This window comes from Drosophila elegans, unplaced genomic scaffold, assembly GCF_018152505.1.
Source record: "Drosophila elegans isolate 14027-0461.03 unplaced genomic scaffold, ASM1815250v1 contig_368, whole genome shotgun sequence".
Lineage (NCBI taxonomy): Eukaryota > Metazoa > Arthropoda > Insecta > Diptera > Drosophilidae > Drosophila > Drosophila elegans.
This window is the reverse complement of record NW_024545750.1, coordinates 647,556-778,819: the sequence shown is the minus strand read 5'-3', so window position 1 is coordinate 778,819 and position 131,264 is coordinate 647,556. Positions and strand designations below refer to the sequence as shown.

The window sequence follows — 131,264 nt, the reverse complement described above, 5'->3', positions numbered from 1 at the left end:
GTTTTGTCTCTGTTTTCTTTATGTTATGCACTAAGATTGTTTGCTCTTCTAGAGGATGTGAATTGCAATTTTCCCCAGCGTGGTGACGCTCTCCAATTGAGTGACTCGCAGAGAAAGTTTGTTGCAGTCAGCTGTTTTAAATTTCCTCCATGCTGCCAGTTATACGTGCATCACCCTCCTTTAGCTCGGAAAATCTGATGTCGATCGTGTGAAACAATTGAACATCGGAGTCACGGGATCCCTTCAAATCGGAGTGATTATCCTTCTTAAGTCGCTTTGCTGTTGAAGACATATTTGTGTTGGTGACGAGAGTCTTCGGTTGAGTCTTTTGATGTGTTGAGAGTTTTGTCTCTGTGTTCTTTATGTTATGCACTATTTCCTATAAAGTATATACCATCAGCATCACTAGGGAGTCGATCTAGCCATGTCCGTCTGGCAGTCTGTCCGTCTGTCCGTCAGTTTCTACGTAATTAGTCTCTCAGTTTTAAAGCTATCTGCATGAAACTTTCCAAAAGTTGTCTTTCTATAGCATGAAGTATATAAGTCGGAACGAGTCAGATCGGACGACTATAGCAAATAGCTCCCATAGGAACAATCGAAAAAAAATGAACAAATATTATAACTTTGCTGTTTTTAAATTTTTTTTGTTTTTAGTTTTTCGACATATAGAAATGGTTAAATATTTCAGAACTACGGTTGAAATTTCATCAAATTCGGACGACTATAACACACAGCTCCCATGAAAAAATATATTAAACAACAAAGAGTTTAAAAGTGTAACTTTTTTATTTTGTAATTTTTTTAGAAATTCTTTTTGACTAACTAATAATTTGACGGTTCAGAATTAGGCTTTTAATTTTATTAAAATCGGTAAACGACATCAAATAGCTGCCTTAGGAAATATCAAATAATTGAGCTGCAAATCATCATAGCTTCAACGTTTTTAAACATATACGCAGGTCAATCATATTTTAATGTTTTCAAGAATTAATTAATTTATTTTTGCAATATCTGCAAGAGTATATGAACTTCGGCTTACCGAAGTTGCGTCCTTTCTTGTTTATTTACATATTGGGGAAAAGAATACGAAATTAAATTTAGCTGTATGAAGCGAATTTGAAAATAAAATTGAATAAAAATATTTCAGTACCTAAATACATATTATAGTAAATTTTTAAGATAAACAAAAATCTTTACCTAGGTAAGGTAAAAAGTAGTCCCATATTTGTTTACCCAGTTATAAGTGTGGTAGGTGTTTAACTATTCTTTATTCTCACACGTCTTAATGCTACCACTCGCTCACACTCCAAGTTTCAGAATCACCTCTCGGAGAGATCCTCTTACAGTTCATGTTACTTAACATAGGTTTAACATAACTCTTAACATAAATATCGTATGTTGGTGTTTTATAATTATTTGTATTGTGTAAGTATCGGTATAATAATATAAGTGTGTTAGTGTGTGTATGAGCCTACTACAATTCGGCCATCCTGTAATACGGATCCCCTGATCCTGGTTTCTTTTGGAAACAATTTTGACAAATTACTCTTATATCTATCTTATACTAAGACAGTGTTTAGTTACATGTATTTTTTTCATTTATTTTTTCGTTTTCCTATCCAGGGTCTTATGTTTTGAGCACTCCATACACCCTTGTATGGATTTCGAGACACTTGAAAACCTTCAACATCCTTTAGTAAGAACCTGTCATTGCGAAGCACTTTAGCAATTGTATATGGGCCTTTGTTTTTTGGGATCAACTTCCTAGCAACTCCCGCAGTGCTGTCAAAATTTTTTACCATTACGTAATCTCCTTTCGTGTAATCCTTTGGCTTTTTCTTTGTCTTATCATAATATGTTTCATTGTATTTCTGCGCTTGTATTTGTTTCTCTATTGCCAGTTTTCGAATCTCATCCAAATTCTCTACTCGGGCTGTGTTGTTAATTTCTTCTAACTTATCCCTAAATTCATCAATAATCTGACCTCTCTGCTCTACACCAAACAGCATTTTGCTAGGAATTTGTCTTATACTTCTGTGTACAGTGTTATTAAGTGCATGTTCAACATGTTCGATTACATTATCCCAATGTATATTATTTTCAGGCTCCGTTAATTTGGCTATCATGGGCCCTATGCTCCTGTTTATGCGTTCCACTTGACCATTTGCTTGTGGAGAACCTGTCGCTATTTTCAAATGTTTGATGTTTGTTTCTGTTAAAAATTCACTAAATTCATTAGATGTAAAACAACTGCCTCTATCTGAAACTATACATTTTGGTTTGCTATACGCTCTAAAATAATCGGATAAAGCTTTAATTACTTCTTTTGTGCTTGTTGTCTTTGTTGTATAAAGTCTAACGAATTTCGTAAAACCATCTATGATTAGGAAAATGTGCTTGTTTGCTCTTCCTGCTGCCACTAGTCCGTAATGATCGATGTGCAACAAATCAAACGGCCTGTCTCCTTTGGGGGATACTGTGTAAAAGCCTTCTGATTTTCCAGTATTTGGCGAGAATGCTACGCATTTTAAACAATTCTCAATGTGATTCTTGCATTTTTCCTTAATATTTTTAAACCAATAACTCTTTGAAATTGCATCTATCATCTTGTCTCTACCAACGTGACCAAGTTCATTATGATATTTATGCAAGACGTGACGTTCCATGTCCTCAGGGACAAAAAATAGTAAACGATCGTCATTCGTTTTTCTGTACACAACGCCGTTTCTCATTTCGAAATGTTTGAGTTGATTTTTTTCTAATTCTTCCTTAATTTTCTGTATATCGATATCTTTTGATTGACAGATTAAAAGATTGTCCTCAAAACTAGTGGTTTCTATTATTGAAATATAACATCTGCTCAGAGCATCTACGTGTTGCATTTTTGTTCCGGATCTATGAATTAGTACATAATCATAATTCTGCAGTTCAAGTGCCCATCGGGCGATTCTAGGATTTAGTTCGACTCTGTTTAATGTCAGAGTTAAGGAATTGCAGTCGGTTATTATTTTAAAATGTTTACCATGAAGATAGATTCGAAATCTGCGCAGGGCATAGATGATAGCAAGGGTTTCCAGCTCGAAGCTGTGGTATTTTGCCTCAGTCTCTGTACTTCGCTTTGAAAAGTAGAATACGGGATGAAGTTTTCCATCTCCCTTCCTTTGCAATAAAACCGCACCGAAACCCATAGCGCTTGCATCGCAATGTAATTCAACCTCATCTTTATGATTATATATGGCTAAAACAGGTGATTCTATTAGTTTTTTTTTTAGGTTCAAGAAACAGTCTAGTCTCTTTCTTGGAAAGAAAATTCCTTGTCTTTCCTTAAAGTGTCATAAAGTGGCTTAGCTAATGTGGAGAAATCTTTTATAAACCTTCTAAAATAGGAACATAGTCCTAAAAAGCTTTGTACGTTATGTACTTTTTCGGGAATTGGGAAATTTTTAATTGCATCAATACCTCTGTCGTCTGCTCTGATTCCTTCTTTGGTAATAAAAAACCTAGGTACTTTATGTTGGATTGCATAAACTCGCATTTGTCCATACGAAGCTCTAACTTATTGTTAACTAATCTTATTAAAACTTCTTTAAAGTCCTTAAATGTTCTTCCACATCTTTGCTTGCTATCATAATGTCATCCATGTATATGATTACTTTATTTTCCCGTATCAAATCCGCAAAAATTTTATTTATAAAGCGTTCTTAATGCCCATAGGCATCCTTAAAAATTCAAATTGTCCTAATGGAGTGACAAACGAAGTATATTTTACTGACTCATCGCTAACGAATACGTGAAAGTAACCATTTTTCAAGTCGAGCTTTGAAAATACACTTTTATTTACTAATTTGTCTAGAAGGTCATCTATTAAAGGCAATGGATAATTGTCCTTTATTAAAACTTTGTTTAATTTTCGATAGTCTATACATAAACGCAAGTCTCCTGTTTTTTTCTTTACCAGTACAATGGGAGAAGCATATTCTGAATCACTGTTCCTTATAATTCCATTGTCTAAATATTCGTCTAATAATTTTTGAAGCTGATCCTTTTCAATAAAAGAAAGTCGCCTTGGTGAACAACTGAAAGGTTTGGATTTGTCTAAACTAATTTTCTTTCGCATCTTGTTAAAGGAGTATCTGGTCTTTTAGCGTTGACATAATATTCTTCAAACATTTTAACAAATTTACATTTCGTTTGATAGCTTACATCGCTCCCACAGTTGTAGTCTACAAACTGATCATCAGCTACGTTGATATCTAACATATCTCTTTCAAAACTGTCTTCAAAATTTTCTGTTTTTTCACCTCGAGGCATCTCTGTTTCCCTTTGCCTGTATGTTGACTCATTTCTAGTAGTTTGTTGCTTATTAATATTCTCATTTTCCAGTTGAACACCGTTAACAGTCTCTCTTAAACTTTTTCCGGTACTACTTGTCTTTTCTGGCAAACTTCTCTCTATAGTTGCCTCTGATCGTTCATTAAAATATTAATTTCCTGTCAATTCTTCATTAATCGATTCATTTCCTAATAATTTTTCATTTATATTTGCATTTCTTAACCATTTTCCATTAATAAATTCATTTTCTAAAAACTTTGTATTATCAGTTGTATTTCCTAACAATTTTTGATTAACAGTTTCGTTTTCTAAAAATTTCTCATTAACAGTTGTATTTCCTAACAATTTTTGATTAACAGTTGCCTTTCCTAACAGTTTTTCATTAACAGTTGCCTTTCCTAACAGTTTTTCATTTTTACAAACTTTTTCGCCAGTCGTTTCATTTTCTAAAGATTTATCCCTAACGGTCTCGTTAAAATTCTCGTTGGAATCGCAGTTGGCTTCTGCGGTAATTGCTAGTTGTTGATCTTTTTTCCCAGGTGTTAGGTTTGAGCCATGGGCATCTATTTTTAATAAGTCATTAATATTTCCATAAGTTTCAAGAGTGTCGAGATTCATGCTCAAACCATAAAGATTCATAAAGTCCCTTCCCAGGACTGCGTCGTGCCTCATAGATTCATTTGCTACAACAATCATATCAAATTTAATCTTTAATTTTTCTTTTAAAACGAAACATGAAGTTTTTCCAAAAATGTTAAGTTGGCTCTGGTTCAGCCCATGATAAACTTGGTTAACGTTACTTAATGATAATGCAGCTGGAATTCTGGACTGCTTAATGAATGATATCGCGCTTCCTGAGTCTATGAGACATTCTGCAATAATATGTGAATTGAGGTGGTGATCGAAAAAAATTACTACTCTTCCTCTGGCGGCATTCTCCCACAAAATGACCCATTTCTCCGCATGCGAAACAAGATCCAGGTGCCCTTGCTGGCTTGCGGCATTTCTTGGCGAAATGGCCCTTCGAGTTGCAGTTCCTGCAGCGCAAGTTGTTGATCTGCGTCGCTTCCAACGTCGACTTCTTGGGTGCGTATGTTCCGGGCTGTTGTGGAAGACGTATATTGGCAAATGCTAGCAGCATCTGCTCCGGATTTGCGAACCTTTGAATACGGGCTTGATCACGCAAACTTGCAGATGGGATTCCTTCGATGAGTTGTTCGAGTAGTTCCTCAGTGTCCATGTTGATGGCTTGGGACATCATTGTTTTATCCTCGAAATACATTGTGAATCTCTCGTCCTTTTGCCATTTCCGTTGCTCGAATTTGCGGCGACGCTCTGATTTGGACGCCGTGTTTCCAAATGCTATGATTAGTTGTTCGCACAGTCGTTCAAAAGAATCTAGTATTCGGGATGGGTTGGCGTGCAGCCAACGCTGGCAATTACCTTTTAATTTGGTAACGAGTAGCATTCTTAGGCAGTCATTATCTAAGTTGTAGATTTGGCCTATGTTCTTAAGGTGATCCACCCAGTTGCGTGCACAAATGTTTCCGTCGAAGTCGATGGCAGCTTCTCTGGCAAACGAGAGTGAAGCTGCTGATCCAGCCCTGGATCCTTTTTTTTCTGTTTCGTTTCTTTTTGTTCCCTTTTCCCTTTTCCCTTTTTTTCCATCCTTTTTGTTTTGGGTTTTTGGGGTTGGCTTTCTGGGGCTTCTAATTGTGGTTTTTCCCGTGGCGGTTTTCCCTTCCTTTGTTGTTGTTGTTTTTTTTGTGTGGGGTTTCAGCCTGCTGTTTTTGTTGTTGTTTTTTGTTTGGGGTTGTACCTTTCTTTTTTTGTTGTTGTTGTTTGTTTTTCCCTACTTTCTTTTTTTGCTTGCCTTGGGGCGCCCCTCCCCCCCCCCCCACACCCTTTTCTTTTCGGTATTTTTTTTTTTTTTTGCTTCATTTTTTTTAAAATTTTGAACTCCTTTCCTGCTCCAAGTTTGGCGCAACCTCTTTTTGTCTTTCTTTTGTTTTTTTCTGGTTTGGGTTATTTTATTCCTTTTCTTTTTCTGTTCCAGACGCCTGTTTTTTCTCTTCCTTTTTTTTTACTACTTCCTCCTTTGTTACTAGCCCCTTTTTTCTGGCGGGATCTCTCCCCGAGGGGCCCCCTAACCCGGTTTAACACCTTGGGTTGATAAGGTACCAAAGCTGAAAGCCATCTTTTCAGTGTACCCAGGTACAAGTCTTGGTACAAGTATCTAGGTACACCCCAACACTGATAACCAGAAAAGGCAATGTCCTTTCTTGTTTGTTTACATATTGGGGAAAAGAATACGAAATTCAATTTAGTTGTATGAAGCGAATTTGAAAATAAAATTGAATAAAAATATTTCAGTACCTAAATAAATTTTATAGCTAATTTTTAAGATAAATAAAAATCTTTACCTAGGTAAGGTAAAAAGTAGTCCCATATTTGTTTACCCAGTTAAAAGGTACCAAAAAGTGTACCCAGGTACAAGTCTTGGTACAAGTATCTAGGTACACCCCAACACTGATAAACACAAAAGGCAATGTCTAGACATTTGACGGGTGAGGTAAATTTTTCCAACCATTGTTTTCCAAATAGTTTTTTACCGGTTTTGGAATATGAAGACGAGCGTTGTCAAGATGAAAAATCATGGAGCCTTTATAATGCACGCTTGCACCCTTTTTAGGGTTGCCAAAGCAAGTAACTCTAGGGCTTAACGTCGGGAGGAAAATGGCCTTAAAGAGCCGCACTTTTGGCTGAAGGGATAGGTCGCTCCCTTAACAAATGGGGCATGATGCCTTTTGTCGACGTTTAGTGTAACACTCGAATTCATTTTAGAATGTCTGGACACGCCGGGAGGAAGACGAAGGTATGCTAACAGCTGCCAGAAATGCAGTGGCATCTGTATAGGTGGCCAGGAGTGTACCGCGAGCAACTGGGTTTGTAAGATCCGATGCAGCTGGAGGGTGATGTTGAGAGAGTTCCTGAACTTAACTGCAGGCAAGGAAGGCGGCCCAGGCAAACGCGGAAATTGCTTCTGAGTTGCACGAATTGGACAACTTCGCCGTGAAAATAAGAATCAGCTGAGTCTACTTCAGTTGGGCTTTGATATATTACGGTCCCATATTACGTAAATGAGCAAACTCACTCGATCACACTACGACATTTTTAAGGCAGCAATGGGCTTGAAAAAGCGATATCTTCTCTCAGTTGTTTTTAACCGCCGAGCTTTTTGTTTTCGTTAAGGTGTCAGTAAGCACTGAGCCCGTGAACACAGAAGAGTTTGCGTTACTGGAAACGAATCCGAATCCAAAAGATAATGGAACTAAGATATTGGAATGTCTGTCATCAATATAGCCTACCTCAGTTTTTTAGGCGCGTAAGTACACGTTGGAGATTTGCTCGCACTCTCGAGCAAAGCTGCAGGCGGCAAGCCTTAAGTTGAATAAATAATAATAATAATAAATAAATAAGTATATTGAATTGTAAAATTATTTAAACAAAGCTCAGACTGGATTTAGAAAATCGAGGAGCTGTACGACTGCTATAAAATTGTAGAAGACATTAGGAAATCTAGACAAAGGAAATGTAACATAACTGACACTGCTGGATCAAAGCAAAGCTTTTGACACCGTTAATCACCAAATTATCAAAACTATTGAGTTCAATACGCAGACGGAGAGCTCATCCTTCCAAGTGATGACAAGGCGTGTCACACAGGGTTCAGTGCTAGGACCATTGTTGTCACCACGTATGTTTATCGAATTCTTTGTGTAATATCTTCGTGTAAAGTCCGTATGCATGCAGACGATGTTTAAAAGTATGTATCTCATTTATTGTGAAGTTGATGAATGAGTTTCTGTAGTCAATAATGAGCTAACTATGTTAAATAATTGGTCAAGGAAAAATTGAGCTAAGCTCTAGTAAAACTAACGCGTCGTAATACATAAAACTGAGGTAGACACGAGCGTATTAGCGCCACTTAAGATTAGAAATTCAACTATTGGCTTTTTAGACAAAGTGAGCAACGTAGGATTAACTTTTAATACAAGTTTGAAATGGAGTGAAACAATCTCACAAAAGGTAGGTAAAGAATATGGGTGCCTTATGGGGTCATACCAGAGCATAATCTAATATGTTATAGATATACACTAAGTTTTTGAAAATCAATTATTTGTCTACGCTGTACGTTATTGGATCGAGCTACTTCAACGCCTCAAAACAATCAGCACATCTCTACAAAACAATTAAGAGTGTACCAAAATTCAAATCCGCGTTATTGACACACTTCAAAAACTAAAATCAAATATTTTAATAACAGCTTAGAAACGTGTACCATGTTATAAGCTTAAATTTTAGCATAACTAGCTATAAATTAAAAGTTTTATTTTTGTCTGCCATCTATTGTGACTGGCGCACTAAATATAAGTACAATACAAATAAATAAATCAAAATCTAAAAAATACAGCCCGAAAAATTTTGTTTTTTTTTTGTTTTGCAGCCTTAATGGCACTTGGTTAAGATAAATTAGGCATTTTTAAGCATAGTTTCCCATTAGCTTTGCTATTTGGGCTATCTTTAATTTAACGAGGTATTCTAGTCTAGAAGTCTTAATTTTAGGCATTTTTTTAAGTTGTATAAAAAGGAAATGGAAAAATTTTTCCTATTCAGTTTTTTATGTTTTTTTTTTTTTGACATTTTATATTGACAAGCCTGTGTAAGGAGCCTTCGAAAAAATCGACCTGGTTGACATAATTTCAACCTTTGTATAGATCGGAAAAAAAAATCAAACAACTTCTTCATTAGTTGAGATGTCATTATCGGGTTGATAACTTAAAAAAAATAATTTAAAATAACAAAACAGCGTCGACTTGAAAACAAGACATTTTTTTTTTTTAAATTTTAGACGCCCTTTTCGAATATTTAAATAAAAGCAAGATATATACCAAATTTTGAAGAAAACGGTTCAGTAGAACTTGAAATATCATGTCAACCACCTCAAAAAAAGTCGTTTCAAGAAAACGCATTTAAAGTTTAGAAAACATTTTCAATGGCTCGGACGCCACGTCACAAAATAGACTTTAACTCCTAAAATAATTCGAATTTTGAAAACTCTATTAAGGATCATATTTTTAAAGTCTAAAACATTTAAAATATGGGAAAAAAAGTTCGATTTTTTAAAATTTCTAGACCACAATTCATCATTAAGAAAAAAAAATTTTTTTAGTTATATTTTTAAGAATGGTCAACAAATTATGGTATGCATTGTGCAAATTAAAGGCCTTTTTACATTTTTATAGGGTCATTAATGTCCTTCCTTACTTAAGTAAAAGCGAATATATGTGCATTTTAATTTTCAAACATACAGCTAAATTGAAAAATTACAATTTGTGCACATCGTTTAAAAATCAAATAAAAATATTTTCTTCCAAGAATTTGTTTTTGGACATAGAAAGGCGTTGCTTCTGTCATTTGAGACATTTCTCACGTTGTTTTGGATTTTTAAAAATTATTTTTCATAAGTTTTTCCCAGTGAAGATTCACAAACTATGTGCATTACTTCGCTTCAGCGTAATTTAGGAATGCACAAAGACGATCATATAGAAGACTTATACGACTTTTTGTTGTACTTCTTGTACCAGAGCTGATTGAATATAAATGTACTGAGAAACTATGCATAGAAAACCCTTGTTTATCATAATTATACGGGGTTGGGCCTTGCACAAAACTTCTGTTGGCCTGCGTTAACCTTTGCTTAAGATATCAGAAAATCTTTATTATAAAAATAAATCCGCAATTCGATAAAACGTAATTTTGTATATCGATACATAAAAATATCGATTTATTTTTCGTGTTACTTAAGATTTTTAGGGAAATGTATTTATTTGTATTTCGGGTCACTATCATAAATCTTTAGAGTTTGACTGTAAAAAAGTTTCTGATACACACAATATCGACGTTTGAGTTGACAAATATACACCTTAATTTATCCATTTTCTTGCCGTAAATGGAAATGGACCTTGAATATTCAAATTACAAATCGTTAGTTTCGAAGAACCTTTGCAATACTATATAAAATATTTAAAAACAAGAAAGAACGCTATAGTCGAGTTCCCCGACTATTAGATACCCGTAAGTCAGCCTAAGTATTTCCCCTAGAAAACAATCGATGTTTAGGTGGCGCAATATGTGGAACTGAATAGCCAACAGCTAAGAGCGTGCAGCACCCCCACCCACCCGCTAACACTTCTGTAATTCTCTCTCTCTCTCTCTCTCTTTCTCTCTCTCTAGTCTGCTTGCATCGACAAACAGCGACCGACCAGTGCACAGTGGTCGGGCTTGTATGGGAGCCGCGGCCATAAATGGTTCTAGAGGGCTATCGCTTTGAAACTTGTACCAAAAATCTAGAAAAATGTTATAAATATATAGAACAAGAATTGGTCAGATCGTAACACTATATCCTATAGCTTTCATAGGATCAATCGGGAAAAATGAAAAAAAAATTTTAACGTTTTTGGTTTTCACATATTTTTTTAATTCTTTTAAAGATTGATGTTGGGTTACCTTTTCGTATAATTGCAAGCTGCTAAGCACATTTCGGCACTTATGTCCGTAAAATGCTTAAGAATATTATACAAAAAGATTTGTTTGAGCCGAAGAATGCCATCACAACTAAAACTATAACCAAACATAGAAAAGACAAACCAAGAAAGCTCACAATTATATACTAAACACAATATTGATTTACACAAAACACAAAACATACTACATATACTTTTTGTTGTAAAATGGAAATTAATACCTTTATTTAAAATATTAAGCACTTTTATTGCACTAAAACTTGTTTTTAATAAGCTTAAAAAATGTTGTAAGGAAAGCTTGCACGTTGCTTACGCTGAAATACCCAATGAATATCATGCTCTCTCTTGCGATGTTATTCTTGAAGAGGTCAGATAGAGCAAAACAAAAAGATGAAGATGAAAAGATGAATTATAAATAAAAGTTGGTACATTTTAATTCAAAATTTTAACTCCTAAAATATTAGCTCGATTTTAAAAATTGGGTTTACCGATAGATATGACCGAAACGCAAACACAACAACAACTTAGAAGGTTGTTCTAACAGGTTTTAGAGCGACAGTACATACTTTCACGATTTGTGGGCGTTAGAGTGGACGTGGCTCCGCAAACTTGTGCTGCCTGGGAACTACCAGAGTCTGCATGCCAAGTCCCAAATCACTAGCTCTTATAGTTTCCGAGATCTCGACGTTCATACAGACGGACGCACAGACGGACACGGCTAGATCGACTCGGCTATTGATCCTGATCAAGAATATATATTTTTTATGGGGTCGGGAACACTTATTTCTACCTGTTACATACTCTTCCACCCTTCGATTAACGGCTGAAAAAATAGAAAAAAAAGGATATTTAAAAAGCTTTTCACAATTGTTCCTATGGAAGCTTTAAGATATAAACGTCCTATCGGCAAGCGCTTTAACATGATAAAGGTATGTGAAAATTTAATACTATTTTGTATTAACAACGCGAAAAACTTTGTGAACGCAGTAGTTCTGGCGATTTTAATTTGCGAAAAATTGTGAAACTATGTCGAAAGCGCGACGAAAAGGAGTGGCTACGATGATGTTCGATGGATCACTAACAATTATATTTCAATAATTTCTCTTAGAACCTAACTTATGCTACGGTGGCGAGAGACGGGGCGAATTCGCAAGAGCGAACAGACGAAAGCTTTATTGGCTCCCGCTCCCGCCCTAAAACTAGTGATTTACATACAAGCGCTGAGTGCGCAAACACCGCCCCCTCTGAAGGGACGACGTCCTTCAGCCCAGAACGGGCAACAGGGCCAGTCGGTGAACAGCTCACCGATATTCGCCGTCCTGCGTCCTGACGTCCGCCACGCGAACCTTGCTATCGGCGCCGGCGTGCACCGCTACCACTCGTCCGATCCTCCACTGCTGGGGCGGAAGATTGTCTTCTGCGACGACGACGAGCGCTCCCACGACGAGGTTGGGCTCCCCCTGGTGCCACTTGGACCGCTGTTGGAGGCTGGAGATGTACTCCCGGGACCATCGCTGCCAAAACCTGTGCCTGAGAGACGAGACACCTCGCCATCGTCGCAAGCAGGTCAGGCTGAGAAGAGGGCCGCCGATGAGCAGGTGCCCGGGGGTCAGGGCCTCGCCGTCGATCGGGTCGCTGCTTAGAGCGCCGAGGGGCCTGGAGTTGAGCACGGCCTCCACGCTGGTGAGCAGAGTTCCGAGCTCCTCCGCGGTCAAGAGGTCTTGGCCTACCGTCCGAAGGAACAGGTGCTTTGCAGACTTCACACCTGCCTCCCATAGTCCGCCGAAGTGCGGTGCTCTGGGCGGTATGAACGCAAACTCGCATCCTTTTTTTGATGCGAATGTTTCGATACCGCCCCCCTGCTCCTCCAGACGGGCTCGGAACTCTCTCATGTGCGCCGACGAAATTGGTGGCGTTGTCGCACCACACCTTCTCCGGAATCCCGCGACGACTCACGAACCTTTGAAATGCCAACAAGAACGCATCAGTGGTTAGGTCAGACACTAATTCTAAGTGGACCGCTTTGGACGCAAAACAGACGAACAAGGCCACGTACGACTTGTACGGATACGATACGTTGTGCTGAAGGGACCACAAAAATCAACGCCACAAATATTGAACGGGCGGAGAGCTCGAAGTCTATCTGCTGGCAAGTTTCAAATAATTTGCGTCAAAAGTTGCGGCTTACAGCGAAAGCAGCGCATGCACGACCGAACTGTTCGTCGGCAGACTTCTTGAGCATTAACTAGCCAGATTTTCTCGCGCAGACGACTTACGAGAGCTCGTGGGCCAGCGTGACAGTTCGTAACGTGCAGGTATGACACATAGGATCTGACGAACTGTGAGCTTTTAACAGCAACAACGGGAATTTGGCTTCGTACGGGATAGGAGCATTCAATAACCGACCCCCAACTCGTAGCAATGTCGAGGAGCACCAATCCAATTTATTTTCCTGAAAAAAAGGGTTTAACTTTTGAATATTCGTTGCTACCGGTTTATTCTTCCGAATTTTGCTTATGTCGTCCCTGAACTCGTGAAATTGGACAACTTCGACAATTTTATCAAAAGCGAAATCCAGTTCTCTTGGCGAAATACTTTTTTCAAAGGGCTTCGACACCTTTCTGCACCTTTGAATAAAACGAAAAACCCACACGAAAACTCTCAGAAGCTTCAGGTGCGACGAAAAGGACTCTATTTTCTGAAGCACATAATTTGGCTCTGGGCTGACTACGAGAGCTATTGCCGATTTGCGTAGCTCCATCGACATTACATCAGCCTGCAGTTCGAAATGTTTATTTACAGGCCAATTATTTTCTGAGTCTAGCAAGAACGAAGGCCCACCGAACCAAATGGACGTTGTAAGCTCCTCTACGTCACATCCTCGGGACACTATATCTGCTGGGTTGACTTTCGTGGGAACGTGTCTCCAAATTGCTTTCTCCGACCACTCCTGAATTTCTGCAACCCGGTTCGAAACAAAAACCGACAACGACGAGGGATGGGTTTTAATCCAGTGTAAAGTGATCTCGGAGTCTGTCCACAGGAAAACATTCTCAATGGGAGAATTTAGCAATGGCCTGACACGATTATAGAGATCTGCTAAAAGGTGAGCTGCACACAGCTCAAGGCGAGGCAAAGTTTTCGTCTTGAGGGGAGCTACTTTCGATTTGGCGGTCAATAAAGACACTTTCAAACCTTCAGCAGTTTGAGTACGAACGTAGATGCACGCTCCATACGCTCGCATGGAAGCGTCAGCGAAACCATGTATTTGAATCGGGACTTGTGGATCTGTGTTGACGAATCGCGATACCTTAATTTTAGGCAGCTGCAGAAGCGTCGCTTTAAACGTCTCCCACGACGTGAGCAACTGCATCGGTAGCGACTCGTCCCAATCTAATTTTCGAAGCCACAGTTCCTGCAACAACATCTTTGCCTTTGTGACCAAAGGACACAAGAGGCCAAGTGGGTCGAAAAGTCGAGCAGTCACAAAATATTTCGTTTTGTCGCGCGAAGATCCAGGAAAGAGTCATCCAACCGAAATTGAAAGTAATCTTTAACCGGTAACCAAACCACGCCAAGGGTCTTGGTTACGTCTGAGTCTGCCATAAGTGGCATTACAGCGCTATCAGATGCGGATAACTCTGGGCAGTTTGAAAACCACTTTGCCAATTCAAAGCCTGCCTCTTGCAAGACCTGAGAAACTTCGTCTCGAAGGCTTTGCAGGTCCTCAACGCATCCGGCGCCAGTCAACAAATCGTCAACATAAAAATCATTCTGAATAACCTTTGCGGCTTTTGGATGAGTTGCTTGCGCCATCTCTCCTAGCCGCATTAAACACCGAATCGCCAAAAAGGGTGCTGGCGAAGTTTCATATGTAACGGTGTTCAACTTAAAGATTTTCAGGGACTCAGAAGGATCTCGTCTCCATACTATGAGCTGGAAGTTACGATCAGCTTCGTCCACCATCACTTGGCGATACATCTTTTTGACGTCGGCCGCAAGGGCAAACTTATGCAATCTAAACCGAAGCAGAGTCTAGTACAGCTCCTCTTGAATAGTTGGGCCTACCATCAAGATGTCATTCAACGCTACCTGCGTAGAAGTACGGCTCGATGCATCGAAAACTACTCTCAACTTAGTTGAAGTACTTTGTGGCCGTAAAACGCATTGGTGCGGAATGAAATAGTGCGGAGTATTCGGAATTTTGTCATTGGTGGAAGACATGTGGCCCAGTGAAACATATTCCTCCATGAATTCAATATACATCTTCTTCAGCGAAGGGTCCTTTGACAATTTCCTTTCTAGCGACAAAAATCTACGTTTCGCAACTTCGTATGACGAACCAAGAGTATTTGGGTCAGATTTAAACGGCAAACGAACCGAAAATCTACCGGACGACAATCTTTGAGTATTTTTCTCAAAGTGTTGTTGACAGAGTTGTTGCTCAGGAGTATGGACTTTAGCCTTGGGCGGCAAGTCCTCCACAGACCAAAATTTCTGCAGGGTTGTGTCAATTGACTCCAACGCTTCCTCCTGGCAGCTGAGATGTACCATTTTTTCAGCGTTTTTATTATTTTCAGAGGCACATCTGCCTGACACTATCCAGCCGAGAACTGTCTTTTGTAGGATGGGGAATTCAGGGCCCTGCTTTATCTGGCCAATCGATAAAAGTTCAAAGAATGTTTCAGCGCCGATAAGCATATCTATTTTTTGGGGCTTGAAGAAGAATGGATCTGCCAACTGAATATTTTCAGGCACCCTCCACCCGCTGGTGTTCACCGCTTGATCCGGATGATAACCAGAAATATTTTTCATAAACCAAAAATCGGACGACAATTGGCTGTTCCCTACTCGCGACTTCACAATCGTGTGTATTTTTTTTGTGGCTTGGGCATTAGTTCCACCAATGCCTCGCAAGCTCATGCACACGTCCTCTCTTGTAATTTTGAGCCTCTGAGCGAGCTCGTCGGTTACAAAGTTTAATTGTGAACCAGAGTCGAGCAAGGCTCGAGCTAATACAAACTCGCCGCTTTTTGTTTGGACGCTCACAACAGCAGTTGCAAGAATGACTCGATCCGATGCATTCGTATGCAAAACATGCGAAGTGGATGGAGACTCCTGCATGAGCGTGGGCTGAGAAGGAGGTGGCAACGCGAGATTAGTGTTTGGGGCATATATATGTAGCAAAGTGTGATGTGAGGAATTGCACACTCTACATCTGTTCGATTTGCATTTTTTGACAGTGTGACCCTTTCTTAAACAGTTAATGCATAAGGGTGCTCTTTTAGCGAAATCGAATCTTTGCTGAACTGTCAGGGCTGCGAAGGAAGCGCAGTTTCCAATCTGATGTTCAGCTGAGTTGCAATACATGCATTGAACAGAGTCGTTCCTGGCAGCGACAAACGAAAAACTCCTATTTCCATACTTCTTAGGGTTAGATTGGGCCTGCGGAACAGTTTTAGGCTTGGAAGCCTCTTCTGCTACCATGTGTTGGTAACGCCTGTTGAGGGCCGCCTCACATTCGCTCCAAAGTGGAAGCGAAGTATAATCTAACTGTTCTTCCCATTTTCTTTTAGTTCCTGCATCGTCCTTGCTCATTACCAGATGTATTAAAATGGCATTAGTAATGCGTCTATCATCCCCAATAGACAGCAATGAGTCATACAAGGCTGTGACCGTGTCGATGAGGGTTCTCAAGGCTGTAGCTGAAGGCTGGGAAATTTTTTGCAAATTAAAAAGTGTCGATATGTTGTCAAAAAAAATAAGACAATCATTATCGTACACCCGCTTCAGGCTAGCAAGGGCTTTGGGATAATTTTCCGCAGTAACTTGGAAGGCCCTAACTGTTCCTAAAGCGTCTCCAGCTAAACACGAAATTAAATGATTGAATTTTTCAATATCGTGTAAAGTGTCATCTTTGTCAACGAAAGTTTCGAAAAGGCTTATAAAATTTTTAAATTCGGAGTGTTTTCCGCTAAAAGTTGGGAGAGCAACGCTCGGCAGACGGCATTGAGGCGGGCGATTTGCTGGCGGAGCGGATTTCTCGATATTATTTTGTTTGGACTTATTTAAAATTGAAATCAGCAATGACTTTGTCATTACGGCCCTCTCTTCCAGCTCTTCGCGGTATACATCTTTTGTATCTTTCACTTCTATTTGGTTTTGCAAAAGTGAAGCATTTTCAATGTGCGTATTTAGAATCTCTAATCGACACTCAAGCTCGACCGGATTTATAGATAATTTAGCTTCTTTTAAGTGGCGATAAGTTCGGTTAATACTTTTCATGCAGACATCTCGTTGATGTTTAAGCTCTTCGATATCCTTAGTTGCCATTGCGTTTATTTGTATTTATTTGGTTGGTATCGAAGAGGTGTTAAATATTTATTTTTATTAAATTATTTTTTTTTTTTTTTGTTAAATAATAAAATAAAAAATCAACGAGTACTATACCGATCGCACACGGTGTAAAGGAGCTAAGTGCCGAGAGAATTACAGCGAAAAATCTAAATAGGGTTTTTATATTTTTTATATAAACCCTGCGACAGTATATGCCGCACGCACGCACTGTAGGGGAGCTACCGCTCAAGCTCAAGCGTACCGAAAAAACGAACAAACGTTTAGGCAGACCGAAAATTGCACTGCTGCAGCGATCGAGAACGAAAACGACAAAAGATAACTCGAAATAGCGGCAGCGGTGTCGGTGTGCGTGTGTATGTGTACGCGGCTAGCGGCTCTTCCTATGCAGATGCTAACGGAGAATGATACACTGACCGATAACTAAGGGCAACGAATATATAAGCCCGACGCAAAAATGCGCGCAAAATTATGAAAAGCGCGGAAAAATTGGAAAAGCGCGGGAGAATTCTGAAAAGCGCGGGAAATGTTTGGACAAACTGCAGCGAAAGTTATTGCCGCTAATTTTCTGAGAGCTACAATTTTCACAATTTGCACTTTTTTCCAGCTATTTTTATTTATACCCTAAATTGGTGCTCACTACGACGAAAGTTGGGGGAATTAAGTTCGCACTAATTGGGTCGACGACGAGTATTTTATTGCTTGTTCTTTCGCCAAAGCGATTCACATATAATTCGAAATATATTATGCTTATTGTAGAATTTTGGTTGTTAGTACATGCAAATTTTTATTTCTTGGTTAGAATGCTCACTATCTACCGATTTTTACACGAATGCAAAAAGTTGAAAGATGGGCCAAAACACAATTGACAAAACGCCACAGATTAACTTTCAACTTTTGGCACTCTATACCTGGATGGCCGACTTGATAATTGCAACTTCCTTTTTGTCTTCCATTTGGCGGCAGCAGCAAATTGAGCAATTAAAATTGCCGAAACGTCAGGCGCAACTTCAAGAACGGCAGAAAATTTCCAGCGACGAAATTATTGAATTTAATTTATTGGCCGAACCGACACGAATAAATTGGTTTTTGTTGGTATTGTTTATAGTTTTTCACCAAAAAAAAAAAAAATTAAAACTCGCGAACTCTACTGCTAATCACGTCGGGGTCACCATGAAAATTTAATACTATTTTGTATTAACAACGCGAAAAACTTTGTGAACGCAGTAGTTCTGGCGATTTTAATTTGCGAAAAATTGTGAAACTATGTCGAGAGCGCGACGAAAAGGAGTGGCTACGATGATGTTCGATGGATCACTAACAATTATATTTCAATAATTTCTCTTAGAACCTAACTTATGCTACGGTGGCGAGAGACGGGGCGAATTCGCAAGAGCGAACAGACGAAAGCTTTTTTGGCTCCCGCTCTCGCCCTACAACTAGTGATTTACATACAAGCGCTGAGTGCGCAAACAGTATGCGTTAATAAATAAGACTTGTAAAAACTGATTTCAATAGCTTATACACTGCACGAAATATAAATTAAATTTTATGTTATAACATAAAAAAAAGATTAATATGTAACCAATTTAATTTTTATGTAGTATATAGTTCTCGGATTGGCAAGAACGTTTACTCTGAGCAAGGTATATATAAACAAATCAGATTTGCATACTTTGTTGTCAATAGCTTTTAAACTGTAAAAATTTTATAAAAACAAGAAAGAAAGCAAACTTCGGCAAGCCGAAGTTCATATACCCTTGCAGCTATTGCAAGAATTAAATACTTTTGAAAACATTAAAATTATGATTTACTTGCGTATATGATTTACTTGTATATATATATGATTTGCAGCTTAATTATTCGATAGTTCCATGGCAGCTATACTATTGTTCCTATGGGAGCTATATGCTATAGTCGTCCGATTTTGATGAAATTTAAAAAGAAATTCTGAAATATTTAACCATTACTATATCTCGAAAAACTAAAATAAAAAATTAAAAAATATCAAAGTTATATTTTTTTTATTTATTTTTCCGATTGTTTCAATTGTAGCTATATGCTATAGTCGTCCGATCTGGCTCGATCCGACTTATATACTACCTGCAATAGAAAGAAAGTTTGGGAAATTTGGGAAAGTTTCATGCAGTTAGCTTGAAAACTGAGAGACTAGTTTGCGTAGAAACGGACGGACAGACGGACGGACAGACGGACATGGCTAGATCGACTCGGCTAGTGATGCTGATCAGGAATATATATACTTTATAGGGTCGGATATGTTCCCTTCATTGCGTTGCAAACTTCTGACTGAAATTATAATACCTTCTGCAAGGGTATAAACAATAGAAAAACGGATATTTTCAGAGCTTTTAACAATTATTCCTATGTATATAAGATATAGACGTCCGATCGGCAACCGCTTTTGCATTGATCTAGGTATGCGTACATAAATAATATTTGGAAAAATTGATGTCAATAGCTGCGCCAAATATCCTGAAAACATCTAATTTGAACCGATTTCACCGTATTATTCTTTGGCACTTCATTAAAATAAATTACGTTTTTCTTAGGGTTGATCAGGGTCAGTGCTGGGAAAGATACTAGTTTTTGGGATCTAGGTAAGTTGCAAGGTATTTGTGAAAATAAGTACTTAGGTAAGGTAAAAGGTACACAATTTATTATGTAGGTAAGATTAGTTGAAAAAATAATTTTTTAACACAATTTTTATTTTTAATTTAATCGTTTTGTTCTTCACGAAGTTGCAGAGGAATTGTGATATTGTGTATATGTTGTAGCAGAAACATGTAACAAGAAACATCTACTATCTTGCTTGTGCGGTGGAATTAACTTTTCTTGAATTTGCAGTGAAATTATTTATTTTCTATTTACATATTGGAGAATAGAATACGAAATATAATTTAGTGGTATTTGGAATTTGAAAACAAAATTGAATAAAAATATTTCAGTAAATAAAAATCTTTACCTAGGTAAGGTAAAAAGAAGTCCGATATTTGTTTACCCAGGTATAAGGTACCAAAAAGTGTACCCAGGTACAAGCCTTGGTACAAGTATCTAGGTACACCCCAACACTGATAACCAGAAAAGGCAATGTCTAGAGGTAAATTTTTCCAACCATTGTATTCAAAATAGTTTTTTAACCGGTTTTGCAATATGAAGACGAGCGTTGTCAAGATGAAAAATCATGGAGCCTTTATAATGCACGCTTGCACCCTTTTTAGGGTTGCCAAAGCAAGTAACTCTAGGGCTTAACGTCGGGAGGAAAATGGCCTTAAAGAGCCGCACTTTTGTCTGAAGGGATAGGTCGCTCCCGTAACAAATAGGGCATGATGCCTATTGTCGACGTTTAGTGCAACACTCGAATTCATTTTAGAATGTCTGGACACGCCGGGAGGAAGACGAAGTTATGCTAACAGCTGCCAGAAATGCAGTGGCATCTGTATATGTGGCCAGAAGTGTACCGCGAGCAACTGGGTTTGTAAGTTCCGTTGCAGCTGGAGGGTGATGTTGAGAGAGTTCCTGAACTTAACTGCAGGCAAGGAAGGCGGCCCGAGCAAACGCGGAAATTGCTTCTGAGTTGCACGAATTGGACAACTTCGCCGTGAAAATAAGAAACAGCTGAGTCTACTTCAGTTGGGCTTTGATATATTACGGTCCCATATTACGTAAATGAGCAAACTCACTCGATCACACTACATTTTTAAGCAAGCAATGGGCTTGAAAAAGCGATATCTTCTCTCAGTTGTTTTTAACCGCCGAGCTTTTGTTTTCGTTAAGGTGTCAGTAAGCACTGAGCCCGTGAACACAGAAGAGTTTGCGTTACTGGAAACGAATCCGAATCCAAAAGATAATGGAACTAAGATATTGGAATGTCTGTCATCAATATAGCCTACCTCAGTTTTTTAGGCGCGTAAGTACACGTTGGAGATTTGCTCGCACTCTCGAGCAAAGCTGCAGGCGGCAAGCCTTAAGTTGAATAAATAATAATAATAATAAATAAATAAGTATATTGAATTGTAAAATTATTTAAACAAAGCTCAGACTGGATTTAGAAAATCGAGGAGCTGTACGACTGGAAATCTAGACAAAGGAAATGTAACATAACTGACACTGCTGGATCAAAGCAAAGCTTTTGACACCGTTAATCACCAAATCATCAAAACTATTGAGTTCAATACGCAGACGGAGAGCTCATCCTTCCAAGTGATGACAAGGCGTGTCACACAGGGTTCAGTGCTAGGACCATTGTTGTTCACCACGTATGTTTATCGAATTCTTTGTGTAATATCTTCGTGTAAAGTCCGTATGCATGCAGACGATGTTCAAAAGTATGTATCTCATTTATTGTAAAGTTGATGAATGAGTTTCTGTAGTCAATAATGAGCTAACTATGTTAAATAATTGGTCAAGGAAAAATTGAGCTAAGCTCTAGTAAAACTAACGCGTCGTAATACATAAAACTGAGGTAGACACGAGCGTAATAGCGCCACTAAAGATTAGAAATTCAACTATTGGCTTTTTAGACAAAGTGAGCAACGTAGGATTAACTTTTAATACAAGTTTGAAATGGAGTGAAACAATCTCACAAAAGGTAGGTAAAGAATATGGGTGCCTTATGGGGTCATACCAGAGCATAATCTAATATGTTATAGATATACACTAAGTTTTTGAAAATCAATTATTTGTCTACGCTGTACGTTATTGGATCGAGCTACTTCAACGCCTCAAAACAATCAGCACATCTCTACAAAACAATTAAGAGTGTACCAAAATTCAAATCTGCGTTATTGACACACTTCAAAAACTAAAATCAAATATTTTAATAACAGCTTAGAAACGTGAACCATGTTTTAAGCTTAAATTTTAGCATAACTAGCTATTAATTAAAAGTGTTATTTTTGTCTGCCATCTATTGTGACTGGCGCACTAAATATAAGTACAATACAAATAAATAAATCAAAATCTAAAAAATACAGCCCGGAAAATTTTGTTTTTTTTCGTTTTGCAGCCTTAATGGCACTTGGTTAAGATAAATTAGGCATTTTTAAGCATAGTTTCCCATTAGCTCTGCTATTTGGGCTATCTTTAATTTAACGAGGTATTCTAGTCTAGAAGTCTTAATTTTAGGCATTTTTTTAAGTTGTATAAAAAGGAAATGGAAAAATTTTTCCTATTCAGTTTTTTATGTTTTTTTTTTTTTTTACATTTTATATTGACAAGCCTGTGTAAGGAGCCTTCGAAAAAATCGACCTGGTTGACATAATTTCAACCTTTGTATAGATCGGAAAAAAAAATCAAACAACTTCTTCATTAGTTGAGATGTCATTATCGGGTTGATAACTTAAAAAAAATAATTTAAAATAACAAAACAGCGTCGACTTGAAAACAAGACATTTTTTTTTTAAATTTTAGACGCCCTTTTCGAATATTTAAATAGCAAGATATATACCAAATTTTGAAGAAAACGGTGCAGTAGAACTTGAAATATCATGTCAACCACCTCAAAAAAAGTCGTTTCAAGAAAACGCATTTAAAGTTTAGAAAACATTTTCAATGGCTCGGACGCCACGTCACAAAATCGACTTTATCTCCTAAAATAATTCGAATTTTGAAAACTCTATTAAGGATCATATTTTTAAAGTCTAAACATTCAAAATATGGGAAAAAAAGTTCGATTTTTTAAAATTTCTAGACCACAATTCATCATTAAGAAAAAAAAATTTTTTTAGTTATATTTTTAAGAATGGTCAACAAATTATGGTATGCATTGTGCAAATTAAAGGCCTTTTTACATTTTTATAGGGTCATTAATGTCCTTCCTTACTTAAGTAAAAGCGAATGTGCATTTTAATTTTCAAACATACAGCTAAATTGAAAAATTACAATTTGTGCACATCGTTTAAAAATCAAATAAAAATATTTTCTTCCAAGAATTTGTTTTTGGACATAGAAAGGCGTTGCTTCTGTCATTTGAGACATTTCTCACGTTGTTTTGGATTTTTAAAAATTATTTTTCATAAGTTTTTCCCAGTGAAGATTCACAAACTATGTGCATTACTTCGCTTCAGCGTAATTTAGGAATGCACAAAGACGATCATATAGAAGACTTATACGACTTTTTGTTGTACTTCTTGTACCAGAGCTGATTGAATATAAATGTACTGAGAAACTATGCATAGAAAACCCTTGTTTATCATAATTATACGGGGTTGGGCCTTGCACAAAACTTCTGTTGGCCTGCGTTAACCTTTGCTTAAGATATCAGAAAATCTTTATTATAAAAATAAATCCGCAATTCGATAAAACGTAATTTTGTATATCGATACATAAAAATATCGATTTATTTTTCGTGTTACTTAAGATTTTTAGGGAAATGTATTTATTTGTATTTCGGGTCACTATCATAAATCTTTAGAGTTTGACTGTAAAAAAGTTTCTGATACACACAATATCGACGTTTGAGTTGACAAATATACACCTTAATTTATCCATTTTCTTGCCGTAAATGGAAATGGACCTTGAATATTCAAATTACAAAACGTTAGTTTCGAAGAACCTTTGCAATACTATATAAAATATTTAAAAACAAGAAAGAACGCTATAGTCGAGTTCCCCGACTATTAGATACCCGTAAGTCAGCCTACAAACTTCAACCTAAGTATTTCCCCTAGAAAACAATCGATGTTTAGGTGGCGCAATATGTGGAACTGAATAGCCAACACCTAAGAGCGTGCAGCACCCCCACCCACCCGCTAACATCTCTCTCACTCTCTCTCTCTCTCTCTGTCTCTCTCTCTCTCTCTCTCTCTCTCCCTCTCTCACTCTCTCTCTCTCTCTCTCCCTCTCTCTTTCTCTCTCTCTCTAGTCTGCTTGCATCGACAGAACAGTGACCGACCAAGGCACAGTGGTCGGGCTTGTATGGGAGCCGCGGCCATAAATGGTTCTAGAGGGCTATCGCTTTGAAACTTGTACCAAAAATCTAGAAAAATGTTATAATTATGTCGGAGAATTAAAGTCATCCCCTTGTAAGTTGTCATTGCTAATACTATTGAATACTTCAGAAAAACTTAACCAAGTAATCTCAATTTCATAGAATATTTCATACGTTTTCTTATAAACCATTTCTTTCATTTACATTTCCAGTCAAAAGATCATTTAAACATTATCAAATTATAAATTAATCATTACAAATCATTAAGTCAAAATATATGAAACATAACTTGTCTTATACTAGTCAACTTTTGGATATTCACCAATCGCCAAATACATTGGCTTCACCCATTTTATTATGCTCTCAGCTCGTTCATCGCCCAACACTAAGCTTCACGAATTCTTCAACCACATCTCTCGTCGATCGCCCAATACTTGGCTTCACGAATTCATCAACCACATCGCTCGTCCATTGCCCAATACTTGGCTTCACGAATTATTTAACCTCATTTCTAAAGCAACCTTCGATCATCGCCAATCACATGGCTTCACGACACTCTTCTGTTTCAAAAGTCTTTTCTAACAGACTTTGTTCTTTAAAATTTGCATCAAGCTCTATGAAATTTACACATCCGGTAACTTTCTCAAACTTTCGTGTTTTTTTTTTTTTGCGTAAATTTTAAAACATGTTGTCTCCCTTCAATGCCTCAACGAAAGACCCTCTAAACTTTGAATCCAATTCCGTTGGCTGTTTCCCACTGTTTTTGAGCACAATGTCACCCACACTGAATCTAATTACCTTGCCTTGCTTTCGTCAAATTTTGTTTTCTTAAATCTTGTCAATTTCAGTTTCAGTATCTATTATAGGATTAGCCCCAGAGGCCTAGCCATTTCACCAATCAAAAGTTGTAATGGACTACATTTAGTACTACGATTCACTGCGAAATTTGAGGCCAGCTGTACCTCCACTAGTGCTTCTTGCCACGACATAGAGCTTGTCTCAACAGCCGTCAACAGAATCTTAAGGGTTCTCATAACCCTTTCAACTTGACCGTTGAATCGACTTAAATCTGTGGCAATTAAATGCAGATCTATCTATTGATAAGAACAAAATTGCATAAACTTTGAACCAGTCAAGCTTCGCCGCTGATCGGCAATTAGACGTGTTGTCACACCTTAAATAACTCTCGTAGATTTCAGTGGGTTAATTACAGGTATATGCATCAATAAAGAAGGTGCAAAACAAATAAACAAACTTAGTAAGAGCATCAATTGGAAACTAAGGATCAAAAATAATCAACACTGGCTTGTTTGTTAATACAGTGATTATTCTTTTGCTAATTTCTTCGTGCTCTACACTCTAAAACAAGCTATTATTTTCAGATGTGAGAAAATACAAAGGGTTCAAAAATTTAACAAAAACCTCGGAACAAATTTGCGAAAATACGACATCAAACCGATGAGCTGTCGTAATGTAGCGATTGATTTCGATGTTGCTTTAATTTTTCGCCGCGTTTACCTTATAACCAATGTACCGAACTATTGTTTTCAGAAAGAAAGATTTTGAAATAAAAATCCATCTTTCACTAAAATTTATATTTCTATTGATTTCGATTTTGCTTTAATTTTCCGTCGCGTTTACCTCATAACCAATGTACCGAACTATTGTTTTCAGAAAGAAAGATTTTGAAATGTTAAATAAAGATTCATCTTTCACTTAAATTTCTATAACAATTTCCAACCGTTCTTTGAAACGCAGAGAAAGCGTTCTTTAATCCAAATGGCATCGATAGAAAATCGTTCTTCCGATCAGGTGTCACAAAAGCAGTATTTAATTGTTCCGAGTGCATTGGAATCTGATGATATCCACTAGACATGACAAGAGAAGTGAAAAAATTTGCTCCCCGAAGTCTAGATACTTTATCTGATATCAGAGCTAATGGAATTTTATCAGCTACTGTATTTTTATTTAATTTCCGATAATCAACTCAAAGTTTTGCTGAACCATTCTTTTTATATTTACAAATAAGAAATGGAGATTTACTTGGTCTGATAACTTTATACTCAATTAATTCTCTATTTTTGCCACGTACTAGCGCCCTCTCACTTGGACCAAATCTATATGGTCGCTTTTGAACAGTCGTAGGTGATTCAACCAGTCAAATACAAAAAAAAAAATAAAACTATTCCAAAAGCATTGAACCAATATTTGTCTGTCAATGACAATATTATTTTTGATTAAACAATCTGGTACTATGTGAAACAAAACTACCAAAGAATTACCATCAACATTGATATTAAGCTTGATTTTCGAAGTTCTGTAGTACTGTACTTTCTTTAATTAATGAACACTTAGCTTCCGGATCAAATGTTATTGGAAATCTCTCACCATTAACCAGTATACTCAATTTAGGCTCCACCATAGTGCACAGCTCCACTCTCTTCCGATCTTACTTCCAATCCGGTATTCTGCACTTTTTTGGGATAATTTGTGGCAATGTGCCCCGGCTCCTGGCATTTGTAACAAGTTACATTTGCCCTTCCATGATGAGGCTGCCCAGAACGCCGCTCCTTTTCAGTTGATGAAAACTGAAATCCTAGTCCAGATCTACAGTCTTGCTTTTTATGTCCTGGTTTTCCACACTGATAACATTTTAGTTCCGCAGTTTATCCCGCTTAGTCTCCGGTTCCCAGTTTGGTACAATAGGACGCTCCTTCAGCGCAGAGAAAAGGATCAAGCACGTGTCTATCTCACGCCACGCTACAAACCAGAAGAATAAAAAGAGAGACCAGACCTAGCAACGCATACGAAGCCACACTCGGCCTCAGCTCGCAAGCTGAGTCCCCATTCTACCAAAACTAGTATCTAGTATACCAGCACAACCCATAGTCATACCTGTCGAGATGCTGCACTACATACTCTCCGACACGGCCATTCTTATAAACCATTTCTTTCATTTACATTTCCAGCTAAAAAAGATCATTTAAACATTATCAAAATATAAATTAATCATTACAAATCATTAAGTCATAATCCATTAAACATAACTTGTATTATACTAGTCAACTTTAGAATATTCATGAATCGCCAAACACATTGGCTTCACGCATTTTATTTTGCTCTCAGCTCGTCCATCGCCCAACACTAAGCTTCACGAATTCTTCAACCACATCGCTCGTCCATCGCCCAATACTTGGCTTCACGAATTCATCAACCACATCGCTCGTCCATCGCCCAATACTTGGCTTCACGAATTCATCAACCACATCGCTCGTCCATCGCCCAATACTCGGCTTCACAAATTCATCAACCACATCGCTCGTCCATCGCCCAATACTTGGCTTCACGAATTCATCAACCACATCGCTCGTCCATTGCCCAATTCTTGGCTTCACGAATTCTTTAACCTCATTTCTAAAGCAACCTTCGATCATCGCCAATCACATGGCTTCACGACACTCTTCTGTTTCAAAAGTCTTTTCTAACAGACTTTGTTCTTTAAAATTTGCATCAAGCTTTATGAAATTTACACATCCGATAACTTTCTCAAACTTTCGTGTTTTTTTTTTTTGCGTAAATTTTAAAACATGTTGTCTCCCTCCAATGCCTCAGCGAAAGACCCTCTAAACTTTGGATCCAATTTCGTTTGCTGTTTCCGTTTTTGAGCACAAAGTCACCCACACTGACACTAATTACCTTAGCCTTGCTTTCGTCAAATTTTGTTTTCTTATATCTTGTCAATTTCAGTTTCAGTATCGCTTATAGGATTAGCCCCAGAGGCCTAGCCATTTCACCAATCAAACGTTCTTATGGACTACATTTAGTACTACGATTCACTGCGAAATTAAGGGCCAGCTGTACCTCCACTAGTGCTTCTTGCCACGACAAAGAGCTTGTCTCAACAGCCGTCAACAGATTCTTAAGGGTTCTCATAACCCTTTCAACTTGACCGTTGAATCGACTTACACCTGTGGCAATTAAATGTAGATCTATCTATTGATAAGAACAAAATTGCATAAACTTTGAACCAGTCAAGCTTCGCCGCTGATCGGCAATTAGACGTGTTGTCACACCTTAAATGACTCTCGTAGATTTCAGTGGGTTAATTACAAGTATATACATCAATAAAGAAGGTGCAAAACAAATAAACTAACTTAGTAAAAGCATCAATTGGAAACTAAAGATAAAAAATAATCAACACTGGCTTGTTTGTTAATACAGTGATTATTCTTTTGCTAATTTTTTCGTGCTCTACACTATAAAACAAGCTATTATTTTCAGATGTGAGAAAATACAAAGGGTTCAAAAATTCAACAAAAACCTCGGAAAAAATTTGCGAAAATACGACATCAAACCGATGAGCTGTCGTAATGTAGCGATTAATTTCGAATTTGCTTTAATTTTTCGCCGCGTTTACCTCATAACCAATGTACCGAACTATAGTTTTCAGAAATAAACATTTTGAAATAAAAATCCATCTTTCACTAAAATTTATATTTCTATTGATTACGATTTTGCTTTAATTTTCCGCCGCGTTTACCTCATAACCATTGTACCGAACTATTGTTTTCAGAAAGAAAGATTTTGAAATGTTAAATAAAAATTCATCTTTCACTTAAATTTCTATAACAATTTCCAACCGTTCTTTGAAACGCAGAGAAAGCGTTCTTTAATCCAAATGGCATCGATAGAAAATCGTTCTTCCGATCAGGTGTCACAAAAGCAGTATTTAATTGTTCCGAGTGCATTGGAATCTGATGATATCCACTAGACATGACAAGAGAAGTGAAATAATTTGCTCCCCGAAGTCTAGCTACTTTATCTGATATCAGAGCTAATGGAATTTTATCAGCTACTGTATTTTTATTTAATTTCCGATAATCAACTCAAAGTTTTGCTGAACCATTCTTTTTATATTTACAAATAAGAAATGGAGATTTACTAGGTCTGATAACTTTATACTCAATTAATTCTCTATTTTTGCCACGTACTAGCGCCCTCTCACTTGGACCAAATCTATATGGTCGCTTTTGAACAGTTATAGTTGATTCAACCAGTCAAATACAAAAATAAAAAAAAAATAAAATATTCCAAAAACATTGAACCAATATTTGTCTGTCAATGACAATATTATTTTTGATTCCACAATCTGGTACTATGTGAAACAAAACTACCAAAGAATTACCATCAACATTGATATTAAGCTTGATTTTCGAAGTTCTGTAGTAGTGTACTTTCTTTAATTAATGAACACTTAGCTTCCGGATCAAATGTTATTGGAAATCTCTCACCATTAACCAGCATACTCAATTTAGGCTCCACCATAGTGCACAGCTCCACTCTCTTCCGATCTTACTCCCAATCCGGTATTCTGCACTTTTTTGGGATAATTTGTGGCAATGTGCCCCGGCTCCTGGCATTTGTAACAAGTTACAATTGGCCTTTCCTGATGAGACTTCCCAGAACGCCGCTCCTTTTCAGTTGACGAGAACTGAAATCCTAGTCCAGATCTGCAGTCTTGCTTTTTATGTCCTGGTTTTCCACACTGATAACATTTTAGATCAGCAGTTTTAGCCCGCTTAGTCTCCGGTTCCCAGTTTGGTACAATAGGACGCTCCTTCAGCGCAGAGAAAAGGATCAAGCACGTGTCTATCTCACGCCACGCTACAAACCAGAAGAATAAAAAGAGAGACCAGACCTAGCAACGCATACGAAGCCACACTCGGCCTCAGCTCGCAAACTGAGTCCCCATTCTACCAAAACTAGTATCTAGTATATCTAGTATACCAGAACAACCCATGGTCATACCCGTCGAGATGCTGCACTACATACTCTCCGACAAATATATAGAACAAGAATTGGCCAGATCGTAACACTATATCCTATAGCTTACAAAGGATCAGTCGGGAAAAAATTAAAAAAAAATTATAACATTTTTGGTTTTCACATATTTTTTTAGTTCTTTTAAAAATTAATGTTGGGTTACCTTTTCGTATAATTGCAAGCTGCTAAGCACATTTCGGCAATTATATTCGAAAAAGGCTTAAAAATATTATACAAAAAGATTTGTTTGTGCCGAAGAATCACAACTAAAACTATAACCAAACACAGAAAAGACAAGCCAAGAAAGCTCACAATTATATACTAAACACAATATTTATTTACACAAAACATACTACATATACTTTTTGGTGTAAAATGGCAATTAATACCTTTATTTAAAATATTAAGCACTTTTATTGCACTAAAACTTGTTTTTAATAAGCTTAAAAAATGTTTTAAGGAAAGCTTGCACGTTGCTTACGCTGAAATACCCAATGAATATCATGCTCCCTCTTGCGATGCTATTCTTGAAGAGGTCAGATAAAGCAAATCAAAAAGATGAATAAATTCAATTATAAATAAAAGTTGGTACATTTAAATTCAAAATTTTAATTCCTAAAATATTAGCTCGATTTTGAAAATTGGGTGTACCGATAGATATGACGATACGATATAGATATGAACACAACAACAACCCAACCTTCTAACATGTTTCAGAGCGACAGTACATACATTCACGATTTGTGGGCGTTAGAGTGGACGTGGCTCCGCAAACTTGTGCTGCCTGGGAACTACCAGAGTCTGCATGCCAAGTCCCAAATCTCTAGCTCTTATAGTTTCCGAGATCTCGACGTTCATACAGACGCACGCACAGACGGACATGGCTAGATCGACTCGGCTATTGATCCTGATCAAGAATATATATATTTTATGGGGTCGGGAACTCTTCCTTCTACCTGTTACATACTCTTCCACCCTTCGAGTAACGGGTGAAAAAATAGAAAAAAAAAGGATATTTAAAAAGCTTTTAACAATTGTTCCTATGGAAGCTTTAAGATAAAGACGTCCTATCGGCAAGCGCTTTAACATGATAAAGGTATGCGTTAATAAATAGGAATTATAAAAATTTGTTTCAATAGCTTATACACTGCACGAAATATAAATTCAATTTTATGTAATAAAATAAAAAAAAAGATTACCTATATGTAACCACTAACCATACAACATATAGACTGGTCATTTCATACGACGCATTTGGACACAAAAAAACGGACCGCGGAAGGTCCACCGTTCTCACAGCAGCAGGTCCATGCACTTCGTGTGCGTTCGGGTTTTTTACTCTCTCATTCTTATTCTCATTTTTATGCTCGCGCACTCATTGCACGAGTTCAGTCGTTCAGTCGCAGAGAGGCGCTTTTTGAAGAAGGCTGCCCTGCGCTTGAATTCGTCTTTGTATGTATGCGTGATCATGCATTCTCATACACGGGAGCATGTGTGCGTTTATTTCATTTCGGCGCATCAAGAATATTTTGTCTTTTGCCACTTTTCAAACTTGGTACCCTAAGAATATGGGCGTATTTACTATTGGGTTATGATATAAATATTAATATTATATGTTATAATATATTTTTTTAATATTTCAGCATACATTTTATTTTTGTTTACAAATTCAAATCAGTGGTAGCAGTAAAATGTTTTACAAATATGTATGTATTCGAATTTATAGAAATCAGTCCACTGAGATGGGAACAGGGTATATCGCAGTCGAGTCACTTGAAACACCGACTGCTCTTCAGTGGTTGAGAAAACTTCAAACTAAATCAATTCTTGTCGATGTTTTGCGAGCGGTTGGTGCCTGCATACCCTACCGATATCTTACAAAAATAAGTATACTTAAACTATGCTATGAAGGGAGATTATGCTAAGAGAGATAGAGAGAGAGATAAAGAAATGAGCATAAGCTAACAAGTGTAGTCGGCCACCCGACTTAGCATACGTGATAATGCTGCTCTCGCATTGGAAGCGAGCGACAGTATATCACAGCAATTCACCTGCTAGCTCAGCGCGAGGGTAACTTGTTTACTATTCCCCCCTTAAGTTTGACCGTCCCGGGCAATGCCAACCATTATCGGCCATCTGGATCTCCGTTGCAGTTCGTTGCCTCCTTATTCATGGGTAAAGGAGGTTTGAGCCTTTGAAGACCAGGAGCCACTGCAATAGCCACAGCTGATTCTTAGATGACTCGTCAACTTTCGTCAGTATTTATATTCGACGGCTTGGAGGACCTTTTATTTCATTCGTGGGCATCCTTGCTGCGTAGACGTAATGCCGAGTCATGTGCAATGATATTGTTAATGGAGACACTTCACAAAGACATAAATATCTCGGTGCTGATAGCTATTGCCGATCGTTTAAAGATATTGAAAGGCAGATCGTTCGCACATCTTCTCGGTCCTTCATTGGTTTTGTGTCTTGCCAGTTTTTCTTGTATCAGGACCGCTCTCTCTGCATCATTGTAATCGATGTGATATTATTTGGATACATGCAGGATTCGGTCAAACTCCGGCATACAGTCGACGAGTGGAAACGTTTTGCGATATAGCTTAGTATGCAATTAGTGGTTCGCCAGTCTCTTGCAGCACGGCGCTCTTATGTGCCACCAGCAGATTTGCACCCTTTAACGGACAGACTAAAAATTACTGATTTTTTAAGAGCGACCTAATAGTTTCAGTACACAGTAGATTACTTTGGTTTTGGGAAAGACGTTTACAAGCTGAACAATAGGGATCTTAATATCCGTTATTGACCGAGATACTATTGGCTGAGTAATAGCAAATTTAGAAAACTTATCGATGCATGTCAAAAATAGCTTTTTATCAGTAGAAAACACATCGATGTGGAGAATCTCACCAGCATAAGATGGTATTGGGGTTACACCTAGCTCCTGTTTTTTAGGATGTCTGTCGTATTTGGCTCTATTGCAGACATTACAGTTCACTATTACCTCTGTGACCAGCTTAGCCATTTTTGGGAAATAGTAATCGCCAAGAATTTGCTTAACATTTTCTTGTGCCGCTCTATGAGCGCGACTGTGTTCGGCTATAACTATCTCTTTTTGTTCGGCCCTGTCAGTTATATCGGTCACCATTGTCTTACAGTACCAAAATTTTGTTCCCGGAAAGGTTTTTACGAGCTCATGCTGAAAATAAGCCAAAATGTGCAGATTGCAACGAATCGCGTTTACGAGGTTTGGCTGAACCACCTTTTTTGCCTCTTGAAGTGCTTCATCATCGTGAGTGAAATATATGTGATGTCGAAAGATTACAAACGTGCGCTTCAAAGGAAACTGCGCTTCCTCCAGAATTATTTGGTTTCTGAAGCAATTGAGCGGCTTATCTATAGTCTCGATGGTATAGGTTTGAGACACTTCGCTATGTACAGTAGCGGCATCAGATTGAACCTCATTTTGTAAGGCATTCAGGTTTTGCCGAGACAAGGCATCAGCTACGAAATTTTCCTTTCCTGGCTTATAGAAAACTTTGGCATTATGCTCATCAATAAAAGCTTTCCATCGCTTAATTTTTGCGTTCGTGTTTCTATCTGAGACCGCAAAGGTAAGCGGTTGATGGTCGGTGAAAATGTTTATATCCTTGATGCCGTACAAAAAATTCTGCAATTTCCCCAACGCCCACACGATTGCCAAAAGTTCTCTTTCATTAGTAGCGTAGTGTGACTCGCTTTGTTTAAGAGTTCGGTAAATCATAGTGATCGGCCTACCTCCTTGGGATAAAACAGCACCAATACCATTTGCAGAAGCGTCAGTGGTAAGGTCAAAAGGCCGTTTAAATTCGGGGTACATATGAATTACATCCTCCGACGCTAAAATGTTTCTCAAGCGCTCGAATGCGCCACGGTGTATTTCATTAAATTCAATTTTGACGTTTTTCGAGACATGTTTGCTAACCGTACCGTTTTCGCCTTTAAGCGGGTCTGTCAATGGTCTTGCGATTGATGCGAAATCTTTGACGAATCTTCTATAATAGTTAGCGAGGCCAAAAAAAGATCTAAGGCTAAAGAGATTTTTTGGTTCGGGGAACTCTTGTATGCACCTAACCTTTTCGGGGTCTGACTTTGTGCCTGCCCTAGTTACTATAAAGCCCAAATATTCGACGCTTTCTTTAAAAAATTTTGTCTTCTCGCGTGATACTCGCATGTTAGCGTCACACAGGCATTTTAATACCGTGTCTATGTGCTTAACGTGATCGAGCTCATTCTCAGAGAAAATGATAACGTCATCCACATAGACGTAGCAGATTTTTCCTATCTGGTCCCTAAAAACGTCTTCTATTGATGCTTCCCGCATTCTTTAAGCCGAAGGGTAGACGACAATACTCATACTTCCCGCCGTTAACTGAAAAGGATGTCTTCTCTCGGTCCTGTTCCGCAAGGTAAATTTGATGGTACCCTGACCTTAAGACGGGTGGTGAAAAACTTGGCCTTTCCCAGATTTGCAAGAATCATGGGGATACTTGGCATTGGGTAGCGATCAGCAATGGTTCGCTCATTTAATTTGCGAAAATCAATTACCAGCCGCTTATTCCTGTTGCCACTGGCATCAGTTCCTTTTTTGTCTACACCCCATACAGGGCTGTTATATGGGAATCTTGATGGCCTAATGATGCCTTCTTTCAGCAATTGCTTAATTTCGTTATTCACGAAGTGCGCTACTCCCATAGGGTAAGGGTATAATTTTGAATAAATTGGCTGGCTGTCTTCTGAGCGAATCGTAGCTACTATCGATGTGTAAAAAGGCAGTGCCTCATTGGGGCTCGAAAAAACTTTGATTCTGTTAAGAATTACGCTTCTGAACTCCTTACGCACGGTGTCTGGCACAACTATGTCATCGACATGGGTAAAATTGACATTGTCGCAGCTCTGATACCGTAACTTTTCTGCTACATCCCCATATACTATTAAATCTTGCTTCAAATCCAGCGTTGCCCCCACCTGTGTTAACAGATCAAGGCCTATTATCCCATCAAACGCTGTTAACGAATTTAATAAAAAGAATGCAGTTTTAACTCCAAAAATATGCATCTGACACTTTTGCCGGATGGCGTTAGAACCGTGTATTGAACTAACGGTAAATGGAGAGTCCACTTGAACTATACCTTTAAGGCCACTTATAGGCTTAATATAGTTTTTCGCCGCTCCAGTGTCAATCAGTATTCTTAATTTCCTCCCAGCCAGTTGCATCTCGACAAAAGGCAACCGGCAGCGTGCACTAAAAAATTAAGTGAGTCACGTTCACTATCCGACTCAAGGTCATCAACAATAGCTGCAGCTGCCGCTGAAGCCACCTCCCCGTACTTCTGGGTGTCCTGCTCTTGGGCTTGTTGATTGATATTATTCAATCTCTGACGCCTTTGATCAGTCACACGCTCGGAGGAGTTTCGTCTCTTGTAGGTTTGTACAGCATTAGACTGAGGTTTCCCGAAATCAGTGCGCTGCCTAAATTTGGAGGACAAGTCTATGTCCATTGGCTCTGGGCTTTGAACTTGGGTAACCACAACATTTTTTTCTTGTTCATCGCTGCCTTGCTGCTGTTTCTTGACAAAATGAGGGTTTCTTTCATGGCCATGAAAGAATTTAATAAAAAGAAAGGAGTTTTAACTCCAAAAATATGCATCTGACACTTTTGCCGGATGGCGTTAGAACCGTGTATTGAACTAACGGTAAATGAAGAGTCGACTTGAACTATACCTTTAAGACCACTTATAGGCTTAATATAGTTTTTCGCCGCTCCAGTGTCAATCAGTATTCTTAATTTCCTCCCAGCCAGTTGCCTCTCGACAAAAGGCAACCGGGAGCGTGCACTAAAAAATTAAGTGAGTCACGTTCACAATCCGACTTAAGGTCGTCAACAAGAGCTGCAGCTGCCGCTGAAGCCACCTCCCCGTACTTCTGGGTGTCCTGCTCTTGGGCTTGTTGATTGATAATATTCAATCTCTGACGCCTTTGACCAGTCATACGCTCGGAGGAGTCTCGTCTCTTGTAGGTTTGTACAGTATTAGACTGAGGTTTCCCGAAATCAGTGCGCTGCCTAAATTTGGAGGACAAGTCTATGTCCATTGGCTCTGGGCTTTGAACTTGGGTAACCACAACATTTTTTTCTTGTTCATCGCTGCCTTGCTGCTGTTTCTTGACAAAATGAGGGTTTCTTTCATAGCCATGAACCCGTTCGTCCCTGAAGTTTTTGCCATGCCTAGCCTGTGAACAACTTTTTCAATCCCTTGAGCCTTTTCCTCTATAGCTTTGGCGTACGAAGCCGAAAATACGCTACGCTCAATACTGGCTTCTGCTTCTTTAGCCAATGCCAAAGCGGTTGGCAAGTCTTTTGGCTGAGCTGGAAATACTACCGATTTTAAAGACTTTTTTAATCCTGATATAAACGCGTGCAGCGCATCGACTCTGACCTCTTGGTTGAGCAATGCTGCTGCCTGAGGCTCGTGGAACATAACGATCTTATTGGTTACGAGAGTCAACTTCCTTTCCACCTCATCATAGTACTGCATTAGGCTCGAATCGCCTTGCCTTACCATGTCTAATCCCTGCCGCAGAAGACGCAAGGAAGTCTTATCTGCATACGTGCAGTCCAATCTGGCTATAATAGCATCGAAATTGAGCACGGTGTTGTGTGACACCAACAATGCTGTTGCCGGACCCTTAATTTTATTCTTAATAATCGTGACTGCCTGATAATGTGCACAGCTACCACTAAAAGGTGCGAAGAGTTCGTATGCGTCTGTGGCTGATTGCCTCCACGCCACATACTCATCTTGCACGCCACTAAAGTCTGGGATAGATTTGATAATGTCAAGCGGGATGTCGCACCTCACCGCTGGGTCTACTGAAATCCGTTGGTACGTTTCTACGTGTGGCGCCTCCATACGTAATTCATTTAATTGTTGTTTTTTAGGAACACCTTTTCCCCTACCTCGAATATCCTGTTTTGTCGGGAAGCGTTATTTCTTTCTAAATGAGCTTGCTGAGCGTTTATTAACCTGTTCTTGATGTTTTCTTTAAACTCTTCAATCGAAGCGTAAATTGCGTCTATAGGCTTTATTCCAGTAACCGAATGAATAGTCCTATTATATTCTACAGTCGCTTGCATAATACTCTCAATTGTATCTTCAAACTTCTTTTCCAACTTTAGGCACCTTGCGATCTCTAGTAAAGTGCTGTGGAGGCGTTCCACTTGCCCATTTGACGAACTATGCAGTGGAGGTGCGTTGACAACGTCGATACCAAACTGATTTTTTAAGAGCGACCTAATAGTTTCAGAGTTAAACGCTGCTTCATTGTCACAGTAGATTACTTTGGTTTTGGGAAAGACGTTTACAACCTGAACAATAGGGATCTTAATATCCGTTATTGACCGAGATACTATTGGCTGAGTAATAGCAAATTTAGAAAACTTATCGATGCATGTCAAAAATAGCTTTTTATCAGTAGAAAAGACATCGATGTGGAGAATCTCACCAGCATAAGATGGTATTGGGGTTACACCTAGCTCCTGTTTTTTAGGATGTCTGTCGTATTTGGCTCTATTGCAGACATTACAGTTCACTATTACCTCTGTGACCAGCTTAGCCATTTTTGGGAAATAGTAATCGCCAAGAATTTGCTTAACATTTTCTTGTGCCGCTCTATGAGCGCGACTGTGTTCGGCTATAACTATCTCTTTTTGTTCGGCCCTGTCAGTTATATCGGTCACCATTGTCTTACAGTACCAAAATTTTGTTCCCGGAAAGGTTTTTACGAGCTCATGCTGTAAATAAGCCAAAATGTGCAGATTGCAACGAATCGCGTTTACGAGGTTTGGCTGAACCACCTTTTTTGCCTCTTGAAGTGCTTCATCATCATGAGTGAAATGTATGTGATGTCGCACCTTTTCGCGAAAGAGTACAAACGTGCGCTTCAAAGGAAACTGCGCTTCCTCCAGAATTATTTGGTTTCTGAAGCAATTGAGCGGCTTATCTGTAGTCTCGATGGTATAGGTCTGAGACACTTCGCTATATACAGTAGCGGCATCAGATTGAACCTCATTTTGTAAGGCACTCAGGTTTTGCCGAGACAAGGCATCAGCTACGAAATTTTCCTTTCCTGGCTTATAGAAAACTTTGGCATTATGCTCATCAATAAAAGCTTTCCATCGCTTAATTTTTGCGTTCGTGTTTCTATCTGAGACCGCAAAGGTAAGCGGTTGATGGTCGGTGAAAATGTTTATATCCTTGATGCCGTACAAAAAATTCTGCAATTTCCCCAACGCCCACACGATTGCCAAAAGTTCTCTTTCATTAGTAGCGTAGTGTGACTCGCTTTGTTTAAGAGTTCGGTAAATCATAGTGATCGGCCTACCTCCTTGGGATAAAACAGCACCAATACCATTTGCAGAAGCGTCAGTGGTAAGGTCAAAAGGCCGTTTAAATTCGGGGTACATATGAATTACATCCTCCGACGCTAAAATGTTTCTCAAGCGCTCGAATGCGCCACGGTGTATTTCATTAAATTCAATTTTGACGTTTTTCGAGACATGTTTGCTAACCGTACCGTTTTCGCCTTTAAGCAAGTCTGTCAATGGCCTTGCGATTGATGCGAAATCTTTGACGAATCTCCTATAATAGCTAGCGAGGCCAAGAAAAGATCTAAGGCTAAAGAGATTTTTTGGTTCGGGGAACTCTTGTATGCACCTAACCTTTTCGGGGTCTGACTTTGTGCCTGCCCTAGTTACTATAAGGCCCAAATATTCGACGCTTTCTTTAAAAAATGTCGTCTTCTCGCGTGATACTCGCATGTTAGCGTCACACAGGCATTTTAATACCGTGTCTATGTGCTTAACGTGATCGAGCTCATCCTCAGAGAAAATGATAACGTCATCCACATAGACGTAGCAGATTTTTCCTATCTGGTCCCTTAAAACGTCATCTATTGCTCTCTGAAAGATGCTTCCCGCATTCTTTAAGCCGAAGGGTAGACGACAATACTCATACTTCCCGCCGTTAACTGAAAAGGATGTCTTCTCACGGTCCTGTTCCGCAAGGTAAATTTGATGGTACCCTGACCTTAAGTCTAGGGTGGTGAAAAACTTGGCCTTTCCCAGATTTGCAAGAATCATGGGGATACTTGGCATTGCGTAGCGATCAGCAATGGTTCGCTCATTTAATTTGCGAAAATCAATTACCAGCCGCTTATTCCTGTTGCCACTAGCATCAGTTCCTTTTTGGTCTACAACCCATACAGGGCTGTTATATGGGGATCTTGATGGCCTAATGATGCCATCTTTCAGCAATTGCTTAATTTCGTTATTCACGAAGTGCGCTACTCCCATAGGGTAAGGGTATAATTTTGAATAAATTGGCTGGCTGTCTTCTGTGCGAATCGTAGCTACTATCGATGTGTAAAAAGGCAGTGCCTCATTGGGGCTCGAAAAAACTTTGATTCTGTTAAGAATACGCTTCTGAACTCCTTACGCACGGTGTCTGGCACAACTATGTCATCGACATGGGTAAAATTGACATTGTCGCAGCTCTGATACCGTAACTTTTCTGCTACATCCCCATATACTATTAAATCTTGCTTCAAATCCAGCGTTGCCCCCACCTGTGTTAACAGATCAAGGCCTATTATCCCATCAAACGCTGTTAACGAATTTAATAAAAAGAATGCAGTTTTAACTCCAAAAATATGCATCTGACACTTTTGCCGGATGGCGTTAGAACCGTGTATTGAACTAACGGTAAATGGAGAGTCCACTTGAACTATACCTTTAAGGCCACTTATAGGCTTAATATAGTTTTTCGCCGCTCCAGTGTCAATCAGTATTCTTAATTTCCTCCCAGCCAGTTGCCTCTCGACAAAAGGCAACCGGGAGCGTGCACTAAAAAATTAAGTGAGTCACGTTCACTATCCGACTCAAGGTCGTCAACAATAGCTGCAGCTGCCGCTGAAGCCACCTCCCCGTACTTCTGGGTGTCCTGCTCTTGGGCTTGTTGATTGATATTATTTAATCTCTGACGCCTTTGACCAGTCATACGCTCGGAGGAGTCTCGTCTCTTGTAGGTTTGTACAGTATTAGACTGAGGCTTCCCGAAAAAAGTGCGCTGCCTTAATTTGGAGGACAAGTCTATGTCCATTGGCTCTGGGCTTTGAACTTGGGTAACCACAACATTTTTTTCTTGTTCATCGCTGGATTGCTGCTGTTTCTTGACAAAATGAGGGTTTCTTTCATAGCCATGAACCCGTTCGTCCCTGAAGTTTTTGCCATGCCTAGCCTGTGAACGACTTTTTTCAATCCCTTGAGCCTTTTCCTCTATAGCTTTGGCGTACGAAGCCGAAAATACGCTACGCTCAATACTGGCTTCTGCTTCTCTAGCCAATGCCAAAGCGGTTGGCAAGTCTTTTGGCTGAGCTGGAAATACTACCGATTTTAAAGACTTTTTTAATCCTGATATAAACGCGTGCAGCGCATCGACTCTGACCTCTTGGTTGAGCAATGCTGCTGCCTGAGGCTCGTGGAACATAACGATCTTATTGGTTACGAGAGTCAACTTCCTTTCCACCTCATCTTAGTACTGCATTAGGCTCGAATCGCCTTGCCTTACCATGTCTAATCCCTGCCGCAGAAGACGCAAGGAAGTCTTATCTGCATACGTGCAGTCCAATCTGGCTATAATAGCATCGAAATTGAGCACGGTGCTGTGTGACACCAACAATGCTCTTGCCGGACCCTTAATTTTATTCCTAATAATCGTGACTGCCTGATAATGTGCACAGCTACCACTAAAAGGTGCGAAGAGTTCGTATGCGTCTGTGGTTGATTGCCTCCACGCCACATACTCATCTTGCACTCCACTGAAGTCTGGGATAGATTTGATAATGTCAAGCGGGATGTCGCACCTCACCGCTGGGTCTACTGAAATCCGTTGGTACGTTTCAACATGTGGCTCCTCCACACGTAATTCATTCAATTGCCTTTGCATTTTATTTAAACGCGCCTGAAAGATTGCCTCTTGATTGGCTAAGGCATTGGCCAAAAGCGCTTTCACCTCGTTAGCGTTCATGTTGGCTTTTTTTTCCAAATTTTTATTAACTTCCAATTCAACACTATCGTCAGTTTCGTACTCGCTCCTAACCTCTCTATACGAATCAACCCAGCTCATGAAAATCGCTGTTTCTTTAACACAAAAAAAGAGAACGAAGCAAATTAAAGATAAGGGGAAAGAGCGGCGAATTGCAAGAGCTTTTCGAACTGCCTCGAAGACACTAAACTGTACGTTTCCACGCTGCTGCTTTAAAAAAAAAATGTGATCCACGCATGCGTACGACGATTTGTGCTTTTATGTGACCTTTATTGAAAAATTTGAGCGATTAAAAGTTCTGTTTCAGAACAAATCACTTACAATTTCTTCTCTAGGTGTGGGTAATAAGTGTTGGGCGCCAGTAAAGCTTCTACATATAAGGTGCCAGGGGACCTTTTCGTCACGGCTGCTGTCCGACTCCAGTCAGGGTATGGACCAACTTGCCAGCTCCTGCAAGGGAGTTGCCGGGGTATCCACTGTCGAAGCCGCTCCAGTTGTGGAGCAAGGAAATGAAGATTAGGTTGGGTATCTGGGTACCAGTTACTAGCCTTGTGGCTTAGCAACAATAAATAAGAATATCAGCTATAGCTGGTGTAGAAGTTTATTTCAAGCTTCTGCTTGCTTTACGTGCCAAGTACAACTAAAACTAGGTTACAAAAATAAGTATACTTAAACTATGCTATGAAGGGAGATTATGCTAAGAGAGAGAGAGAGAGATAAAGAAATGAGCATAAGCTACCAAGTGTAGTCGGCCAGCCGACTTAGCATACGTGATAATGCTGCTCTCGCATTGGAAGCGGGCGACAGTATATCACAGCAATTCACCGGCTAGCTCAGCGCGAGGGTAACTTGTTTACTTGTATATATGATATAGACGTCCAATCGGCAACCGCTTTTGCATTGATCTAGGTATGCGTACATAAATAATATTTGGAAAAATTGATGTCAATAGCTTGTACACTGCGCCAAATATCCTGAAAACATCTAATTTGAACCGATTTCACCGTATTATTCTTTGGCACTTCATTAAAATAAATTGGGTTTTTCTTAGGGTTGATCAGGGTCAGTGCTGGGAAAGATACTAGTTTTTGGGATCTAGGTAAGGTGCAAAGTATTTGTAAAAATAGCTACTTAGGTAAGGTAAAAGGTACACAATTTGGGTACCTAGGTACATACTTAGGTACAATTATCTAGAGACACCCTAACACTGATCAGGGTAAAAGCGCTTGCCGATCGGACGTGTAAGTCTTATAGTTTCCATTGGTATAATTGTTACACTTTGGTTATTCTTCGTGCTAATTTTTTAATTTTAGCAATTTTCGCAAAGTCTGCAAGATTAAAACTTCGGCTAGCCGAGGCTAGCTTCCGTCCTCGCTTTTTTAAATTATTTTGGACATAGTAATAATTTGACAGTTTAGATTGCCGGTATATCATATATCCTATCATATAGCTGCCATAGGAACGATCGAACAATTGAAAATCATCATAGGTTCAATGTTTTTAAATAAATAAATTTAATATAAATCGAAATTTAAATGTTTTTAAGAATATTTAATTTTTGTAATAGCTGAAAGGGTATTTAAACTTTGGCTTGCCGAAGTTTGCATTTCTCTTGTTAAATATGGAACTATATGATATAGTCGTCCGATTTAAATAAAATTAAATATAACAAAAAATGTCCATGTCGGCCAACCTCATAATTCAATAATTTAAAATTTGTTTGCCGACCTCTTAATAAAATTTATTAAGCTAATAATAAATAAACTTAAGCTTTTCGAAAACAAATTGTTACGGAGAATTAACAAATATTATAAATCCTTTTTGCTGAAAGATTTAATTTTTATGGGGTTTTTTTTTTTTTGCGGCAAGCGTGTTGTTCTTTTTCACAAAAATAAATATTGTTTTCAAATCGGGCAAAACTGAAAATTTTTGTATTTCCAAAGGTTTTATTTATTGTAAAATCTAAAAGGTGGGCATAATGTGGGCAAACGTTACTCATGTGATTCTCAAACAAAAAATTAAAAAAAATTAACTTTGAGGTTTTCGAATACTTTTGAAGCGTCCTTATTTTTATAACTGGAAGTGAGCTTAGTTTTCAGTATAGCTATAAAGGCAGTCAGAGTAAAGAATATTTGATATTTGTGCCTCTCGACTACAGATTTCCTTCCTGTTATTATATTTTTATATTTACATACATATTTTTTTTTTTTTGTATTTTGATTAAAAAATTATTTGCCCTGCGTAACAGCTAGAAGAAGGTGATTTTCGGCTCGTCCGTATGAAAATCGGGGCCTCTTAAGCTATAAAAACCAAATAATTTATAGTTATGCCTACGGAGCGAAAGTTTTTTCTTAAATTTGACCCGCCCTCTCTAAACCATTCAAACTAAAAAAAGGCATAACTTATAGTTCGTGCTAAGACTCAAATTGGGAAATGTTTCGATATTAAGATAATCACAAAAATCTAAGGCATTCGCACGCTACACAGACAGACATGGATTTTAGTACAAAGATTGCTTTCGAAAATTTTGATGCAATTAATTTGTATATGTTATGCATTGATTGTTCTTAATAATATTATTTGTTTGACTTAAAAATGTAAGGTATTTTTCTAAATGATTCGCTGTCGCATGTGACTATTTTCATATTCTTTTTATTATTTTTTAGTATCTAATTAGACGTGCATAAGATGTAATTAAAATTTCGTGTAGCCAATCGTTTTTTGATTTTCAAATTTGCCGCACTTTTGTATTAATTCTGGCTCCAACCACATCCTAAAAAATGTAAACAAAGCAAAAGCCAAACAGCTGTTTTTGTTTCTGCCCGCTACCCTAAAAAGCAATCGTCGGTATGGTATGCAGGCACCAACCGCTCGCAAAACAATAAAAGCTGATTTTGTTTGAAGTTTTCTCAACCACTGAAGAGCAGTCGGTGTTTCAAGTGACAAGACTGCGATATGCCCTGTTCCCATCTCAGTGGACTGATTTCTATAAATTCGAATACATACATACATATATGTAAAACATGTTACTGCTACCACTGATTTGAATTTGTAAACAAAAATAAAATCTATAAAAAAATATATTATAACATATAATATTCTTATTTTTATCATTAACCCAAAAGTAAATAAGCCCATATTGTTAGGATACCAAGTATGAAAAGTAGCAAAAGAAAAAAAAATTCTTATTCTTATTCTTACCAAGTATGAAAAGTAGCAAAAGAAAAAATATTCTTGATGCGTCGAAATGAAATAAACGCACTCATGCACCCGAGTATGAGAATGCATGATCACGCATACATACAAAGACCAATTCAAGCGCAGGGCAACCTTCATCAAAATGCGCCTCTTTGCATCTGAACGACCGAACTCTCATGAGAGAGAAAAAACCCGAATGCACACGAAGCGCCGGGGCATGGTGCAACTATACAAGGTGGTCCCGACGCACGAGCTGCCTTTTTTTAAGGACGTTGTTTGTAAAAGTCGTTTGTCATATGTGCGAAAGAAAACGGTTACTATATTTATCTATCTATGTATGATCACATAGCTTTTCTCCGCTAAAAATTTAGATACATAATTAAAACATATATTTTCATATATATTGATAAATTAAAAAAAATTAACTTTTTTAATGTTTGTACCACTTTTCTATTAATTATAAAAATTAAGACTATAAAAACCACCAGATTTTCTTTGAACAAATTATTTAAAATATGTATATGGGTGGGCCCAATAATTAATGCTCATTGGATGCAACGATGTTGTTTTTTTTTACTGTCGCACGCTACAGTGATAGAAACAGATCAGCTGGTAAAAAATTTACCCTAATTAGAAATGGCATAGTGTCTTTTACATAGATATTTATTATATTTTCTAAATATAAACCAAGATGAAAATGCATTAAAACAAAACGTACAAAAAATGTTCAAACCTTATATTTAGACTTTTTTGACTTTGCATTGAAATATTTTAAAATGTATTATGAGTCGTTGTATAATAGGTTTATATTTGTTAAATGTATTAGATTCCAAATAAAAAATATGTGATAAAAACATTTTTTTATAGACTTTGAATTTTCTGACTGCGGTGGACCTTTTTGATGAATTAAACATGCATTATTTTTGTAATACAAATTTATATTCCCTTATTTAAAAGGTTTTGCAAAACAGGTAGAGAAAATCGACTAGAAATATACATACATATTTACATAGCTACACAGTCTTCTACTTACATTAGAACTGTTTGCATGGGGTTTTCTTCAGCACGTGCAGATGTATTAATCTGCACTGTGTTATTTACAACAAACACTTTTGCGTTATTTTTTCAAATTTTCTATTCTTGCATTTGACACCGTCGATAGTTGATGTAGACCTTATACATTTACACCTTTATGGACGGATCTTTGTTTTGCTTCAGGTAGCGAAAGACCGCTGGCATTAAGAGGAAAATCCAAGGGTTGATGGTAGTATACACATTTGTACATACAAACATGATATAAATACAGACCCAATATGTACAAGAAAAGGCCACATACACAACGGTTAACTGGCCAAGAGCGAGCGATCTTTGCAAACTGTCAGTGGTAACGCTCAGAAAGAAACTACCTAGCGTAGCTGAGCTGTTAACGTGTCTTAGACATGAGCGAGAGAGCGGCGATATATGTAGATATGGAGAAGCAGGGAGAGCAACCAAAGCGGGATTAAGTAAAAGCACTAGCCATACAGCACATACAACATGTATGGTTAGTGGTAAAAGTCACGAGCAGTACTGATTAATTTACTTACCGACCCGGCTTAATCTTTCAGAACTCAAGAGAAAAAACTATACAACAAGAAGCAACAAAGCTTATACAAAAATATCTTAACCATCTGGAGTAGTCGGAGGAAAAATTTCCTAAATGCCAACTCATTCTGCTTTTAACCGTGCTTTAGGAGAATCGTCTAGCGCTATTGCCAGCTTCGCTTAGCGAAGTTCGCTAATCCATTTTTGACTTTACTTTCTGAAAGAGGTTTTAGAGGGATTTTTGGCAACGCACGAGCATTTAAAAATTATCCTAAGGAACTTTGTGTAGAAAGAAATCATATCAGAATTGGAAAAGTGCTCCTTCAGTTGTCTGGCTCGTCAACGCATTGTTTATAGCTCTGGAACGCTAACACGAGTTTCCTATTTCGATACCGATAAGGGGCTGTTCCAGTGTAATAGCCTGATTCCATTGCCGCATCAGTGGACATTTTAAATGTGCCTGATTCCATTGGCGCATTAGCATTTAGCTAATGCTACTCCGACACGAACTGCAACTGAGTGGCACGAACTGGGTTTGTTTACTTTTGAATTTTGCCAAATCCAAAAGAAATTAATTAAAATTAATGAACATGAGTGAGTTTAAACTCTGTAATGCTCAGCAGGACACCCATAATACGACCGAGGCATTTGCCAACTTGGACGGCAAGGAAGAGAAGCTGATTGCGCTGCTATGACGGGTTTGCAATGGAGACCACCACAGTTTCTAAAAAGGGCAAGGATCCCCGTATTATGCCGGAGATCCTGCAGTAATGCATAGTGGTACTGCGAGCAGAATTTGCAGCGTGCGCTCTAGGTTTTAGTCATTTCAATACAAAACAGATTTTATATTCAAAAGACATCAAAAATTGCGCCAACCTTGCATATAGAAAACATCTGTTGTAGTGGTGGCACGAACAACATATCATTAAAAATCGGTATTTTCCGGTATTTATTCTAAAAACGTTCGGGGCGACTGGTTTTAAATCGCATTTAATAATCGCATTTATTTTAAATGCGGCATTTAGCCTTATGGGATTTCCTGTGTAAATAAATGCGCATTAGGCTAAATGCGTTTTAATGCGCCAATGGAATTAGGGTATAACTCACAGAAACTGAGGAAATTTTTAGATTTTTTTTTTAAATAAAGTACTTAATTTTTTTAAAATTTTTTGCACATAATAAGGTAAGTTTTCAACTTTATATTAAGATTTTCGTTTAACAAAAATTTTGAGAAGTAACGGGACATAACTGATATGATTCCGGTCAAGTGGATCAAATCGAAAAGTTCAAAAACATAATAAAAGCTAAATATCAAATAATTACAAAATGGCGTAGGTTTGAAAAAACAATTGTTTTTTTGTGTGAAAAAATTACTTTTTAAATTGGCCCAAATTGACCGTTTCCAACAAATCCAAAAGTTCGTATGTTATTGTAGGTGGACCCACTCAAGAAGACTAATAGCATGATTCCATTGCCGCATTAGTGGACTTTTTAAATGTGCCTGATTCCATTGGCGCATAAGCATTTAGTAAATGTGAGTGGCACTAACATGTGAGTGGTACTAACAGCTGATCTGTGCTTGTATACTTTTAAATTTTGCAAATCCGAAAGAAATTAATTAAAATTAATGAACATGAGTGAGTTTACTAAACTCTGTAACGCTCAGCAGGATATCCATATTGCCACCGAGACATTTGCCAACTTGGACGACAAAGAAGAGAAGCTGATTGCGTTGTTATGACGGGTTTGCAATGGAGGCCACCACAGTTTCTAAAAAAGGCAAGGATCCCCGTATATGTGGGAGTAATTTTATGCCAGAGATCCAGCAGTAATGCATTGTGGTACTGCGAGCAGAATTTGCAGCGTGCGCTCTAGGTTTCAGTCATTTTTATACGGAATAGACTTTTGAATAAAGACATCAAAAATTGCGCCAACCTTGATTATAGAAAACAGCTGTTGTAGTGGTGGCACGAACAAAATATCGTTAAACATCGGTATTTTCCAGTATTTTTTCTAAAAACTTTCGGGGCGAATGGTTTTTAATCGCATTTAAGATCGCATTTATTTTAAATGCGGCATTTAGCCTTATGGGATTCCCTGTGTAAATAAATGCGCATTTGGCTAAATGCGTTTTAATGCGGCAATGGAATCAGGCTATTAAATGCGGCATTTAGCCTTATGGGATTCCTGTGTAAGTGCCAAATGCGCAATGGAATCAGGCTATTAAATGCGGCATTTAGCCTCATGGGATTCCCTGTTGGCTAAATGCTGATTTTTTTTTTTAAAAAGATACACTGTAAAGGATGTTTCAAAAAAATCGATTTTTGACAGTCTTAATCGATAAGTATATGCTTTAAGAAAATTCTGACAAAATTTCAAAAGCCGATCTTATAAATTATGGAAGTTATGGCCCTTGACTTATGTTGACGCCTAAGTTACATTTTTCTTGACCGCAAATTTTAAACGGCGTTTTCTCAAAACCAAGTTATTCAAATTGGCGTAGACGACTGCAAAATAATGTAGTGAGCCGATTTTCTTCATCTAAATTTTTTTTGTCATCCACGGACAAGAAAAAATAATTTTTTGACCATTTTTAGCGCAACAATAATGAAAAACTTATGCGAAAATTTTTTTTTCCAAACCAAAGTTGTATGGGAAATGTTGACATTTTTCTCAAATCGTAGAAAATCGACTCTCAAAGCCCTCTTCAGTGGATTAATGTTTGACTTTACGATTTCAGATGAAAATTGCGGTCAGGATCTTCTACGCCAATATCGATGTCAACGGCGACACGGCTTGCGAGAACCGGTATAAGTCAATCAAATTTTCTTTTTTAATAATGTAAAATGTGTTTCTTATTTCCTCAAATATTGCCCAAGTTTTTTATGTAGTCAATTTTATGTGCGCTGTTTTCATTTTGCAAAAAAAAAAAGGCGCTCTTCTTTGGCCTCTACGGGTTAACAAGATAAAGTGGACTTACACTTGACAATAATTCGAGTCTTAGAAGAACTTCCTGTTCTTTGTTTTGATTTTTCTACGGAAAATAAAAGTCTTACCAAAAATCATAACATTTAACAAAACCAGAAAAGAAGCAGACTTTGGCAAGCCAAAGTTTATTTACCCTCTCAGCTATTGTAAAAATTAACTATTCTTTAATGATGATTTTCAGCTCAATTATTCCATCGTTCCTTTGATAGCTATGTATATAAAATCGTTTTCCAAATTGCGTTAAATAAAAAGCGTAATTTAGAACTATTAAACCATTACTATATCCAAAAGAAATAAATAAAAAGTGAAACATAGAGAAGTTTCAATTTGTATAAAATTTTTTTTTTGTAATATTTCCAGCCAAATGATATTTAAGCCAAATTTTAAACGTTATTCTGTTATATTCGTCCAATCCGGCTCATTCCGACTACCCAAAACAGGAAAACTTCTTTAGGAAAAGTTTCATGCAGAAATCTTTAAAACTGAGAGACTAGTTTGCGAAGAAACGGAGAGACGGGCATGACTATATCGACTATTCTAGTGATGCTGTTCAAGAATATATGTTTTTTATAGGGTCGGAAATGGCTTATTCACTGCGTTGCACATTTTTGACTAAAATTATAATACCCTCTCCAAGGGTAAAAAGATACCAATAGATATACCTAGATCTATTGCTAACGAAAGTTTAAATGTACTACTAAAACGATTACTTAGCTAAAAGGTCTCTTTTGTGTACTTGGAAAAAATAAAAACATAAGTTTTTTTGTATAACACCACAAATTTAAAACTGTGCAACTTTTTGCTGCATTACAAGTTGTGATTTACTGGGTGAGGGAAAAGATAAGTTATGTATGTAGGAAAATAAACCCTTAGAAAGTTACACCACCTTTTTGGGAATAACGCGAGCGATCTAATTTAAATTAACCCTGGTTCGCTTATTGGATTATACGTAGATGGCCGTGTTAATTTTCCACATATGCGATAGTTATGGGGAAAATGGTACGTAACTTTGTCAAGGGTTTTTAATAAGTAGCAACCACAATAAATTAGGTTTCAACAAAATAAACGTTGGTAAATCTCTGTGATTTATTAAATATAAAAGTAAGTGCTTATTCTTGGTAGAATTTGGTTTTCTTAGTGTCACCGGAAATCCTTTTAAAAAGAGCACGGGGATTTTTTTATTCGCATTAGAATATGCTACCCTCTATAGCTGTAAGACAATTGATGATAGTATAGATATGTATTATCGATGGCGGCTGTGCTACTGGTCACCATAGACAATTTTGGCCAACATCGATACATCGAGTGGAACGACCAAATCTGGTGCATACTCGACCGAACCTGAGAGGATGTTTAGGAAACTGGCCAAATAAAGTCAGACAGAAGGGCCTTCTTAAAGCTAGAGCATTTAAACATTCTATTAATGCTAAACAAAAATCGATGGCTGTTGGACTATACTACATTTTTTTTACCATATGTTATGCTACTTTACTTATTAAACATAAATTTTTTTCATTGGCTTAATGTCTACTGAACTAAATTTATATTTATTTTCTTACTACAATCCTTAAGTTCATAAGAACGGATTTTATTGATTTTTTTTTGTTTGAATTCATAATAATATTAATTTCAACAAATTGAATCTGTATTCATTAAAAATATTAAGACAAATTTTTATTTTAGCAGAATACTGAAAGTGACCAGCCACTGCTTGCAAAGCTGGCTAAAAGAGATATGTACGTACCTGCGACATCAACTGAGTCCGAGGGAATGTTTTTTGAAACGCAGGCGAAATGATTTCGGATTGAGGAACTGCTCTAAACTCAAAAGTTGTCGAACAACTTATGTTCATAAAACAAATTGGAGGATTACCAATTACTTGATTCGTATGATCTCCTTATTAATGGAGCTTTTGCATCAAGCATAACCGTTAGAGAAGACCTCTAAATTTTAAAATAATGGACACTATTATCTCTGTTTTATTTTTATGTTTTTAAGTTTGAAGCCGATATTTTGCCAAAACTTCGAAAATATCGATGGTGCCACTAACGAGGGTGCGACAGCGTTTGAAAAATGATATATATATTTTGTTTACATTTTACAATTTTGAGAGCGGCTTGCGTCCGCTATTTAATGCGTCATTTGTGTCACCCGCAGCCATATGACGAATATTCATATAACCAGTGTTGGGGTGTAACAATAATTGTACCTAGGTACGTACTTAGGAATTTTTGATACCTTATAGCTTACCTAGGTAAAGGAAAGTGCGACAACGTTTTATCTTTCCTAGGTAAAGATTTTTATTTGTCTTAAAAATTTAGGTATTGTTAGGTATTTTGGTACTGATATATGTTTTGTTTCCAAATAAGCTTGATACCACTTAATTTAATGTGCAATATGTTCGCCAATATGGTAATAAAATAACGTAATTGGACAGCAGTTTGTAAAAAAGTTAAATCCACCGCATATGCAAGTTATAAGATGTTTCTTTTTACTTGTTTCTACCAGACTTAATTGCCAGAGCATATACACAATATCATAATTTATGTAAAACTTCGTAAAAATTAAACAAAAAATAGTTTCGAATTTTTTTTAACCTTTGTTGTACCTTGTTTATTACCTAGATACTTCTCAAATTGTGTACATTTCACCTTACCTAGGTACTTATTTTACCTAGATCCAAACAAGTACCTATCCCAACTTTGCATATAACAAATGTTAAAGCGTACCTAGATATTTATACATAGGTGCATACCTAGGTAACATTTTTGATACCTTTTACCTTAACTAGGTAAAATGTGAGGCTACATTTTAACTTAACTTTAGATTTTGGTTTATAAAATTAACTCGAATCTCATATAAAAGATGTATAATCCTTAAATGTGAATCTCATTATGTTGTTATTAAATCGTATGAATGAAATTTTATTTTGAATAAAATAGACTATTTCTTGTTATTGTCGGGCACTGTATTATTTTTCTGTTGGGAAAAGGTAATGTATCAATTATATGGATATATTGATATTTGCAAGCGATTTGCTTAATATCATTTTGTTATATTTGTTATAGTCTGATTTCATTGCCGCATTAGTGGACTTTTTATTTCTGATTCCATTGGCGCATTAGCATTTAGTAAATGCTACTCCGACATTTGAGTGGCACTAACAGCTGATCTGGGCTTGTATACTTTTAAATTTTGCAAATCCGAAAGAAATTAATTAAAATTAATGAACATGAGTGAGTTTACTAAACTCTGTAACGCTCAGCAGGATATCCATATTGCCACCGAGACATTTGCCAACTTGGACGACAAAAAAGAGAAGCTGATTGCGTTGTTTTGACGGGCTTGCAATGGAGACCACCACAGTTTCTAAAAAGTGCAAGGATCCCCGTATATGTGAGAGTTATTTAATGCCAGAGATCCAGCAGTAATGCATTGTGGTACTGCGAGCAGAATTTGCAGCGTGCGCTCTAGGTTTCAGTCATTTTTATACAAAATAGATTTTAAATTCAAAAGACATCAAAAATTGCGCCAACCTTGCTTATAGAAAACAGCTGTTGTAGTGGTGGCACGAAGAAAATATCGTTAAACATCGGTATTTTCCGGTATTTTTTCTAAAAACGTTCGGGGCGAATGGTTTTTAATCGCATTTAAAAATCGCATTTCTTTGAAATTGGGCATTTAGCCTTATGGGATTCCCTGTGTAAATAAATGCGCATTTGTCTAAATGCGTTTTAATGCGGCAATGGAATCAGGCTATTAAACAGAGAGTATTGGTTCCGATATTTTAAAAATCTTCGACATCCTAAATCGGCAAGTTACTCACACAAAAAAGTATGACCATGTTATAGCCTGATTCCATTGGCGCATTAAAACGCATTAAGCCTAACGTGCATTTATTAAGGTTGGCGCAATTTTTGATGTCTTTTGAATATAAAATCTGTTTTGTATAGAAATGACGGAAACCTAGAGCGCACGCTGCAAATTCTGCTCGCAGTACCACTATGCATTACTGCAGGATCTCTGGCATAAAACCTCCCACATATACGGGGATCCTTACCCAATTTAGAAACTGTGGTGGTCTCCATTGCAAACCCGTCATAACAGCACAATCAGCTTCTCTTCCTTGCCGTCCAAGCTGGCAAATCGCATTATGTTCATTAATTTTAATTAATTTCTTTTGGATTTGTCAAAATTCAAAAGTATACAAACCCAGTTCGTGCCAAAACGCCAATGGAATTAGGCACATTTAAAAAGTTCACTAATGCGGCAACGGAATCAGGCTATTAGAGTATGTATGCCTACCATTAATCTATTGCGATCATGATTAAATGTGAACATTGCGCGAATTCAGCAGAACACTATGATTACTGGTCACTGATGCATCAGAAGTCAGTGTTGCATTTTCAGTTGAAGCCGTCTGGAAAATACTAAAACGAACGATACGTCAGCAGGTCCTGCTATCGATAAGATTCGGTGGTGACACCGACTATTGATAGCGGGAAAGGATCTAGCTATTTAAATTTAGCCCGGTTCGCTGGTTAACTGGGTTCAATAGCCTTGAATACGTTCGCTGACCCATCTTGAGAGAGCGGGAGGGAAAATGGCGAGCGACATTGGTGTAGGTCAGGGTTTTGCTTTAGTTGCTGCAATAAGTAGTAGTCGGGAAAAAGCCTAAGACTTTAAATTCGTAATAAGTGTTTGGATAATTCAAAGTGAGTGGTTATTTATTAGTCCGGAACTTGTAAATTACAGTGTTTTTTTTTTGATATTGAAGCCGCCGGGGACCCTATCTAAAGGGCCCCGGAAATTTAGAAGATTTGGGAACACTCACCTGGCGAACCTAACCTGGTTGTGAGGACCACGCCGTCCACCAGCAGCAGCAGTGATCCAGGTTCAGCCGCAGCAGCATCAGCCGCAGCAGCAGCAGCGATCCTGGTTCAACAGCAGCATTAACCGCAGCAGCAGCATTAGCCGCAGCAGCAACAGCGATCAGCTTCCGCAGCAGCATTAGCCACAGCAGAAGCAGCTGTCAGCAGTATCAGTCGCAGCAGCAGCAGCGATCAGCAGCAGCAGCAGCCTCAGGCGTCAGCAGCTCCAGCAACTGCCTCCGAGACGGTCACATACGGAGATTCCCTCGGTAAGTCCGTTCCGGGAACGCACTGCCCCCGGCCCCTCTTACGCAGACGCTGCACTATCCTCCGGACCAATGGGCTCCGTGCGAACTCGCGCTGGTTTTCGCCGCTAGTGATTTTTCTATTCTGGCTGCAGTTTCAACCACATCCGACGTTGAACTCTGCAATAAATAAGTTTTAGTTATTATTTTGTGATATCATACAGTCAAGATTGTCAAGTACTCACTGTGAAATCTAATCTAAAATTAGAGTCTTAATTCCGAACCGTAGCCGCGCGTCCAACTACGTCTTAATTGGGTCGCGAAATTTAATGACTGGTGGGATTTATTTAGCGTACTTACCTTTTCAGCACGTCCCTTCTTTTCCCTTGGAGCTCCTCAGGATTAGGCGACCCGATTGGCAAACGCCTCCAATTTAGTGCCGTGCGGCGATTTTGCCTGAAACTTGTAATATTAAGCGTCTAAAAAATTTCCCTTCGGTTGTTGCCGCTTTGACCGCTTGTCATCTGGGCGACGGTCTGAGATCGGCCTTAAGTGTTTCTAACGAAAAGAGTAGATTATTAGTAGGAATCAATAATGAATGTATTTATTTATTAATCTTGCCCAAAATTAAATGTGAACAAGCTACCGAGATGGTTGTGTGAATTACCTTGGGCGGGGAGATGAGCCGGTCGTAATCCAGCAGGAATAGGCTCCGGTCTGCCGGAGATGGGGTGTGCCTCCCACATTTTTCTTGGGGCACCCAAGGTTGGGTGGGTGCGTTGTGGCAAGGACATCGAAGCCACCAATTTCGTCCAATTGTCTTAGTTTTTTTATGTAAACGTAACTTTGTTTTGTTTTGATTTGTGGTAGAGATGGTAAATCGTCAAGTTAGTGACTTTAGACGTCCGATGAGTCGGAATCGATTGTTCGGACTGCAGGGCATAGGCGGCACTCCGCCCTGGGATTCCGTGGCTAGCCGGCGCTGCCCTCCGGGAAAGATGCAGTTCCGTAACAATATGGCGCCCAATTTTAACAAATAAAATATGTGATAGCCGAGTAGACGGCGTCTCGCATATTTATATCTCCAGCCAGCCCTCGAACGGTGGCTTGCATGACACACATGCAATTGCACCGTGGATGCGCACTGGTAGAGAAAAGTTGTTTAAATTTTGTAGGAAGAAAGGGAGGCGTGTCCACTAGAGGTAGGACAATTGCTCTTGAGGCACAGTTCACAGGGATTAGCTGTGATTTGGCGGTGACATCCTCTTCGAAGGAAATCGAAGCATTCGCATCCCAGGTCGTCCGTGCAATAAGCACGAAAGGTTAAACCAAAAACTGTGATAAAACTGTGATATCGGTATTAGGGACATTTTTTTTTGTTAACGTAATTTTAATGAATGTTTTGTTTTGGGGTTACAGTGTAGTTGTTTTATTTGTGCAGATCCTTGGGTTTTCTTGGTATTTGCGTTTTCATATCATATCGGTTTAAAACTTAAACGTGTGGTCGTGACCCGTGACGTCGTCACGCGCTGCTGGGCCACCGCGACTTGAATGAAAAACGCAAAGTCCAAAAGGAAATCCTATGCGATCCTGCAAACAGCCGAAGTCCTTAACTGGCGACTTTCAGCACAGCTGAAAGTTAGTCCAGTTGACGAGCGGCTTGTTTAGTGAGAATTCGGACGAAATTGTAAACGCAAGACGCCTGGCGCGGAGTCTACCGGCTGGTGATCGGCTCCATCTCCCCTTATTGAGGCTGGAAAAAAAATAGAGAAAGAAATTTAGTCTTGAGGGACTTGTTTTTTTATAGGAGCTAATTATTGGTGTGAATTTGTTAAGCCTAAGGTATTTGTTGGTCGTTAATATATTTTCTTATTTATTTCTTATTTATTCATTGTTTATTGTTTCTATTTATTTATTATTATTATTTATTGGCCTGGTAATATAAGTATTCGTATTATTTAGGTGCATATTATTTAGTGGTATTTATTTATTATTATTCACTAGCATTCAGCATAATTTATTTATTTATACATAATTTGGGTTTTTGGTTGGCACATTGAATTCGGGGTTTCAGAAGTCGTGTTAGGGGTTACCAAAATTCAGGATGGACAAGGCAGCAAGCATGATCACCTGCTTCGGTCGAAGGGTTTTCCAGGCGAGGACGACGAAAAGATGTGGTTCACGGATGTGGAGGGCGCTACCGAGGCTGGTTTGCCGCGCATATCGGAAGGGTTGCCCAGAACTCCGCTTGCCCGCTTGCGCCAGGGACTGCAACAAGAGCAAAAAGAACCACAGGACACCGAGCTGCAGCAGGACCTAAGGCAGCAGCAGATCCTGGAGGGAATTGGTTCCGCGGCGGATGAGTTGTTGCAGCTGGACGATAAGGACGCAAGACTCCACGATCCTTTTATGGATTCCGCGGCAAGGTCGGCCGTTAATGTGGCTTTGGCGCAGGCGGCGGAGACCCATCGGAAGGCCCAAGAAGGCGGGATCAATCAGGAACTGAGGGACGAGATCCGAAGTGGCTTCCTGGAAATGATGGAGCTCAGTTTCCCCTGGAGAGCATGCCGGATGAGCGAAGGCGTCCGGATTCAAGGATCACCGCAGGAATCCGTGGTCAAGCCCCGCAAGGTGCGGTGCCCAAGAGCACACAGGTCGCCGGCATGGACGGTTCCAGGCTACCTCCGCCGAGGGTGCCGCTAGATTTCCAGGAGTTGGAAAGTAGCAGTCCCGGGTATCCTCCGGATCATGGAAGGTCGCGCCGAGACGATGGCCCGGCCCGGCTGGTGCGTTGAGGACCGCAGGGCCTCAGAGTTCAGCGAGAAGCAGCTCCTATATGTCAATGTGGGGCCGGCAGCCGCCAACTAGCAATGGCGAATTGAGCGGTGGGGCGTATCCTTCGACAGGGAGGATGAGCGAAACTCGGTGGAAGATTTTCTCTTCAGGTTGGAGTTCCTGCAGCGGCAGTGCCAATGCCCGTGGCAAGAGGTGATCCGAAACTTCCACCTGCTGCTTACTGGACGGGCTCGGGAGTGGTACTGGGTGCACGTGCGTCACTGCAGGGTGGACAGGTGGTCCCAGCTTCGAGCCTCGCTGATGGATAGGTTCCGATGCCACCAGACGGAGCACGACCGGATGCACCAACTTCTGCAGAGGGAGCAGCAGCTCGGAGAAGGAGTTGACGATTACGTCCACGCGATGCAGCAGTTAGCGGCCCGTCTGAAAAGGTCACTGTCAGAGCGACAGTTGGTTAAGATAATCAAAAAGGGCTTGAGGGAGAGCATCGCAAGGTTTGTCTACGCGATGGATGTGCTTACGGTGGATGAACTGCGGGAAGAGTGCTGCGAGGTGGAACGCAGTTTTGGACGACGTGGACGGACCACGTACACGCAGCCGATGCGGTATCCTCCGGCGGAGAAGGCCAAGGTTAGCGAGGCTATTGGCCCAGATCCTGGTGAGGATCCTCCGTGGCACGAGGTGGACGAAGTGCGGGCGAAGAATCCGTGCCGAGCCGGCTGCTGGAATTGCGGAGCCGTGGATCACGGGTTCCGTGACTGCGCAGCAACAGAACGCAGACTGTTCTGCTACCGATGTGGGAAGCCCGACACCGTGTCTCCCAAATGTCCGGATTGTGCGGAAAACGGTCGGCTGGGCGATCCGAGGACGGAGAGGATGCGTCCAGACAGGAGTTCCGCAGAGAAGAAGAGTTGGTAGAGTTAAATAAATGTTTACCTTATAAGAATAGCAATAAGTCTAATTTACAATACTTACCTTATGCGGAGAGGATGCGACGGTACCTAGATATCAGGAACAGGATCTTCTCAGAGCACCAGTTAGGCGGGATGCGTATGGTGTCTCGCAAGGTGCAAAAGGCCAGGGACCGATTTCGCAAACGTCGGAACTGCCGACGCGAAGCAGTGGCCGCCGTGAAGCGCAGTTTATCGCGAGATCCCAGACCGTTCGCCGCAGTCCGAGTCCTGACCAAGCAACTGACGTGGTTGTTGGACACTGGAGCGAGTGTGAGTCTGCTTGGAAAAGGTGGCAGAGAGCTGGTCGAGGCCTTGGATGTGCCCGTCCAGAAGTACTTATCCGCAGTCCGTACGGCCTCTGGAGAGGATCGGTCAATTATAGGACGGGTCAAGTTACCGGTGGAATACCGAGGACGGACAGAGCACATTCTCTTCTACTTGTGTCCTTACCTGGAGCAGCCAGCTTATTTTGGAGTGGATTTTTGGCAAGCATTCGGACTGGCCCCAGCGATTATAGGCCCCATCGATCCGGAAGGCGTGAAGAAGGCCGAAGAATTACACGCCAGGGAGATGGAGCACTACGCTGAGGTCGAGGATGACGATGAGGAGAAAACCGATCCCGAGTCCTGGACGCTTTCCAAGGCCGAGGAACAAGAGCTGGAGGAGATCAAGCAGCAGTTCTTGACTTTCGAGCGGGATGGCTTAGGTACCACCAGTCTGGAGAAGCACACTATTGAGCTGATGGACGGAGCCAATGTGTTCAAGGATCGACCCTATCCGATGTCTCCCGCGAAGCAGAAGGTGGTCGAGGACGAGGTCGACAAGATGCTGGCGCTCGGAGTCATCGAGGAGAGCAAAAGCCCCTGGAGCAACCGCACCACCGTAGTATCAAGATCTGGAAAACACCGGTTCTGCTTAGACGCACTTAAGCTTAATGATGTAACCATCAAAGATGATTACCCGTTGCCCAGCATAGACGGCATTCTGTCCAGAATTGACCAAACGTACTACATTTCCAGCGTGGATTTGAAGTTCGCTTTATGGCAGATTGAGTTGGACACGGGCAGCAAGGAATACACAGCCTTTACGGTTCCTGGTCGGCCTATTTACCAGTTCCGTGTGATGCCTTTCGGACTCTGTAACGCTGGTGAGACTCATGGACCGAGTAATTCCAGCTGAAATCCGCTCGAATGTGTTCGTCTACTTGGATAACCTGCTAATACTAGCGCCTGACATGAGAACGCACTTGAAGTATCTTCGCCGAGTCGCTGAATGCCTGAAAGAAGCAGGGTTAACCATTGGTCTGAGCAAGTCGAAGTTTTGCTTCAAGTCTTTGACCTACCTCGGCTTCATAGTGGGTGGAGGACGTCTGCGGATGGATCCAGGGCGTGTAGCAGCTATTAGGCGGATGCCTGAGCCAAGGACCATGAAGGAAGTGAGAGCCTTAGTTGGTACCGTCGGTTCATAAAGAACTTCGCGCCGTTGGCAGCCCCGCTCACGCAATCCTTGAAGAAGACGGGACATAAGAAGTTTTCCTTGAGTCCAGAAGCACAGCTGGCAGTAGAGTCCTTGAAGATGGCCCGAACTACTGCGCCAGTGCTGGTACATGCGGACTTTAAGCGGCACTTTTTCATCCAGTGCGATGCGATCGGAGTCGGTGCAGTGTTGTTCCAGCGGGATGAAGACGGCCAGGAGCAACCAATAGCGTTCTTCTCGGCCAAGATGAATTGTCACCAAGTCCATTACACCGTCACCGAAAAAGAATGCCTCGCAGCCCTGCTAGCCATTCGAAAGTTCCGGCCGTATGTGGAAGGAATGCCGTTTACGTGCATCACGGATCATGCCAGCTTAAAGTGGCTCATGTCCATGAAAGACCTTTCGGGTCGGCTGGCTCGGTGGTCATTGCAACTCCAGGGATATGACTTCAACATCGAACACAGGAAAGGAAGCGAGAACGTCGTGGCAGATACCCTTGCGTCTCGCATATTTATATCTCCAGCCAGCCCTCGAACGGTGGCTTGCATGACACACATGCAATTGCACCGTGGATGCGCACTGGTAGAGAAAAGTTGTTTAAATTTTGTAGGAAGAAAGGGAGGCGTGTCCACTAGAGGTAGGACAATTGCTCTTGAGGCACAGTTCACAGGGATTAGCTGTTATTTGGCGGTGACATCCTCTTCGAAAGAAATCGAAGGATTCGCATCCCAGGTCGTCCGTGCAATAAGCACGAAAGGTTAAACCAAAAACTGTGATAAAACTGTGATATCGGTATTAGGGACATTTTTTTTTGTTAACGTAATTTTAATGAATGTTTTGTTTTGGGGTTACAGTGTAGTTGTTTTATTTGTGCAGATCCTTGGGTTTTCTTGGTATTTGCGTTTTCATATCATATCGGTTTAAAACTTAAACGTGTGGTCGTGACCCGTGACGTCGTCACGCGCTGCTGGGCCACCGCGACTTGAATGAAAAACGCAAAGTCCAAAAGGAAATCCTATGCGATCCTGCAAACAGCCGAAGTCCTTAACTGGCGACTTTCAGCACAGCTGAAAGTTAGTCCAGTTGACGAGCGGCTTGTTTAGTGAGAATTCGGACGAAATTGTAAACGCAAGACGACTGGCGCGGAGTCTACCGGCTGGTGATCGGCTCCATCTCCCCTTATTGAGGCTGGAAAAAAAATAGAGAAAGAAATTTAGTCTTGAGGGACTTGTTTTTTCATAGGAGCTAATTATTGGTGTGAATTTGTTTAGCATAAGGTATTTGTTGGTCGTTAATATATTTTCTTATTTATTTCTTATTTATTCATTGTTTATTGTTTCTATTTATTTATTATTATTATTTATTGGCCTGGTAATATAAGTATTCGTATTATTTAGGTGCATATTATTTAGTGGTATTTATTTATTATTATTCACTAGCATTCAGCATAATTTATTTATTTATACATAATTTGGGTTTTTGGTTGGCACATTGAATTCGGGGTTCCAGAAGTCGTGTTAGGGGTTACCAAAATTCAGGATGGACAAGGCAGCAAGCATGATCACCTGCTTCGGTCGAAGGGTTTTCCAGGCGAGGACGACGAAAAGATGTGGTTCACGGATGTGGAGGGCGCTACCGAGGCTGGTTTGCCGCGCATCGGAAGGGTTGCCCAGAACTCCGCTTGCGCCAGGGACTGCAACAAGAGCAAAAAGAACCACAGGACACCGAGCTGCAGCAGGACCTAAGGCAGCAGCAGATCCTGGAGGGAATTGGTTCCGCGGCGGATGAGTTGTTGCAGCTGGACGATAAGGACGCAAGACTCCACGATCCTTTTATGGATTCCGCGGCAAGGTCGGCCGTTAATGTGGCTTTGGCGCAGGCGGCGGAGACCCATCGGAAGGCCCAAGAAGGCGGGATCAATCAGGAACTGAGGGACGAGATCCGAAGTGGCTTCCTGGAAATGATGAAGCTCAGTTTCCCCTGGAGAGCATGCCGGATGAGCGAAGGCGTCCGGATTCAAGGATCACCGCAGGAATCCGTGGTCAAGCCCCGCAAGGTGCGGTGCCCAAGAGCACACAGGTCGCCGGCATGGACGGTTCCAGGCTACCTCCGCCGAGGGTGCCACACAAGCCGCCGAGGAGGCCGCTAGATTTCCAGGAGTTGGAAAGTAGCAGTCCCGGGTATCCTCCGGATCATGGAAGGTCGCGCCGAGACGATGGCCCGGCCCGGCTGGTGCGTTGAGGACCGCAGGGCCTCAGAGTTCCGCGAGGAGCAGCTCCTGTATGTCAATGTGGGGCCGGCAGCCGCCAACCAGCAATGGCGAATTGAGCGGTGGGGCGTATCCTTCGACAGGGAGGATGAGCGAAACTCGGTGGAAGATTTTCTCTTCAGGTTGGAGTTCCTGCAGCGGCAGTGCCAATGCCCGTGGCAAGAGGTGATCCGAAACTTCCACCTGCTGCTTACTGGACGGGCTCGGGAGTGGTATTGGGTGCACGTGCGTCACTGCAGGGTGGACAGGTGGTCCCAGCTTCGAGCCTCGCTGATGGATAGGTTCCGATGCCACCAGACGGAGCACGACCGGATGCACCAACTTCTGCAGAGGGAGCAGCAGCTCGGAGAAAGAGTTGACGATTACGTCCACGCGATGCAGCAGTTAGCGGCCCGTCTGAAAAGGCCACTGTCAGAGCGACAGTTGGTTAAGATAATCAAAAAGGGCTTGAGGGAGAGCATCGCAAGGTTTGTCTACGCGATGGATGTGCTTACGGTGGATGAACTGCGGGAAGAGTGCTGCGAGGTGGAACGCAGTTTTGGACGACGTGGACGGACCACGTACACGCAGCCGATGCGGTATCCTCCGGCGATGAAGGCCAAGGTTAGCGAGGCTATTGGCCCAGATCCTGGTGAGGATCCTCCGTGGCACGAGGTGGACGAAGTGCGGGCGAAGAATCCGTGCCGAGCCGGCTGCTGGAATTGCGGAGCCGTGGATCACGGGTTCCGTGACTGCGCAGCAACAGAACGCAGACTGTTCTGCTACCGATGTGGGAAGCCCGACACCGTGTCTCCCAAATGTCCGGATTGTGCGGAAAACGGTCGGCTGGGCGATCCGAGGACGGAGAGGATGCGTCCAGACAGGAGTTCCGCACAGAAGAAGAGTTGGTAGAGTTAAATAAATGTTTACCTTCTAAGAATAGCAATAAGTCTAATTTACAATACTTACCTTATGCGGAGAGGATGCGACGGTACCTAGATATCAGGAACAGGATCTTCTCAGAGCACCAGTTAGGCGGGATGCGTATGGTGTCTCGCAAGGTGCAAAAGGCCAGGGACCGATTTCGCAAACGTCGGAACTGCCGACGCGAAGCAGTGGCCGCCGTGAAGCGCAGTTTATCGCGAGATCCCAGACCGTTCGCCGCAGTCCGAGTCCTGACCAAGCAACTGACGTGGTTGTTGGACACTGGAGCGAGTGTGAGTCTGCTTGGAAAAGGTGGCAGAGAGCTGGTCGAGGCCTTGGATGTGCCCGTCCAGAAGTACTTATCCGCAGTCCGTACGGCCTCTGGAGAGGATCGGTCAATTATAGGACGGGTCAAGTTACCGGTGGAATACCGAGGACGGACAGAGCACATTCTCTTCTACTTGTGTCCTTACCTGGAGCAGCCAGCTTATTTTGGAGTGGATTTTTGGCAAGCATTCGGACTGGCCCCAGCGATTATAGGCCCCATCGATCCGGAAGGCGTGAAGAAGGCCGAAGAATTACACGCCAGGGAGATGGAGCACTACGCTGAGGTCGAGGATGACGATGAGGAGAAAACCGATCCCGAGTCCTTGACGCTTTCCAAGGCCGAGGAACAAGAGCTGGAGGAGATCAAGCAGCAGTTCTTGACTTTCGAGAGGGATGGCTTAGGTACCACCAGTCTGGAGAAGCACACTATTGAGCTGATGGACGGAGCCAATGTGTTCAAGGATCGACCCTATCCGATGTCTCCCGCGAAGCAGAAGGTGGTCGAGGACGAGGTCGACAAGATGCTGGCGCTCGGAGTCATCGAGGAGAGCAAAAGCCCCTGGAGCAACCGCACCACCGTAGTATCAAGATCTGGAAAACACCGGTTCTGCTTAGACGCACTTAAGCTTAATGATGTAACCATCAAAGATGCTTACCCGTTGCCCAGCATAGACGGCATTCTGTCCAGAATTGACCAAACGTACTACATTTCCAGCGTGGATTTGAAGTTCGCTTTATGGCAGATTGAGTTGGACACGGGCAGCAAGGAATACACAGCCTTTACGGTTCCTGGTCGGCCTCTTTACCAGTTCCGTGTGATGCCTTTCGGACTCTGTAACGCTGGTGAGACTCATGGACCGAGTAATTCCAGCTGAAATCCGCTCGAATGTGTTCGTCTACTTGGATGACCTGCTAATACTAGCGCCTGACATGAGACCGCACTTGAAGTATCTTCGCCGAGTCGCTGAATGCCTGAAAGAAGCAGGGTTAACCATTGGTCTGAGCAAGTCGAAGTTTTGCTTCAAGTCTTTGACCTACCTCGGCTTCATAGTGGGTGGAGGACGTCTGCGGATGGATCCAGGGCGTGTAGCAGCTATTAGGCGGATGCCTGAGCCAAGGACCATGAAGGAAGTGAGAGCCTTAGTTGGTACCGTCGGTTCATAAAGAACTTCGCGCCGTTGGCAGCCCCGCTCACGCAATCCTTGAAGAAGACGGGAAATAAGAAGTTTTCCTTGAGTCCAGAAGCACAGCTGGCAGTAGAGTCCTTGAAGATGGCCCGAACTACTGCGCCAGTGCTGGTACATGCGGACTTTAAGCGGCACTTTTTCATCCAGTGCGATGCGATCGGAGTCGGTGCAGTGTTGTTCCAGCGGGATGAAGACGGCCAGGAGCAACCAATAGCGTTCTTCTCGGCCAAGATGAATGGTCACCAAGTCCATTACACCGTCACCGAAAAAGAATGCCTCGCAGCCCTGCTAGCCATTCGAAAGTTCCGGCCGTATGTGGAAGGAATGCCGTTTACGTGCATCACGGATCATGCCAGCTTGAAGTGGCTCATGTCCATGAAAGACCTTTCGGGTCGGCTGGCTCGGTGGTCATTGCAACTCCAGGGATATGACTTCAACATCGAACACAGGAAAGGAAGCGAGAACGTCGTGGCAGATACCCTTGCGTCTCGCATATTTATATCTCCAGCCAGCCCTCGAACGGTGGCTTGCATGACACACATGCAATTGCACCGTGGATGCGCACTGGTAGAGAAAAGTTGTTTAAATTTTGTAGGAAGAAAGGGAGGCGTGTCCACTAGAGGTAGGACAATTGCTCTTGAGGCACAGTTCACAGGGATTAGCTGTGATTTGGCGGTGACATCCTCTTCGAAGGAAATCGAAGCATTCGCATCCCAGGTCGTCCGTGCAATAAGCACGAAAGGTTAAACCAAAAACTGTGATAAAACTGTGATATCGGTATTAGGGACATTTTTTTTGTTAACGTAATTTTAATGAATGTTTTGTTTTGGGGTTACAGTGTAGTTGTTTTATTTGTGCAGATCCTTGGGTTTTCTTGGTATTTGCGTTTTCATATCATATCGGTTTAAAACTTAAACGTGTGGTCGTGACCCGTGACGTCGTCACGCGCTGCTTGGCCACCGCGACTTGAATGAAAAACGCAAAGTCCAAAAGGAAATCCTATGCGATCCTGCGAACAGCCGAAGTCCTTAACTGGCGACTTTCAGCACAGCTGAAAGTTAGTCCAGTTGACGAGCGGCTTGTTTAGTGAGAATTCGGACGAAATTGTAAACGCAAGACGACTGGCGCGGAGTCTACCGGCTGGTGATCGGCTCCATCTCCCCTTATTGAGGCTGGAAAAAAAATAGAGAAAGAAATTTAGTCTTGAGGGACTTGTTTTTTTATAGGAGCTAATTATTGGTGTGAATTTGTTAAGCCTAAGGTATTTGTTGGTCGTTAATATATTTTCTTATTTATTTCTTATTTATTCATTGTTTATTGTTTCTATTTATTTATTATTATTATTTATTGGCCTGGTAATATAAGTATTCGTATTATTTAGGTGCATATTATTTAGTGGTATTTATTTATTATTATTCACTAGCATTCAGCATAATTTATTTATTTATACATAATTTGGGTTTTTGGTTGGCACATTGAATTCGGGGTTTCAGAAGTCGTGTTAGGGGTTACCAAAATTCAGGATGGACAAGGCAGCAAGCATGATCACCTGCTTCGGTCGAAGGGTTTTCCAGGCGAGGACGACGAAAAGATGTGGTTCACGGATGTGGAGGGCGCTACCGAGGCTGGTTTGCCGCGCATATCGGAAGGGTTGCCCAGAACTCCGCTTGCCCGCTTGCGCCAGGGACTGCAACAAGAGCAAAAAGAACCACAGGACACCGAGCTGCAGCAGGACCTAAGGCAGCAGCAGATCCTGGAGGGAATTGGTTCCGCGGCGGATGAGTTGTTGCAGCTGGACGATAAGGACGCAAGACTCCACGATCCTTTTATGGATTCCGCGGCAAGGTCGGCCGTTAATGTGGCTTTGGCGCAGGCGGCGGAGACCCATCGGAAGGCCCAAGAAGGCGGGATCAATCAGGAACTGAGGGACGAGATCCGAAGTGGCTTCCTGGAAATGATGAAGCTCAGTTTCCCCTGGAGAGCATGCCGGATGAGCGAAGGCGTCCGGATTCAAGGATCACCGCAGGAATCCGTGGTCAAGCCCCGCAAGGTGCGGTGCCCAAGAGCACACAGGTCGCCGGCATGGACGGTTCCAGGCTACCTCCGCCGAGGGTGCCACACAAACCGCCGAGGAGGCCGCTAGATTTCCAGGAGTTGGAAAGTAGCAGTCCCGGGTATCCTCCGGATCATGGAAGGTCGCGCCGAGACGATGGCCCGGCCCGGCTGGTGCGTTGAGGACCGCAGGGCCTCAGGGTTCCGCGAGGAGCAGCTCCTGTATGTCAATGTGGGGCCGGCAGCCGCCAACCAGCAATGGCGAATTGAGCGGTGGGGCGTATCCTTCGACAGGGAGGATGAGCGAAACTCGGTGGAAGATTTTCTCTTCAGGTTGGAGTTCCTGCAGCGGCAGTGCCAATGCCCGTGGCAAGAGGTGCTCCGAAACTTCCACCTGCTGCTTACTGGGCGGGCTCGGGAGTGGAACTGGGTGCACGTGCGTCACTGCAGGGTGGACAGGTGGTCCCAGCTTCGAGCCTCGCTGATGGATAGGTTCCGATGCCACCAGACGGAGCACGACCGGATGCACCAACTTCTGCAGAGGGAGCAGCAGCTCGGAGAAGGAGTTGACGATTACGTCCACGCGATGCAGCAGTTAGCGGCCCGTCTGAAAAGGCCACTGTCAGAGCGACAGTTGGTTAAGATAATCAAAAAGGGCTTGAGGGAGAGCATCGCAAGGTTTGTCTACGCGATGGATGTGCTTACGGTGGATGAACTGCGGGAAGAGTGCTGCGAGGTGGAACGCAGTTTTGGACGACGTGGACGGACCACGTACACGCAGCCGATGCGGTATCCTCCGGCGGAGAAGGCCAAGGTTAGCGAGGCTATTGGCCCAGATCCTGGTGAGGATCCTCCGTGGCACGAGGTGGACGAAGTGCGGGCGAAGAATCCGTGCCGAGCCGGCTGCTGGAATTGCGGAGCCGTGGATCACGGGTTCCGTGACTGCGCAGCAACAGAACGCAGACTGTTCTGCTACCGATGTGGGAAGCCCGACACCGTGTCTCCCAAATGTCCGGATTGTGCGGAAAACGGTCGGCTGGGCGATCCGAGGACGGAGAGGATGCGTCCAGACAGGAGTTCCGCACAGAAGAAGAGTTGGTAGAGTTAAATAAATGTTTACCTTCTAAGAATAGCAATAAGTCTAATTTACAATACTTACCTTATGCGGAGAGGATGCGACGGTACCTAGATATCAGGAACAGGATCTTCTCAGAGCACCAGTTAGGCGGGATGCGTATGGTGTCTCGCAAGGTGCAAAAGGCCAGGGACCGATTTCGCAAACGTCGGAACTGCCGACGCGAAGCAGTGGCCGCCGTGAAGCGCAGTTTATCGCGAGATCCCAGACCGTTCGCCGCAGTCCGAGTCCTGACCAAGCAACTGACGTGGTTGTTGGACACTGGAGCGAGTGTGAGTCTGCTTGGAAAAGGTGGCAGAGAGCTGGTCGAGGCCTTGGATGTGCCCGTCCAGAAGTACTTATCCGCAGTCCGTACGGCCTCTGGAGAGGATCGGTCAATTATAGGACGGGTCAAGTTACCGGTGGAATACCGAGGACGGACAGAGCACATTCTCTTCTACTTGTGTCCTTACCTGGAGCAGCCAGCTTATTTTGGAGTGGATTTTTGGCAAGCATTCGGACTGGCCCCAGCGATTATAGGCCCCATCGATCCGGAAGGCGTGAAGAAGGCCGAAGAATTACACGCCAGGGAGATGGAGCACTACGCTGAGGTCGAGGATGACGATGAGGAGAAAACCGATCCCGAGTCCTGGACGCTTTCCAAGGCCGAGGAACAAGAGCTGGAGGAGATCAAGAAGCAGTTCTTGACTTTCGAGCGGGATGGCTTAGGTACCACCAGTCTGGAGAAGCACACTATTGAGCTGATGGACGGAGCCAATGTGTTCAAGGATCGACCCTATCCGATGTCTCCCGCGAAGCAGAAGGTGGTCGAGGACGAGGTCGACAAGATGCTGGCGCTCGGAGTCATCGAGGAGAGCAAAAGCCCCTGGAGCAACCGCACCACCGTAGTATCAAGATCTGGAAAACACCGGTTCTGCTTAGACGCACTTAAGCTTAATGATGCAACCATCAAAGATGCTTACCCGTTGCCCAGCATAGACGGCATTCTGTCCAGAATTGACCAAACGTACTACATTTCCAGCGTGGATTTGAAGTTCGCTTTATGGCAGATTGAGTTGGACACGGGCAGCAAGGAATACACAGCCTTTACGGTTCCTGGTCGGCCTCTTTACCAGTTCCGTGTGATGCCTTTCGGACTCTGTAACGCTGGTGAGACTCATGGACCGAGTAATTCCAGCTGAAATCCGCTCGAATGTGTTCGTCTACTTGGATGACCTGCTAATACTAGCGCCTGACATGAGAACGCACTTGAAGTATCTTCGCCGAGTCGCTGAATGCCTGAAAGAAGCAGGGTTAACCATTGGTCTGAGCAAGTCGAAGTTTTGCTTCAAGTCTTTGACCTACCTCGGCTTCATAGTGGGTGGAGGACGTCTGCGGATGGATCCAGGGCGTGTAGCAGCTATTAGGCGGATGCCTGAGCCAAGGACCATGAAGGAAGTGAGAGCCTTAGTTGGTACCGTCGGTTCATAAAGAACTTCGCGCCGTTGGCAGCCCCGCTCACGCAATCCTTGAAGAAGACGGGACATAAGAAGTTTTCCTTGAGTCCAGAAGCACAGCTGGCAGTAGAGTCCTTGAAGATGGCCCGAACTACTGCGCCAGTGCTGGTACATGCGGACTTTAAGCGGCACTTTTTCATCCAGTGCGATGCGATCGGAGTCGGTGCAGTGTTGTTCCAGCGGGATGAAGACGGCCAGGAGCAACCAATAGCGTTCTTCTCGGCCAAGATGAATTGTCACCAAGTCCATTACACCGTCACCGAAAAAGAATGCCTCGCAGCCCTGCTAGCCATTCGAAAGTTCCGGCCGTATGTGGAAGGAATGCCGTTTACGTGCATCACGGATCATGCCAGCTTGAAGTGGCTCATGTCCATGAAAGACCTTTCGGGTCGGCTGGCTCGGTGGTCATTGCAACTCCAGGGATATGACTTCAACATCGAACACAGGAAAGGAAGCGAGAACGTCGTGGCAGATACCCTTGCGTCTCGCATATTTATATCTCCAGCCAGCCCTCGAACGGTGGCTTGCATGACACACATGCAATTGCACCGTGGATGCGCACTGGTAGAGAAAAGTTGTTTAAATTTTGTAGGAAGAAAGGGAGGCGTGTCCACTAGAGGTAGGACAATTGCTCTTGAGGCAGAGTTCACAGGGATTAGCTGTGATTTGGCGGTGACATCCTCTTCGAAGGAAATCGAAGCATTCGCATCCCAGGTCGTCCGTGCAATAAGCACGAAAGGTTAAACCAAAAACTGTGATAAAACTGTGATATCGGTATTAGGGACATTTTTTTTTGTTAACGTAATTTTAATGAATGTTTTGTTTTGGGGTTACAGTGTAGTTGTTTTATTTGTGCAGATCCTTGGGTTTTCTTGGTATTTGCGTTTTCATATCATATCGGTTTAAAACTTAAACGTGTGGTCGTGACCCGTGACGTCGTCACGCGCTGCTGGGCCACCGCGACTTGAATGAAAAACGCAAAGTCCAAAAGGAAATCCTATGCGATCCTGCAAACAGCCGAAGTCCTTAACTGGCGACTTTCAGCACAGCTGAAAGTTAGTCCAGTTGACGAGCGGCTTGTTTAGTGAGAATTCGGACGAAATTGTAAACGCAAGACGACTGGCGCGGAGTCTACCGGCTGGTGATCGGCTCCATCTCCCCTTATTGAGGCTGGAAAAAAATAGAGAAAGAAATTTAGTCTTGAGGGACTTGTTTTTTTATAGGAGCTAATTATTGGTGTGAATTTGTTAAGCCTAAGGTATTTGTTGGTCGTTAATATATTTTCTTATTTATTTCTTATTTATTCATTGTTTATTGTTTCTATTTATTTATTATTATTATTTATTGGCCTGGTAATATAAGTATTCGTATTATTTAGGTGCATATTATTTAGTGGTATTTATTTATTATTATTCACTAGCATTCAGCATAATTTATTTATTTATACATAATTTGGGTTTTTGGTTGGCACATTGAATTCGGGGTTTCAGAAGTCGTGTTAGGGGTTACCAAAATTCAGGATGGACAAGGCAGCAAGCATGATCACCTGCTTCGGTCGAAGGGTTTTCCAGGCGAGGACGACGAAAAGATGTGGTTCACGGATGTGGAGGGCGCTACCGAGGCTGGTTTGCCGCGCATATCGGAAGGGTTGCCCAGAACTCCGCTTGCCCGCTTGCGCCAGGGACTGCAACAAGAGCAAAAAGAACCACAGGACACCGAGCTGCAGCAGGACCTAAGGCAGCAGCAGATCCTGGAGGGAATTGGTTCCGCGGCGGATGAGTTGTTGCAGCTGGACGATAAGGACGCAAGACTCCACGATCCTTTTATGGATTCCGCGGCAAGGTCGGCCGTTAATGTGGCTTTGGCGCAGGCGGCGGAGACCCATCGGAAGGCCCAAGAAGGCGGGATCAATCAGGAACTGAGGGACGAGATCCGAAGTGGCTTCCTGGAAATGATGAAGCTCAGTTTCCCCTGGAGAGCATGCCGGATGAGCGAAGGCGTCCGGATTCAAGGATCACCGCAGGAATCCGTGGTCAAGCCCCGCAAGGTGCGGTGCCCAAGAGCACACAGGTCGCCGGCATGGACGGTTCCAGGCTACCTCCGCCGAGGGTGCCACACAAACCGCCGAGGAGGCCGCTAGATTTCCAGGAGTTGGAAAGTAGCAGTCCCGGGTATCCTCCGGATCATGGAAGGTCGCGCCGAGACGATGGCCCGGCCCGGCTGGTGCGTTGAGGACCGCAGGGCCTCAGGGTTCCGCGAGGAGCAGCTCCTGTATGTCAATGTGGGGCCGGCAGCCGCCAACCAGCAATGGCGAATTGAGCGGTAGGGCGTATCCTTCGACAGGGAGGATGAGCGAAACTCGGTGGAAGATTTTCTCTTCAGGTTGGAGTTCCTGCAGCGGCAGGGCCAATGCCCGTGGCAAGAGGTGCTCCGAAACTTCCACCTGCTGCTTACTGGGCGGGCTCGGGAGTGGTACTGGGTGCACGTGCGTCACTGCGTGCGAAGAATCCGTGCCGAGCCGGCTGCTGGAATTGCGGAGCCGTGGATCACGGGTTCCGTGACTGCGCAGCAACAGAACGCAGACTGTTCTGCTACCGATGTGGGAAGCCCGACACCGTGTCTCCTAAATGTCCGGATTGTGCGGAAAACGGTCGGCTGGGCGATCCGAGGACGGAGAGGATGCGTCCAGACAGGAGTTCCGCAGAGAAGAAGAGTTGGTAGAGTTAAATAAATGTTTACCTTCTAAGAATAGCAATAAGTCTAATTTACAATACTTACCTTATGCGGAGAGGATGCGACGGTACCTAGATATCAGGAACAGGATCTTCTCAGAGCACCAGTTAGGCGGGATGCGTATGGTGTCTCGCAAGGTGCAAAAGGCCAGGGACCGATTTCGCAAACGTCGGAACTGCCGACGCGAAGCAGTGGCTGCCGTGAAACGCAGTTTATCGCGAGATCCCAGACCGTTCGCCGCAGTCCGAGTCCTGACCAAGCAACTGACGGGGTTATTGGACACTGGAGCGAGTGTGAGTCTGCTCGAAAAAGGTGGCAGAGAGCTGGTCGAGGCCTTGGATGTGCCCGTCCAGAAGTACTTATCCGCAGTCCGTACGGCCTCTGGAGAGGATCGGTCAATTATAGGACGGGTCAAGTTACCGGTGGAATACCGAGGACGGACAGAGCACATTCTCTTCTACTTGTGTCCTTACCTGGAGCAGCCAGCTTATTTTGGAGTGGATTATAGCGGAGGCGATTATAGGCCCCATCGATCCGGAAGGCGTGAAGAAGGCCGAAGAATTACACGCCAGGGAGATGGAGCACTACGCTGAGGTCGAGGATGACGATGAGGAGAAAACCGATCCCGAGTCCTGGACGCTTTCCAAGGCCGAGGAACAAGAGCTGGAGGAGATCAAGCAGCAGTTCTTGACTTTCGAGCGGGATGGCTTAGGTACCACCAGTCTGGAGAAGCACACTATTGAGCTGATGGACGGAGCCAATGTGTTCAAGGATCGACCCTATCCGATGTCTCCCGCGAAGCAGAAGGTGGTCGAGGACGAGGTCGACAAGATGATGGCGCTCGGAGTCATCGAGGAGAGCAAAAGCCCCTGGAGCAACCGCACCACCGTAGTATCAAGATCTGGAAAACACCGGTTCTGCTTAGACGCACTTAAGCTTAATGATGTAACCATCAAAGATGCTTACCCGTTGCCCAGCATAGACGGCATTCTGTCCAGAATTGACCAAACGTACTACATTTCCAGCGTGGATTTGAAGTTCGCTTTATGGCAGATTGAGTTGGACACGGGCAGCAAGGAATACACAGCCTTTACGGTTCCTGGTCGGCCTCTTTACCAGTTCCGTGTGATGCCTTTCGGACTCTGTAACGCTGGTGAGACTCATGGACCGAGTAATTCCAGCTGAAATCCGCTCGAATGTGTTCGTCTACTTGGATGACCTGCTAATACTAGCGCCTGACATGAGAACGCACTTGAAGTATCTTCGCCGAGTCGCTGAATGCCTGAAAGAAGCAGGGTTAACCATTGGTCTGAGCAAGTCGAAGTTTTGCTTCAAGTCTTTGACCTACCTCGGCTTCATAGTGGGTTGAGGACGTCTGCGGATGGATCCAGGGCGTGTAGCAGCTATTAGGCGGATGCCTGAGCCAAGGACCATGAAGGAAGTGAGAGCCTTAGTTGGTACCGTCGGTTCATAAAGAACTTCGCGCCGTTGGCAGCCCCGCTTACGCAATCCTTGAAGAAGACGGGACATAAGAAGTTTTCCTTGAGTCCAGAAGCACAGCTGGCAGTAGAGTCCTTGAAGATGGCCCGAACTACTGCGCCAGTGCTGGTACATGCGGACTTTAAGCGGCACTTTTTCATCCAGTGCGATGCGATCGGAGTCGGTGCAGTGTTGTTCCAGCGGGATGAAGACGGCCAGGAGCAACCAATAGCGTTCTTCTCGGCCAAGATGAATTGTCACCAAGTCCATTACACCGTCACCGAAAAAGAATGCCTCGCAGCCCTGCTAGCCATTCGAAAGTTCCGGCCGTATGTGGAAGGAATGCCGTTTACGTGCATCACGGATCATGCCAGCTTGAAGTGGCTCATGTCCATGAAAGACCTTTCGGGTCGGCTGGCTCGGTGGTCATTGCAACTCCAGGGATATGACTTCAACATCGAACACAGGAAAGGAAGCGAGAACGTCGTGGCAGATACCCTTGCGTCTCGCATATTTATATCTCCAGCCAGCCCTCGAACGGTGGCTTGCATGACACACATGCAATTGCACCGTGGATGCGCACTGGTAGAGAAAAGTTGTTTAAATTTTGTAGGAAGAAAGGGAGGCGTGTCCACTAGAGGTAGGACAATTGCTCTTGAGGCACAGTTCACAGGGATTAGCTGTGATTTGGCGGTGACATCCTCTTCGAAGGAAATCGAAGCATTCGCATCCCAGGTCGTCCGTGCAATAAGCACGAAAGGTTAAACCAAAAACTGTGATAAAACTGTGATATAGGTATTAGGGACATTTTTTTTGTTAACGTAATTTTAATGAATGTTTTGTTTTGGGGTTACAGTGTAGTTGTTTTATTTGTGCAGATCCTTGGGTTTTCTTGGTATTTGCGTTTTCATATCATATCGGTTTAAAACTTAAACGTGTGGTCGTGACCCGTGACGTCGTCACGCGCTGCTGGGCCACCGCGACTTGAATGAAAAACGCAAAGTTCAAAAGGAAATCCTATGCGATCCTGCAAACAGCCGAAGTCCTTAACTGGCGACTTTCAGCACAGCTGAAAGTTAGTCCAGTTGACGAGCGGCTTGTTTAGTGAGAATTCGGACGAAATTGTAAACGCAAGACGACTGGCGCGGAGTCTACCGGCTGGTGATCGGCTCCATCTCCCCTTATTGAGGCTGGAAAAAAAATAGAGAAAGAAATTTAGTCTTGAGGGACTTGTTTTTTTATAGGAGCTAATTATTGGTGTGAATTTGTTAAGCCTAAGGTATTTGTTGGTCGTTAATATATTTTCTTATTTATTTCTTATTTATTCATTGTTTATTGTTTCTATTTATTTATTATTATTATTTATTGGCCTGGTAATATAAGTATTCGTATTATTTAGGTGCATATTATTTAGTGGTATTTATTTATTATTATTCACTAGCATTCAGCATAATTTATTTATTTATACATAATTTGGGTTTTTGGTTGGCACATTGAATTCGGGGTTTCAGAAGTCGTGTTAGGGGTTACCAAAATTCAGGATGGACAAGGCAGCAAGCATGATCACCTGCTTCGGTCGAAGGGTTTTCCAGGCGAGGACGACGAAAAGATGTGGTTCACGGATGTGGAGGGCGCTACCGAGGCTGGTTTGCCGCGCATATCGGAAGGGTTGCCCAGAACTCCGCTTGCCCGCTTGCGCCAGGGACTGCAACAAGAGCAAAAAGAACCACAGGACACCGAGCTGCAGCAGGACCTAAGGCAGCAGCAGATCCTGGAGGGAATTGGTTCCGCGGCGGATGAGTTGTTGCAGCTGGACGATAAGGACGCAAGACTCCACGATCCTTTTATGGATTCCGCGGCAAGGTCGGCCGTTAATGTGGCTTTGGCGCAGGCGGCGGAGACCCATCGGAAGGCCCAAGAAGGCGGGATCAATCAGGAACTGAGGGACGAGATCCGAAGTGGCTTCCTGGAAATGATGAAGCTCAGTTTCCCCTGGAGAGCATGCCGGATGAGCGAAGGCGTCCGGATTCAAGGATCACCGCAGGAATCCGTGGTCAAGCCCCGCAAGGTGCGGTGCCCAAGAGCACACAGGTCGCCGGCATGGACGGTTCCAGGCTACCTCCGCCGAGGGTGCCACACAAACCGCCGAGGAGGCCGCTAGATTTCCAGGAGTTGGAAAGTAGCAGTCCCGGGTATCCTCCGGATCATGGAAGGTCGCGCCGAGACGATGGCCCGGCCCGGCTGGTGCGTTGAGGACCGCAGGGCCTCAGGGTTCCGCGAGGAGCAGCTCCTGTATGTCAATGTGGGGCCGGCAGCCGCCAACCAGCAATGGCGAATTGAGCGGTAGGGCGTATCCTTCGACAGGGAGGATGAGCGAAACTCGGTGGAAGATTTTCTCTTCAGGTTGGAGTTCCTGCAGCGGCAGTGCCAATGCCCGTGGCAAGAGGTGCTCCGAAACTTCCACCTGCTGCTTACTGGGCGGGCTCGGGAGTGGTACTGGGTGCACGTGCGTCACTGCAGGGTGGACAGGTGGTCCCAGCTTCGAGCCTCGCTGATGGATAGGTTCCGATGCCACCAGACGGAGCACGACCGGATGCACCAACTTCTGCAGAGGAGCAGCAGCTCGGAGAAGGAGTTGACGATTACGTCCACGCGATGAAGCAGTTAGCGGCCCGTCTGAAAAGGCGACTGTCAGAGCGACAGTTGGTTAAGATAATCAAAAAGGGCTTGAGGGAGAGCATCGCAAGGTTTGTCTACGCGATGGATGTGCTTACGGTGGATGAACTGCGGGAAGAGTGCTGCGAGGTAGAACGCAGTTTTGGACGACGTGGACGGACCACGTACACGCAGCCGATGCGGTATCCTCCGGCGGAGAAGGCCAAGGTTAGCGAGGCTATTGGCCCAGATCCTGGTGAGGATCCTCCGTGGCACGAGGTGGACGAAGTGCGGGCGAAGAATCCGTGCCGAGCCGGCTGCTGGAATTGCGGAGCCGTGGATCACGGGTTCCGTGACTGCGCAGCAACAGAACGCAGACTGTTCTGCTACCGATGTGGGAAGCCCGACACCGTGTCTCCTAAATGTCCGGATTGTGCGGAAAACGGTCGGCTGGGCGATCCGAGGACGGAGAGGATGCGTCCAGACAGGAGTTCCGCAGAGAAGAAGAGTTGGTAGAGTTAAATAAATGTTTACCTTCTAAGAATAGCAATAAGTCTAATTTACAATACTTACCTTATGCGGAGAGGATGCAACGGTACCTAGATATCAGGAACAGGATCTTCTCAGAGCACCAGTTAGGCGGGATGCGTATGGTGTCTCGCAAGGTGCAAAAGGCCAGGGACCGATTTCGCAAACGTCGGAACTGCCGACGCGAAGCAGTGGCTGCCGTGAAATGCAGTTTATCGCGAGATCCCAGACCGTTCGCCGCAGTCCGAGTCCTGACCAAGCAACTGACGGGGTTGTTGGACACTGGAGCGAGTGTGAGTCTGCTTGAAAAAGGTGGCAGAGAGCTGGTCGAGGCCTTGGATGTGCCCGTCCAGAAGTACTTATCCGCAGTCCGTACGGCCTCTGGAGAGGATCGGTCAATTATAGGACGGGTCAAGTTACCGGTGGAATACCGAGGACGGACAGAGCACATTCTCTTCTACTTGTGTCCTTACCTGGAGCAGCCAGCTTATTTTGGAGTGGATTTTTGGCAAGCATTCGGACTGGCCCCAGCGATTATAGGCCCCATCGATCCGGAAGGCGTGAAGAAGGCCGAAGAATTACACGCCAGGGAGATGGAGCACTACGCTGAGGTCGAGGATGACGATGAGGAGAAAACCGATCCCGAGTCCTGGACGCTTTCAAAGGCCGAGGCACGAGAGCTGGAGGAGATCAAGCAGCAGTTCTTGACTTTCGAGAGGGATGGCTTAGGTACCACCAGTCTGGAGAAGCACACTATTGAGGTGATGGATGATGTGTTCAAGGATCGACCCTATACGATGTCTCGCGCGAAGCAGAAGGTGGTCGAGGACGAGGTCGACAAGATGCTAGCGCTCGGAGTCATCGAGGAGAGCAAAAGCCCCTGGAGCAACCGCACCACCGTAGTATCAAGATCTGGAAAACACCGGTTCTGCTTAGACGCACTTAAGCTTAATGATGTAACCATCAAAGATGCTTACCCGTTGCACAGCATAGACGGCATTCTGTCCAGAATTGAGTTGGACACGGGCAACAAGGAATACACAGCCTTTACGGTTCCTGGTCGGCCTCTTTACCAGTTCCGTGTGATGCCTTTCGGACTCTGTAACGCTGGTGAGACTCATGGACCGAGTAATTCCAGCTGAAATCCGCTCGAATGTGTTCGTCTACTTGGATGACCTGCTAATACTAGCGCCTGACATGAGAACGCACTTGAAGTATCTTCGCCGAGTCGCTGAATGCCTGAAAGAAGCAGGGTTAACCATTGGTCTGAGCAAGTCGAAGTTTTGCTTCAAGTCTTTGACCTACCTCGGCTTCATAGTGGTTGGAGGACGTCTGCGGATGGATCCAGGGCGTGTAGCAGCTATTAGGCGGATGCCTGAGCCAAGGACCATGAAGGAAGTGAGAGCCTTAGTTGGTACCGTCGGTTCATAAAGAACTTCGCGCCGTTGGCAGCCCCGCTCACGCAATCCTTGAAGAAGACGGGAAATAAGAAGTTTTCCTTGAGTCCAGAAGCACAGCTGGCAGTAGAGTCCTTGAAGATGGCCCGAACTACTGCGCCAGTGCTGGTACATGCGGACTTTAAGCGGCACTCGGTGGTCATTGCAACTCCAGGGATATGACTTCAACATCGAACACAGGAAAGGAAGCGAGAACGTCGTGGCAGATACCCTTGCGTCTCGCATATTTATATCTCCAGCCAGCCCTCGAACGGTGGCTTGCATGACACACATGCAATTGCACCGTGGATGCGCACTGGTAGAGAAAAGTTGTTTAAATTTTGTAGGAAGAAAGGGAGGCGTGTCTACTAGAGGTAGGACAATTGCTCTTGAGGCACAGTTCACAGGGATTAGCTGTGATTTGGCGGTGACATCCTCTTCGAAGAAAATCGAAGGATTCGCATCCCAGGTCGTCCGTGCAATAAGCACGAAAGGTTAAACCAAAAACTGTGATAAAACTGTGATATAGGTATTAGGGACATTTTTTTTTGCTAACGTAATTTTAATGAATGTTTTGTTTTGGGGTTACAGTGTAGTTGTTTTATTTGTGCAGATCCTTGGGTTTTCTTGGTATTTGCGTTTTCATATCATATCGGTTTAAAACTTAAACGTGTGGTCGTGACCCGTGACGTCGTCACGCGCTGCTGGGCCACCGCGACTTGAATGAAAAACGCAAAGTCCAAAAGGAAATCCAATGCGATCCTGCAAACAGCCGAAGTCTTTAACTGGCGACTTTCAGCACAGCTGAAAGTTAGTCCAGTTGACGAGCGGCTTGTTTAGTGAGAATTCGGACGAAATTGTAAACGCAAGACGACTGGCGCGGAGTCTACCGGCTGGTGATCGGCTCCATCTCCCCTTATTGAGGCTGGAAAAAAATAGAGAAAGAAATTTAGTCTTGAGGGACTTGTTTTTTTATAGGAGCTAATTATTGGTGTGAATTTGTTTAGCCTAAGGTATTTGTTGGTCGTTAATATATTTTCTTATTTATTTCTTATTTATTCATTGTTTATTGTTTCTATTTATTTATTATTATTATTTATTGGCCTGGTAATATAAGTATTCGTATTATTTAGGTGCATATTATTTAGTGGTATTTATTTATTATTATTCACTAGCATTCAGCATAATTTATTTATTTATACATAATTTGGGTTTTTGGTTGGCACATTGAATTCGGGGTTTCAGAAGTCGTGTTAGGGGTTACCAAAATTCAGGATGGACAAGGCAGCAAGCATGATCACCTGCTTCGGTCGAAGGGTTTTCCAGGCGAGGACGACGAAAAGATGTGGTTCACGGATGTGGAGGGCGCTACCGAGGCTGGTTTGCCGCGCATATCGGAAGGGTTGCCCAGAACTCCGCTTGCCCGCTTGCGCCAGGGATTGCAACAAGAGCAAAAAGAACCACAGGACACCGAGCTGCAGCAGGACCTAAGGCAGCAGCAGATCCTGGAGGGAATTGGTTCCGCGGCGGATGAGTTGTTGCAGCTGGACGATAAGGACGCAAGACTCCACGATCCTTTTATGGATTCCGCGGCAAGGTCGGCCGTTAATGTGGCTATGGCGCAGGCGGCGGAGACCCATCGGAAGGCCCAAGAAGGCGGGATCAATCAGGAACTGAGGGACGAGATCCGAAGTGGCTTCCTGGAAATGATGAAGCTCAGTTTCCCCTGGAGAGCATGCCGGATGAGCGAAGGCGTCCGGATTCAAGGATCACCGCAAGGTGCGGTGCCCAAGAGCACACAGGTCGCCGGCATGGGCGGTTCCAGGCTACCTCCGCCGAGGGTGCCACACAAACCGCCGAGGAGGCCGCTAGATTTCCAGGAGTTGGAAAGTAGCAGTCCCGGGTATCCTCCGGATCATGGAAGGTCGCGCCGAGACGATGGCCCGGCCCGGCTGGTGCGTTGAGGACCGCAGGGCCTCAGAGTTCCGCGAGGAGCAGCTCCTGTATGTCAATGTGGGGCCGGCAGCCGCCAACCAGCAATGGCGAATTGAGCGGTGGGGCGTATCCTTCGACAGGGAGGATGAGCGAAACTCGGTGGAAGATTTTCTCTTCAGGTTGGATTTCCTGCAGCGGCAGTGCCAATGCCCGTGGCAAGAGGTGCTCCGAAACTTCCACCTGCTGCTTACTGGGCGGGCTCGGGAGTGGGACTGGGTGCACGTGCGTCACTGCAGGGTGGACAGGTGGTCCCAGCTTCGAGCCTCGCTGATGGATAGGTTCCGATGCCACCAGACGGAGCACGACCGGATGCACCAACTTCTGCAGAGGGAGCAGCAGCTCGGAGAAGGAGTTGACGATTTCGTCCACGCGATGCAGCAGTTAGCGGCCCGTCTGAAAAGGCCACTGTCAGAGCGACAGTTGGTTAAGATAATCAAAAAGGGCTTGAGGGAGAGCATCGCAAGGTTTGTCTACGCGATGGATGTGCTTACGGTGGATGAACTGCGGGAAGAGTGCTGCGAGGTGGAACGCAGTTTTGGACGACGTGGACGGACCACGTACACACAGCCGATGCGGTATCCTCCGGCGGAGAAGGCCAAGGTTAGCGAGACTATTGGCCCAGATCCTGGTGAGGATCCTCCGTGGCACGAGGTGGACGAAGTGCGGGCGAAGAATCCGTGCCGAGCCGGCTGCTGGAATTGCGGAGCCGTGGATCACGGGTTCCGTGACTGCGCAGCAACAGAACGCAGACTGTTCTGCTACCGATGTGGGAAGCCCGACACCGTGTCTCCCAAATGTCCGGATTGTGCGGAAAACGGTCGGCTGGGCGATCCGAGGACGGAGAGGCTGCGTCCAGACAGGAGTTCCGCAGAGAAGAAGAGTTGGTAGAGTTAAATAAATGTTTACCTTCTAAGAATAGCAATAAGTCTAATTTATAATACTTACCTTATGCGGAGAGGATGCGACGGTACCTAGATATCAGGAACAGGATCTTCTCAGAGCACCAGTTAGGCGGGATGCGTATGGTGTCTCGCAAGGTGCAAAAGGCCAGGGACCGATTTCGCAAACGTCGGAACTGCCGACGCGAAGCAGTGGCCGCCGTGAAGCGCAGTTTATCGCGAGATCCCAGACCGTTCGCCGCAGTCCGAGTCCTGACCAAGCAACTGACGGGGTTGTTGGACACTGGAGCGAGTGTGAGTCTGCTTGGAAAAGGTGGCAGAGAGCTGGTCGAGGCCTTGGATGTGCCCGTCCAGAAGTACTTATCCGCAGTCCGTACGGCCTCTGGAGAGGATCGGTCAATTATAGGACGGGTCAAGTTACCGGTGGAATACCGAGGACGGACAGAGCACATTCTCTTCTACTTGTGTCCTTACCTGGAGCAGCCAGCTTATTTTGGAGTGGATTTTTGGCAAGCATTCGGACTGGCCCCAGCGATTATAGGCCCCATCGATCCGGAAGGCGTGAAGAAGGCCGAAGAATTACACGCCAGGGAGATGGAGCACTACGCTGAGGTCGAGGATGACGATGAGGAGAAAACCGATCCCGAGTCCTGGACGCTTTCCAAGGCCGAGGAACAAGAGCTGGAGGAGATCAAGCAGCAGTTCTTGACTTTCGAGCGGGATGGCTTAGGTACCACCAGTCTGGAGAAGCATACTATTGAGCTGATGGACGGAGCCAATGTGTTCAAGGATCGACCCTATCCGATGTCTCCCGCGAAGCAGAAGGTGATCGAGGACGAGGTCGACAAGATGCTGGCGCTCGGAGTCATCGAGGAGAGCAAAAGCCCCTGGAGCAACCGCACCACCGTAGTATCAAGATCTGGAAAACACCGGTTCTGGTTAGACGCACTTAAGCCTAATGATGTAACCATCAAAGATGCTTACCCGTTGCCCAGCATAGACGGCATTCTGTCCAGAATTGACCAAACGTACTACATTTCCAGCGTGGATTTGAAGTTCGCTTTATGGCAGATTGAGTTGGACACGGGCAGCAAGGAATACACAGCCTTTACGGTTCCTGGTCGGCCTCTTTACCAGTTCCGTGTGATGCCTTTCGGACTCTGTAACGCTGGTGAGACTCATGGACCGAGTAATTCCAGCTGAAATCCGCTCGAATGTGTTCGTCTACTTGGATGACCTGCTAATACTAGCGCCTGACATGAGAACGCACTTGAAGTATCTTCGCCGAGTCGCTGAATGCCTGAAAGAAGCAGGGTTAACCATTGGTCTGAGCAAGTCGAAGTTTTGCTTCAAGTCTTTGACCTACCTCGGCTTCATAGTGGGTGGAGGACGTCTGCGGATGGATCCAGGGCGTGTAGCAGCTATTAGGCGGATGCCTGAGCCAAGGACCATGAAGGAAGTGAGAGCCTTAGTTGGTACCGTCGGTTCATAAAGAACTTCGCGCCGTTGGCAGCCCCGCTCACGCAATCCTTGAAGAAGACGGGAAATAAGAAGTTTTCCTTGAGTCCAGAAGCACAGCTGGCAGTAGAGTCCTTGAAGATGGCCCGAACTACTGCGCCAGTGCTGGTACATGCGGACTTTAAGCGGCACTTTTTCATCCAGTGCGATGCGATCGGAGTCGGTGCAGTGTTGTTCCAGCGGGATGAAGACGGCCAGGAGCAACCAATAGCGTTCTTCTCGGCCAAGATGAATTGTCACCAAGTCCATTACACCGTCACCGAAAAAGAATGCCTCGCAGCCCTGCTAGCCATTCGAAAGTTCCGGCCGTATGTGGAAGGAATGCCGTTTACGTGCATCACGGATCATGCCAGCTTGAAGTGGCTCATGTCCATGAAAGACCTTTCGGGTCGGCTGGCTCGGTGGTCATTGCAACTCCAGGGATATGACTTCAACATCGAACACAGGAAAGGAAGCGAGAACGTCGTGGCAGATACCCTTGCGTCTCGCATATTTATATCTCCAGCCAGCCCTCGAACGGTGGCTTGCATGACACACATGCAATTGCACCGTGGATGCGCACTGGTAGAGAAAAGTTGTTTAAATTTTGTAGGAAGAAAGGGAGGCGTGTCCACTAGAGCTAGGACAATTGCTCTTGAGGCACAGTTCACAGGGATTAGCTGTGATTTGGCGGTGACATCCTCTTCGAAGGAAAACGAAGCATTCGCATCCCAGGTCGTCCGTGCAATAAGCACGAAAGGTTAAACCAAAAACTGTGATAAAACTGTGATATAGGTATTAGGGACATTTTTTTTTGTTAACGTAATTTTAATGAATGTTTTGTTTTGGGGTTACAGTGTAGTTGTTTTATTTGTGCAGATCCTTGGGTTTTTCTTGGTATTTGCGTTTTCATATCATATCGGTTTAAAACTTAAACGTGTGGTCGTGACCCGTGACGTCGTCACGCGCTGCTGGGCCACCGCGACTTGAATGAAAAACGCAAAGTCCAAAAGGAAATCCTATGCGATCCTGCAAACAGCCGAAGTCCTTAACTGGCGACTTTCAGCACAGCTGAAAGTTAGTCCAGTTGACGAGCGGCTTGTTTAGTGAGAATTCGGACGAAATTGTAAACGCAAGACGACTGGCGCGGAGTCTACCGGCTGGTGATCGGCTCCATCTCCCCTTATTGAGGCTGGAAAAAAATAGAGAAAGAAATTTAGTCTTGAGGGACTTGTTTTTTTATAGGAGCTAATTATTGGTGTGAATTTGTTAAGCCTAAGGTATTTGTTGGTCGTTAATATATTTTCTTATTTATTTCTTATTTATTCATTGTTTATTGTTTCTATTTATTTATTATTATTATTTATTGGCCTGGTAATATAAGTATTCGTATTATTTAGGTGCATATTATTTAGTGGTATTTATTTATTATTATTCACTAGCATTCAGCATAATTTATTTATTTATACATAATTTGGGTTTTTGGTTGGCACATTGAATTCGGGGTTTCAGAAGTCGTGTTAGGGGTTACCAAAATTCAGGATGGACAAGGCAGCAAGCATGATCACCTGCTTCGGTCGAAGGGTTTTCCAGGCGAGGACGACGAAAAGATGTGGTTCACGGATGTGGAGGGCGCTACCGAGGCTGGTTTGCCGCGCATATCGGAAGGGTTGCCCAGAACTCCGCTTGCCCGCTTGCGCCAGGGACTGCAACAAGAGCAAAAAGAACCACAGGACACCGAGCTGCAGCAGGACCTAAGGCAGCAGCAGATCCTGGAGGGAATTGGTTCCGCGGCGGATGAGTTGTTGCAGCTGGACGATAAGGACGCAAGACTCCACGATCCTTTTATGGATTCCGCGGCAAGGTCGGCCGTTAATGTGGCTTTGGCGCAGGCGGCGGAGACCCATCGGAAGGCCCAAGAAGGCGGGATCAATCAGGAACTGAGGGACGAGATCCGAAGTGGCTTCCTGGAAATGATGAAGCTCAGTTTCCCCTGGAGAGCATGCCGGATGAGCGAAGGCGTCCGGATTCAAGGATCACCGCAGGAATCCGTGGTCAAGCCCCGCAAGGTGCGGTGCCCAAGAGCACACAGGTCGCCGGCATGGACGGTTCCAGGCTACCTCCGCCGAGGGTGCCACACAAACCGCCGAGGAGGCCGCTAGATTTCCAGGAGTTGGAAAGTAGCAGTCCCGGGTATCCTCCGGATCATGGAAGGTCGCGCCGAGACGATGGCCCGGCCCGGCTGGTGCGTTGAGGACCGCAGGGCCTCAGGGTTCCGCGAGGAGCAGCTCCTGTATGTCAATGTGGGGCCGGCAGCCGCCAACCAGCAATGGCGAATTGAGCGGTAGGGCGTATCCTTCGACAGGGAGGATGAGCGAAACTCGGTGGAAGATTTTCTCTTCAGGTTGGAGTTCCTGCAGCGGCAGTGCCAATGCCCGTGGCAAGAGGTGCTCCGAAACTTCCACCTGCTGCTTACTGGGCGGGCTCGGGAGTGGTACTGGGTGCACGTGCGTCACTGCAGGGTGGACAGGTGGTCCCAGCTTCGAGCCTCGCTGATGGATAGGTTCCGATGCCACCAGACGGAGCACGACCGGATGCACCAACTTCTGCAGAGGGAGCAGCAGCTCGGAGAAGGAGTTGACGATTACGTCCACGCGATGAAGCAGTTAGCGGCCCGTCTGAAAAGGCCACTGTCAGAGCGACAGTTGGTTAAGATAATCAAAAAGGGCTTGAGGGAGAGCATCGCAAGGTTTGTCTACGCGATGGATGTGCTTACGGTGGATGAACTGCGGGAAGAGTGCTGCGAGGTAGAACGCAGTTTTGGACGACGTGGACGGACCACGTACACGCAGCCGATGCGGTATCCTCCGGCGGAGAAGGCCAAGGTTAGCGAGGCTATTGGCCCAGATCCTGGTGAGGATCCTCCGTGGCACGAGGTGGACGAAGTGCGGGCGAAGAATCCGTGCCGAGCCGGCTGCTGGAATTGCGGAGCCGTGGATCACGGGTTCCGTGACTGCGCAGCAACAGAACGCAGACTGTTCTGCTACCGATGTGGGAAGCCCGACACCGTGTCTCCTAAATGTCCGGATTGTGCGGAAAACGGTCGGCTGGGCGATCCGAGGACGGAGAGGATGCGTCCAGACAGGAGTTCCGCAGAGAAGAAGAGTTGGTAGACATTTATTTAACTAAATGTTTACCTTCTAAGAATAGCAATAAGTCTAATTTACAATACTTACCTTATGCGGAGAGGATGCGACGGTACCTAGATATCAGGAACAGGATCTTCTCAGAGCACCAGTTAGGCGGGATGCGTATGGTGTCTCGCAAGGTGCAAAAGGCCAGGGACCGATTTCGCAAACGTCGGAACTGCCGACGCGAAGCAGTGGCTGCCGTGAAACGCAGTTTATCGCGAGATCCCAGACCGTTCGCCGCAGTCCGAGTCCTGACCAAGCAACTGACGGGGTTGTTGGACACTGGAGCGAGTGTGAGTCTGCTTGAAAAAGGTGGCAGAGAGCTGGTCGAGGCCTTGGATGTGCCCGTCCAGAAGTACTTATCCGCAGTCCGTACGGCCTCTGGAGAGGATCGGTCAATTATAGGACGGGTCAAGTTACCGGTGGAATACCGAGGACGGACAGAGCACATTCTCTTCTACTTGTGTCCTTACCTGGAGCAGCCAGCTTATTTTGGAGTGGATTTTTGGCAAGCATTCGGACTGGCCCCAGCGATTATAGGCCCCATCGATCCGGAAGGCGTGAAGAAGGCCGAAGAATTACACGCCAGGGAGATGGAGCACTACGCTGAGGTCGAGGATGACGATGAGGAGAAAACCGATCCCGAGTCCTGGACGCTTTCCAAGGCCGAGGCACGAGAGCTGGAGGAGATCAAGCAGCAGTTCTTGACTTTCGAGAGGGATGGCTTAGGTACCACCAGTCTGGAGAAGCACACTATTGAGCTGATGGATGATGTGTTCAAGGATCGACCCTATCCGATGTCTCCCGCGAAGCAGAAGGTGGTCGAGGACGAGGTCGACAAGATGCTAGCGCTCGGAGTCATCGAGGAGAGCAAAAGCCCCTGGAGCAACCGCACCACCGTAGTATCAAGATCTGGAAAACACCGGTTCTGCTTAGACGCACTTAAGCTTAATGATGTAACCATCAAAGATGCTTACCCGTTGCACAGCATAGACGGCATTCTGTCCAGAATTGAGTTGGACACGGGCAGCAAGGAATACACAGCCTTTACGGTTCCTGGTCGGCCTCTTTACCAGTTCCGTGTGATGCCTTTCGGACTCTGTAACGCTGGTGAGACTCATGGACCGAGTAATTCCAGCTGAAATCCGCTCGAATGTGTTCGTCTACTTGGATGACCTGCTAATACTAGCGCCTGACATGAGAACGCACTTGAAGTATCTTCGCCGAGTCGCTGAATGCCTGAAAGAAGCAGGGTTAACCATTGGTCTGAGCAAGTCGAAGTTTTGCTTCAAGTCTTTGACCTACCTCGGCTTCATAGTGGTTGGAGGACGTCTGCGGATGGATCCAGGGCGTGTAGCAGCTATTAGGCGGATGCCTGAGCCAAGGACCATGAAGGAAGTGAGAGCCTTAGTTGGTACCGTCGGTTCATAAAGAACTTCGCGCCGTTGGCAGCCCCGCTCACGCAATCCTTGAAGAAGACGGGAAATAAGAAGTTTTCCTTGAGTCCAGAAGCACAGCTGGCAGTAGAGTCCTTGAAGATGGCCCGAACTACTGCGCCAGTGCTGGTACATGCGGACTTTAAGCGGCACTTTTTCATCCAGTGCGATGCGATCGGAGTCGGTGCAGTGTTGTTCCAGCGGGATGAAGACGGCCAGGAGCAACCAATAGCGTTCTTCTCGGCCAAGATGAATGGTCACCAAGTCCATTACACCGTCACCGAAAAAGAATGCCTCGCAGCCCTGCTAGCCATTCGAAAGTTCCGGCCGTATGTGGAAGGAATGCCGTTAACGTGCATCACGGATCATGCCAGCTTGAAGTGGCTCATGTCCATGAAAGACCTTTCGGGTCGGCTGGCTCGGTGGTCATTGCAACTCCAGGGATATGACTTCAACATCGAACACAGGAAAGGAAGCGAGAACGTCGTGGCAGATACCCTTGCGTCTCGCATATTTATATCTCCAGCCAGCCCTCGAACGGTGGCTTGCATGACACACATGCAATTGCACCGTGGATGCGCACTGGTAGAGAAAAGTTGTTTAAATTTTGTAGGAAGAAAGGGAGGCGTGTCTACTAGAGGTAGGACAATTGCTCTTGAGGCACAGTTCACAGGGATTAGCTGTGATTTGGCGGTGACATCCTCTTCGAAGAAAATCGAAGGATTCGCATCCCAGGTCGTCCGTGCAATAAGCACGAAAGGTTAAACCAAAAACTGTGATAAAACTGTGATATAGGTATTAGGGACATTTTTTTTTGCTAACGTAATTTTAATGACTGTTTTGTTTTGGGGTTACAGTGTAGTTGTTTTATTTGTGCAGATCCTTGGGTTTTTTGGTATTTGCGTTTTCATATCATATCGGTTTAAAACTTAAACGTGTGGTCGTGACCCGTGACGTCGTCACGCGCTGCTGGGCCACCGCGACTTGAATGAAAAACGCAAAGTCCAAAAGGAAATCCAATGCGATCCTGCAAACAGCCGAAGTCTTTAACTGGCGACTTTCAGCACAGCTGAAAGTTAGTCCAGTTGACGAGCGGCTTGTTTAGTGAGAATTCGGACGAAATTGTAAACGCAAGACGACTGGCGCGGAGTCTACCGGCTGGTGATCGGCTCCATCTCCCCTTATTGAGGCTGTAAAAAAATAGAGAAAGAAATTTAGTCTTGAGGGACTTGTTTTTTTATAGGAGCTAATTATTGGTGTGAATTTGTTAAGCCAAAGGTATTTGTTGGTCGTTAATATATTTTCTTATTTATTTCTTATTTATTCATTGTTTATTGTTTCTATTTATTTATTATTATTATTTATTGGCCTGGTAATATAAGTATTCGTATTATTTAGGTGCATATTATTTAGTGGTATTTATTTATTATTATTCACTAGCATTCAGCATAATTTATTTATTTATACATTGAATTCGGGGTTTCAGAAGTCGTGTTAGGGGTTACCAAAATTCAGGATGGACAAGGCAGCAAGCATGATCACCTGCTTCGGTCGAAGGGTTTTCCAGGCGAGGACGACGAAAAGATGTGGTTCACGGATGTGGAGGGCGCTACCGAGGCTGGTTTGCCGCGCATATCGGAAGGGTTGCCCAGAACTCCGCTTGCCCGCTTGCGCCAGGGATTGCAACAAGAGCAAAAAGAACCACAGGACACCGAGCTGCAGCAGGACCTAAGGCAGCAGCAGATCCTGGAGGGAATTGGTTCCGCGGCGGATGAGTTGTTGCAGCTGGACGATAAGGACGCAAGACTCCACGATCCTTTTATGGATTCCGCGGCAAGGTCGGCCGTTAATGTGGCTTTGGCGCAGGCGGCGGAGACCCATCGGAAGGCCCAAGAAGGCGGGATCAATCAGGAACTGAGGGACGAGATCCGAAGTGGCTTCCTGGAAATGATGAAGCTCAGTTTCCCCTGGAGAGCATGCCGGATGAGCGAAGGCGTCCGGATTCAAGGATCACCGCAGGAATCCGTGGTCAAGCCCCGCAAGGTGCGGTGCCCAAGAGCACACAGGTCGCCGGCATGGGCGGTTCCAGGCTACCTCCGCCGAGGGTGCCACACAAACCGCCGAGGAGGCCGCTAGATTTCCAGGAGTTGGAAAGTAGCAGTCCCGGGTATCCTCCGGATCATGGAAGGTCGCGCCGAGACGATGGCCCGGCCCGGCTGGTGCGTTGAGGACCGCAGGGCCTCAGAGTTCCGCGAGGAGCAGCTCCTGTATGTCAATGTGGGGCCGGCAGCCGCCAACCAGCAATGGCGAATTGAGCGGTGGGGCGTATCCTTCGACAGGGAGGATGAGCGAAACTCGGTGGAAGATTTTCTCTTCAGGTTGGATTTCCTGCAGCGGCAGTGCCAATGCCCGTGGCAAGAGGTGCTCCGAAACATCCACCTGCTGCTTACTGGGCGGGCTCGGGAGTGGGACTGGGTGCACGTGCGTCACTGCAGGGTGGACAGGTGGTCCCAGCTTCGAGCCTCGCTGATGGATAGGTTCCGATGCCACCAGACGGAGCACGACCGGATGCACCAACTTCTGCAGAGGGAGCAGCAGCTCGGAGAAGGAGTTGACGATTTCGTCCACGCGATGCAGCAGTTAGCGGCCCGTCTGAAAAGGCCACTGTCAGAGCGACAGTTGGTTAAGATAATCAAAAAGGGCTTGAGGGAGAGCATCGCAAGGTTTGTCTACGCGATGGATGTGCTTACGGTGGATGAACTGCGGGAAGAGTGCTGCGAGGTGGAACGCAGTTTTGGACGACGTGGACGGACCACGTACACACAGCCGATGCGGTATCCTCCGGCGGAGAAGGCCAAGGTTAGCGAGGCTATTGGCCCAGATCCTGGTGAGGATCCTCCGTGGCACGAGGTGGACGAAGTGCGGGCGAAGAATCCGTGCCGAGCCGGCTGCTGGAATTGCGGAGCCGTGGATCACGGGTTCCGTGACTGCGCAGCAACAGAACGCAGACTGTTCTGCTACCGATGTGGGAAGCCCGACACCGTGTCTCCCAAATGTCCGGATTGTGCGGAAAACGGTCGGCTGGGCGATCCGAGGACGGAGAGGCTGCGTCCAGACAGGAGTTCCGCAGAGAAGAAGAGTTGGTAGAGTTAAATAAATGTTTACCTTCTAAGAATAGCAATAAGTCTAATTTACAATACTTACCTTATGCGGAGAGGATGCGACGGTACCTAGATATCAGGAACAGGATCTTCTCAGAGCACCAGTTAGGCGGGATGCGTATGGTGTCTCGCAAGGTGCAAAAGGCCAGGGACCGATTTCGCAAACGTCGGAACTGCCGACGCGAAGCAGTGGCCGCCGTGAAGCGCAGTTTATCGCGAGATCCCAGACCGTTCGCCGCAGTCCGAGTCCTGACCAAGCAACTGACGGGGTTGTTGGACACTGGAGCGAGTGTGAGTCTGCTTGGAAAAGGTGGCAGAGAGCTGGTCGAGGCCTTGGATGTGCCCGTCCAGAAGTACTTATCCGCAGTCCGTACGGCCTCTGGAGAGGATCGGTCAATTATAGGACGGGTCAAGTTACCGGTGGAATACCGAGGACGGACAGAGCACATTCTCTTCTACTTGTGTCCTTACCTGGAGCAGCCAGCTTATTTTGGAGTGGATTTTTGGCAAGCATTCGGACTGGCCCCAGCGATTATAGGCCCCATCGATCCGGAAGGCGTGAAGAAGGCCGAAGAATTACACGCCAGGGAGATGGATCACTACGCTGAGGTCGAGGATGACGATGAGGAGAAAACCGATCCCGAGTCCTGGACGCTTTCCAAGGCCGAGGAACAAGAGCTGGAGGAGATCAAGCAGCAGTTCTTGACTTTCGAGCGGGATGGCTTAGGTACCACCAGTCTGGAGAAGCACACTATTGAGCTGATGGACGGAGCCAATGTGTTCAAGGATCGACCCTATCCGATGTCTCCCGCGAAGCAGAAGGTGGTCGAGGACGAGGTCGACAAGATGCTAGCGCTCGGAGTCATCGAGGAGAGCAAAAGCCCCTGGAGCAACCGCACCACCGTAGTATCAAGATCTGGAAAACACCGGTTCTGCTTAGACGCACTTAAGCTTAATGATGTAACCATCAAAGATGCTTACCCGTTGCCCAGCATAGACGGCATTCTGTCCAGAATTGACCAAACGTACTACATTTCCAGCGTGGATTTGAAGTTCGCTTTATGGCAGATTGAGTTGGACACGGGCAGCAAGGAATACACAGCCTTTACGGTTCCTGGTCGGCCTCTTTACCAGTTCCGTGTGATGCCTTTCGGACTCTGTAACGCTGGTGAGACTCATGGACCGAGTAATTCCAGCTGAAATCCGCTCGAATGTGTTCGTCTACTTGGATAACCTGCTATACTAGCGCCTGACATGAGAACGCACTTGAAGTATCTTCGCCGAGTCGCTGAATGCCTGAAAGAAGCAGGGTTAACCATTGGTCTGAGCAAGTCGAAGTTTTGCTTCAAGTCTTTGACCTACCTCGGCTTCATAGTGGGTGGAGGACGTCTGCGGATGGATCCAGGGCGTGTAGCAGCTATTAGGCGGATGCCTGAGCCAAGGACCATGAAGGAAGTGAGAGCCTTAGTTGGTACCGTCGGTTCATAAAGATCTTCGCGCCGTTGGCAGCCCCGCTCACGCAATCCTTGAAGAAGACGGGAAATAAGAAGTTTTCCTTGAGTCCAGAAGCACAGCTGGCAGTAGAGTCCTTGAAGATGGCCCGAACTACTGCGCCAGTGCTGGTACATGCGGACTTTAAGCGGCACTTTTTCATCCAGTGCGATGCGATCGGAGTCGGTGCAGTGTTGTTCCAGCGGGATGAAGACGGCCAGGAGCAACCAATAGCGTTCTTCTCGGCCAAGATGAATTGTCACCAAGTCCATTACACCGTCACCGAAAAAGAATGCCTCGCAGCCCTGCTAGCCATTCGAAAGTTCCGGCCGTATGTGGAAGGAATGCCGTTTACGTGCATCACGGATCATGCCAGCTTGAAGTGGCTCATGTCCATGAAAGACCTTTCGGGTCGGCTGGCTCGGTGGTCATTGCAACTCCAGGGATATGACTTCAACATCGAACACAGGAAAGGAAGCGAGAACGTCGTGGCAGATACCCTTTCGCGTTGTGCTGAAGAGCTAACGGTGGACCCGTCAGAGTTGCTCGGCTTCGAGACCACTGAGTTGATGGAGAAGAATACACGGAGTTGTTACAAGAAGTGGAAAAAAACGTGGCCAACCTACCTGACTTGAGGATAGTGGATGATCTCATCTTCAAGAGAGTCTCTTCGGCAAATCTGGATGACGAGGTGGAAGGCTTCGAATGGAAGTTGTGGATTCCCCAGAGTCTGACCCACAGCATAATTAAGCGTGCAGATTCGGATTCGTGCGGAATGGGAAAAACTCTGGAAAACCTACGGCGGCAGTTTGACTGGCCTGGCATGGCACTGCAAGTCCGGGAGTCCATACGCAGGTGTGAAGTGTGCAAGGAGACGAAATCCCCGAATTTCCGGATGCAAGTGGGTATCGGTGAGAGAGTCCAGACTGAGCAGCCATTTCAGAAGCTGTACATCGATTTCCTGGGGAAGTATCCGAGGTCGAAGAAGGGACAGGCCTACATCTTCATTGTGGTGGATCACTTCTCCAAATACACATTTTTGAAAGCCATGCAAAAGGCATCGACCTCAAATGTAGTGGAGTTCCTCATTCACGAGGCTTTCTACAAGTTTGGGTTACAGAAGTTGTGCATTCGAACAACGGCCGCCAGTTTACGTCCAAGATCTTCGAGGAGGCGATGGAAAGCTTTGGCATCACGCACATCAAAACGCCAGTCCACTCTCCGCAAAGCAACGCAGCGGAAAGGGTAAACCAAAGCGTGTTGGCGGCGATCCGAAGCTACTTAGAAGAAGACCATCGAGAATGGGACGCCTTTCTTCCGGAGATTGAGGTGGCCCTCCGCAACGCGGTCCATTCAGCAACTGGAGAAGCTCGGTTCTTCACCGTATTCGGACGACACATGTTCCTGAACGGAGCCAGCTACAAGTTGGCAAGGAAGTTGAAGTCGCTGTGTGATCACGAAATGTCTGGGATGAGAACAGCTGATAAACTCCAAGTGATCCATGACAAGGTGCAGAAGAACCTCGAAGATGCATACGATCGGAGTCGCCTGCGGTACGACAAAAGGGCTCGTACTTTCCTTTGAAGCCCGGTCAGGAAGTGTATCGCCGCAACTTTGCCCCCAGCGATTTCAAAAGGGCCTTCAATGCAAAGTTTGCTCGGAAGTTCCTAAAAGCTCGGGTGGTCAGGACAGTCGGCAATAATGCGTACGAGCTTGAAGATCTTCAAGGACGACCGATCGGAGTGTACCATGCCAAGGACATTAGGTTGTGATCTGGAAAGAGGAATAACAAAGTACACGAGCTCAGAATCGGCATGTGTCTACTTCTCGTAAAGCGTGGGCCCCGCGTTGGACACCGTTGGAACTGCATCTTGGTATCGAGGCCGGCTGAATCCGAATAGTCCAAATCCAAATGCTCCCAAGTATTCCTGCGCTTGTCTAAAACTCTGTGTTAGCGTCTCTCGGAATCCAGGGCGGTGTTGCATTTTCAGTTGAAGCCGTCTGGAAAATACTAAAACGTACCGATACGTCAGCAGGTCCCGCTATCGATAAGATTCGGTGGTGACACCGACTATTGATAGCGGGAAAGGATCTAGCTATTTAAATTTAGCCCGGTTCGCTGGTTAAATGGGTTCAATAGCCTTGAATACGTTCGCTGACCCATCTTGAGAGAGCGGGAGGGAAAATGGCGAGCGACTTTGGTGTAGGTCAGGGTTTTGCTTTAGTTGCTGCAAGAAGTAGTATGAGAACGGTCGGGAAAAAGCCTAAGACTTTTAATTCGTAATAAGTGTTTGGATAACTCAAAGTGAGTGGTTATTTATTAGTCCGGAACTTGTAAATTACAGTGTTTTTTTTTTTGATATTGAAGCCGCCGGGGACCCTATCTAAAGGGCCCCGGAAATTTAGAAGATTTGGGAACACTCACCTGGCGAACCTAACCTGGTCGTGAGGACCACGCCGTCCAGCATCAGCCGCAGCAGCAGCAGCGATCCTGGTTCAACAGCAGCATTAACCGCAGCAGCAGCATTAGACGCAGCAGCAACAGCGATCAGCTTCCGCAGCAGCATTAGCCACAGCAGAAGCAGCTGTCAGCAGCATCAGTCGCAGCAGCAGCAGCGTTCAGCAGCAGCAGCAGCCTCAGGCGTCAGCAGCTCCAGCGACTGCCTCCGAGACGGTCACATACGGAGATTCCCTCGGTAAGCCCGTTCCGGGAACGCACTGACCCGGCCCCTCTTACGCAGACGCTGCGCTATCCTCCGGACCAATGGGCTCCGTGCGAACTCGTGCTGGTTTTCGCCGCTAGTGATTTTTCTATTCTGGCTGCAGTTTCAACCACATCCGACGTTGAACTCTGCAATAAATAAGTTTTAGTTATTATTTTGTGATATCATACAGTCAAGATTGTCAAGTACTCACTGTGAAATCTAATCTAAAATTAGAGTCTTAATTCCGAACCGTAGCCGCGCGTCAAACTACGTCTTAATTGGGTCGCGAAATTTAATGACTGGTGGGATTCATTTAGCGTACTTACCTTTTCAGCACGTCCCTTCTTTTCCCTTGGAGCTCCTCAGGATTAGGCGACCCGGTTGGCAAACGCCTCCAATTTAGTGCCGTGCGGCGATTTTGCCTGAAAATTGTAATATTAAGCGTCTAAAAAATTTCCCTTCGGTTGTTGCCGCTTTGACCGCTTGTCATCTGGGCGACGGTCTGAGATCGGCCTTAAGTGTTTCTAACGAAAAGAGTAGATTATTAGTAGGAATCAATAATGAATGTGTTTATTTATTAATCTTGCCCAAAATTAAATGTGAACAAGCTACCGAGATGGTTGTGTGAATTACCTTGGGCGGGGAGATGAGCCGGTCGTAATCCACCAGGAATAGACTCCGGTCTGCCGGAGATGGGGTGTGCCTCCCACATCTTTCTTGGGGCACCCAAGGTTGGGTGGGTGCATTGTGGCAAGGACATCGAAGCCACCAATTTCGTCCAATTGTCTTAGTTTTTTGATGTAAATGTAACTTTGTTTTGTTTTGATTTGATTTGTGGTAGAGATGGTAAATCGTCAAGTTAGTGACGTGAGACTGCAGGGCATAGGGGGTACTTCGCCCTGGGACTCCGTGGCTAGCCGGCGCTGCCCTCCGGGAAAGATGCAGTTCCGCAACATCAGTGATCAAGTTTGTTCTGCTGAACGCTTATGATACTTTACGCATTAATCAATTAATTTTTGTTTGTTTTTTATTTTTGTTTGGTTAACGCCTTGATTTTTCTGTTTATTCTTATCAATTATTATACCAACGATATACGCTAGCAGACATGTATCATGTATCAAGATAAGATGGAAGAATTTTTGCATCATGATCAGTGATCATACGCGTTCAGCAGAACTATCGTAAGAAATCCATCACAGACCAGTGATACTGTTGTTCTGCTGAATACGCCCATTGAGATACGACTCTTGATTGCCTAGGGAACTTATAGCCTCTTCCCATACTGTCCATCCATTGGAAACAGTTGTGATTTTTGACAAATGTGAAGCTCCTATTCCGACAAAGCACATCCACCATAAATAAATGTAAGCAATAAAGGTTGAAATGGATTCAGCGAGCATAAAATGAATAATTTACCAATTATTTGGGTGATGCACAACAGCAAAACCTTAGGTTGCAGGAGATTTTATTTATTTACAGTTAATACAGAGGAGTTCAATGATGACGAATTATAATTATAAATTTAAAGAACATATTTGGGCATACCTGTTGCTTCGGTGCCTTCCATTTTTTAAAAGTTCAGAAAATCATGTATACACTTATCCATAGCATAAAATAAAGTACAAAAAGAACAAATTCTTCTAAAAAAGTTTGTTAGAGTTTAAGACACCCTTCAAAAATTGTGCTCAAGCCACTGCACTTTGACGGATGGTGGCTCTGTAGGAACACCAGGATGGTGATCCACCCAAAATTCCAACCGTTTCGCTTAAATGGGCTCTGTCGGACTGGGCTATTAAGCAGCTGACAGTAGTTTCCAATAAATCGCAAACATATTGCGATACCATTTGTATTTAACCAAAAGAATTGCCAAACAGTTGAAGAGCAAAATTTTTTTTTTGGCTCTTAGAGTATTAAAGTTTTGCTTAATAAAATCTACTAATTTTGTTTACATTAAGAAAAAAAATTCTTCTCATAAAAAAATGCTAAACCAACATAAGGACATTTTAAATCTAGGAAGTTGTCTACCCTTAACCTTTCTGAATCAACTCTTCTCAAAAGCTTGGAAAAATGCAAAACAAAAAAAAAACAAATTCGCTCGGAGTTATTTCGCACTCTGAAAATTTTTCCGATTAGTTATTAAAAAACCTACGGTAATTTTGAATTTGTAAATTGTAACTTCATTATAGCTTCAATTTCGCTTTAACTTTTTTAAGGAAGGCCACAGACCAAGCTTTCCGCTGATTCGAAATCGCTGGCTATTGGGCTAGCGACAGCACATGTGATGACGATGAGCACCAAGAGCGTTTGCATAATAGACTACTAAATATAGCCGCAAAATTGAAAATTTTTCATTATTAATTTATAGCTTTTGAGTTATCCCAGCTATAGCACATGGTCCAAAAAAATCGTTTTCGAAGGTTACTAAGCAACAAAAACCGCGACTTTTTTCAGTTCTGCCTGGTCATGCATTTTCTTCTAAAAGTAAGCATAACCATATAAAAAGTGTGTTAAAGTTAAAGGAAGAAGCATTTTTAATAAACATTTTTGTAAAAAAAATAACAAGGTCGCTAAAACCAACAACAATATCAAAAGGGGAATTACACGCCCAACACTTGTCGTATGTTGCAAATGCATATAAATTGCGAAAATTTTTCGAATTTACATTCTAGCCTATATATTGGAAAGCATGTCGCTTTAAAGTAGGCAATGTATTTTACTTTTACACACTACAGAAGCTTTAACGACAAAAGACTGCATCTAAACTCAAAAACCAGAAGTGTATGGCAAACGTAAAAAATGGCAAATCTTCAGATCTAAGCCTGAGAGAAGTTTTCTCCGTTCAACCGCTGTACCCAGAGATAGCAGACTGCGTTGACGTGCAGACGAAACTAGCGCGAGTCCTATCGGAATCCGGGGTTCACTCCCTAGGGTGCTCTTGTGATTAAAGTTATCATAAAGTTGTGTTATAAAGATTTGTAACCAACTATGACCTCGAGTTTTCAACTTCGATTTATGTTTACATTATACATTTTTAAATAAATAATGACTTTTTAATAATTAAGTTTTAAAAATAATCTTAAAAAAATTAAAATAAAAATTTGTTTGAAACCAAATTCTAAAAATTGCGCAAGATTATAACAATAATCTTAAAAACAACGAAGTTATACAGGCCTGTTCCAGTTCTCACTCGGAAGTAAATTCGTTAACATTGGTGGATTTCCCTTTAACATAATCAAAGTTCCCTTGCTTGCTAGCAAATTTCCTAGGGAAATTACTATTTGGGGGGAAATAGCTGAAACAGCTGACGGCCGCTACTGCTCTTAACAAAAGCCTATGATTTGCCTAAGTTTTCCAGGCAAATCTCTGATCAAATTTGGCCCGTTGCTGTTCCTAATCTTTGTGCATTATTGGTGCACACATTTATTGTCTAAAATCAATCAAAAAATCATTGGTAAAGGCAGTGATGGAAACTGACCAACAAAAGTGTTGAACACCTCATGTGAATCCGCTGGTTGGCACCAGTGTTGCAAACTTTTCACAAGTTGTGTTCGGTTGCCAAGGACGATGAAAAAGGTCCCAACACAACACGCTTTGCACAATAAGTATGTCGGAACATCGAGTTCCTTAATGAATTCTGCGGCGTTGCGAGCCGTGCGCTTTCTCGGCTGTGACATTTCGTGATCGCACCTCGATCGAGACTGTCAGATGTATCCATCAGAACTCCCTTTTGTACAGCCCAAATTGGGCAACATCCTCTTGATTACATACTTTGCCAAATACCATATGGCCGTCTCTATTACTCGTACCATGTCACACCGAGACTGCACATAACAGACCTCCGTTAGGCTTAACGCAACACTTGCACACACAGAAACTCATATAAAGAAAGAAATGTGTCGGGAGGAATAGAGAGCAACGAGTGGCAATCATAACATAATCTTTAATTCTAAGTAAAAATGTAGTTCAAAGTAAATAAGAATTTCATGTTAATTCTTATTTTAATAGCGTAATACCACGAAAACAAAACTAAAGATTCGACAAGTACATTATATTAAGGAGTAATAAGAAAAAAGGCACTTTTAAACTTTTAAACAAGCCGAAAAGCGCTTGCTAAAATGAAGTCCCAAGAAAATTGTTGTGTTTGGGCAGAAGCGTTCTCGGTGAGTGCTTGGTACAGACTGACTTTGTTCAGAGATCGGCGAGAGAATAAACATAAGTAACGTGTGTGTGTAAGTTAACTGTGGCCAGCCGAACTAAAGTCGTTGACCACAGTTTACGTAAACAACTTCGCTCCGGCCAAATTGCTGACCATGCAATGAGCCGGATGCTCGTGCGCAGACGGCAAACACTGCATATTTGCGTGGCCGCTGCGAGCCTCTGTTAGCTTTAAGTCAATTCCTTAAGTTTAGTTTTGATTTGAATCCAATAAAGAGCACATCGCTCGTAAACAAAACTCCGGCAACCGCCGTTAACCAATTTATTATTTGAACACTGACTGAGTCTCTAGGCCAGTAGTGAACGGAGGGCAGTTACCCTTCCAGCGTAATCGTCATAACTCTTCAGTGGACGAAAGTTGACCGTCGGCCAACCGGCCACCTACCTACAGGAGATACAACGAATCACCATGCCCGTATCAACGTGAACCGGACGACCGTCCACCTACCTACAAGAGCTACGCAGAACCACCATCCTCATACCAAAGTAAATCGACCAAACCGGCGATCAACAACGGGACTGCAGCGAGGGACTAACTGCAACAAACCTATAATAACTAATTGGCGCTCAACTAAGTGGTTAATAGAACCCACAGGATAAATCAAACAATTTTTTGGAAAAAACGAAATCAACAATCATGTAAATGGGCCCTTCGGCCAAAACTTTTATGTCTTCAAAAAAATTTATGTAACTGCAAAGGGAGGACACGCATTGAATTCTGTCCCCTGCAACAACAAAGCGAAAGAATTTAAAATATATTAATAACAAGTGTGTAGTGAGTTTTTTTGGAAAATCTCAGTATTCATAATTTTCTAATTTTTGTTTTAACAGTTATTAGGTTAGTTATCTTAAACAAACAAAATACAAAAGCTATAATTTTCAATGCGAAATTTTTTAACAACATAATAAATTTATTAGTTAAAATTATGCCCCGTAATTTTTCTTTCTGTGTAACGGCGCATCGCTATTTCGCCGGCCATCTCAGAGGTCTTTTTTCGTTTTTTCTCACTGTATACTAAATATAATTTTGTGCAGCGGCCGCACATTCTGTCACCCTGCAGACATTGTTGCTGTTTTTATTGTCCCGCGTATCAAAAGGAAATTCGACCCCAAAGTCTTTCGACTTTGTCTTTGTTGTGCAGCGCTTTGGCTTATGCGCGCGAATCTCTCTGCGACTAGATCCGGCTGCCCATGAGTAATCCGTTTTTCGAATATAGAAACAATAAACAATACTCAAGCGACTCAGAGTCCGAGAGTGAGGGACAGCTCCACGCCTCAACCCCAATACTCAGGCCCCCAGCGCCCTCTACAGAAATGGAGCCCGAGCAGCTCCGAGCTGTTATACAGGCCGTCGTTAGCAATGCCCTTGCAGAACAGACCACCCAAAGCCAGCTGAGGGAGCAAGCCCTTAGGAATCAAATTGAGGAATTGGCCGGGCGAGTGGCGGCAGTCAGCACCACGTCAGCTCCAGCCCATACCCCTCAAATAAGAACATATAAAGCTATAGAGATAGAGGACACCGTTCAATGTAACGAGCCTCTGGACGCCGTTACATCGCTGGGGCTACCAGTTTCGAGAAGAGGGTGGAGGCCGCTTGGGTCTACCAGGGAATGAGAAGGGTGGCGACCACGAAGGGTCGGCCTTACCGATCTGATCGGTCCTAGTTCCGGGCACGCAGGGCCGGTGGGCCTCGGAGAACCGAGTGGTGGTCAGGGCGCGTTGCGGACCGACGCAACCCGGGTGAGAACCAGGTGGGATCGGTTCGGCAGACGGCCGAGGAGCGCCTCGGCTAACCGAGTGGTGGAGTCCCCAGAAGATCGGGTGTCACTAATGACGGTCGGTCTTGGGGTGTGGGATCCCAAAGGTCGGTTATCACTGATGACGGCCGGTCCTTAGGGTGTTGGGAAGAAGGGGAGGGAGGGGAAACAACTAACTACAATGTATTGGGGTGGACGGGGTACTAGACCCTATCCCGAAAAAGACTCCGCAGTTGACTCCCAGAGAAGTTAGCTCACGCCAAAGGGTAAGCCTTACCTTCTCCGATCGCCGTCGGCCGCAGAGTGATCTGTCTGGGCCCCGGCGCCCTTTTTATATCCTCCCGGCCCTCGCCAGTGTGACTGTAGTTTCATAATCCTATAGCCATGGCCATACCGCGTGTGGCTTGTGGTGGCTATTGGTCAGTGTGACCGTTTTCTTTGTTTGGCGCGCCCGCCCGGATATTTAAATTTGAATATTTTCATTCAACTTAAATTTATTTCGGCTTCTTGCCTTTGAACTTAAATTTATTTCGGCTTCTTGCCTTTTGGTATTGAACTTATAACTATTTCGGCTTCTTGCCTACCTAACGACTATCTATAGCTTATGTTATTATATCTACTTTGTGCGCTCCTGAGCGTCACACTTCCCCCCCTCTTGTGAAGGCACGAAGTGTCTTATAGTGATACGTCTTCCCCTTCCAAAGATGACCTTCCACGTCTTCCGGTCGTCCTTCACTAATATACTCTGCTGCTTTCCCTTTCTCCTTCTGTTCCATCTCTCTTTAATTTCGTTGACCGCCCTGGCTGACATCGTTGCATCTCTGGGTACGATCCACCCCATCTCGTTTGTGAACCACTCCACTTGTGGTGCCTGTGCGTCTGGGCGTGCCTCCGTCTCATGGCTTGATGACCGTTTCCTTTGTTTGGCGCGCCCGCCCGGATATTTAAATTTGAATATTTTCATTCAACTTAAATTTATTTCGGCTTCTTGCCTTTGAACTTATAATTATTTCGGCTTCTTGCCTTTTGGTATTGAACTTATAACTATTTCGGCTTCTTGCCTACCTAACGACTATCTATAGCTTATGTTATTATATCTACTTTGTGCGCTCCTGAGCGTCACACTTCCCCCCCTCTTGTGAAGGCACGAAGTGTCTTATAGTGATACGTCTTCCCCTTCCAAAGATGACCTTCCACGTCTTCCGGTCGTCCTTCACTAATATACTCTGCTGCTTTCCCTTTCTCCTTCTGTTCCATCTCTCTTTAATTTCGTTGACCGCCCTGGCTGACATCGTTGCATCTCTGGGTACGATCCACCCCATCTCGTTTGTGAACCACTCCACTTGTGGTGCCTGTGCGTCTGGGCGTGCCTCCGTCTCATGGCTTGATGACCGTTTCCTTTGTTTGGCGCGCCCGCCCGGATATTTAAATTTGAATATTTTCATTCAACTTAAATTTATTTCGGCTTCTTGCCTTTGAACTTATAATTATTTCGGCTTCTTGCCTTTTGGTATTGAACTTATAACTATTTCGGCTTCTTGCCTACCTAACGACTATCTATAGCTTATGTTATTATATCTACTTTGTGCGCTCCTGAGCGTCACACTTCCCCCCCTCTTGCGAAGGCACGAAGTGTATTATAGTGATACGTCTTCCCCTTCCAAAGATGACCTTCCACGTCTTCCGGTCGTCCTTCACTAATATACTCTGCTGCTTTCCCTTTCTCCTTCTGTTCCATCTCTCTTTAATTTCGTTGACCGCCCTGGCTGACATCGTTGCATCTCTGGGTACGATCCACCCCATCTCGTTTGTGAACCACTCCACTTGTGGTGCCTGTGCGTCTGGGCGTGCCTCCGTCTCAAGGCTTGATGTCGCTTCCTCCGCCTGTGCATCCGCCGCTTGCGCCTCCGTGTCCTTCGGGTGTAGCTCTAGGATGTCCCGGTCTGGCGACGGTGTCCTTGCCCGTTCTCCCTGTTGCTCCTGAACACTCCTGTCGGCCACTGCCTCAAGGGGGCTGCGAGGAACATGGGCGATCCGGATCCGTTCGCCTCTAGCGTTCGCCACGGCCGTTCTTGCTGGCTGTCGGGCTGTCTGTTGCCCCTCTGGTTGTGAGTGCTCTTCTCTTTGTGACAGAGCTAGCCTGCAGGCTCTTGCGGCGTGCCCTGTTTCTCCGCATCTTATGCAGATTTCCGACGTCAAATTCTGGTTTCCTGTTGTTATTGGTCCGTTGGTTCCTTCCATAGTTTCTATTTATTCCACTTCTTCAGCCAACTTCAGGAATTCTGTAAATGTTTTAAGTCCAGATCGTCTCGTGTAGAGCTTTATTTTACTTCTGCAGTTTCTGTATATCCGGTCCAGCTTTGTCTCTTCTGAATACTCTGTAAATCTCATTAGCTGCCTCTGGTTCATTGCGTATTCCCTTGTTAGCTCTGTTTCTTGCTGCCGTAGTTGAGTGATTTGTGTTTCCAACTGTTCCTGATATCTTGGTGGCAAAAAGTATTCTAACAGTTCCTCCCTGAGGTCCTCCCATGTCCTTATCTGGCTCGGTGTGGTGTTCCACCAGTCCACTGCTACTCCTTCTAGGATGAATGGCATCGTCTGGATCAGGGCATCTTTGTGTATGCCGAAGCCTTTGGCCCATTCTTCCATCTTGCTGAAGAATTCCAAGGGATTGGTTGCTCCTTGGTAGCGGATCCCCCAACTCCTTACTCGGTCTAAGATTCGTCGACATAACTCTGTACCGATGTCTTTCTCTTTGCAACCACTTTAACCTGTTCGGGCGCCATGTAACGATCATGCTTTGCTGAGGTAGCTCAACGGTGTCCAGGTGTTCGTTCCAACATTTATTTATGTCAGGAGTGGTTGCTGTAAGAGGTCGACCCGGTTCCCAGAGTAGGACACGTAAGCGGGTTCAGTGAAATCGAATCGGTATGCGTTTATTAAGAATTATTTGTTACATAGGATATATATATATATAGTTCGTGCTGCAGGGGCTCGTCCGCCCGTAGGTTGCCGGGGTCTTCTTCCGTGTCGTCGTTCGGCGTCGTCGTTGGCCGTCGTCGTCCCGGTGGCGGCGGCGTCGGCGGCGGTGGCGGCGGCGGGTACCCTGTGGATGAGAAAGGAAAAGCCACGTCCCTCTTGGCTATGCTTATGTCTAGGAGGATGAGACAGTTTGGAGGCCGCTTGGGTCTGCCATGTTTCGAGAAGAGGGTGGAGTCGCTTGGGGCTACCAGTTTCGAGCAGAGGGTGGAGGCCGCTTGGGTCTACCAGGTCCGAGAAGAGGGTGGAGGCCGCTTGGGTCTACCAGGTGAGATCGGTTCGGCAGACGACCGAGGAGCGCCTCGGAGAACCGAGTGGTGGAGTCCCCCGAAGATCGGGTGTCACTAATGACGGTTGGTCTTGGGGTGTGGGATCCCAAAGGTCGGATATCACTGATGACGGCCGGTCCTTAGGGTGTTGGGAAGAAGGGGAAGGGGGGGGAAACAACTAACTACAATGTATTGGGGTGGACGGGGTACTAGACCCTATCCCGAAAAAGACTCCGCAGTTAACTCCCAGAGAAGTTAGCTCACGCCAAAGGGTAAGCCTTACCTTCTCCGATCGCCGTCGGCCGCAGAGTGATCTGTCTGGGCCCCGGCGCCCTTTTTATATCCTCCCGGCCCTCGCCAGTGTGACTGTAGTTTCATAATCCTATAGCCATGGCCATACCGCGTGTGGCTTGTGGTGGCTATTGGTCCGGATATACAGAAACTGCAGAAGTAAAATAAAGCTCTACACGAGACGGTCGGGATTTAAAACATTAACAGAATTCCTGAAGTTGGCAGAAGAAGTGGAAGAAATAGAAACTATGGAAGGAACCAACAGACCAATAACAACAGGAAACCAGAATTTGACGTCGGAAATCTGCATAAGATGCGGAGGAACAGGGCACGCCGCAAGAACCTGCACAAACCCCCCAAGACTGTTTTGCTGGGTATGCGGCAGAAATGGAACAAGAACAGCGGAATGTTGCCGAGCTGGAGCGGGAAACGCCAAGGCCTGAGCAGATAACGCTGGCAGCTCAGGACCAAAAACAAATACCAGCGACAGGTGAACAATTAAGTTGTGACGGATTCCAAATATTGGCCACGGTAAAAATCGGACCAGTAAAAGCAAAAGGAACAGTGGACACAGGAGCGTCACGGAGTGTGATCAGCAAGAGAAGATACAACGAATTGAGAAAATATGGAAAATGGAGGAAGGAAAGGACAGAAATAACATTAGCGAACGGATCAAAGCAAAGATCGGATGGCGATTTTACAACCAACATACAGTTCGCAGGAGAAGAATTCGAGTTGGACTTCCTAATCTTAAATCAGGTAACAGGAGGAATATTATTAGGAATAGACTTTCTGGCCAAAACGCGCACAAGAATCCAATGCGGCAACCTGGAATTAGATATCACCGAGGCAGAGACAACACAAGGAGAAATAGAACCCGGGCAGAGCACAGACGATACGGAGCCGACGGAGGAGGAAATCAGCAAATTTCTGGAACAACAAAGAAAACAACAACAGGAACAAATTCGACATTACAAAGAAGAAGTTCCGGAAGAGCAGTCGCAACCAGAGGGGCAACAGACAGCCCGACCGCCAGCAAGAACGGCCATGGCGACCGCTAGAGGCGAACGGATCCGGAAAGCCCATGTTCCTCGCAGCGCCCTTGAGGCAGTGGCCGACAGGAGTGTCCAGGAGCAACACGGAGATCGGGTAAGGACACCGTCGCCAGACCGGGACATCCTGGAGCTACACCCGAAGGACAAGGAGGCGCAAGCGGCGGATGCACAGGCAGAGGAAGCGACATCAAGCCATGAGACTGAGGCGCGCCCAGACGCACAGGCACCACAAGTGGAGTGGTTCACGAACGAGATGGGGTGGATCGTACCCAGAGATGCAACGATGTCAGCCAGGGCGGTCAACGAAATTAAAGAGAGATGGAACAGAAGGAGAAAGGGAAAGCAGCAGAGTATATTAGTGAAGGACGACCGGAAGACGTGGAAGGTCATCTTTGGAAGGGGAAGACGTATCACTATAATACACTTCGTGCCTTCGCAAGAGGGGGGGAAGTGTGACGCTCAGGAGCGCACAAAGTAGATATAATAACATAAGCTATAGATAGTCGTTAGGTAGGCAAGAAGCCGAAATAGTTATAAGTTCAATACCAAAAGGCAAGAAGCCGAAATAAATTTAAGTTCAAAGGCAAGAAGCCGAAATAAATTTAAGTTGAATGAAAATATTCAAATTTAAATATCCGGGCGGGCGCGCCAAACAAAGAAAACGGTCACACTGACCAATAGCCACCACAAGCCACACGCGGTATGGCCATGGCTATAGGATTATGAAACTACAGTCACACTGGCGAGGGCCGGGAGGATATAAAAAGGGCGCCGGGGCCCAGACAGATCACTCTGCGGCCGACGGCGATCGGAGAAGGTAAGGCTTACCCTTTGGCGTGAGCTAACTTCTCTGGGAGTTAACTGCGGAGTCTTTTTCGGGATAGGGTCTAGTACCCCGTCCACCCCAATACATTGTAGTTAGTTGTTTCCCCCCCCTTTCCCTTCTTCCCAACACCCTAAGGACCGGCCGTCATCAGTGATAACCGACCTTTGGGATCCCACACCCCAAGACCAACCGTCATTAGTGACACCCGATCTTCTGGGGACTCCACCACTCGGTCCTCCGAGGCGCTCCTCGGCCGTCTGCCGAACCGATCCCACCTGGTTCTCACCCGGGTTGCGTCGGTCCGCAACGCGCCCTGACCACCACTCGGTTCTCCGAGGCCCACCGGCCCTGCGTGCCCGGAACTAGGACCGATCAGATCGGTAAGGCCGACCCTTCGTGGTCGCCACCCTTCTCATTCCCTGGTAGACCCAAGCGGCCTCCACCCTCTTCTCGAAACTGGTAGCCCCAGCGACTCCACCCTCTTCTCGGAACTGGTAGACCCAAGCGGCCTCCAAACTGTCTTATCTTCCTAGACATAAGCATAGCCAAGAGGGACGTGGCTCTTTCTTTCTCATACACAGGGTACCCGCCGCCACCGCCGCCGACGCCGCCGCCACCGGGACGACGACACCCAACGACGACGCCGAACGACGACGCCGAACGACGACACAGAAGACCCCAGCAACCTACGGGCGGACGAGCCCCTGCAGCACGAACTGTATATATATATCTAGATATCCTATGTAACGAATAATTCTTAATAAACGCATACCGATTCGATTTCACTGAACCCGCTTACGTGTCATACTATGGGAACCGGGTCGACCTCTTACAGCAACCACTCCTGACATAAATAAATGTTGGAACGAGCCCCTGGACACCGTTGAACTACCTCAGCAAAGCAGGATCGTTACATGGCGCCCGAACAGGTTAAAGTGGTTGCAAAGAGAAAGACATCGGTACAGAGTTATGTCGACGTGGGTGTACCTAGCAACTAAGGCGGATCTGATCAAGTACGCAAGAGAGTTCGGATTAGACACAACAGGAAAAGTGGAGGAGCTAAGACAGATACTGTCAGCATTCGCAAAGAACCCAAACCACACGGAGACGATCATGCAAAGACTAGGAGTACTAGCAGAGAAGCACAAGAAGGAAAAAGGAGCAACGGATCAGAACAGCATACCAGCGGAGGAACTCAACACGATGGCGAACCAGATCGACATACGGGTCAAACAAACCAACACCCCACCACGGCGGGAATCGGAAACTCCAGACATACCGGACAGAAAGGTAGAAGTGGAAATCTTAGACCGAGTAAGGAGTTGGGGGATCCGCTAGCAAGGAGCAACCAATCCCTTGGAATTCATCAGCAAGATGGAGGAATGGGCCAAAGGCTACGGCATACACAAAGATGCCCTGATCCAGACGATGCCATTCATCCTAGAAGGAGTAGCAGTGGACTGGTGGAACACCACACCGAGCCAGATAAGGACATGGGAGGACCTCAGGGAGGAACTGTTAGAATATTTTTTGCCACCAAGATATCAGGAACAGTTGGAAACACAAATCACTCAACTACGGCAGCGAGAAACAGAACCAACAAGGGAATACGCAATGAACCTGAGGAAACTAATGAGATTTACAGAGTATTCAGAAGAGACAAAGCTGGACCGGATATACAGAAACTGCAGAAGTAAAATAAAGCTCTACACGAGACGGGCGGGATTTAAAACATTGACAGAATTCCTGAGGTTGGCAGAAGAAGTGGAAGAAATAGAAACTATGGAAGGAACCAATAGACCAACAACAACAGGAAACCAGAACTTTACGTCGGAAATCTGCATAAGATGCGGAGGAACAGGGCACGCCGCAAGAACCTGCACAAACCCCCCAAGACTGTTTTGCTGGGTATGCGGCAGAAATGGAACAAGAACAACGAAATGTTGCCGAGCTGGAACGGGAAACGCCAGAGGCCTGAGCAGGTAACGCTGGTAGCTCAGGACCAAAAACAAATACCAGCGACAGGGGAACAATTAAGTTTTGACGGATTCCAAATATTTGCCACGGTAAAAATCGGACCAGTAAAAGCAAAAGGAACAGTGGACACATGAGCGTCACGGAGTGTGATCAGCAAGAGAAGATACAACGAATTGAGAAAATATGGAAAATGGAGGAAGGAAAGGACAGAAATAACATTAGCGAACGGATCAAAGCAAAGATCGGATGGAGACTTTACTACCAACATACAGTTCGCAGGAGAAGAATTCGAGTTGGATTTCCTCATCTTAAACCAGGTGACAGGAGGAATATTATTAGGAATAGACTTTCTGGCCAAAACACGCACAAGAATCCAATGCGGCAATCTGGAATTAGATATCACCGAGGCAGAGACAACTCAAGGCGAAATAGAACCCGAACAGAGCACAGACGATACGGAACCGACGGAGGAGGAAATCAGCAAATTTCTGGAACAACAAAGGCAAGTATTCGAGGGAATGAAGGGAACTAGTAATATCACGACACATAAAATTTACATGAAGGACGACAGACCGGTGAAACAACGATACTACCCACGGAACCCGAAACAACAAGCGATAATAAATGAACAAGTGGATGAATTGCTAGCACTAGGGTTGATTGAACCATCACACAGTCCATACAGCGCGCCAGTAGTATTGGTAAAAAAGAAGAACAACGAGTGGAGAATGTGTGTGGACTATCGGCTGTTGAACGAAAGAACGGAAAAAGACGCCTACCCGGTACCAAGGATGGACTTTATATTAAACCAGCTAAGAGAAGCAAAGTTCATAAGCACGCTAGACCTGAAATCGGGGTATTGGCAGATACCAATGGAAGGTCTTAGTCGACAATACACAGCGTTCACAGTACCGGGACGAGGCTTGTTCCAGTGGAAGGTCATGCCGTTCGGACTCACGACAGCACCAGCCACATTCCAGAGAGCTCTAGACACGGTCATAGGCCCAGAGATGGAGCCATTCGCGTTCGCATACCTGGACGATATCGTGGTAATCGGAAGAAACAAAAAAGAACACTTGGAGAAATTAAGAGAGGTTTTCAGAAGGTTGCAAGCGGCAAACCTAAAGATAAATGCAGAAAAGTGTCATTTCTTCCAAACCGAGCTAAAATACTTGGGACACATTGTAACCGACAGAGGCATCAGGACGGACCCGGAGAAAGTGGCAGCCATTCGAGAATTACCAACCCCAAAAGGCACTAAGGAAGTACACAGCTTTTTAGGGATGGCATCATGGTACAGGAAATTCATCCCAGGGTTCACGGAGAAAGCAAGCGCCCTACAAGAACTGGTGAAGAAAGGAAAAAAATTCGAATGGCGGACAGAACATCAAGAGGCGTTCGAGAAGATTAAAGAAAGTTTAACAATCGCACCAGTACTAGCATGCCCAGACTTCACCAAACAATTTAAACTACAAACGGACGCAAGCGAGCTGGGGATAGGAGCAGTATTAACCCAGGAAGACGCCGAGGGGGAACATGTCATCTCATACGCAAGCCGAAAGCTGAGCAAGGAAGAGCAAAACTATAGCTCCACAGAAAAAGAGTGCCTGGCAATCTACTGGAGCATCAACAAATACAAAATGTATCTGGAAGGATACCGATTTGTAGTGGTGACGGATCACCTAGCGTTGAAATGGCTAAACTCCATAGAAAGCCCTTCAGGGAGGGTAGCCAGATGGGCGCTCGGACTACAACCGTTCCAATTCGTGATTAGATACCGAAAAGGAAAATTGAACGCAGTAGCAGACGCATTGTCCAGGGCCCCACCAGTAGAAATAAAGGCCGCGAATTGTCAGGGCGACTGGTTGAAGGAGGCATACGAGGAGGCGCAGAAAGACCCGAGCATCACAGAATTCAGAATAGAAGGAGAAAGATGCGGGAGAGAAAGGGATAGACAACCATGGAAGCTGTGCATTTCACAAAGCGAGATTCAAACGGTGCTTAAAGAAAACCACTGCAACACAACAGCGGGGCACATGGGGTTATTAAAAACACAGAGGAAGATTATGCAACGATATTTTTGGCCCGGAATGCGGAAGGACATTGTCAAATTCGTAAAGGCGTGCGAGAGCTGCCAGCGATACAAATTGTGTCAACAAAAAACCGCATGCGCACGAAGCATGGAAACACCACACTAATAGTGATAGTGGATAGATTTTCTAAATGGACTGAACTCGCGGCAATAAGGAGCGCAACGGCAGAGGCATTCCTGAAAATATTTCGTGAACGGATAATCGCCAGAGTGGGTGCGCCAAAAACACTGATATCAGACAATGGGGTCCAGTTTACGGGAGGAAAAACTAAGGCCGCCATGGAACAGTGGGGCATACAGCAACAATTCACGGCGCCATATACACCACAACAGAACCCAACAGAATGAACAAACCGAACCATAAAAACCATGATATCACAAATGGCAGGGGAGGAACAAACTAGGTGGGACGAGAATCTGCCGGAGCTAATGCTAGCATACAACAGCAGCACATCCGAATCAACGGGATTCAGCTCAGCCCAAATACTGTATGGGAGAGAACTTCGACTGCCGGGAGCACTGTTCGACAAGGTCACCAAAGGGTCAGGATTAGCGACAGAAACAGTAGCAGCAAGGTGGAAGAGACTACAAGGCATCAGAAGCGAAGCGATCGAGAACATGGAAGGAGCAGCAGAGATACAAAAACACCATTACGACCTACGTAAAAGAGAGTGGAAGCCAAGTGTGGGACAGCTCGTCTGGTGCAAAACACACTACCTATCCAACGCAGCGGAAAAATTCAACGCTAAATTAGCACCGAAATATGACGGGCCGTGGGTAGTAGACAAATTTTGTTCATCGGTGATAGTTATATTAAAAAATTGTAAATCGAAGAAAGCAAAACGCGCATACATCGGAGATGTAAAAATGTATATTGACACTAACCATGAACTAACAAACCGGGATAAGAAAGAAACAAAAAGTAACTCAAACGATGTGTTATTAATTTCAGAAAACAACAAAATGAACAAATTCGACGCCACAAAGAAGAAGTTCCGGGAGAGCAGCACACGGCTGCAGCAAGAAAGGCGAACGGCGAGGTTGATACCGGCGAGACCAGCAGGGGCGGGCATACGGGTCAGGACAGCACATACTCGCCTCAGACCACCAATGTGCAGGCTAGCTCTGGCACAAAGAGAAGGGCAGTCACGACCAGAGGAGCGACAGACAGCCCAACCGCCAGCAAGAACAGCCGTGACGACCAATAGAGGCGGACGGACCCGGATCGCCCATGTTCCTCGCAGCTCTCTGGAGGCAGTGACCGACGGAAGTATCCAGGAAGAACGGGCAAGGACACCGTCGCCAGACCGGGACATCCTGGAGCTACACCCGATGGACATGGATACACAAGCGGCGGATGCACAGGCAGAGGAAGCAACACCAGGCCAGGAGACAGAGGCACGCCCAGACGCACAGGCGCCACGAGTGGAGTGTTTCACAAACGATATGGGGTGGATCGTACCCAGAGATGCGACGATGTCAGCCAGGGCGGTCAATGAAATCAAAGAGAGATGGAACAGGAGGAGAAAGGGGAAACAGCAGAGTATCCTAGTGAAGGACGACCAGAAGACGTGGAAGGCCATCTTTGGAAGGGGAAGCCGCATCACGATAAGACACTTCGTGCCTTCGCAAGAGGGGGGAAGTGTGACGCTCAGGAGCGCACAAAGTAGATATAATAACATAAGCTATAGATAGTCGTTAAGTAGGCAAGAAGCCGAAATAGTTATAAGTTCAATACTAAAAGGCAAGAAGCCGAAATAATTATAAGTTCAAAGGCAAGAAGCCGAAATAAATTTAAGTTGAATGAAAATATTCAAATTTAAATATCCGGGCGGGCGCGCCAAACAAAGGAAACGGTCACACTGACCAATAGCCACCACAAGCCACACGCGGTATGGCCATGGCTATAGGATTATGAAACTACAGTCACACTGGCCAGGGCCGGGAGGATATAAAAAGGGCGCCGGGGCCCAGACAGATCACTCTGCGGCCGACGGCGATCGGAGAAGGTAAGGCTTACCCTTTGGCGTGAGCTAACTTCTCTGGGAGTTAACTGCGGAGTCTTTTTCGGGATAGGGTCTAGTACCCCGTCCACCCCAATACATTGTAGTTAGTTGTTTCCCCCCCCTTTCCCTTCTTCCCAACACCCTAAGGACCGGCCGTCATCAGTGATAACCGACCTTTGGGATCCCACACCCCAAAACCGACCGTCATTAGTGACACCCGATCTTCTGGGGACTCCACCACTCGGTCCTCCGAGGCGCTCCTCGGCCGTCTGCCGAACCGATCACACCTGGTTCTCACCCGGGTTGCGTCGGTCCGCAACGCGCCCTGACCACCACTCGGTTCTCCGAGGCCCACCGGCCCTGCGTGCCCGGAACTAGGACCGATCAGATCGGTAAGGCCGACCCTTCGTGGTCGCCACCCTTCTCATTCCCTGGTAGACCTAAGCGGCCTCCACCCTCTTCTCGAAACTGGTAGCCCCAGCGACTCCACCCTCTTCTCGGAACTGGTAGACCCAAGCGGCCTCCAAACTGTCTTATCTTCCTAGACATAAGCATAGCCAAGAGGGACATGGCTCTTTCTTTCTCATCCACAGGGTACCCGCCGCCCCCGCCGCCGACGCCGCCGCCACCAGGACGACGACACCCAACGACGACGCCGAACGACGACACAGAAAACCCCAGCAACCTACGGGCGGACGAGCCCCTGCAGCACGAACTGTATATATATATCTATATATCCTATGTAACGAATAATTCTTAATAAACGCATACCGATTCGATTTCACTGAACCCGCTTACGTGTCATACTCTGGGAACCGGGTCGACCTCTTACAGCAACCACTCCTGACATAAATAAATGTTGGAACGAGCCCCTGGACACCGTTGAACTACCTCAGCAAAGCAGGATCGTTACAAGTGTTTGCCCGAATTTACGGGAGCACCGGAGACATACGTCTCCTGGCGACAGGCGGCCGTAGCGGCGTATCATATTTTTAGACGATAGGATGGCAGCTCTCGCCACAACCAGGCAGTAATAATAATCAGGAGCAAGGTTAGGGGACCCGACGACGCGGTACTGTCGTCATTCGGAACAGTACTCAATTTCGATGCGATCATAAGTCGCCTAGATTTTACATATAGCGATAAACGCCCAATGCATGTCATAGAGCAGGAGATGGGCACCCTCAGGCAGGGAAATCTTTCACTGTGCAATATTATGACGAGGTGGAGAAAAAACTGACCCTCCTCACAAACAAGGCCACCATGTCGCACGACGCTTCGGCGGCCGAAGTCCTGTGCGAAAAATTCCGGGATGATGCCCTTCGAGATTCATCTCGGGATTGAAACGCAGCCTCACAGATGTTCTCTTCTCGGCGAAGCCAAAGGACATGCCAACAGCACTTGCTTTGGCTCAGGAGGTGGAGGCAAATCACGAGAGGTACTCCTTCGCGGCCTCATTTGCAAGAAGCCAGGAGGATAGGGATAAAAAACAATATCCAAAGGCGCAAGAGCGTCAACAAACCCCTCCTCAGAATAGTTTCCAAACAGGTGCTGCCAAAAATCCCTATTTCACAAAGCAGCACAAAGCTCAAGTTCACTCTGCTCCACGCATTGACAGACTTCGTGAAAATAAATCTGAGCCCATGGATATTGACCCTTCAATGTCCAAAATGCACAAGCCTCCTCAGGCACCGGCTTACCAAAACAGGAAGCCGGCCGTGTTCGATCGTTCAGGCCCCATTAAAAGGCAGAGAGTTAACCACGTCGCGCAGAGCGCGGGCGAAACTGAAGAAAAATACACCGCCACAGTTTCCAGCGCAGCGGCCAAAATCTATAATGACGCCATCTCAGAGTATGACTCTGATATAATACATTTTTAGGGGAAGATCCCTGCTGCCCGTCATCAGACAAACATGAGATTCCTTATCGACACGGGCGCATCGAAAAATTTCATCCAACCTCACAAAGGATTGAAAGGCGTTCGCCCAGTAGACTCCCCATTTACCATTCATTCATTTCATGGGGGTACAACTATCACGAATAAATGCTTCGTCTCAATAGTCAATCTTAAGGCTACCTTTTTCATACTACCAGAGTTGACTACCTTTGATGGAATAATCGGCCTCGACCTATTAAAACAGGCAGGAGCGTCACTCTGCCTAGCTTCCGGCCACCTAAAATGGGGCACTGAAGTAGAGCAGACTGATTTCCATACCGATGTAAACTTCACCAACGTGGATTGCTCAGATGCACCGCCATTGGCAAAAAACGCGTTCTTAGAAATGCTAAAGACCAGGGAAAAGGCTTTTGCAGACCCTAATGAGGCTTTACCTTACAACACGTCGGTGGTAGATACCATCAGAACGGTTAGTGAGGAGCCCATATACGCGAAGTTATATGTTATGTACTCGTACCTCATGGGAGCAGCGGATTCGTCAACAAAGAGATTGAGGATCTGCTTAAAAATGGGATAATTCAGAAGTCGGTATCCCCTTACAACAATCCGATATGGGTTGTGGATAAAAAAGGGACCGATGAGCTTGGAAACCGAAAAATGGGACTAGTTATTGACTTTCGCAAATTAAACGAAAGAACCGTGTCCGACAAATATCCCATGCCAAATATAAACATGATATTAGGCAACCTAGCTAATGCTAAATATATCTCAACGCTGGACCTCAAGTCTGGCTATCACCAAATCATACTCGCGGAACGCGACAGAGAAAAAACTTCTTTCTCAGTAAATGGGGGGAAATATGAATTCCGCAGATTACCGTTTGGCCTCGAAAATGCAGGCAGCATTTTTCAGAGGGCCATCGACGACATCCTACGGGAACAGTTCGGCAAGTTCTGCTATGTTTACGTTGACGACGTAATCATTTTTTCAAAAGTTGAAAACTCTCACATCAAGCAGAGCCTGTACGATGCGAACATGAGAGTATCGGGAGAAAAATCTACCTTTTTTTTAGAAAAGTGTAAGCTTCCTTGGGTTTATAGTCACTTGTAACGGTGCCACAACAGACCCAGAAAAGGTAAAGGCTATAAAAGAATTTCCGGAACCCAAAAGTGTTTTTGAGGTACGATCATTTCTAGGCCTAGCCAGCTATTATCGATGTTTCATTAAGGACTTTGCAGCAATAGCGAAGCCTATATCAGACATCTTGAAGGGGGAAAACGGAACAGTTAGTAGACACAGGTCACGAAACATTCCGGTTTAGTTTTCTGAGGCGCAACAACACGCGTTCCAGAAACTACGAAATATCTTGGCGTCCGACGACGTGATGCTGAGATACCCCGACTACAAAAAGGCGTTTGATCTAACGACAGATGCCTATGGCATTGGCGCAGTATTGTCCCAAGAGGGTCGGCCAATAACAATGATCTCAAGGACATTGAAAGACAGGGAGGTCAACTACGCCACAAACGAGAGGGAACTCTTAGCCATAATTTGGGCACTGGCCAAGCTGCGAAACTATTAATATGCAGTAAAAGATATAAGCATCTATACTGACCACCAGCCATTAACATTCGCAGTACCGGAATCCAATCCGAATGCGAAAACCAAACGATTGAAAGCTCGCATCGACGAGTCCGGCGCTAAAATGTTTTATAAGACCGGCAAGGAGAATCTCGTCGCGGATGCCCTCTCCAGACAGCAACTTAACGTTGTGGAGGCGGAAGAAGCTTATACGTGTGCGGCCACTATCCACAGTGAAGTCTCGCTCACACACACCATCGAAGCAACGGAGAAGCCGTCGAATTGCTTTCAGAACCAGATAACTCTGGAGGAAGCACCCTTTCCGTCTAAACGCAGCTTCGTGCTCTTTGGAAATAAGAGACGGCACAACATTGACTTCACGTGCATGGAGTCTCTGCTTGAGGAACTCGCGGACACCATATTCCCCAAGGGCGTAAATGCCATACATTGCGATCTGCATACGCTAGCAATGATACAGGATAAATTGGTCCGGCAATTCCCAGCCACCAAATTCTGGCATTGCAAAAACCGAGTGACAGACGTTTTTGCAATTGCGGAGAGACGGGAAATCATTACTGCCGAGCACAATAGGGCACACAGATCGGCACAGGAGAATGTCAAGCAGGTGCTCTCCGAATATTATTTTCCTAAAATGACTAAATTAGCCAACGAAGTTGTCCAAAAGTGCAAGATCTGCGCGAGGGCCAAATATGATAGGCACCCCAAAAAACAGGAAATCGGCGAGTCACCAATCCCGTTCCATGCAGGGGAGATGTTACACATTGATATCTTTTCAACGGACAAGAAATACTTCCTGACGTGCATCGACATGTTCTCAAAGTTCGCAGTCGTGCAACCCATTCCCTCTAGAACAAATGAGCACCTGAAACCAGCACTGTTGCAGCTAATGAACTATTTTCCAAAAGCCAAAACAATCTATTGCGACAATGAACCTTCATTGAATTCTCATACGATCTCAACCATGCTGATTAACCACTTTGGGGTTGGCATCGCAAATGCACCACCCTTACACAGTGTATCTAACGGACAGGTTGAACGCTTACACAGCACCCTGCTAGAGCTCGCTAGATGCATTAAGATTGACAAAGGCATAACTGATACCATAGAGTTGATTTTAATAGCCACTGCCAAGTACAACAGATCAATTCACTCGGTTATTAACAAAAAACCAGCTGATGTTGTACAGACGAACTCGGAGGACTTACAGATGAAAATCCGAGAAAAAATAAAAAGCGCCCAGGACGCGGTAAGAAGCCGGGAGAACACATCCCGGCAGAATAGGGTCTTCGAGGTTGGTGAAAAGGTATTGGTAAAATCCAACAGAGGGCTAGGAAATAAACTTACACCCTTGTGTGAGGAGAGAGCCGTAAAAGCGGACCTGGGGACCACGGTCCTCATTAAGGGGAGGGTGCTCCACAAGGACAATCTTAAATGATACAACCAACCATGTCCTTCTTTATTAATTTTTATTACGCCTTTAAACCATTTTGCATAAATTCTTACTAGCTATAAGTTTCATTGCCACCGGCATCCTTCTTAGTTTAAACTTATTTCATTGGTGGTGGGATACCTCTCTATGAAAAAAAAAATAGCTAAAGTTCAATTCCACAGGTTCGGACTCATATTTTATCTCCTCCTATCCTTGGCGTCGGCTCACATAACTGATTATTCGCAGGCCAGGTATATTCCCGTTATTGACGGCCAAATACTAGTGTGGGAGGAGTTCGCGTTCGTCACTCATACAGCGAACCTCTCGGAATATGCGCGCGAATTATAGTCCAAGGCCGGATCTGGCTGGTGTAGATTAGAGGTCGGATCTGGCTGGTGTAATTAGAGGTCGGATCTGGCTGGTGTAGGCTGTCGAGTTAGGAGGTTTCGGGAATGAAAGACTTATACTTCCAAGTGTCGCTCTAAGACTGATTTTTATTTCTGGTTTCAAGTACAATGAGAGCTTCGTTTGCGGGTGGGGTACATATGTTGAGTTTGCGAAATCTCCTTTCGGCCGGATGCCCGAGACCCAGTTGTTTACACGATCCGGCATCCAGAAACCGCTGCGTTGGCGATCCTATGTCCGGGTTGAACGGCATCGCGGTAACTCCTCCCCCCTTAGCTTGGAACGATGGCCATAAAGAAGGTATGGCGGGAGTGACAATGGGGTCCGCAGGGGTAGGGGAAAAGATTATCTCCTTCCTTTTAAAGGTCCAAGCCACAGTTGTAATCAGGATTGACGATGCCACTAGTATGTATATGATTGACAGGTGAGTAGTGGCACGTTGTAACTTTAATGTTAAATATGAGTGTTTTATTAATAGTAGTGGATTCTAATGAATTAATTCGTGTTCCAACTGAACTTCTACTTTCTGATCTGCTAGTAAAATTTTTAATTTTTCCATTTCCATAGAATTTAATAAGTATTTCGGGACTATTTTTAATTTGGCAAATAGTAGGCTTTCTGCTATATTATTTAAGTGATTGTAAAGTAAATCTATGTTGAAATTAATCCTGTCTATATATTGGATAAGTTGAATGTTTTTCTGTTCCTCATCTATTTGTTTAAAGATTTTATTCTGGTATGAATTTACAAAATTGCCTATAAGCTCTTGCTCCCTGTTAATGTGGTTAGTTATTTCCTCAAATCTTATACGTGTTTCGTTTTGGAAAATAAGGTTCGTTTCGGAATTACTGCGTAAGGCCTCTAAGTCTTTGTTTATTTTTGCCTCGTCATAGGCGTCCATATTTCCTGAAACTATTTTAACTATGTGGCCTAATCCATTAATTAATCCTCTCCTGGGCCTATTACCCCCATTGTTGGGAAGCAAGGAATTTAGTCTTTGTTGAACTTGAGATAATTTTTGATGTAAAGTGAGTTTCAAATCTTCAAAACCCTGTTCGTCGGGTAGGTTTCCTATCACCTCCTGTATTTTAGCTGCCGATTCCTCATAATTTTTTAGGTGAATTACATGTTTAAATATTTTAAATGATTTTACCACTCTCGCTGTACCCAGGTTGATTTTTAAAAGGGGTTGGTTTTTATCCAACATTTCGCTAACGAGCCGTTGAGTTGTTCCCAAGGTCAATCTGTAAAATAACATTGGGAGTATGATTAACCAAGTTTCGCAAGTATGCTTATCTGTCATTTGGCTGTATTACAGCTCTCCTAACTTTTTGCTTGTGTAGTTTTTGTTTCCTTATTGTTCGTAATGTTACTCCGCTGTCCAGTAAAACCTTGTGCTTACTAAAACGAGGTGTGATTTTATTTCTCCTATTTTCCTTGCGAAAAATAGAAGTTCCAACCGGTAAGTCAGGGGGGGATGTCCTGTTCTCGTTTAAGCGATCTATTCGTCTTTTCGTTGCGTCCGTCATGTGTTTCTTTAAGGTCGGGTATAGTTCAGTTTGGAATTCGTTAAGTTTTTTGTATGTAATCGTGTTCACTGTCAAATTTGACTGTTTTTTCAAAAATGTGAGTGCGGCCACTAAAAAGTTCGAATGGAGTTACATTTGTACTAGAGTGGATCGCATTGTTGTAGGTTATTATGGTTTCGGAAAGTACCTCATCGTGTTCAATGGTTAATTTTTATTCTTTTCTCTTACTCAAAAAGATTCTATAGATCTCTGTTAGAGTGGAATGTAAACGTTCTACTACAGAGTTACTACTGGACTGTTGAATGGAAATAATATGAAGTTCTATTTCGTATTGTGCCAAGAAGTCTTTGAAAATAGCACCAGAGAACTCGGCCCCCTGATCAAGTATTATTTTTTTGGGTATTCCAAACTGGCAAAAGAAGGTTTTAAAGGCTTTATTAACAAGAATTGAGTTTCTGTTGGTTAACTGGTAGGCTTGAGCGAATTTGGAGAATTTATCAATAATTGTTAAGCTATAATTATTATTGATAGTATATATGTCCGTGTGTATTATTTCTAGGGGCCTGTTCGGTATTTCTGGTAAAACAAATGGTGGTTTTTGTGGACACCTATCGTACTTAAGTGTAAGGCAGGTTTCGCAATCCCGGATTGCTTGTGAGATTAGAGATTTTAGTTGGGGTACGTAAATTTCCCTTTTCAGATGCTGGTACATCTCTTCCACACCTCTATGATTGTTGTTAGAATGATGAGTTTTTATTAGGCAGTTAATTTCGTTCGGGTCGATAGGCTCGTGTAAGAGAATGAGACATCTGTAAATCTTATACAAACCGGAGTCTGCGAAATATTTGGTGTAAGCATTTTGAATTATATCGAAAATTTCGTCGGGTGAGTGAACTGCCAAGGTCTTGTTTGGTGTTAAAATTTGTTTTAAAATATCTGTGATTCCTTCTAAGGTATTAGATGGTTCCGTTATACGTGTCCGTGTTTTATTTTTAGATTGGCTTGGCGTAATCTCTGAAATACAGAGTTTATGTCCATTAAGTGTTTTTGGAGGGAGGCAGAGAACATAATGATGTCGTCAAGATAGACTAAGCAGATGTCTCCTATTAATTCGCCTAGTACATTATCCATTACTCTTTAGAAGGTAGCTGGGGCGTTTTTCAGTCCGAAGGGCATTCTCGTGAATTCGTAATGTCCGTTTTCCACCGAGAAGGCTGTTTTGGCCATGTCCCTGGGGTCCATCTGGATTTGATGAAACCCGCTAGCCAAATCTAAAGTTGAAAAATATTTGGCCCTACCGATGTTGTCGTTAATATTGGGGATCGGGTACCTGTCGGAGATGGTTTTTTCGTTCAGTTTCCTGAAATCTATAACCAATCTCCACTTCTTTTATTCGGGGGAGTCAGATTTTTTTGGAACTACCCACACGGGGGCACCCCAAGGGGAGTGACTTTTTTTTATAATATTTTGTTCAAGCATTTTGGATATTTGTTTTCGGACCTCCTCCTTATGTATATATGGATATTCGTACGTTTTGACATGTATTGGTATGTTGTCGGTGGTCGGGATAGGGTGCTTGACCGTGTTGGAAAATGTGAGAGATATCGCGTCATCATAGAAAAGATCTTGAAATTTTTTGCAAATTTTAACCAGCCCTTGTTTTTCCTCGTCCGTTAGATGGTCCATTAAAATTTGTTTGCTAAGATTGCCCCTTATTTGTTGGTAGCTTGGGTTGAGTGTTACCCCGTTTATTTGGTCGTAACATTCTTTGTAATACCTTCAATGGTTGGTCGAGGCATAGGATCTGTCCAGTCCCGGAATTGTTAGTTATTTCGAAGAAGCTATGGTCGTCTGAGGCTGTGTAAAGTCCCCCGGAAACAGAAAGGTTGCTGTCTACCTCTAATGAATTACAGAGAAAGTCACCTTCCATTAGATTTACTGGTAGTTTGATAATGGTTTTACTTTGGGGCTGGATAAAAAGTTCGTCTGTTCCTCTATTAACTTCTGTAATAATGTTGATTGTGGTGAATGGGGTTTCGATTTTAAGTTCCTCAATATTAATCTTTACTTTCCGGTCTGTTAGGAAATCCATTCCAAGAAGACCATGAAAGTATGGGTGGAATTTGAAAAGTAGTAACTGAATTTCTCCATGTTCTTTAAATTCTATTGGTATGGGTAGTACAGCCCTTAAGGTTAGCGAATAACTTTCCAGTACTGTTGTGATTCGGACATCATTTTCTAATTTTTGTATGTCATCTTGCGGGATAAGACTTGGGTCTACAAAAGAATAAGTGGAACCGGTGTCGATGAGGAATTTTAGTGGTTTTGGGGAATAGGATAGAGTGATAACTATATAGGGAAGAGATAGACCGTGCGTTTTTTTGTTTATGTAACCGACTTGTCGGTCGAGGCTTCTTGATGAAAATTTGAGCTGTCGTCAATGTTGTTAAAATTGGGAGCAGGCCTGCGTGAGGTACTGCTACGATTTTGATCAGTATTATTTCCTCCCATTCTATTGTCGTTGTTCTGCCTGTTGTTATTGAAACGATGCTGGCTTTGGTTGGGGCCTTGGCGGAACGGGTTTCCCGAGGAATAGGAATTTCCACGATAATCTTGCCCGTAATTATTGGAAGAGTAGTTATTTCCACCAACGGAGTTGTTCTGGTACGAACCCCTCTGATAGGGTCTATTGCGGTCTGAGTTGAATCTATTGTTTTGTAGTTTGTTTTGTTTTTGATAAATGAAGTTCTGCTTAGCTTGGCACCACTCGTAAGCCGCCTCGATCGTTGTCGGATTCCGGGCTCGGATGACCGTTCTGAGTGGGTCTCGTAGCCCGACGAGGAAGGCGTTAAGGCAAATTCCATCATAAAGAGCCGATGAGTATTGTTTCTGTCTTTTTGCAGGCATACATACGCTTCAGATTTTCCCTGATACTGTCCCATTCTAGCTTGGTGTCCAAGATATTCAAGGTCTCGTCCGCTTTTCCTATAATTTTGTTTCTCAAGGTTCTTAGTAGTAATTGTCCGTACGGGGTCTGGTCCGTTCCCCTTATTAGAATAATAATTTCCCCAACGCTTACAATAAATTTCTGGAGGGTACCTGGGGTCCCTTCGAAAGTAGGCAATTGTTTGACGAAGGCTAATATATCGGTTGGGTTAAGAGTGGTACTTAGGGTTGTGGTTGATGAAGTGTTTAGAATGGTACTAGCATTTCCTATATTGTTAGTGGCACTATCAGTGGGGCTAGTGGTCCTAGAGCCCGATGCGTTTCCCGAATCCATGATTATAATTTCTTCTTCCCTAATATTGGGTAGACTAGTACTATTCCTGAGACCTAGTCTAGTACTAGTTTTCTCTACTATTGTTTTCCTTGACATTAGGTGGGGAAAATACGTATTTGCGTAATTAAAGATTTAGGAGATATATATGTGAATTTTGGAATTATATGTTTTGGTAGATATTATGTGCTTTAAAAGGAGAGGTGTAAAATTATAAATTCTGTGAAAAAGGAAAAAAAATTACCTATTATTTTCTCGTGTAGCTAACTTAATAAGAAAACGTTTGTGTAAATGTCGTATGTGTAATTAAAAAAATAAATATATATATTTTTTCTTGTATATAGGTAATTTTACGTGTAAATATATATACGGGTGTATGGCTTAGTCTATGCTAATCGTTACGGAAATTTGTGTCGTTGTATTACGCTGAGAATCTGTAAAACTGACATAATTAGTGTGTGTGTGTATTTTTTTTTTTTTGTGGTGACCATGGGGCAAAGTAATTATTCAATCCGTTGGTGAGGCAATGATTACTAAGATTACTGTGTGCTTCTTTTGCAAATTGTTATTTGATTTTACTCTTAAATTATAGTTGAAATGCCAACAATGTAAGTAGTTTAGGGCTTTTTTTCCTTTCAACGATTTCATCGACGAGTTTGTATTCTTTTCTGCAGCATTGTAGCTGTTTATTTTTTTTTTTTATCTTTTGATGATGTGGGTGTGGAAATCAAATTTTCAGTGTACGTTTTACTTGGAGTATTTTAGGTTGTACATATCTGTAGAAATGCGCGATGCATTTTGTGCCGATCAGCATTTGATGGTCACAATTGATACAGATATATAATAAAAATTTGTATAAAAATCTTTATTTATATTTCTTTTAAGCATGTCGTTTTATATAACTATAATAATGCGCGATGCATTTTGTGCCGATCAGCGATTGATGGTCACAATTGATATAGATATATAATAAAAATGTGTATAAAAATCTCTATTTACGCTTCTTTTAAACATGTCGTTTTATATATCTATAATAATGCGCGATGCATTTTGTGCCGATCAGCGATTGATGGTCACAATTGGTATAGTTATATAATAAAAATTTGTCGTGTGTAAAATTTTATTTATATATATTTTTTCTTTTAACATGTCGTTTTATATATCTATAACAATGCGCGATGCATTTTGTGCCGATCAGCGATTGATGGTCACAATTCGTATAGATACATAGTTTGATTTAGATGGCCACATTTAGATAGATTGAGATAACCACATTTAATGTACAGTGTATACTGTGCTGGTCAACAATTGATAAACACCAAATGGGTATTTGTTATAAATTTTTGTTAACCGTCACTAACTCGTTGACTCAGATCGTTGAGAAAAATTTTGTACAAATATATATATTTTCTTTATTATCCACATTTCTTTGTGGGCACACAAAAATGTTTGCACTTTCATTTCCACTGGTATATTTTATTTTACTTTGCCCCTTGGCTTACCCGAATTATTACATAGTAACTACTATATGATCTCGCTGAATTTCATCCTTGGTTCTTTTAAAAACCGGCTGCGCCAATTATAGTCGAAGGCCGGATCTGGCTGGTTTAGATTAGAGGTCGGATCTGGCTGGTGTAATTAGAGGTCGGATCTGGCTGGTGTAGGCTGTCGAGTTAGGAGGTTTCGGGAATGAAAGACTTATACTTCCAAGTGTCGCTCTAAGACTGATTTTTATTTCTGGTTTCAAGTACAATGAGAGCTTCGTTTGCGGGTGGGGTACATATGTTGAGTTTGCGAAATCTCCTAGGTCAGCGGTTTCGGCCGGATGCCCGAGACCCAGTTGATTACACGATCCGGCATCCAGAAACCGCTGCGTTGGCGATCCTATGTCCGGGTTGAACTGCATCGTCGTTAGTGGGACAATGCCCGAGGGGGTTTGGGTGGAGGTGATGTCATCGGGAAGACATCAGCGGTAACTCGCGTAGTGGAGGAAACAGAAAATTTGATCAGCATGTTTCCACTGTCCCATATGAAGAAGCTTCTAAGCGTAGATACCGCCCACCTCCAGGACTTGTTGGAGTCACTGGGCATTCATCATCGAGTAGCTAGGAGTTTAGATTTCTTAGGATCAGTGCTAAAGGTCGTAGCAGGGTCACCTGACGCCGGCGATTTAGAAAAAAACAGATTTACCGAAATGAAGTTAGTTGAGTCAAGTAATAGGCAAATTCAAATAAACACTAAAATTCAAAATCAAATTAATCAGCTAATCTCTACCGTTAATCAAATTCTGAGATCTGACAAAAAATTTCAAGTACATACTGGATACTTATATGAGACGCAACTTGCTAGAAACAGAATGCTGATGATGGAATTACAGAATTTAATGCTTGCAATAACCCTTGCCAAAATTAATATTGTCAGTCCAAATATTTTAGACCACGAAGACTTAAAATCAGTTTGGCTTGAGGAACCCGCAAACACTCCCATAGGGGATCTTTTGTCCGTTTCGTCCGTGAAGATTCTACAGTCCGTTAACGTTTTACACTTCATCATAAAATTTCCTAAAATAAAATTAGCATGTAAAAAACCATTTTTCCAGTCGCCCATAGTGAGACAATGCTGCAGATCCTAGACAACATCATAACGGAGTGCGGCGGAGAAATTCACACCATTAAAACCTGCTCCATGTCACCGGGAGCCACATTCTGCCGTTTGGCGTCAGAGAGTTCATGCGCCAAAGAACTGCATGCAGGTGGGGTGGCGCATTGCCGAACACAACAGAGCGACCTACACCCAATCACATACGTGGATGAAGGGATCATAATCATCAACGACAGGTCAGCCAAGGTTCGTGAAAATTTAATACTATTTTGTATTAATAACGCGAAAACTTTGTGAACGCAGTAGTTCGATACGATTTTAATTGCGAAACTTTGTGAAAACTATGTCGAAAGCGCGACGAAAAGGAGTGGCTACGATGATGTTCGATTGATCACTAACAATTATATTTCAATAATTTCTCTTAGAACCTAATATATGCTACGGTGGCGAGAGACGGGGCGAATTCGCAAGAGCGAACAGACGAAAGCTTTATTGGCTCCCGCTCTCGCTCTTACCACGGATACGATACGTTGTGCTGAAGGGACCACAAAAATCAACGCCACAAATATTGAACGGGCGGAGAGCTCGAAGTCTATCTGCTGGCAAGTTTCCCATAATTTGCGTCAAAAGTTGCGGCTTACAGCGAAAGCAGCGCATGCACGACCGAACTGTTCGTCGGCAGACTTCTTGAGCATTAACTAGCCAGATTTTCTCGCGCAGACGACTTACGAGAGCTCGTGGGTCAGCGTGACAGTTCGTAACGTGCAGGTATGACACATAGGATCTGACGAACTTTGAGCTTTTAGACAGCAACAACGGGAATTTGGCTTCGTACGGGATAGGAGCATTCAATAACCGACCACCATCTCGTAGCAATGTCGAGGAGCACCAATCTAATTTATTTTCCTGAAGAAAAGGGTTTAACTTTTGAATATTCGTTGCTACCGGTTTATTCTTCCGAATTTTACTTATGTCGTCCCTGAACTCGTGAAATTGGACAACTTCGACAATTTTATCAAAAGCGAAATCCAGTTCTCTTGGCGAAATACTTTTTTCAAAGGGCTTCGACACCTTTCTGCACCTTTGAATAAAACGAAAAACCCACAGGAACACTCTTAGAAGCTTCAGGTGCGACGAAAAGGACTCTATTTTCTGAAGCACATAATTTGGCTCTGGGCTGACTACGAGAGCTATTGCCGATTTGCGTAGCTCCATCGACATTACATCAGCCGGCAGTTCGAAATGTTTATTTACAGGCCAATTATTTTCTGAGTCTAGCAAGAACGAAGGCCCACCGAACCAAATGGACGTTGTAAGCTCCTCTACGTCACATCCTCGGGACACTATATCTGCTGGGTTGACTTTCGTGGGAACGTGTCTCCAAATTGCTTTCTTCGACCACTCCTGAATTTCTGCAACCCGGTTCGAAACAAAAACCGACAACGACGAGGGATGGGTTTTAATCCAGTGTAAAGTGATCTCGGAGTCTGTCCACAGAAAAACATTCTCAATGGGAGAATTTAGCAATGGCCTGACACGATTATAGAGATCTGCTAAAAGGTGAGCTGCACATAGCTCAAGGCGAGGCAAAGTTTTCGTCTTGAGGGGAGCTACTTTCGATTTGGCGGTCAATAAAGATACTTTCAAACCTTCAGCAGTTTGAGTCCGAACGTAGATGCACGCTCCATACGCTCGCATGGAAGCGTCTGCGAAACCATGTATTTGAATCGGGACTTGTGGATCTGTGTTGACGAATCGCGATACCTTACCGACAAAATATTTCGTTTTGTCGCGCGAAGATCCAGGAAAGAGTCATCCAACCGGAATTGAAAGTAATCTTTAACCGGTAACCAAACCACGCCAAGGGTCTTGGTTACGTCTGAGTCTGCCATAAGTGGCATTACAGCGCTATCAGATGCGGATAACTCTGGGCAGTTTGAGAACCACTTTGCCAATTCAAAGCCTGCCTCTTGCAAGACCTGAGAGACTTCGTCTCGAAGGCTTTGCAGGTCCTCAACGCATCCGGCGCCAGTCAACAAATAGTCAACATAAAAATCATTCTAAATAACCTTTGCGGCTTTTGGATGAGTTGCTTGCGCCATCTCTTCTAGCCGCATTAAACACCGAATCGCCAAAAAGGGTGCTGGGGAAGTTCCATATGTAACGGTGTTCAACTCAAAGATTTTCAGGGACTCAGAAGGATCTCGTCTCCATACTATGAGCTGGAAGTTACGATCAGCTTCGTCCACCATCACTTGGCGATACATCTTTTTGACGTCGGCCGCAAGGGCAAACTTATGCAATCTAAACCGAAGCAGAGTCGAGTACAGCTCCTCTTGAATAGTTGGGCCTACCATCAAGATGTCATTCAACGCTACCTGCGTAGAAGTACGGCTCGATGCATCGAAAACTACTCTCAACTTAGTTGAAGTACTTTGTGGCCGTAAAACGCATTGGTGCGGAATGAAATAGTGCGGAGTATTCGGAATTTTGTCATTGGTGGAGGACATGTGGCCCAGTGAAACATATTCCTCCATGAATTCAATATACATCTTCTTCAGCGAAGGGTCCTTTGACAATTTCATTTCTAGCGAAAAAAAATCTACGTTTCGCAACTTCGTATGACGAACCAAGAATATTTGAGTCAGATTTAAACGGCAAACGAACCGAAAATCTTCTGGACGACAATCTTTGAGTATTTTTCTCAAAGTGTTGTTGACAGAGTTGTTGCTCAGGAGTATGGACTTTAGCCTTGGGCGGCAAGTCCTCCACAGACCAAAATTTCTGCAGGGTTGTGTCAATTGACTCCAACGCTTCCTCCTGGCAGCTGAGATGTACCATTTTTTCAGCGTTTTTATTATTTTCAGAGGCACATCTGCCTGACACTATCCAGCCGAGAACTGTCTTTTGTAGGTTGGGGAATTCAGGCCCCTGCTTTATCTGGCCAATAGATAAAAGTTCAAAGAATGTTTCAGCGCCGATAAGCATATCTATTTTTTGGGGCTTGAAGAAGAATGGATCTGCCAACTGAATATTTTCAGGCACCCTCCACCCGCTGGTGTTCACCGCTTGATCCGGATGATAACCAGAAATATTTTTCATAATCCAAAAATCGGACGACAATTGGCTGTTCCCTACTCGCGACTTCACAATCGTGTGTATTTTTTTTGTGGCTTGGGCATTAGTTCCACCAATGCCTCGCAAGCTCATGCACACGTCCTCTCTTGTAAGTTTGAGCCTCTGAGCGAGCTCGTCGGTTACAAAGTTTATTTGTGAATCAGAGTCGAGCAACGCTCAAGCTAATACAAACTTGCCGCTTTTTGTTTGGACGCTCACAACAGCAGTTGCAAGAATGACTCTATCCGATGCATTCGCATGCAAAACATGCGACGTGGATGGAGACTCCTGCATGAGCGTGGGCTGAGAAGGAGGTGGCAACGCGAGATTGTGCTATGGGTAGCAAAGTGTGATGTGAGGAATTGCACACTCTACATCTGTTCGATTTGCAGTTTTTAACAGTGTGACCCTTTCTTAAGCAGTTAATGCATAAGGGTGCTCTTTTAGCGAAATCGAATCTTTGCTGAACTGTCAGGGCTGCGAAGGAAGCGCAGTTTCCAATCTGATGTTCAGCTGAGTTGCAATACATGCATTGAACAGAGTCGTTCCTGGCAGCGACAAACGAAAAACTCCTATTTCCATTCTTCTTAGGGTTAGATTGGGTCTGCTGAACAGTTTTGGGCTTGGAAGCCTCTTCTGCTACCATGTGTTGGTATCGCCTGTTGAGGGCCGCCTCACATTCGCTCCAAAGTGGAAGCGAAGTATAATCTAACTTTTCTTCCCATTTTCTTTTAGTTCCTGCATCGACCTTGCTCATTACCTGATGTATTAAAATAGCATTAGTAATGCGTCTATCATCCCCAATAGACAGCAAGAAGTCATACAAGGCTGTGACCGTGTCGATGAGGGTTCTCAAGGCTGTAGCTGAAGGCTGGGAAATTTTTTGCAAATTAAAAAGTGTCGATATGTTGTCAAAAAAAAAAATAAGACAATCATTATCGTACACTCGCTTCAGGCTAGCAAGGGCTTTGGGATAATTTTCCGCAGTGACTTGAAAGGCCTTAACTGTTCCTAAAGCGTCTCCAGCTAAACACGAAATTAAATGATTGAATTTTTCAATATCGTGTAAAGTGTCATCTTTGTCAACGAAAGTTTCGAAAAGACTTATAAAATTTTTAAATTCGGAGTGTTTTCCGCTAAAAGTTGGGAGAGCAAAGCTCGGCAGACGGCATTGAGGCGGGCGATTTGCTGGCGGAGCGGATTTCTCGATATTATTTTTTTTGGAATTATTTAAAATTGAAATCAGCAATGACTTTGTCATTACGGCCCTCTCTTCCAACTCTTCGCGGTATACGTCTTTTGTATCTTTCACTTCTGTTCGGTTTTGCAAAAGTGAAGCATTTTCAATTTGCGTATTTAGAATTTCTAATCGACACTCAAGCTCGACCGGATTTACTGATAATTTAGCTTCTTTTAAGTGGCGATAAGTTCGGTTAATACTTTTCATGCAAACATCTCGTTGGTGTTTAAGCTCTTCGATATCCTTAGTTGCCATTGCGTTTATTTGTATTTATTTGGTTGGTATCGAAGAGGTGTTAAATATTTATTTTTATTAAATTATTTATTTGTTAAATAATATAATTAAAAATCAACGAGTAATATACCGATCGCACACGGTGTAAGGGAGCTAAGTGCCGAGAGAATTGAAGCGAAAAATATCTAAATAGGGTTTTTATATTTTTTATATAAACCCTGCGACAGTATATGCCGCACGCACGCACTGTAGGGGAGCTAACGCTCAAGCTCAAGCGTACCGAAAAAACGAACAAACGTTTAGGCAGACCGAAAATTGCACTGCTGCAGCGATCGAGAACGAAAACGACAAAAATAACTCGAAATAGCGGCAGCGGTGTCGGTGTGCGTGTGTATGTGTACGCGGCTAGCGGCTCTTCCTATGCAAATGCTAACGGAGAATGATACACTGACCGATAACTAAGGGCAACGACTATATAAGCCTGACGCCAAAATGCGCGCAAAATTATGAAAAGCGCGAAAAAATTGGAAAAGCGAGGGAAAATTCTGAAAAGCGCGGGAAATGTTCGAACAAACTGCGGCGAATGTTATTGCCGCTAATTTTCTGAGAGCTACACTTTTCACAATTTGCACTTTTTTCCAGCTATTTTTATTTATACCCTAAATTGGTGCTCACTACGACGAAAGTTGGGGGAATTAAGTTCGCACTAATTGGGTCGACGACGAGTATTTTATTGCTTGTTTTTTGGCCAAAGCGATTCACATATAATTCGATATATATGATGTTTATTGTAGAATTTTGGTTATTAGTACATGCAAATTTTTATTTCTTGGTTAGAATGCTCGCTATCTACCGATTTTTACACGAATGCAAAAAGTTGAAAGATGGGCCAAAACACAATTGACAAAACGCCACAGATTAACTTTCAACTTTTGGCACTCTATACCTGGATGGCCGACTTGATAATTGCAACTTCCTTTTTGACTTCCATTTGGCGGCAACAGCAAATTGAGGAATTAAATTTGCCGAAACGTCAGGCGCAACTTCAGGAACGGCAGAAAATTTCCAGCGACGAAATTATTGAATTTAATTTATTGGCCGAGCCGACACGAATAAATTGGTTTTTGTTGGTATTGTTTATAGTTTTTCACCAAAAAAAAAAAAATTAAAACTCGCGAACTCTACTGCTAATCACGTCGGGGTCACCATGAAAATTTAATACTATTTTGTATTAATAACGCGAAAATTTTGTGAACGCAGTAGTTCGAGACGATTTTAATTGCGAAACTTTGTGAAAACTATGTCGAAAGCGCGACGAAAAGGAGTGGATACGATGATGTTCGATTGATCACTAACAATTATATTTCAATAATTTTCTTAGAACCTAACTTATGCTACGGTGGCGAGAGACGGGGCGAATTCGCAAGAGCGAACAGACGAAAGCTTTATTGGCTCCCGCTCTCGCCCTACAACTAGTGATTTAAATACAAGCGCTGAGTGCGCAAACAATTCGGGTGGACAATGGGACAGAAGTCTGAATACATGGCACACACCTCATCACCTTCGACGAAAAGGCCGTGATAAACGAAACCCTCTTCATCAACCACGCTAACGCCCAGAAGAGAACTCCGGGGGCAGTAAGCTCCCCCCTACTAAACATTACTGATAACCAAGACGTTCTCAGCCTCCCGTACATTCACCTCTTGAGTGAACGAAACTTGGAGTTTATCAAGGAGTTCAGAAATGAGATCGATAACATCCAAATGCATCTCGCAGCAACTATTGCAGGAGCAATATGCTGCGCGCTCATCTGCATTGGCCTCACTTACCAGCGACTTAGTAGACCAAAAAATCCGCAATTCAAATAAGAGAAGTAATTGCAGAATTAGGATCGGCCGAGGGCGGCCTTAACTTAGAAGGGGGAGTAGTTAACTGCGGCCAGCCGAACCAAAGTCGTTGACCACAGTTTACGTAAACAACTTCGCTCCGGCCAAATTGCTGACCATGCAAGGAGCCGGATGCTCGTGCGCAAACGGCAAACACTGCATATTTGCGTGGCCGCTGCGAGCGTCTGTTAGCTTTAAGTCAATTCCTTAAGTTTAGTTTTGATTTGAATCCAATAAAGAGCACATCGCTCGTAAACCAAACTCCGGCAACCGCCGTTAACCAATTTATTATTTGAACACTGACTGAGTCTCTAGGCCAGTAGTGAACGGAGGGCAGTTACCTTTCCAGCGTAATCGTCATAACTCTTCAGTGGACGAAAGTTGACCGTCGGCCAACCGGCCACCTACCTACAGGAGATACAACGAATCACCATCCCCGTATCAACGTGGACCGGACGACCGTCCACCTACCTATAAGAGCTACGCAGAACCACCATCCTCATACCAAAGTAAATCGACCGAACCGGCGATCAACAAAGGGACTGCGAGGGACTAGCTGCAATAAACCTATAATAACTAATTTGTATACATGTGTGTGCTTAAAGAAGGAAGGAATACAGAATAGTTTGGGATATGTGAGGTAGCGAG

The 131,264-nt window shown here is 44.0% G+C and overlaps 7 protein-coding genes and 2 long non-coding RNA genes across 10 annotated transcripts; all 9 read right to left on the bottom strand.

Annotated features, from left to right (window-relative positions):
• Window positions 1-11,374: 11,374 nt before the first annotated feature.
• On the bottom strand, window positions 11,375-53,108 carry LOC121467305. Its single transcript, XM_041708688.1, has 3 exons — window positions 53,067-53,108; window positions 45,971-46,007; window positions 11,375-11,742 (listed from the first exon to the last, which is right to left on the bottom strand). The coding sequence occupies exons 1-3, from the start codon at window positions 53,106-53,108 to the stop codon at window positions 11,504-11,506; spliced, it is 318 nt and encodes a 105-aa protein (XP_041564622.1). The 3' UTR covers window positions 11,375-11,503.
• Window positions 53,109-62,327: 9,219 nt separating this feature from the next.
• LOC121467309 lies at window positions 62,328-63,046 on the bottom strand. The gene is made up of 3 exons (XM_041708691.1): window positions 62,943-63,046; window positions 62,515-62,850; window positions 62,328-62,391 (listed from the first exon to the last, which is right to left on the bottom strand). The coding sequence occupies exons 1-2, from the start codon at window positions 62,983-62,985 to the stop codon at window positions 62,516-62,518; spliced, it is 378 nt and encodes a 125-aa protein (XP_041564625.1). The 5' UTR covers window positions 62,986-63,046; the 3' UTR covers window positions 62,328-62,391; window position 62,515.
• Window positions 63,047-63,641: 595 nt separating this feature from the next.
• On the bottom strand, window positions 63,642-64,235 carry LOC121467304. The gene is made up of 2 exons (XM_041708687.1): window positions 63,835-64,235; window positions 63,642-63,768 (listed from the first exon to the last, which is right to left on the bottom strand). The coding sequence occupies exons 1-2, from the start codon at window positions 64,233-64,235 to the stop codon at window positions 63,693-63,695; spliced, it is 477 nt and encodes a 158-aa protein (XP_041564621.1). The 3' UTR covers window positions 63,642-63,692.
• Window positions 64,236-67,981: 3,746 nt separating this feature from the next.
• Window positions 67,982-68,611, bottom strand: LOC121467306. The gene is made up of 3 exons (XR_005977435.1): window positions 68,515-68,611; window positions 68,133-68,308; window positions 67,982-68,067 (listed from the first exon to the last, which is right to left on the bottom strand). It is a non-coding gene; the product is annotated as an uncharacterized LOC121467306 (long non-coding RNA).
• Window positions 68,612-80,143: 11,532 nt separating this feature from the next.
• On the bottom strand, window positions 80,144-81,100 carry LOC121467307. Its single transcript, XM_041708689.1, has 3 exons — window positions 80,866-81,100; window positions 80,438-80,773; window positions 80,144-80,338 (listed from the first exon to the last, which is right to left on the bottom strand). The coding sequence occupies exons 1-2, from the start codon at window positions 80,906-80,908 to the stop codon at window positions 80,439-80,441; spliced, it is 378 nt and encodes a 125-aa protein (XP_041564623.1). The 5' UTR covers window positions 80,909-81,100; the 3' UTR covers window positions 80,144-80,338; window position 80,438.
• A 485-nt stretch (window positions 81,101-81,585) lies between these two features.
• On the bottom strand, window positions 81,586-82,158 carry LOC121467303. Its single transcript, XM_041708686.1, has 2 exons — window positions 81,758-82,158; window positions 81,586-81,691 (listed from the first exon to the last, which is right to left on the bottom strand). Exons 1-2 carry the CDS (start codon window positions 82,156-82,158, stop codon window positions 81,616-81,618), a joined length of 477 nt encoding a protein of 158 aa, XP_041564620.1. The 3' UTR covers window positions 81,586-81,615.
• A 2,783-nt stretch (window positions 82,159-84,941) lies between these two features.
• On the bottom strand, window positions 84,942-85,742 carry LOC121467310. Of its 2 annotated transcripts, XM_041708692.1 has the most exons (3): window positions 85,553-85,742; window positions 85,125-85,460; window positions 84,942-84,995 (listed from the first exon to the last, which is right to left on the bottom strand). In XM_041708692.1, the coding sequence occupies exons 1-2, from the start codon at window positions 85,593-85,595 to the stop codon at window positions 85,126-85,128; spliced, it is 378 nt and encodes a 125-aa protein (XP_041564626.1). In that variant the 5' UTR covers window positions 85,596-85,742; the 3' UTR covers window positions 84,942-84,995; window position 85,125. The 2 variants fall into 2 exon arrangements, 1 of the variants encoding a protein (XP_041564626.1); XR_005977436.1 differs by lacking the exon at window positions 84,942-84,995 and having other exon boundaries at window positions 85,131-85,378.
• A 3,619-nt stretch (window positions 85,743-89,361) lies between these two features.
• LOC121467308 lies at window positions 89,362-90,241 on the bottom strand. Its single transcript, XM_041708690.1, has 3 exons — window positions 90,148-90,241; window positions 89,720-90,055; window positions 89,362-89,620 (listed from the first exon to the last, which is right to left on the bottom strand). Exons 1-2 carry the CDS (start codon window positions 90,188-90,190, stop codon window positions 89,721-89,723), a joined length of 378 nt encoding a protein of 125 aa, XP_041564624.1. The 5' UTR covers window positions 90,191-90,241; the 3' UTR covers window positions 89,362-89,620; window position 89,720.
• A 40-nt stretch (window positions 90,242-90,281) lies between these two features.
• On the bottom strand, window positions 90,282-91,135 carry LOC121467311. The gene is made up of 3 exons (XR_005977437.1): window positions 91,039-91,135; window positions 90,658-90,833; window positions 90,282-90,592 (listed from the first exon to the last, which is right to left on the bottom strand). It is a non-coding gene; the product is annotated as an uncharacterized LOC121467311 (long non-coding RNA).
• Window positions 91,136-131,264: the final 40,129 nt, after the last annotated feature.

Excerpts from the sequence above, each read along its gene's own strand:
- LOC121467305 (XM_041708688.1), bottom strand. The coding sequence starts at position 53,108 with ATGCGATTTGCCAGCTTGGACGGCAAGGAAGAGAAGCTGATT. Across the intron at positions 46,008-53,066 it reads GCAAGGAAGAGAAGCTGATT|TTTTTTCTCTTGAGTTCTGA; the intron begins GTGCTGTTATGA and ends CTTGTTGTATAG. Across the intron at positions 11,743-45,970 it reads TGAAAGATTAAGCCGGGTCG|CCGTTAATCGAAGGGTGGAA; the intron begins GTAAGTAAATTA and ends CTATTTTTTCAG.
- LOC121467309 (XM_041708691.1), bottom strand. The coding sequence starts at position 62,985 with ATGCTTGCCAAAAATCCACTCCAAAATAAGCTGGCTGCTCCAG. Across the intron at positions 62,851-62,942 it reads AAATAAGCTGGCTGCTCCAG|AGGCCGTACGGACTGCGGAT; the intron begins GTAAGGACACAA and ends GATCCTCTCCAG.
- LOC121467304 (XM_041708687.1), bottom strand. The coding sequence starts at position 64,235 with ATGGACTTGGTGACCATTCATCTTGGCCGAGAAGAACGCTATTGGTTG. Across the intron at positions 63,769-63,834 it reads CCACCCACTATGAAGCCGAG|GCATTCAGCGACTCGGCGAA; the intron begins GTAGGTCAAAGA and ends TGCTTCTTTCAG.
- LOC121467307 (XM_041708689.1), bottom strand. The coding sequence starts at position 80,908 with ATGCTTGCCAAAAATCCACTCCAAAATAAGCTGGCTGCTCCAG. Across the intron at positions 80,774-80,865 it reads AAATAAGCTGGCTGCTCCAG|AGGCCGTACGGACTGCGGAT; the intron begins GTAAGGACACAA and ends GATCCTCTCCAG.
- LOC121467303 (XM_041708686.1), bottom strand. The coding sequence starts at position 82,158 with ATGGACTTGGTGACAATTCATCTTGGCCGAGAAGAACGCTATTGGTTG. Across the intron at positions 81,692-81,757 it reads CCACCCACTATGAAGCCGAG|GCATTCAGCGACTCGGCGAA; the intron begins GTAGGTCAAAGA and ends TGCTTCTTTCAG.
- LOC121467310 (XM_041708692.1), bottom strand. The coding sequence starts at position 85,595 with ATGCTTGCCAAAAATCCACTCCAAAATAAGCTGGCTGCTCCAG. Across the intron at positions 85,461-85,552 it reads AAATAAGCTGGCTGCTCCAG|AGGCCGTACGGACTGCGGAT; the intron begins GTAAGGACACAA and ends GATCCTCTCCAG.
- LOC121467308 (XM_041708690.1), bottom strand. The coding sequence starts at position 90,190 with ATGCTTGCCAAAAATCCACTCCAAAATAAGCTGGCTGCTCCAG. Across the intron at positions 90,056-90,147 it reads AAATAAGCTGGCTGCTCCAG|AGGCCGTACGGACTGCGGAT; the intron begins GTAAGGACACAA and ends GATCCTCTCCAG.